The 143,140-nt window shown below is 49.9% G+C and overlaps 2 protein-coding genes and 1 non-coding gene across 3 annotated transcripts; 2 read left to right on the top strand and 1 right to left on the bottom strand.

Annotated features, from left to right (window-relative positions):
* Positions 1–22,994: 22,994 nt before the first annotated feature.
* Glrx5 (glutaredoxin 5) lies at positions 22,995–32,249 on the bottom strand. Its single transcript, XM_028859394.2, has 2 exons — positions 31,925–32,249; positions 22,995–23,570 (listed from the first exon to the last, which is right to left on the bottom strand). The coding sequence occupies exons 1-2, from the start codon at positions 32,205–32,207 to the stop codon at positions 23,395–23,397; spliced, it is 459 nt and encodes a 152-aa protein (XP_028715227.1). The 5' UTR covers positions 32,208–32,249; the 3' UTR covers positions 22,995–23,394.
* A 1,429-nt stretch (positions 32,250–33,678) lies between these two features.
* On the top strand, positions 33,679–33,954 carry LOC114684845. The gene has a single exon (XR_003733411.1).
* A 20,350-nt stretch (positions 33,955–54,304) lies between these two features.
* On the top strand, positions 54,305–139,246 carry Syne3 (spectrin repeat containing nuclear envelope family member 3). Its single transcript, XM_028859385.2, is given in 19 exon segments — positions 54,305–54,380; positions 89,744–89,901; positions 95,790–95,962; positions 97,137–97,446; positions 103,927–104,088; positions 104,794–104,812; positions 104,815–105,140; positions 106,780–106,913; positions 109,050–109,224; positions 112,373–112,555; positions 114,467–114,610; positions 115,986–116,120; positions 119,834–119,995; positions 120,109–120,281; positions 121,045–121,174; positions 122,086–122,244; positions 126,278–126,427; positions 127,453–127,491; positions 136,857–139,246. Coding segments are annotated over 18 exon segments (2,928 nt in total). The 5' UTR covers positions 54,305–54,380; positions 89,744–89,757; the 3' UTR covers positions 137,067–139,246.
* The last annotated feature ends 3,894 nt before the right edge of the window (positions 139,247–143,140 follow it).

Genomic DNA, 143,140 nt, shown 5'->3' with positions numbered 1-143,140 from the left:
ATTTAGATTGCCTCAGGAGGGAGGCCAGCGAGTCCTGCCTGCGCACATTTGAAATGCCTGCAGTCGGCAGACCGCTGCAGGTCCTCGATGGAGTGCTAATGGGCCCCGACTCTGTTGCCAGTGATCTTAGCTGCGGTAGCAGTAGCTAGACATTGTCCTCCACCTCAGAGAAGAGTGGGGGTGTAGCTCTCAGCAAGGTGAGCATGCCCTGTTCACCCGGGAAAGCATTGCCTGAGCCCAGCACACAGCTGACCCTTGAGGTTTGAGGATAATGTGTGTGTGTGTGTGTGTGTGTGTGTGTGTGTGTGTGTGTGTGTGCTCACCCCTTGCCACACTGAGATTGTAAACCCTTTGGGGTAGATGGAGGAGGGGTCACAGAGACAAAAGACACAATCTGTGACAATGACTCCAGGAGTCTGTGTGCCAACGCTGAGTGATTTGTAAAATGGTGGTGACAAAGGACAGGAACCGATCGATGTGCTGGGAGCATTGATGAGAAAGGCCAGAAACCCATCATGCAACAGACCATCCCAGAACAAAACCAGACCCACTGGGGCTGTCACTTCTGCCCAGGCCCTGCCAGTGTCTAAGATGTACCCAGTACCCCACAAATGCAAAGGGGTGCCAGGGCAGCTAGTGCTGAAGAGTTTCTCCTGAAGGAATTCCTATCTTTTCACAATTTGAAAGTGGAGCTAGAGACACAGCTCCGTTGGTAGTGCTTGCCTAGCGTGTGACCAGCCGCTGCTGGGTGTGGCGGCACACTCCGGAATCCCAGCCCGTGGGAGGTTGAAGCAGGAAGATCAGAAGTTCAAGATCGCCCCCAAGTGTGTAGGAAGTTTGGGGACACCCTGGAACATATGAAGCCCCGGGGTCATTGGGAACACTGAAATTCTAAAGTGGGGTTTGCATTACGGAGTAGGGCAGACATTGCCCTTGTGACACTGTCCTTGCTGTTCTGGAGTGAAGCCACACCTGAGCTTCTTGGCTGGAATCTAAAATGAGCTGTCCCCCTGTCCCCAGGGTACCCAAGAGAGACAAAAACAGGTCCAGACACTTAAGAGGATGCTGATGGTTCTGGACCCAGCCTAACCCAGGCTCTGAGTCCAGCCACCCCTGTAATGGCAGAAGAGGAACTTTTTGTTCAGTCTGTTTTTAAATTGCCCCATGAATAAAATCGGGGTTGACCAAATTACTGCAGACATAGGAACTATAAGCAGGCTCCCAGGGCTAGGGAAAAAAAAAAAAAAAAACAACTTCTTCCTATGGGTGTGGCCAGAACACTCACCAGAGGAGGTCAGTCTCCAGGAGGTTAGTGAGGGGCTCTGTACCGGGAGGAAGCCACTCTGGGCTCCTGAGGAACCTGGCAGGAAGAGATGGGATCACAGGCATGCTGCTGGGCCTGGCTTTTTACATGAGATTGGGGGATCCAAATTTAGATTCTCACACTTGGAAATAACTAAGCCTGACCCCAGCCTGAGGAATAGACTTTCTAGAAATTCTAATATTCTGTACTCTATCTCCAGTAAGTCTACATGTTCAAGAGAACTTTGGTTTTCTTTGATTGGGGGACATGATTTCTCTATATAGTTCAGGCTGCTTTGGAACTCATAATCCTAGCTGGGCAGTGGTGACACACACCTTTGATCCCAGCACTCAGGAGGCAGAGACAAATGGATCTCTAAGTTCCAGGCCAGCCTGGTCTAAAGAGTGAGTTTCAGGACAGCCAAGTGTGGTGATATATTGTTTGTCATCTAGGAAATAAAGCTTGCCTGAAGATCAGAGGACAGAGCCAGCCACATAGTTAAACATAGAGGTCAGGCAGTGGTGGCACACACCTTTAATCCTAGCACTCGGGAGGCTGAGATCCGTGTGGATCTCTGCGAGTTCAAAGCCACACTAGGCTACATGAGATTGATTCAGTCTAGGAGAGAAACAGCCAGGCATCGGTGGCACACACCTTTAACCCTAGCACTCAGGAGGCAGAGTTCAAAGCCACCCTGGACTACATGAGATTGACTCAGTCTAGGAGAGGAAAACAGAGCCAGGCCGTAGTGATACACACCTTTAACCCCAGTATTTGGGAAGCACACACGCCATTAATCCCAGCACTAGGAAGGCTGAGATAGGAAATGAAATGGATGGGTAGAGAAAGGCATGAAAGGCGTGAGGAGACGGGAACTAGAGGTTCTTTCAGCTAAGGACTCGGAGGCTTTAGTTAGAGGGTGCATGGAGTTAGTGAGGTGAGACGTGGCTGTGGCTTGTTCCTTTGTCTCTCTGATCTTTCAGCATTCACCCCAGGTTCTTATTAAAAGACCATTTAGGATTTGTGCAACAACCAAGGCTACATAAAGAAAACCTGTGTCGAAAAACAAAAGCAAACAAACAAAGAATTCATAATCCTCCTGCCTCCACTTCCCCGGTGTTGGGATTACAGAGGTATACTGCCATCACCAGATAAAAATGGTCTTTCAAAGTTTCTATTCATGACCACAAGTGGGAGTTACTTTACTTCTGGGGAATTCCTGGAATTTCCTCCAGGAATTGCCTCCAACCTGGAAGGACCATGTTCACATTGTCAAGGCCATGTGGAGTAATAGAGGAGATCAGTGGCAAAGGCCACGGAAGGGACTCTCCAGAAAACCACTAGTAATAGCAACTGGTAGGGGCAAGGACAGAGGAGATGGGGGAGCCATCCCTGGTCCACTGGTAGAGATACCTCGGGGCCATGCTGCTGTTTGTGATGTTGGGACAAAGTTTCTGGCAGACAAGGGAGGAACTGTCCTCGCTCTGGTTCAGAGGGTTCTTCCACAGCCTTTGGTTTTTAGTTTGTCCCTTTTGGGACTCCATCAAGTGCCAGCCAATAGGTTGGGTACCTTGGCTTACCCAGGACAAGCATGCAGGGGGGCAGGGGCATTCAGTCTCTACATCACTCCAGAGAAAGCTAACATTCAGAGTCCCCTTGGCTGGACCTCCCAGAGGCTCCAAGGGAAGAGTCAACAGCCATGTTTGCCTTCTGAATAACCTTGCCCTCTCTGCCAGCCTCAGTCCCAGGAAGAAAACTCAGACCTCAGAGAAGAGGCTCTTAACTGACCTCTGGGCCTTCCTCCACTTTCCCACAATTCCTCAAGCCCTGCTGCTTTCCCTGGTTTCCTTCACAGATACCTGGCTCCCTGACCCCATTCTCCCCGGTGGCCTGGCCTCTCTCACACACTGTCCACTGGGATGCCTCTGAGCCTCCAGGCTTTTTCCTTGATATGCTAAGGAGAGTAGACAAAGGAATCCCAATCCAGCTGATTCTTCTAAACTTTCAAAACCAGGGCTTCCTCTGCCTCTACTGCCTTGGGCACTAAGCCTTCTGGCTCCCCCGGAGCAAGAGGCTAGAAGGAAATAAATGTGCAGAGAGGAAAAATGGAAATGCTTTGGCTACAGTTTACAAAAGATTATCCTTGGGACATGACTGTGATAATCATGGCCCCGGGGGTGAGGGTGAAGTCCCCAGAGCCTGCAGATAAACTTCAGTGTTTGAGCATTCGTGATGTTCAGCCCTAGAGACAGCAGAGTGTGAAGACAAGCTCACAGAAGCAAAAGTCCTTGCTGAGGTTGGGTCCTCCCTCAGCTCCCCAGAGCTCACAAAGTCAGGGTTTGAAAGAGGCCATTTCCAAAGGCTTGAAACTCAGGGCATCTCCTGCCAACGGTTCTAATTCTCTGAGCTTCAACCTTCCAGGTAAATGCTCAGAATACAAAAACAATCAAAAACTTTCAATTTAAGGGCAGGAGTTTGGGGTTCTAAATTCTGCAGAAACTGGTTCCCCATGGGGATCTGACATGGCTACACCCATTGAGTCAAGAAAAGAGAGGTATCCCAGGCAAGAATCAGGAGCAGGAAGTCTGGGGCAGCTGGACAGGAGGGCAGTACCCAGCTGGAGAGAGTCTGCTTGGGGGAGGGAGGCAACACAAAGCAAAGACAGACAGTGGAATGAGAACTGAGACCTGTGGGGATATACTGTGTCCCCCAATGTACTGTGCACCCTAATAAAGCTTATCTGAGGATCAGAGGAAAAGCCAGCCATTATATTAAACATAGAAGTCAGGCAATGGTAGCACGAGTCTTTAATCCTAGCATTCGAGAGGCAGCGATCCATCCGGATCTCTGTGAGTTCAAGGCCACACTGGGGAACAGAGCCAGGCATGATGACACGTGCCTTTAATCCCAGCACTAACCATAGAGGTCTGGAGGTCTGTACAGACAGATAGGAAGTGATGTAGCTGGGTGGAGAGAGGAAGTGAGATGCAGAACAGAAAGATATATGGGCGTGGGTATGCAGGAAGTTAGGTCTCTTTAGCTGAGGATTTCCAAGTGGTAAGAACATGGCTGACTTCTTTCTGCTTTTCTTATCTCTCAGTTTTTACCCCAATATCTGGCTCCGGGTTTTTATTAATAAGACGGTTTAGCAATTTGTCTTACAGAGACCATTTCAGAAAATCTCACCCAGCAAGCACCTGGAGTCTTGCAGCCGGGCTTTGCTTCTACTCTAAGCCCTCTGTATCTTGATCACTCAACATGTGAAGAAGCCATGCCACAAGCTCCTGCTGCCATCCCCATGCCTTCCCTGCCGTGAAGGACTGTGATCCCCAAACTGTAAGCCAAAATAAACCATCTCCTCTGTTTCTGTAGGGCGTTTGGTCACAGTGCTCAGAAAAGTAAATAATACAGAAGTTGACTGGCAAGGAATCCTAGGACTCTCTCGTGTGCTTTCAGACATATGGTAGCTAGGATCCAGCCGCCCGCTGAAGAGTCATCAAGGCTAGGAGTCAAAGACAGCACACTCTGAGCTGCTAGTGGTTGCCATCTGGGAGCTCAGCTGGAGTTGGCAGCCAAACTGGTACATGTGACTTTTCCATGGTCTCAGGCTGCCTCAGCCACAGCAGTCGGGTTCCTGAAAAGACTGAACCGTGAGCAAGCTTTCCAGGAGACCCAGGCAGCAGCTGGAAGGCCTCCCAGGAGCTAGTCTGGTTAAGACTCCTCGGCTGTTTCTGTTCCTCAAAGCACAAGTTGGCATCAGGAAAAGTAGGCTCCATTTCTGAGTGGGAAAGCAATACATGTATTTGTGCAATTAATGAGGGCCATCTGGGGTTGGTTGCATGTGTGTCTGCAGGTGCTTATATATGCATACATATGTAGAGGCCAAAGTTAACCTGGAACGTTATTACTCAGACACTATCCATTTTGTTTATTGAGATGTGGTCTGTATCTTGAACTTGTCATCTAAGCTAGGCTGGCTAGCCAGTGAGCCCTAGGATCCATGTATCTCTGATTCCCCAGAACTGGAATTACAAGAGCATGCCACCACATCTGGCTTTTTAAACATGGGCTTTGGGGATTGAACTCAGGTGTCCCGTTACACCCCCTCACCCGCCCACCCCACCCCTGTCCCTTGCCCAAGCACTAAACCAGCTGATCCATTTCCCCAGCCCAGCTCAGCAACCACCTCTGGAAACTTTAACATCACCCATCCTGTAGCCAGGACAATTTATATACCTTTCATGTGCAAAACTGACTAAGCTAAGCCCCTTCCTAAAATACCCAAATGTAAACACACCATGGCTTCAAGCTTAGGTTCAAGGCCCAGGATCTCATCACATAAATCAGGACCAAGTTGTGGGTGGGGGCTCACAGTAACAATTCCCCAGCTACAGTTTCTCTCCCGGCCAAAGGCCTGAAGAAACGATGACATCTCTCCTCATTTTCCTACATAGACAAGATGCACACAGACGACAGTGCCACCCTCCAGTGAGCAGTGGCACAGAGAGGAGAGATGGGGCAGGAGGCACATATCTTCTTGTCAGCTTAACTGGACTTGGAGTCACCTGGGAGACACACCCCTGGGCGTGTGTTAACTGAGGACAGAGACCCTGAATGTGGGTAGCACCATTGCTTGGGCTGGGATCCTGAGCATAAACTGAAAGGAATGGAGACAGCTAAGCACGGCATTCATCACTCATTGCTTCATGACTGAGGGTGCAGTGTGACCAGTCACCTATTGTTATTGTCACCAAGGCTTTCCTGCAGTGATGGATGGTAGACCCTGACACTGTGAGCCGAAATAAGCCCTCCTTCCTTGAAGTTGAGAATCTGGTCACAGTAATAAGAAAAGTGAGTAAAGCCAGTCCTGCATCCTAAGAAGGCTTCCTATGACCCAGGCTCTCGGCTCTGCTCTGTGTCACCTTGCCATGGCCATGAGTGTTATGACTCAGCTGTTTCCTCTGGATAGAACATGAACATCAGTCAGCATTGTGCTGCAAAGACTCCTGTGGCTGCACCTACAGAATATCTTGGCAACAAAACATTCCAGTGCTGGCTGGATCTATGGTTATGGTAACTGTCGTTAACACTCTCTTAGAAAGGGCAACTATTTTCTGACACTCGGTGCACCATCACCTTCCAGCTTCATGTGGCCTGGGCTGGGTATGATAGAATATAGGAGAAGTAGAAAGAGAACTGATTGGTGCTGGGATGGTGCAGCTTTGATGGGTCATCACTCATGCCAGGGGGAGAGGCTTTGGTGACACAGGATCTCTAAAGTTGTCTATACCCACATGAACAACCCCTATAAACTCTCTGGTTCACCAAACTGGACTGGGGTGGAATCCAGTCTTGGTCTCTCAGAGCCCTGTGTAGGGTGAAAAAGTATTTCTTTCCATCTTCCAAGGGAAAGTAACAGCCATAAAGCAATGGCCCACGTGTGCAGCCAAGGAGCCTTGACAATCTCTTCTGTCTATACTACATTTAGTCCTGTCGTTTGAAATATTTCTGCCATGTCTGCCTACACTGACTCATTTCCTTTATAATTTCCATAGGTTTCCTGTAGTCAAATTTTTAGGCCAACATTTCTAATTCTTAGAGGCCCTGTTGTCCATCAATGGTGGCATAAAAAGCAGTCCCTAAGGACCTGAGAAGTCCTCTTCTTTAAGGGCAGGGAGGTAGCTCATTGGTGGAGCACTTGCCTAGCGTGTACAAAGCCCTGGATTACATTCCCGGCACTGCATAGACCAGGCACGTGGTAACACATACCTGTCACCCCAGAACTTGGGAGGTGGAGGCAAGGGGATCAGAAGTTCAAGGTCATCCTTGGCTATGCAGAAAGTTTGAGGCCAGCCTGGACTACACAAAACACTGTTGAAAAGGGGAGGGGATGGGAGTGGAGAGTGGAGAGGAGAGGAGAGGAGAGGAGAGGAGAGGAGAGGAGAGGAGAGGAGAGGGCTAGAGTGGACTTGGGAAAGTCTAACAAGTACTGAGTAGGGGTTGAGGGAGCCTGGGGGCCAGCATGGGCTATGATATGCAACCACATGTCAATGGAGCCATATTTCCCTTCTGCCAGAGGTAAGGGAAATGACTCCTTTCGGCAGATGAGAATGAGTTTCACAAGTTCCTGAGGAATGCTGGCTTTTATCTACCTGCCAGAAACACTCCTATAGTCCAGTTTGAGCTCATTTCTAGACATAAGGACACCCTGAGGCCTTGACACCTAACAACTGGTACCTTCATCCATTTGAGCTCTACCAAGAGGCCACTTCTCCCTTTGGAAACCCCTTGTCAGGTCTTCACATACGCACTGTAAACACTCTCTAAATTTTGGTTGAAATTGAACACAAAGAATGCCTTCGCTAACCTAGACTCTGCTATCAGTGGTAGTAACTCAATTTAACAAGCCAAGTGTCCTGCCTGGAACCTCAGTTCCAAAGAGGCCAGAGACAGGAGGACCAGTGGGGCATGCCTGCATCCTTCTTAGCAGAGAAAGTGAAAGCCCCAGATTCAGGGAGGGATTTTATCTTAAAGGAATAGACGGGGAGGGACTACTACCCTCTTCTGGCCTCTGCACATGAACAGGTGCAGGTACCTGCACACACATGTGCACACACACAAATAAATCTTTATAAAAAGGAAGCGTGAAAGATTAAAGACATCTGAAAAGAAAGACCAAGGAAAAAAGGGGAGTAGGGGGTGTCACAAAGGACGGTGACCCAGCTCTGTAATCTCAGCTGTGGGAGGTAGAAGCAGGAATTGCCCAGGCTACATATCTGTCTATACCCCACTGGACAGGATTCAGGAGTACATCCCTAAAGCCTCAAGGGAGCTGGGAAATCTGGGAAATGTAGTCTTTATTACTGAATGTCCTTTGAGCAGTTAAAACCTCTGTTACAATGAAAAGAAGGAGGGTGAGATTTAGCCACAAAGACAGTAATCAAACCTCCCAAAGCTATGCAGATAAATAATGCCAGTGTGTGGGTCCAAATGTCAGAGCCTGCCCTCAGCCATCCCACACCCTAGAGTCCACAAGCCATGGCGTCCAGGCTTTGTAAATAAAGTTTGATTGATAGACTGCTAGCCGGCCACCTACTCTCTCCTGCTGCTTTTCCCTGTACAGAGCCGGGCAGTTCCAAAGAAGGATATATTTCCCTTCACAAAAGTTTCCGACCTTGTACTATATTGATCCCTTCAGTGAAATACAGTATAGAAAATGGCTGGCCCAGCTCTTGACCGAGAACCGACACTCAGACAACATTGTCATGGAGGGGCTGCTGCCGTCCTGACTGACACAATCAGTAAGGGCATCAGATCCACCTTGCTGCCAGCGTCTCTGGGGCTGCATACAGAAGGGGACCCCTGTCACCACGGTGAGGGGTGAGGAGCGATTGCGGTGGAGCCCTCCCACCTGGGCCTGAGCCAGCTGGAAAGAGAGGCCGCAGCTCTGGGATCTCAGGGGGTGCAAGGGGAAGTGACTCCTGGCAAATGGAGGCCATGTCCTGCGGGGCTGGGGACAGGCTGAAATTGCAGCTATTTTTCAATGCCTCGAATGTGTGTAGGCTAGCAAAAGTTAAAAAGAGAATCTGTTGACAAAATGATTCTAGACTCCACGAGGAAGCTGGGAAAAAAAATAGCATAAGAGGAGACTGAAAAAGAAACAGAGCTGTGCCTGGTGGTGCAGCCTGTCATCCAGAGGCAAGGGTCTTAAGTTCAAGGCCTACTTGCCCCATAGAGTGAGTTCAAGGTCAGCCTGGGCAACTTAATGAGACCCTGTCTTAAAAAAAAAAAAAGGGCTGGAGAGATGGCTCAGAGGTTAAGAGCACTGACTGCTCTTCCAGAGGTCCTGAGTTCAATTCCCAGCAACCACATGGTGGCTCACAACCATCTATAACGAGATCTGGTGCCCTCTTCTGGCCTGCAGTCATACATGCTGTATACATAATAAATAAATCTTTTAAAAAAAAAAAAGCCAGGACTGTATTTATAAATCAGTGGTAGAGTTCTTGTCTAGTGTCCAGCTATATGCAAGACCTTGGTTCAACCTCCAGTAGAAAGATGGGGGAGAAAGAGTCTGGGGGGTGGGTAAAGAAAGGGAAAGGGAGGGGAAAGAGGAAAGGGAGGGAGGGAGAGGGGAAAAGAGAGATGATGTGGGTTTTTTTTTTTTTAATTTATTTTTGAGACAGAGTTCTCTGTGTAACAGCTTTGGCTGTCCTGGAACTCTCTCTCTAGACCAGGCTGGCCTTGAACTCACAGAGATCTGTCTGCCTCTGCCTCCTGAGTGCTGGGATTAAAGGTGTGCACCACTATACCCAGCGGTATGTGGATTTTATTTTATTTTTAAGATTTATTTATTTATTATGTATACAGCATGTATGATTGCAGGCCAGAAGAGGGCACCAGATTATTACAGATAGTTGTGAGCCACCATGTGGTTGCTGAGAATTGAACTCAGGACCTCTGGAAGAGCAGTCAATGCTCTTAACCTCTGAGCCATCTCTCCAGGCCCAGTATGTGGATTTTAAATGGTACTATCTTATTAATCTTCTCAGTAGCTCCACTGTAGACTGGCGCTAACCCCACTTCTGATATACGTAAACTGTAGATTTAGCTCTTCTATATCCAGTGTCCATCCCCTGTTCAAGTCCATGCCTAAATCTGTACCTGCAGGAATGGTTCCACTCAGAATTTAAATGCAAGAGGTTCAACTAGCTCCTAGATTCAGCATTGTCTTTGGACAATAAGCCTCCTTCCTGTCTTAATGTCCTACTGCAGTAAAGAGACACCATGGCCACAGTAACTCTTATAAAGAAAAGCGTTAAACTGGGGCTGGCTTAAGTTTCAGAGGTTTAGTCCGTTATCATCATAGTGAGAAGCATGGCAGTGTGCAGACAGACACAGTGATGAAGAGGTAGCTGAAGTCTACATGTAGATCAGCAGGCAGCAGGAAGAGAGAGACATTGGGCCTGGCTTGAGCATTTCAAAACCCCAAACCCACCCCCAGTGACACACTTCTTCCAACAAGGCCACACCCCCTAAGAGCACCACTCCTATAAGCCTATGGGGGACCATTTTCATCCAAATGCCCACACTTCCCAAATCTTCCTCACACCCATTCTTCAAGCTGAGTCTTGTTGCCACCCTTGGAAGGAAGGACAGAAGTATTGCAGAGGAGGGACGAGTGTCGATCCGGGAGCCCCTCCCCAGGGCGCTGTCCAAAGATTCTGACCGTGCAGGGACAGGCTGTCCTGGATATGGCACAGGTGGACTCCCGAGTTCTTAGGAGATTTCTGAGCAACTGGGGCCACATTCTTGGATGACCTGCTTGCAGTCCTCAGACAGAATACTTTTTTTATTAATTATCAAAAATATGTTTTCCATATAATATATTCTGATTATAGTTTCTTCTTCCCAACTCCTCCCAGATCCTCCCCACATTCCCACCCACCCACCCAAATCCACACTCTTTCTCTCTCTTGTTAAAATATAAACAGGCATCTAAAATAATAATAAAAAATAATGATGATACAAAACAAACAAGTGAAAAAACAAAACAATAGGACAAAACAAACAAACAAACTGGGAAAAAGAGCCAAAGAAAAAGCACAAGAAACACACACAGAGGCTGAGACACACAGACACACACACACACAGACACACACACACATTCCCATATGCAGAAAACCCATATCAAAAAAAAAATTGGAAAACATAATATATAAGTAAAAGCTCTGTAGACAAAAAAAAAAAAAAAAACCAAAAAACAAAAAACCCACATAGTCCAGACAAAGCATTGTGAGACAAAGCAAACCTTCAAAAATACCATTGAGTTAGTTTTTTGATGGCTGTCTTCTGCTGAGCATGGGATCTGCCCTTAAGTGTGGTTTGTATATCCAGAGAGACTCCCTTGGAGAAAACTAAATTTTTCCTTTGCAAGCTGTTATCAACTGGAGATAGCTTCTGGGTTAGGGAAGGGGGTCTGGGGGTGTTCACTTCCCCTCTCAACACTGGAACCCCATCTGGCTCCATGTGCAGAGACCTGTACATGCTGCCTCAGTCTCTGAGAGTTCCTGTGTGTGTCGGTCCTGCTGTGTCTGGAAGGCTTTGTTTCCTCGGTCTCTTCCATCCCCACTGGCTCTTACAATTTTTCTGCCTTCTCTTCCACAGGGTGCCCTGAGCCCTGAGGGAGGAGAATTGCTGGAAACATCCGATTTAGAACCGAGTGTTCTGAGGTCCCTCACTCTCTGCCCATTGTCCAGTTGCGGGTCTCTGAATTTTTTCCCATCTACTACAGGAGGAAGCTTCTCTGATGATGGCTAAGCAGGACACTGATAACATGAGCAAAGCAGAATGATATTAGGAGTCATTTTATTGCTACACACCTTTAGCAGAACAGTGGTATTTGGCTTTCCCCTAGGTCCTTGTCCCATCTAGTCTCAGGTTCTTGGACACTCAAGCAATGTTGAGCTTGGGTTCCACCATCTCATGGAGCGGGCCTTCATTCCAATGACGTAGGGATTGGTTACTCCCACAGCTTTAGGACCACTGTTGCACCAGCGTATCTTGCAGGCAGACCACCGTCGTAGGTTGCAGAGTTTGTAGCGGGGTTGGTGTCTACTCTTCTCCTCTGATAGTGTGCAGAGTCGCTTTCAGGACCATGAACACCAGTCAGGAGGGGTGAAGGCTCTGGGTAGGCACTAGCTCTACTTATCTGTGTTTGTAAGTTATGTGGGTGCTGTCTTCAGCAATAGGGCCTTGTTATCAGTGTGTAGAGAGAAATCAATAGTCTTGGCAATAGCCTGGGCTGTTTGGGGGTTTCCATGGGACCCCCATGGCCAACAACTCAATTAGATGTAACCCATTCCCAGCACTGGGGGTTTCATTTGGTGACAAGAGATATCTAGTTGGGGTTTTGTCTCCCTTGCTATTTTGTGACTCCAGTTTAGATTTCTTTCATATATGTATGTATTTGAAGATGTTTCTGCTGTATTAGGTTTCTACACAACCCCTCAAATGGCCCTCAGTATCAGCTGTCCCTATACTCCCTCTTCCCCTTTCTTCCCTCCCTTTTCCTGTTGACTCCCCCATTCCAGCCATGTCCATGTCCGTGTCCGTGTCCGTGTGTGTGTGTGTGTGTGTGTGTGTGTGTGTGTGTGTGTGTGTGTTTTCTGTCCATTCCTACTTAACTATTCTATTTCCCCTTCTTAGGGAGACCCTGCAGTCCCTTAGTCTGTTTCCATACCTATCTCTTCTGTGGTTATAGGTACTATATCCCCTGAAGAAGAATACTTTGAATTCCAGCTGCACTGTCTTACCTAAGAGAAGCTGGGCTCTGTCCAGTGCCCAGGCTTCTCGTCCCCTCTATTCTTCTCTGTAAGCCTTGTCCAGTGCCCAGGCTTCTCCTCCCCTCTATTCTTCTCTGTAAGCCTTGTCCAGTGCCCAGGCTTCTCCTCCCCTCTGCTCTTCTCTATAAACCTTTGGTGCTTGCTTTCCTTATGAAAAGCAGATGGCCCACCTCACCTTTGTCCCTATTCTCTAACAGGAGCTATTAATCACCTCCACTGTACAGGTGGGGAAACTGAGGCCCAGAGAACATGAGCAACTTATCCAAGTTCAGTGGCAGCCAGTCTCCCATCCCCAACCTTCCTCCCCTCTCTCCAGAACAGTCTCAGCCTGAGGAGACCACCAGATGCTAGACTGCTACATTGCCCACAGACTGGAGACACACTATGCATTTCTGATGTGATTGGTCCCAAAATCCTCTCCCTGGCCCCCAAGATCTGCTTTCATGAAAGGAAATAAGGATGCTCTACAGAGGATAATATAAAACAGCTTTTCACATGAAGAATTCCAGAAAGAAGAGGATGGGTCTTGAGTATAGCAGTTGCAGGAGGGAGCCAGGCGGAAGCCACCTAGCAGAGAGGGGCTCATTCTGGAAGCAACAGTGCCATCTTCTGGGCTTCCATGGTATAAAACCCTGTTGACACCAGACCCAAAGCATCCCAGGCCCCCTTGAAATAGTCCCTGATCGGCTATCGGTACGGATCAAATTTAAAACTACCTAAGTACTGAGTCCACTTAGAATTTAAGAGAAAAACATTTTTTAACTATTTAAAAACATGTGCATTGATTCCTAACGAGACAAGAGGCATGTTCTCTGCCCTTCTGTAAGTTCCATGTGGTGAGCTTAGCTGTGCCTTTACACACACACACAGACTCACATGCACACGGATATTTTGTTAGACAAGAACTACGGGAGGCTGCAGGTTTGGAGCAGCTTCCCTCACTGGCCCTCCAGACCATCTGAAATCAACATGGAGTCATTCACACCAACGTTCCACACCACCCAACCAAGCCTCAGTCACCTGGCCTCCTGAAGGATACAGGAACTATGCAAGACAGTAAGTTAAATTCCCAAGCAAAAGAGTGTCAGTCAGCTTTCTGCCTCACCGCTCCCCAAAAGGTAAGCCTCTGTCGGCCAGCCCTTTGGTTTTCTGCTCTGTCTCCTCATCTGTGCGGTATAACAGGGGAAGTACCTGAACTGGCCAAGCTGCTTTTGTGGTTTGTCCCGGCCTTCCTTCCACCAGTCTTTGTCTGGGCAGCCAACCTCTCTGCTGGGCCCCGAAGAACACTTACACTGCCTAATGAGACGCAGCACTACCCAGAAAGCCAATTGAAATATCCGCATCATTGCAGCTGCTTTAGATGATGCTCAAATGCATGCGTGCCTATAGACTATGTGCATGCTTGTGTCCAGACACACGCACCAGGGTTCGCATAGGCAAGCCTGGCTTAGGTAGGGGCAAATGTCATGCGTAAGTCAAGGCATAAAACATGGCACTGACTGAAGTTCTGGAGGAATGGCCGAGATTTGCTCTCCAGCCAGGGTAGTAAATAAGGTTTCTTGGCGTAAAGAAGATAATCACTTGAAAGTCACTATGCAGGAAGGAGGGCTAAGAGCACAGTGTGCCCACAAAGGATGTGCACCCAAACACTGGCGCACACCCATAGCTCTCATTGGAGGCAGTTGGGGAATATTATTTTAAGGTGTGTTACTTTTGTTTGTGTTGCATTTATTTATCTCTGTGAGGCTGTGTTACTGTGCCTGTCTAACATACCGGATGGTCTAATAAAGAACTGAATGGCCAATAGCAAGGCAGGAGAAAGGATAGGTGGGGCTGGCAGGCAGAGAGGATAAATAGAAGGAGAAATCTGGGAGGAAAGGAAGGAATGAGAGAGAGTAGTCAGCCAGTCAGCTACACAGCAAGTCATGGAGTAAGAAATGATGAAAGGCATACAGAAACAGAGGAAGGTAAAAGCCCAAAGGCAAAAGCTAGATGGGATAATTTAAGTTAAATAAAGCTGGCAAGAAACAAGCCAAGCTAAGGCTGGACATTTATAATTAAGACTAAGCCTGCGTGTGTGATTTAATTTGGGAGCTGGGTGGCTGGCCCCTCAAAAGAGAAAAAACAACAACAGGAGGCTGGTCTCTGAGCTCAGCTTCTGGCCGCTGCCTTCTGGAGACCACATTGATAGAGCAGGTCCTTATCAGGTGCTCTGGCATGAGATCATTTCCAGATGGAAACAATGACTGTCTCCTTCGTTGATGTGTATCAGCTGGGAGCCACGCCCAGCTGAACCCTGACTGTCCACTCCCAGTGCCCGGCTCACAGGCACGCCTTTCACTTCCTGAGGCCGGTGGAGATTGTTTCAGACACCACACTGCAGAAAGAGACATTCAGGTTAGAGGGGTCGGACCCTGTCAGGTCCAAAGGAAACCCCACTCCCCCAAATTCTGGCAGTTAGATAAATCTCAGGAGCTTGTGAAGCCTGTCCCTGTCTAACGAAGGAGTCAGCTCCCTTACCACTGGCAGAAGGGACAAAGGCTACCCGCGGTGCCTGTTAGCACATCATGGGACACCAAAGCGCACACACTGGCCTCCAGGCTCCCTCAGAATCAAGAGTACCTAGCTCTCCTCACCTCCCTCCTACACTGAAAACTTCTCCAGCTCAGGACCGGCCCCCAGCTACTCCTCCTTATGACCCTGATTTTTGGGGTATCCTCTCTCTTGCCCCTCTCTCTCTCAGTGGTCTCTTTCTCTTCCTCTCTCACTTTCCCCCTTTCTCCCCCTCAAGGTCAAGTCCAGTCCGCTCGCCACGTTCAGTCTACTACTTTCTTTCTCTGCTCTGGATTCTTCAGATGCCTTTGGCTTTTCTCTCTCTCATATCTACAATAAAAACCTTCTGCTTAACCACACCTTGGAGCGGTCATGTCCTCCGTTTATAAAATACCAAGTCAGGTCCCTCAGCCCCAGTGTCTCCTCCCTCTTCCCTGTGGGTCCTGAGGAAACACATATTCAAGTTGATCCTAGGGGCAGGTGTGGGTGCTAGCCCTGTGGTCATCCATTCCTCTCTAGATCCCCAGCAGCCCTTACTGTGGAAAAGAACACATGTCCATTAAAAGCACTAAAGGAGGCCCATAGCGCTACCTATATGCACCCAGCCAGGCATCCCCAGCCCTCTCCTTCCCCACCGTTGCTCCTTTTTTCCAGCCCTGGGTCACGGTCTGGGGGCGGGCCGTCGGTCACATCCTCAAAACCTTGAGTGAGTGATGGTGGTCTCCTGTGAGGCTGCAGGACCATGAACCAAGAGACACACAGCAGACATCCGAGGGGTGGGAAGGAGGAAATCAGAGGACTAAAAAGGACTGAAGAGAGAAAAGATCAAATTAGGACTGGTTTCAGAGATCCAGACTCTGACTAACAGGGATCAGAGGTGGGGAATTTCCCAAGAAGCCACTGGAAAATGTCTCCAAACTGAAAGACCTGGCTCTGCAGACTGCAAGCCACTGGAAGATAAAAGATCTGAAAGAGAAGGCTAGGGGAGGGGTGGGGAGGGGAGGGAGGGGAGGGAGGGGAGAAGAGCTGGTCTTCTGAAAAGTGAACCTCCCATGCACCTTCTTCATGATGCTTTCCAGGCTGTACTCCAGCAGAGCAAAGGAATTATATATATTAATAATAATAAGTTATTATTATTAATATATATTCGCACATATATGTATGTATGTATACACACACACACACACACACACACACACATCTCAAACAAAGACTAAGCCATGGAATACAGGGAACTGAGGAGCACGGACATGCCAACCCTGGGAGGACCAGAACAACCACATAGTATTAGGGGGCAATACCATGGGGGTATTCGGAGGATTCCAAGACAGGGTTGGGAGGAAGAAAGGGGACTATTAATTATTGGATGTTTCTGTTTGAAAATTCTATCAATGGGTTTTGTGTACTGTATGAAAATCCAATAAGTAGTATAATGAAAATCAAATAGAAAGCAACCAATTAAAAAACAGATAATCACTAACAAAGGGAGGGGAAATTGTATGAGAAAGGACTACAGCATTTGAGCTAGCAATTAAAAAGATCATCACAATAGCGACATAGAGATGGCTTAATGGATTAAGGTACTGGTAAACCTGAGATTCGCGAGAGAAAGACCAGTTCTGCAAGTTTTGAGCCAAATTTGAAGCAAGCCTTAACAAAATACTGGCTAGGATGATGGACTCTGGCCAGGTCCATTCCTGCGTTGCCAGAAAATGGTGGCGAGTCACATTTTGAAGAGGCTTAAAAAGGCAAAACCACAAGGCCACCTTATTTCCCATCAGGTCCAATCAGGAACAAGCATATATCTTAATGTACTTATTGCCTGCATACCTCCCATCTACATCCAATCAGGGGCAAGCATACATCCTGATGTATTTCCTGCCCATGTACCTCTCACCTACATGTGGTCTGGTATATCCAGTGCAGTTGGTCAAATAATTTTGTATGGGGAGCAAAAACATGGGTTGTTATTGCCCAATAACAACAGCCTCCAGCATTCCAGGAAGTTATCTGTCCTTGGGCAAGAGGGCTTAGAGGTTAACTTTAGCCCTCATGGTACCTGGTGCCAAGTCTGATGACCTGAGTTCAATCCCTGGACCCCACATGGTAGAAGGAGAAAACACATACATTAATTAGTAAGAATTTTTTAAAGCTGTAATAATGCAAACCCTGTTGTTAATTGAGTGGGAATCTGAAGTGGGATAGACTGGCAGTGAAATAAGACACTAAGTTTTTAACCACTAAACTAAAAAACAAAAATCAGGTCATATCTGTAAATGCCACGAGAGTGTCGAGTTACAGAGGCAGGAGAAACAACTTCAACAACAGAAACTGACAGTTCTGGAGAGTGGACTCTGGGAAGGAAGGTCAGAGGCAGGGGACTGACGATTTTCATCATTAGACTGGCCAGCTGGTTAATTAGACGCTTACATTCTTTCAATGAAATAAAAATGAGCTGGTTTAAAAGGAGTGGGGTTAGGAAAGCACGGATCTTATTTGGCCACGTTGCCAGGAGTGGGGGAGGGGGACTGTGACCAGGGGAAAGGCTGAGGGGGTGGACAGAGGAAGGAGGGTGGAGGGGAGGGCTGGGAGCACTGTGGACAGGAAGTGAGGACTTAGCTAGCACACTCAAGGCAACAGGTGGCCCTAAGTGAGGCAGAAATAGATACAGGGAGGCTGGTCAAGGTCAGAGGGGAGGTGCGGGGAGAGCCTTGCAGGGCGCAGGCCTTCCCAAGCCTTTGGGGATTTCCTGCAGTCTGCAATGTTAGAGGAGACCTTGAAGTCGCCCATGCGGCCACATGTCCACATACCATACAGAGCCTTGGTGCCTTTCCCCAGGTGCGCACAGACCGTCCCTCTACCCCAGGCCTACCGGCGCAGCTGCTTCCACACTGGGACCCTCCACCTCCTCCAGTCCTTGGCCATGGGTGAGGGGAGGAAGCTCCTGGCCTCCCCGGCTCTTGGTAAGGAAATGAAGATAAACTCGGTGGGGCAAGAGTTTGCTGGGGTAAGAGTCCGTCCTCTCAGGCCACAGGGAGCCCACTCCAGGAACCTCACTCGAGCCGTGCCACCAGACAAACCAGGGTGCCCTCATCCAGCCGGGCACCTACAGCACATGACTGCATGCAGACGAAGGCTCACGCCCCAGCCTGCCACTCACGGGTGACCTTGGGCATGTAGCCTGGTCTCATGGACCCTCTGTGGGGTCAGCTGCTAAAAAGGAGCTACTGTCTCATGTTCACTCGTCTTTTGAGGAGTCAATGAAATATATAACCTCAATAACATGTCTGTCCTCTTGCCTAGCCGCTGTACCACATGCTATCCACCATAAAAACCCAGGCAGCAGCCACACTAGTTTCTTAGGGCTGCCATCAATACTCAATGGCTTAAAGCACTGATTTTTCATTCTTCAGTTAGGGGGTCTGACGTCCAAAATCCGTTTCACTAGACTAAAACCGAGGCCTGCACTCTTTACGTAGGCTCCACAGTAGACACCCCACTGTGTTTTTTCTAGCTTCTGTAGGCTGACTGCAATCCACAACACACAACATTTAGCCCCCTCTGTCACCCTCAAGGATACCCCTTACTACACCTCCGCTCTGACTCTGAGCCTCCTGCTCCCCCATGCTACGACACTGGGCCAGGACCCACCCAGAGGACCCAGGACCTCTGCTATCTCAAGATCATGAGTCCACGCACATCTGCTGGTCCCAGGTAACATAGTCATAGGTTCTGGGGATGAGGGGAGGGGCATCTGACACACCAATGTTTGGAAGCAGATGGACTCGAACACCATCCCTTGCTCTCACCTTAGAGCCAACGCTTTGTTCTACGGAGGCTACAACCTGGGTCTTCGACTAACCCAAAGGTCTCTGTGGTAAAGACTCCCCCCCCCCCAGTGGCACTTTAGGGAAGTGTCAGGCCTAGTGGGAACTCTTTAGATGGCTGGAGTGTGCCCTTGAAGGAGACTATGGAACCCACCTCACACTGACACTTCCTGCCCATGCTGAGAGAGGTTTTGCCCAGCACAACATGTTCCCCGCCATGGCCATGACGTACTACCTTGCCATAGGGCCAGAGCAACAGAGCCACCCACTCATTCATGGCCTGGAACCTCCAAATTGAGCAAAAGCAGATCCATCTTCCCTAGCCCAGGTATCTGTTACAGTGAGGAAAAGCCACCACCATCGCGCACAACTTAGAAAGCCAGGATGGTGGGAGATGGGAAATGTTCCCAGCTTACCTGTGGAGCGCACCACTGAGGGCTCTGGTGACTTCTCCAGGAAGGGTTGCCCGTCTTTGGCTGCTGAGCCTATCCCTGAGCACCAGTGATGGGCACATCAGCCATCTGGAAATATTTCCCACAAAGCATGATGAAACTGCCAGGCATTTCCACTGCCTTTTCCTGGCAAAGGGATCCGTGGGCGAACTGTTCGGGTCCCGTGACCCCAGTACCACAGTCCTTGCTACTGATAAAAGGGGCTAGCCTCACAAACCACAAAGTGCCCAGAAGGCTCAGGACCTGGTGGTGCTGCCCTTAGCACCCTCTCCATGCACGTCTACGTCTCCGCCACTGCGCGACTCTGCAGAGGCCTGGAGCTCAGCCCTCTCCGCCCCTCTCCATTCCTCTGCCTGCTATCCGGTCAGCTGATGTATGCCTCACGTGCTCCCTAAAGCGATTTTTCATGTTCTAGACGATCCTTACGTAGAATGCTGAATCTATGGCCTTTCATGTGTGTGTTTTCCCACCAATGAATGGTTCAGGAGCAAACACAAAAGCTTTCTTCCCTGGGGCTGACACTCACTTCAGCAAAGCCTTGCTCACAGACCTGTTCCTCTCTTGACACCATCTCCCGCTCAGACCAGGGACCTGATTTAGTTTCTTTTCCCGGTGCTGCGATAAAGATATTCTGACGAAAGCAACTTTACGGTTCCAGGGAGGTGCGATCCACCATGGTGGAGAATGCATGGCAGGCGGCTGGGAAGGCATGGTGGCAGCAGAGGCAGGAGACTGGCTGGTCACACTACATCCACACTCAGCAAGCATGGAGGGAGCGGGACGTAGCCAGGCTATAAAGCCTCGGGGCCCACCTCCAGTGACTCACTTCCTCTGGAAAGGTTCCACCTCCTAAAGGTTCCACCACCTTGTCAAACACCGCCACTGGCTGGAGACTAAGTGTCCAAACACACGCGCCTGTGGGGGACAGGATCTGACTTCTCAGTTCACCCTGCTATCCCAATATACTCCCCAGAAAGGGGAACAAGCCCTCTCTACATGGCTGTCCCAGACTCCTACCCAAAAGTAAATGCAACAAGGCTAACGAAGCTGAGGGTGTGGCTCAGTGCTGAATTGTGGGCTCTTTAAGCGGGAGGCCAGGGGTCGAAGTGTCACAAAATAAACAAAAAGTTACTTTGTATCCTAAAATTGTTATAAAAGATACAGTTCAAAGGAAGCTCAATTATATCCATGTAACTATCCATGTACCAGTCTATGGAGCTAACCAGCCTGGATCTCTGTGAGTTCGAGGCCAGTCTGGGCTACCAAGTGAGTTCTAGGAAAAGGCGCAAAGCTACACAGAGAAACCCTGTCTCGAAAAAAAAAAAAAAAAAAAAAAAAGAAAGAAAGAAAAAATGTTCACTCTTGGGCTGGAGAGACAGCTCCATAGTCGAAAATGAGTACTGCTCTTACAGAGGACCTGAGTTTGGTTTCCCAGCACCCAAGTGTGGTGGCTCACAATCACCTTTAACTCTAGCTCCATGGGATCAGACATATTCTGGCCTTCTCAGGTGCCCATATCACACACACATGCTCTCGCATAGACATACAATTAAACTTTTTAAATCTTAAAATAAAAAAATGTTCACCCAGCATAACTCCACCTATTTCTAAAGAGACTAACAGCATATGATTTGGAAAGTGTGACAAAAATCCAATATAGTCACAATGGAATACACTAGACATCTGTGAAGCTATCCAAGGTCCCTAGAGGGCTGGTGTGATGCTGTTTGTACGAGGAACTAGTGTTCCTGTTTAATTCTCACAGTGAACTCTAATTATGCAGACCATGGAATTATCCTGACTCACATGAGATAACATCTTCAATTTTCTACGTGGTAAAGGCGTGCAAATCATGAAGAAAGTGTTCTTAATTAACTTCTGGAAAGAACATTACACTTCTTACAGGGCTTCAAGTGGGCACATTCTGGGTGACTCTGATAGGATCTCACTGGCTCACAAGCTTTGAGCAGATCATTCCCCTGGCAGCCTGTTCTAGTCCAGCCAATATTCTAGAGAGGATGCTTACAGTGCTGTTTTGCTGATATGATTTTTATCATTTCAGCTGTTTTTCCCCAAAGGAGTCTTAAGGAACACGGGCAGTTCCAGGGAAAAGCCAGACGCAGCAGTGATGGAAAAGCAACTCAGTCCACAGCTAGTGTGACGGCAGGGGACGCCCACAGCAGACTGATGTGGCCACAGCCTGGCATTCATGCTCAGGCAGGAAGGTCGTCTGTTAATGGTACTCTTCCCAGAGGACATGGCTGCCAGCACAGTCAGGATCCTGAGCACAGCCTTCCTCCTGGGCTCCTTCTCTACCTCCTGAACAAAAGGCTTCTAAGGGGTTTTAAGCCCTGTGAGGAATCCATGCAGGCTCAGCTGCATGCTCAAACGACAGGAGTGTGCAATTAATGCAATTAAAACCTTCACCGACTAACAAGTCTTTTCTTCTCCCTAAAGCCTTGAGGTTAGTCACTGTTGAGGGTTGTCCCTAGTGAGATGGGGAGGGGACAGCCTTGGTGTGTAGCTCTCTTTCCCTTCTTGGGGAATCCCAAACCCTGGGAGCCCAGCAGACCCTGCCTGCAGGGAGGCCCATCCACACTTTGACCCTACCTCAGGAAGAGAGCGGAGCTAAAGATGACTAAATACACAAAGCCCTAGACCAGCTTTTGGGAGGCCAATATTCATTCTCCGTGCCCTTTTCATGGGAAAAGGCAGCCTTCCTCCTGTTTCTGTGACTTCTAGGCAATGCTGTCTGGCTCCTGGAGACTGAACGTGGCTTCCGGCAGAGCCAGACACACTGGGAGAGAAGTGCTTCCTTCCACGGGTGGGGGTGGGGAGTCGGATCCTCCACACCAGCCTCTGGATGGATCAGCCCTGGAGAAGTCCCACCAAGACACTATACTAGAAGATGGACATGGCTCCAATTAATTCCTCTTAGAACCCCTTTCATGAGAAAGAAAATGCTTTGGAGGCCAACTGATGCCTGCTTCCCATTAGCTATTGGCACAGGCTCCAAGGGTGGGCAGGGGTTCCCCCCTCAGGTCCACATCCCTCCGGCACAGCATCACATCCGGCTCAAGGGCACACACACTGTACCTGCACTCCCCAGTAACCTGAAGAACTGCAGAGCAGCCTAGTGGTGAATGAGCGTCACTGTTAATGAATTACTCAACATAAGAGGACACAGGTAAGATCTGGGGCTGTTCCTCCGTTGATAAAGTGTTTCGTCTAACATGTACATTGCCCTGGATGGATTCCATTCTCAGCACTATGGTGGCAGAGGGTGTAGGCAAGAGGATCTCAAGTTCAAGTTTACCCCTTGGCTATGTAATGAGTTCAATGCCAGCCTGGGCTGTATAGAAAGACAGACAGAAAAGGAGGAGGAGTGAGAAGCAGAGGACAGGAGAGAGAGAAGGGGGGGAAAAAGGAAAGAAGAAAAGACAAAGACTAGGTGGCTGGTCCTCCACATCCTACAGATCTATACTTGCTGGGTTCATTACTCACACACACATGGTCTGTGTTGGCAATTTATTTAAAAAACAATAACACTCCAGCCATCACATTTTCTTCTCTGTTCATTATTTTTCCCTTCTAGAAGAAGTTACAAAAACATCAGGGGGGTTTGCCATCTTTATAACCCAACCCGCGTACAAGAGTCAGGAATGACCCCGGAACCAGGCAGAGTAAAGGACGATATAATCAGCAACGCCAGATTACAACGCTGATTTACAGAGCAGTGGTTGGAAGGAAGTTCACCCTGGGGTATTCTGAGCCAAAAACCAAGGAAAAGCACCAGCCTGCTTGCAAGCCAGGAGGCCTAGTGCAAGCGCCCAGCAACAGCACACGACTCGGTAAGGCTTTTCTGGCAGCGAATGTGATGGAGAGGGCGCTCTGCTCGGCAAGGACTGGAGCCCTCACTTCGAGTCTTGGTTCTTCTCATCTATCAGAGCAGAGCGGATCCCCAGCTTTTTCAGTTCCTCCACCAGGTCCCCATTCTGGTGCATCTGCAGAAGGATGTCACAGCCCCCCACAAACTCGCCATTGAGGTACACTTGCGGGATGGTAGGCCAGTTGGAATAGTCTTTAATACCTGCGGAGAGACGGAGATGAAACCATCAGAAGGGAGAGAATCTTCCACCACAAACGCCACAACCCCACTCCTAACAGAAATCCAGGCCTCTCCCTGGTGCCCCACCCGCTCCTGGACAGCAATGAGTTTCAGAGCCAAATGGACAGCACTTTATCACTTGACGAGTCACATGATCCTCAGCTTCTCTGTCAACCTTCAGCCCTGAGGTTTTCATGAGAATCAGGTAAGGCTCTCGGTAGAACACTGACACATCAGCCAGGGAACGGACGTCTAACCAAGCAAGGCACGTGGGACCGGCAAAGCTAGAATTATCCACACAGGTCATGTTCTCAGGAAAGAACTGTCACGGCTTCATTCCCAAATGTAATGTGAAATGTGGATCTACCTGAACTCACTGGCTGATTGGGCGACCCCACCTCTGCCTTCTTCCCGCAGCTGAGTGGTGAGGGCCACGGCTGACCAGCATCAAGATGCTGAGAGGATGTTCCCTTCGAAGGTTACCAAGGGGCACAGAAAACCCCCTGTGGTTGCAACTCCTAAGCCCCATGTTCTCAGCTCCCTGATAGGGTCCACAGAACCCGGTGACAGACACAGGTACATAGCCCATGTGATTAGCGGCTAGTATTAGATGTAATAGAAATGTTTTGAAGGGCTAGGAATGTAGCTCAGTAGGAGAGCATCTGGCCCCATGACTGTGAGCCCCTACTTTCAATTCAGCAACAAACACATTAACAAAGACATAAATACTATTGCCAGTGTTTTGAAATGGCCAAAATAAGCATACAAACACACAGAGTAAGTGAGCAGGTGCTTCCAAAAAACACAATAGTACACACATCTAAAAACCAGTCGCACGGTGGGCTTTTTATGTAGACAAACCTGTTCTTACTACCGTATCATTCAATATTTGTTTTCCAAATAAAATTACCAATTTGAGTTACACTACAACGGTCTAAGAAAACAACATACTTTCCTTTTAAACCTTACTGTCTTTCTCTAAACAGTCCTGGTTTTGCTGTAAATAACAGAGCTGGAGGGAGCCCGAGTCACAGCTTTTATCTTGCTTCTCCAGACAGCAAACCCTGAGAAATGATCACAGGCTGGGCGTGGTGGCCCACACTTGTAAAGCCAGCATTCAGCTACGGCTGGCCTGGACTTCGCGGAGGGGCCCTCTCAAGAAGAATGGGAGAAGGCTACAGTAGAGAGAAAGTCCTACCAGCCTTCACAATATCAATTATCTAGGCACACTACACTACCTGCTGAATCCAAGGCTTTCATCATATTGATGTGGGGTGCTATAGACCCCTAAACAACGACTCAGTACATGGGTCATGTGAATTTGGTTTCTGTTTGCATTTTCAACTTGACCTTAAGTACTAACAGCCTACAGATCAGTTGCAAATCTTTACCTTTATGACCGAGGGTGGGGTGTGGGGACAAAGAACCATTTAGACACAAGCTCCCTCTCGGTCTCCTGAACTGGACCACTCCTGTCCCTGTATTTCACAGCTCTGCTTTCCTCCACAGGAAACCTACTCGTTACTTTTGCCTAGGGCCCCCTGCTTGAAATATATCAAATGAAATACACTTGCTGCCTGAGGTCCACCCCAAACCACACTCAACTCTAAACAGTGCCGTTGTTTTTAGTAAAACCCTTTGCTGAGAAAAGAATGAATGGTTTTCCATCTTCATCACTATTTATTTCCTAAGGAGGCAGAGCTTGCTTTGGCTCACAGTGCTCTCCGATACAGTCCATCAGGGCAGGGACGCCATGGTGGGAGAAGCAGGAGGCTGGTTCTACACCTCACCCCATCCAAGCCCTCACTTCATTCACCTCACATGTGAGGCTCTCTCTGCTGCTGAGGACTGTGGCCTGGGGTCCTCCACCAGAATGCCTATCACCTAACTGCCAACAAGTGGCTCTCAGACCAGACACTGTCCCACTGCCCCCTCTGCCCAGTCTTGCTTCATGGCTGACATTTCAAGAACTTTGCCTCAAGGGCAAATGGCAGCACCTTGGCAGTTCTCAGAGTGCACACGAGGACTGATGGGTCATTGGGATTATTTGATGTTGTTGCTGCTTGCTGGTAGGTTTCTGTCTTGTTTTTGTTTTAGCCCAATCTGGCCTGGAACTCCATATGTGGCCCAAGCTAGCCTCGAACTTGCAGTTACTCCTGCCTTAGCCTCCAGAGCGCTGTATCTGCAGGTGTGAGCCACAAACCTGGCTTTTATGAGCTTCAGTAGCTCAGGTGGTGTCTGATTCTTCTTATGGGTAAAGTGGGCAACCTCTAGTAATAAAGACCACTGTCTATAGCTAAAACACTGAAATGAACCATAAGGACTGTTTCAATATGCCTTATTTACTTCCCACTTCGTTTTCAAAGACTGCAATATTGGTGACATTCAAGTGGGAACTCCTGGAAACTAGAGAATCAGACCAAGAACAGGTTTTAGTGCTAATCACATCTACAACAGTGATCAAACTCAGGAGCAAGTGCTGACCGGAAGTCACCCTAACCAGAGACACTAGCATGGGAGCTGAGAAGCTGAGGGACTCGGGCCACATACCACTGCTCCATCAAAAGCAGAAAACCAAGCGATCGAGACTCCCAGGCTGGGGAGATGGCTCTGTTTCCGAAGCGCTCGCCCTGCAAGTAGGAGGACTTGAGTTTGAGTCCCCAGGACCCACGTAAAAGAGCTGGGCACCACAGCACATGCGGTAATCTCCCAGCTCTGGAGGCAGAGGCAGAGGGCCACTGCTCAGCCAGGCTCCGGGTTCAGTAAGAGGCCCTGCCTCAGACACCTGACATAGACCTCTGGTGTCCACGTCCTTGGGTACTTGCACCCACACATTTGCCGCCCCTCAACATTGCAGCTTATCACGCCAGGAAAAATAAAATCAGACAAAATATATGTAAAAACTCCCCTGCCCTGTCCACTTTCAAAGGGTGCTTTCCACACAAGCACTTGGCCTTGCCTGGTTTTCCCGGTCCCCGATGAAGTTCACAGTAGGACTTCAGGTGGGGACTAACTCCAGAGTCACATCCCAGGCTCTGTGATCTTGGGCTAGGTGTGCCACATCCCAGGGTTACATTTCCTCCATTTCTCCCTCCTCGGAGACTGGGGGATCTCTGAATGGAAACTGCAGAGCCTCAGGAGAGGAGAGCAAAGGCTGGGAACAGCAGACAAGGCTAAGGCACATGTGTCGGCAGAGTGGGCTCACTGGCCTCTAAGAACACCCCCCAACCCCTGGCCTCTAGGTACAGCCCCCCTGGAACAACCTCTTGGAACAACCGCCCCCGCCAGGAACAGCCCCCCTGGAACAACCGCCCCAGCCAGGAACAGCCCCCCTGGCCTCCAGGAACAGCCCCCTGGCCTCCAGGAACAGCCCCCTGGCCTCCAGGAACAGCCCCCCTGGCCTCTAGGAACAGCCCCCCTGGCCTCTAGGAACAGCCCCCCTGGCCTCCAGGAACAGCCCCCCTGGCCTCTAGGAACAGCCCCCCTGGCCTCTAGGAACAGCCCCCCTGGCCTCTCAGGAACAGCCCCCCTGGCCTCTAGGAACAGCCCCCCCTGGCCTCTAGGAACAGCCCCCCTGGCCTCCAGGAACAGCCCCCCCTGGCCTCTAGGAACAGCCCCCCTGGCCTCTAGGAACAGCCCCCCTGGCCTCTAGGAACAGCCCCCCTGGCCTCTAGGAACAGCCCCCCACCCTGCACCCTCTAGCAACAGCCCCCAGGTCTGTTTCCCTAGCTGCAAAGTGGAGCTCCACTGTCCTGCAGATTCACTGAGAAGATCAAACAGTATGTAATTGGTGAAATGACTTACTTCCTGGCACTGTGGATGTACTTATGCCACCACCACCAACCTCCCATCCGGGGTCTTCCACTCTATTTGTCACAGAAGTGCTTTTCTGAGCAACACAGTAAACAGAAAGCATGGGGAAAGAACACAGGAATAATACAGTTCCACACAGCAATAAGAAAGTAGCATTTGCGGGGCTGGAGAGATGGCTCAGCTGTTAGGAGCACCAACTGCTCTTCCAGAGGTCCTGAGTTCAATTCCCAGCACCCACATGGTGGCTCACAACCATCTGTAATGAGATCTGGTGCCCTCTTCTGGCCTGCTGTCATACATGCTGTATACATAATAAATAAATAAATCTTTAAAAAAAAAAAAAAAAAAAAAAAGTAGCAATTGCAGAGCTCAGGGTTACTTACAGTGCTTCATACTCCCTAAGTATTTTCCACAGATAATCCTATTTAACCACTGCAGATGTATGATATAATTATCCCTGCTTGACGGATGACGTTAAGGTTCAGAGTGGCTAAGAACTCACCCAAAGTCATAGAGATAGCATGTGGTGGATGCAGGACAACATCTAGGTTTCTAAAGTCTAAAGTCAGCCTCTCAACCCATGGGCCCTCCCCACGGCTTGTCCTGCCCACAGCTGCTTCTTCATTGCGCACGCGTGTAGAGCACGTGGGACCGAATTACACCTTGACATCAGTATACACACAGTATTGTGACATCAGTACTCCTTGCCACTTACTTTTGACCACATGTGTTTGATATTTAGCCATGTCAAGTACACCAGGATCTAGTTGGTTTCAAGCTCAGTATAGTTTTGCCCTACAGCACTGAACTTCCATCTGCTAATCCTGTCTGCTAAGAGACCAAGATCCCATCTTGTGGGTTCGTCCCCACCACAGCCATGTTGTCACGAACACCTTACACACGTATTCTGTCCTGCATGGGCCCCTCTAGACCTGGGGGTGGCAAGCTGGCTTCAAGCTAAACCTCTTCCTGAGTTTGCAAATAAAGTTTTATTGAATTCAGCTTGCTCAATGATTATACAACATCCAAGTCTACTTGCAGCCTCCAACAACAGAGCAGCAAGTGAATTGGGGACTCAGGAGCCCACAGACCTCCTGGCCCTTCACAGAGCAAGTCTGTCTCCACTCCCGGCTCTGGGAGCAGGGAAACAGCTCTGCTCATCTCCAATACACTGACTGCTACAACTCCAAAGTGCTGGTACCAGACACCCACAGCACACGGCTTGGCCCACAGAAGGGCACACACACAACCGAGTATCCAATCTCCAATATTCGCCAGAGTAATTAGTGCCCAACTATTGCCTTGAATGCTGGGATACTGCTTCATAAGCTCTTCCAGGCTGTGAGGAAGAAGCCTGGGAGAAGGGTGCAGAGGAAAAGAAAGCTCACAGTGAGCCTCAAAGAAGAGCTTCTAATATACACGACAGCCAGTGAGAAAACTATGGGAGACAACAGCCTGCAGGGAGGACTCCAAATGTCCCAGCACCAAGACATTGCCATGTCCAAAGTGACCACATGGTCACTGATGGTGTTATGTAATGTACACACATATGGCAATGTCACATAGGATTATGTGGCAACAAGTTTACAAGTCATAAGGACAAGAAAAAATAGTCTAAGAGTTATGCATTCATCACCATCCTACTCCAGCAGGCACTGCTCCTGATGCAAAGAGCACATGGGGATGGATTCAGGACTGCCAGAGCACTCACAGAGGAGTCGGATGTGACTGTAACACCAGTCTCCTTAGCCGTAACAACAGTCACAGAAAGCCTGCCCGGCTCAAGTGACATTCCCAGCACCAAAGAATACCGCACCTGCCCTCCCAAAGGTGAAATGCCGTGTGCAGACAGGCCAGATCTCACAAGGTCAGCAGCGGGAACCATGAGGCTGCACTGTGCCCTGAGTTCCTCAAGAGCCCTGTGGCTGTGTACCCCAGGTAGTAAAAGTGAGGTCCAGAAGGCCTCTCTGCACCACACTTCCTGGACCCTGGGTGAGAGCCAGGGCCCTTTGTAAAATTCTGGCACCTGGGTAAAGGAAGGGCCGATGCTATGGAAGCCCCACGCTGCAGCAGGACAGGAGGAGGGTCCCCCCTTGCCTGGCAAAGTGAGAATGAGCTGCTTGCCTGCCCCTTGGCAAACCCAGGGCGTAGACAATGATTTGAAGAGTCTCCACACCGCAAAGGCCTAACCTGGCTAACAAAGGCCGCACTGGGGGAGCACACTCACATCACCCTGCCCAGTCTAATGGCAGCCCTTCTCTAAGCACAGGAGACACATGTTTAATTATTTGGATAGCACACTTATTAACCAAGTTAACAAGTCAATGAAATCAACAGTCAAGAAATGTAAGGGTTGTGGCTGGGCATGATAGCTCACATCTGTAATTCCAACACTTGAAGGCAGCAGGATCAATTTGAGTTCTGGGGCAGCCTGATCTATACAGTGAGTTCTAGGCCAGCTTGACTAGCCTGTCTCAATAATAATAATAATAATAATAATAATAATAATAATAATAATAAAGGAATGGTTAAATCCTCTCATTTGAGTACCTAATGACACAGATTAGAGGCCAAACATGTGAGGTGGAAGACAGCAAACCTCGCTTTTAAAAAGTACTCATATGAGTTATATTCCATTATAGCTTGTCCGCAGTTACACTTCACAGAGGAACATAAAATCTAAACCAAAGAAAGATCTCCACAATGCAACTGTCTGCTAAGAGTGCTCGCAGGGCAACTGTGGGCAGGTCCCAGTTCAGACTGCAGAGTAGGTGCTTATCTTCCCCAGCAAGGAGCCACCTCTGACCCAAAACTACAGCTTGCCCTGAGCTAGATAACCCTGGAGCCTAGCAAACAGCCAGTGTTAGCTGAGGAGGAAAACACGGGGTTCTGAGCACAATGCATGGCTTGCCACCATTCCTGAGAGCACTTGCCTTGCTTCTTCTGCTCTACCCTAGAGCTCAGCCCCGCAGAACGGTCAGAGAGCAAATGTAGGGTCAGCTACTCTAGACAACACGGAGAAAAGTTCCAGTTTAATTATAAAGTAGCTGCCATTTAGTGGTCACCTTCTGCGCCAGATAGGATGATATTCTGTGCAGAGTATAAAGGGATGGGGGGAGTTCCCACAATGCAGTGCAGTCTGGCCTTGAACTGGTGATCCTCCTGCCTCAGCCTCCAGAGTGCTGGGATGACAGACGCTGATTTACTATGTCCAGCTACAATTTTCAGTTTCTCGATTCCTTATGGACTCGGCCAGTGTCAGAATCTGCACTTTACTGAAAATGAAATGCAGTTAGGCCACAGAAGATTCTAAGCCAAATCTGCTCTCCCCCGCCCCAGCCTGTCTTGTCAAGGAGAAGGACCATACGAAGAATGACTATAGTCAGTAATTTCAAATGTCAAACGCTCCATGTTAACACAGAGAAGTCTCCTTTCAGCGGAGCGGTCAAGCCAGAGCACTGGGTCGGGAAGGTGGGGTGGGGGTGGGGGAGCTACTCAGTCCCCGGAAGTGGAGTGCAGGTCCTCCGACCCCAATTCCACTGCAGGAGGAGCGGGCTCCACCTACCTTGACCAATTCTTGCCAAGGATCAGGCCCAAGTGCCTGGCCTTTCTCGTCCTCACTCAAAGCAAGCAGAAAGCTGAGTAAGGTGCCTGGGAGCTTGCATAAAGGATGTCAACTAGCCATCAGGACCCAGTTTCTCTGCCTCGGGCCGGTGAAAAGCCACAGGTCTGGCTGTTCGGTCCTCTGACCCTTGGGCCCTTACCTCGAGGCAGTTTGTTAATCTGGTGGGGGTCAGGAGTTGTGTCTTCCTCTTCCCGCTGAACCTCTTCCAAGCCCCAGCCCTCATACACTGACTGCCCTTCTGTTCTACGGGATCTAAAAACCAAAGTTCAGCCGGGCGGTGGTGGCGCACGCCTTTAATCCCAGCACTCGGGAGGCAGAGGCAGGCGAATCTCTGTGAGTTCGAGGCCAGCCTGGGCTACCAATTGAGTTCCAGGAAAGGCGCAAAGCTACACAGAGAAACCCTGTCTCAAAAAACCAAAAAAAAAAAAAAAAAAGTTCGTGTCTTTCCCCAAAAACCAGATCCCAACGTGAGTCCAGCTGGACTATGGTGCAACCCTCTCTGCAACAAGAAGACAGTCCCTGACACCCGGAGCCTTAAACACTAGAGGCTAGCCTTTGCCCTCATTAGGCGGCACACATGGGCAAGCCTGCAACCTCCTCCCTACATTACGCAGTACCAGTCTCTCACCTAGCAAGTAGGCCGCTGGCTTCCAAGACCCTCAAACTGTCCCCATTGTGTCAACAAGTCGCGGGTACTCGCTGCGCGTCCCCCTCAGCAAGCTACCCCCCAGCTGACCCGGTGAGGGGTCATGCTACTGACCACCTTCCTCCGACGCAGCCAGAGACAGCTCGCCCGGAGGTGAACCCCCAGCCCAGGTGGCTACACGACCACGGCCCCTGCTCCTCGGGATCAGCTCAAGTTCACCGCGCCCTCGCCGCCGGATCCCACGGGCCTGACCTTGCCGCAGCTCCGGGTCGTCCAGCACGTTGTAGGCCGCGTAGTCGCGGACGCCGTGCAGTCGCAGGATCTGCACCACGGCGTTGCTGAAGCCGCACTGGGGCTGCTCGGGCGTCCCCTTGAGGAACACCACCACCTTGTCCTTCTTCACCAGCGCGTCCAGCTGCTCCGCCTGGCCGCCCGTGCTCGCCGCCCGCACGCCGATCCCTGGCAGGCCCCCGCCGACCGCACCGCGCCCCCAGCGCAGCAGAGCCGCCGCCGCCCGGCTCAGGGACGCGCTCATACCCGCTCGCTGCCCACCGCCTCTGCGGCCAACCCGGGGCTTACCGTGGCCGTGGCGCCGGGCCCGCCCACCGGAGGCTCTCATTGGGCAGGCTCCGAGATGAGTCTCCGTGATTGGACAATACTGGCTCAACTCCACCAATCATATCGCCCACACCGTGACGGCGGGCCGTCCCTGGAAGGCGCGTCCTACAGGCTTGCTAGTGAGCGTAGACGACCGCTTTGCGTGTTGATTGGACAAACTGAACGTCCATCAGGGTCACGCAGCAGGGCAATGAGAGGCGCGACGACAGGAAGACGACTTTCCTCTGAGGGCAATAGAAGCCTGCAGGGATACTCCAGGATGACAGGATCGGCGCTGGGCGGGGCTTCTGCCGCCCGCGGCACGCCGGGAAGGAGTCTCTTCCCGACGCAGGTTCCGGTTCCGTTGGCGGCGGCTGATTGCTACGGTAACGCGGAGGGTAGTCTTGCTCTAGCGAGGACCAGAGAAGTAAGTGATGGGTGAGCAGCTGAGGTGAGCCGCGAACCGGGCGCGTCCAGCCCTGCCCGGGGCTGCAGCCTCGAACTCGGCCTCATGTCCAGGCCTGCCTGGGGCTCCGGCCTCGGACCCGTCGCGCACGTGGACGGCCAAGCCGGGTCCTGCCTCGCGTGGGATTCCTTCTCTAGAATTTGTAGCATGAAATAGAATTATGTGTATGTATGATGTGCGTGCACGCACCTGCCACAGCGTGGGAGTGGAAGTCAGACGACAATTCTGTGTAGTCAGGTCCCTCCTCCCGCCTTTTACAAGGGGTCCAGGGATAGAACTGGGCTTGCCGGGTAAGTGCTGTTACCTGCTGAGCCATCTCCCTGACCTCTAGAATGATGTTCTCATCTTAGGAACGTGTAAAGTGCCCGAGCTGTCGAACAGCAGGCTCTCTGGGCTCAAGGTGTCCACATGACCCCTTGTTCCAACCAGGGTTAGGAAGGTTTATTGAACGAACTAGGAAAGTGATGGTTGCTCCTGTGGCCTTTGTCTGCAAAGTGCCGACGCTCTGGCGGCTCAGAAAGGAGAGTTCTAAACCATTGCAGGCCATAGAGCAAGACCCTTTTTAAAAAAGAAAAAAGAAAGTGTGAGGCTATAGCTCAGCAGTGGATCGCTTTCCTAGTGTAAGCGACATCCTGAGTTCCATTCCCAGCACATGCACACGAATAATAACAAAAGAGAGTGTTCTGTCGGTGACTTCCCGAGCAGATGATGCTGGCCACTGGGTGGAGTTCTTGCACAGAATGTACAGGCACTTCTGCTTATGTTACTGCAGAAGAATGAGAGGTACTTCTCAGAAGGCCCCAATTGTTTGCTCTGCTCACCACCTTATATATCGCTTGGCATGTACTTACCCCCTTAGATGAGCTCAGGACATAGTCGGTGCTCTTATTTGGTAGCACATGGATCCTGATTCTGGCCAGCAGGACTCGGTGGCATGCTACCTGATCTGTAGTCTTGGACCTGCACTGGGTTGATGGTACCCGAGAGCACACCAGACTTGCAGAAAAAGCATACTCCAGAGGAAGCTGAGGCATGCCTGCTCAAGAGCCAGCGGATCCATGTGCAATGTTCCTCTGATAGGCCCTGGATACTGTTGCCACGGTGATGATGGCTCTGCCATGCCATTGTCGATCCACCAACAGTCAGAGAAGCTTTGCAGTCACGATATTGTTTAGCAGACGGAGTGGTTTCTGTTGGACACTTAAGGACTGCTACACAACCTCAAGTTACTAAGCATGTTGCTGGAGGCGACCTGTTTTCGTCTGGGGAGTAATGTGAAAGCAGAAAGTGCACACAAGTCATCAATGGAGTCTGCGAAATCATGGCTCGGCGGGAAACTGAGCCAAGTAAACTGTGAAGACAGATGGATGGGGACAGTGTCCAGCCTCTTCCTTGTCAGCCTGAAGTGAAAATCTTTTTATTTTGCAGACCCTTTGATCCCAGGCACCGTACAAAGACACACACAAGAAATACTGGAATGGAACCGCTGCTCTGAAAGTCAGTCTGTACCCTCAGCAGCAGAGAGTCTGTTGAATTGCCTCCAGAAACGGCAGGCTTTTTTATTCATGCTAGCATTGCCAAATGTAATTTTACTTTTAAAAATAAAATAAATAAAGACTGGCAATTTGCTTGTGGGAAGCCATGCGTCTCGCCTCCTCTGAACTGAGGGGCTTCTGTGCTTACTGGGTGAAGGGGAGGAATCTGCAGAGTGCTCTAAGCACCTGGCTGCAGAGCAGTAATGGCAAATAGCATGTCGCTCACTATTAGCTGTGAGAAAAATCCCTGGCAAAAGCAGCTTTGGGGGAGTGAGGGTTTGTTTCGTCTCAGTTTGAGGGTGTAGACATCCAGCAGGAAACACATGGCGGCAGGAGCATGAGATGGCTGGTCACGTGACGTCCATAGTCAGGAAACATGAATGCTGCTGCTCAGATCCAGGGCCCCATCCTAGAAGGTGGAGATACCCAAAGCCAAGGTGGGTCTTCCTCCCTACCTTAGCCTTTCTGGAAACATCCTCGCAGACACCACCAGAAGTGTGTTTTCATGATGATTGCAAATCCAGTCAAGCTGACGATAAAGACTGAACCATCACACTGACCTAGTGTGCAGTTGGCTTAGGAAATCGTTTTTCCTTTAAGTTGTTAGATATCTACAACAGCTGTCACGCCATGTTAAAGTAAGCAAGTGGGAAGATGGCTGAGCCCGTTTTTTTCAAAAATGCAGCTCAGCTGGGGGGTAGTGGTGTGTACCTTTGACCCCAGCACTCGTGAGGCGTAGACAGGTGGATCTCTGAATCAAGGCCAGCTCACTCTACGTAGTGAGTTCCAGTCCAGCCAAGGCTACAGAATAAGACTGTCTTAAAGAGTGGTGTGTGTGTGTGTGTGTGTGTGTGTGTGTGTGTGTGTGTGTGTGATGTAACACTGGTTTTGCACTGTTGCTTTAGATAAAATGAAAGTGAAAAAATGCACTTCTAAAGCAGTTGTCAGAATTGTGCTCTTAACACTTTGTGTATGAGCTGTGGGTATGGATCCTTAGTGGGGAAGTGGGATGGACGTTTACTTTGAAGAGCCCCAGGATTTAGGTTTATTAGACCCCAAAATACACCCTGGGAACACGTTGGCTCGGGCATCCTAACAGTCCCCTCCCTGCATACAGATGCGGCTTTGCTATAGTTGGTAAAACCCTGCTTGGGTTACAGGGGTGGAGCCACCAAACCTCTAGAACAGTCCGTGCTCTAACCAAAGCACCATGAAGCCAGTGAAAACTGATGAATCTTCCTGTATCTCAGCCCCAAACCAGCCACATGGGGATTCCGGAGCTGAGTGGGCACTGTTCCCTTTCCATCTTTCATACCTAGTACCCCCATCCTGTGTTCTTTACAGTAACCAGCTGTTATGGGGGGAGCTGGGCTGGAGAGATGGCTCAGTGGTTAGAGCACGGACTGTTCTAGAGGTTCTAGAGTTCTGTTCCCAGCACCCACCCACATTGTTCCTCACAACTGTCTATAAATGTGATTCCAGGGACTCCGGCACCCTCTTCTGGTGTCTCTAGGCACTGCACACATGCACACGGATGTGCATGCAGGCAAAACACTCAGACACATTAAACAAAAACTTAGAAGGGGAGGGGTCACAAGACCAGGTGATACAGGTGTGTCTGGCCCGGCTGCCCAGGGCTTTGAAGGTGCTGCCCTGGGAGAAAAGTGGCTGCTTGGGTTACAGAGGTGGAGCCACCAAACATCCCTACACCAACGATGGCTCCTGGGACCCAGAAACCCACAAGCTGAGCTGAACCCTGACCCATCCCTGTGAGACACTTAACTATATCATCCCATCACCTGAGAGCATCATTCTCCCCAAACCTCCCATTAACCTGATGTCCCGACAAAACCTAAAACCGTGGAAACCCAGGCAGAGCCTCCCCTGCCAGGGCATCTTCTCACCCCCAAAGTAGCTAGAAATGCCCTTTGGGTTTGGCTCCCTTTATCCTCAGCAAGGCAGCTGGTCTGTGTTTTGGTTTAATTTTCATTACATGCTTTGGACAGCCTTGTCATCAGAGCCTAGTCTGGCCTGAAACCTGAGATCCCCCTGCCTCAGCCTCCTGAGTGCTGGGATTACAGGTGTGTTCTTGCCATGCCCTGTAGCAGCTGCCTTTATAACTACTTCTCCGACCTTGGGGTTGGCCCATTACCTCCATCCTCTGCCTGGCACACGGGGTTTCCTTGCCTGTCTGTAACAAGGTTATGGCAGAAGTGGAGATGGATGGTGTGATACAGTTGTCTAGAACAGACCATGGAGCTGGGCGTTACGAAGGGCCTGAGTGCTCTCCTGGGATTGAGAGTGGGGGTGTGTGGTCTTGGGTCCTAGTCCTACGCATACTGAGTACTTGAGTTTTTATCCTTGAATTTTCCTACGCTGTTTTCTCTCCTTGTGTTTTTGGAGAATGTAGCTGTGACAACCACTGAAGGTTGTGTGTATTTCAAGCTTTGTCTGAGTGCTATGCAGTTGTAGGGTGATCTGCTGTGCCCCTCAGCTCCTGAACAGTTGCCTCAGTGTGATTTTGTCCTGTGTATGTATTGTGGGGTTTGTTCTTCAAACAGCTTTTGTGTACACAGATCTGGTTGAATCTTGCTAAGGCTAGGATGCAGGTGTGGCAGTGTGTGCCCATCATCCAGCACCAGCACTCAGGACTGAAGCCAGAGGACTTGAAGTTGAAGCGGCCCTTCAGAAAGAAAGGAGAGTGCAGGCAGTAGGATTTTGATGCTTTCATATTCTATTTTTATATTCCTGCTGAATTATAACAATACCAGAAAGTCCTGCAGAATACTAAGTGATCTCTGCTGACTTGCAAGCTCATGCGTACAGTATTTATACTGCATTTCTACATAAGATTGCAATATTTACAGTTTATAACTTTGTGATGATAATTTTACACCAAAGACTAATGAACTAATGAAATCTTTTTGGTTTTTTAGACAGGGTCTCTGTAGCCCGGGTTAGCTTTGAGCTTGCAGTGACTTTGCTGTTTCTGCCTCCATGTGCCAGGAAGGTTATAGGTGTGTACTGTCATACCTCTAATACCATGGTTTTTCACCTCCAAAAGTGTGCTCCTGCCCCTTTGTCCTCATGCTTCTTCTTATACCAAGGATGGAACTCGTTGGCTAGTGCCTTTATTTTATGTATAGATTTATTTATTGAGACAGGGTTTCACACTGACCTTGAGCTCACACAGTCTTCCTGTCCCAGCCTCCTAAGTGCTGGAGTTACAGGTTGTGAACCGCAGCCAGCCAATATGTCTTTAACGTTGTACTGTCGGACTTCGTTTTATTGAGAAACTTCCTGTACACCAAGTCTTAAAAAAAAACACAGGAAAGGTTTCCTGTAAAGTTGAATTAAGAGTTAAATGGTGGGCTGGCAAGCTGGCTCAGTGGGTAAAAGGGCCTTCGACCAAGCTTGATGACCTGAGTTCAATCACCAGGTCCCACATACATGGTGGAGGAAGTGAAATGACTCCCCCAGTTTTCTTCTTTTCCCCTGCGGCCTGTTTAATGTGCAGTGCTATTTGCTGTTTGGGGTTTGCTTTGGCTTTTTTTTTGGGGGGGGGCGTTTCGAGACAGGGTTTCTCTGTGTAGCTTTGCGCCTTTCCTAGAACTCACTTGGTAGCCCAGGCTGGCCTTGAACTCACAGAGATCTGCCTGGCTCTGCCTCCCGAGTGCTGGGATTAAAGGTGTGCACCACCACCGCCCGGCTTGCTTTGGCTTTTTTTTTTTTTTAAAGTTTTTTTTTTTTTTTTTTTTTAAAGATTTATTTATTTATTATGTATACAGTGTTCTGTCTGCATGTGTGCCTGCAGGCCAGAAGAGGGCGCCAGATCTCACTACAGATGGTTGTGAGCCCACCATGTGGTTGCAGGGAATTGAACTCAGGACCTTTGGAAGAACAAGCTGTGCTCTTAACCTCTGAGCCATCTCTCCAGCCCTTGCTTTGGGTTTTTAACAGAAAATAGTTTCTGTCATGCAGACCACCTCCCAGGGACTTGTGAGGAGACACCAAGACCCGAACATAATAAGTAAGGAGCCAGTCAGTGTCACTAGACCCAAGGCCCTCAGATAATCCCAGCCACAAGAACACTGGGGAGCCTCTGCCTCCTGCTGAGTCACAATTTCACCCGACACTTCCCAAACCTTTGAGGCTTGATCTGTTCATGCCTTCAGAACATTACTATCAGAAAGTCCACTGCACACAGGATTCCCCCAACCCAGAAAGAGAAGTCACCCCAGGGTTTGGTGGTCCCTGTTAGAAATGGGGAGAGACATAACTTTTCATTCTTCTTTTCAGAAGAAAATTGGGAAAAGGGCTTTGAAACCATTTGTTTTTCTGCCTTTTTAGCAGAAGAATGCCACTTGCTTACTCTACATGTATTTTTGAAAGTATGGCCCAGTAAGAGACCAAATTCTGGGATGGAGGGATGGCTCAGTGGTTAAGAGCGCTGGCTGCTCTTCCAAATAACCCAGGTTCAATGCCCAGCACCCACATGGCAGTTCACAACTGTGTGTAACTCCAGTTCCAGGGGATCTGGCATCCTCACACAAACATACATGCAGGCAAAACACCAATGTGCATTAAAAAAAAAAAAAAAAAAAAAAGATACCAAATTCCAGGGGGTTTAATGAAAAGCTATTTTTTTTTTATGGGCCTCAATGGCAAATTGGGCAGTTTTATTGTCTTGAGGTGAAGTTAACATTTGTTAATTTATACAGTCCTTCCCTGTATGGACTGAGACCTGGCCTGCCTATAACCTTTTTCATGCAGCCTTGGTTTTTCAAGTTAGTTCTACTCCAACACTCCCATCCACCCATGCATCTGTCCTCACATTATCACAGCTGCAGCCCTGAGATAATTCATACGTGTGCTAGGCCATCTAGGGAAGCCAATAAGATCCTGTGGCCATCCAGTGCTCCACCACACCCTGCCTTGGAACTGACCTCATCCTCCTGCCTCAATGCTGGCATTAAAGGTGTGCAGTACTACTCGTGGCTCTTATAAGATTCTTCTCAAGAAATTGTTGCTTGTGGGGAAAAAGAAAAATCTTTCAGAGTCTCTTTGTTTTGTTTTGTTTGGCAGGCAGAGCGGGAAACTGGGCATTTTAGTGAGTCTCTATCTTACCCTGAAGGGCCAGCAGGGGGCACTATTCTGTCATCCTTGCAGAAACTGGAGCGGCGCTGCAAATGGAGTCTGGGACTCAGTGAAGTGGCCCAGATCTCCCCCAGTGCAAGTCCTTACCCTATGGGGTGGCTAGCTCACATGCTTTCTATTAGTGTTGCAAAGTGGCCCGCGTAACAGCTGACTGACAGGTCAATGGGGGATGTGAAAAGCTGGCAGATATTCTGGGATTTTTAAAGGCTCAGTTAGGAACAGTGCTTATTTAGCATGCAAGGAGTTCTGAGTTCAGCCCCCAACACTGATGAAATGCGGTGTGATGGTGCATGCCTGTAATCCCAGCCATCAGCTGGCAGAGGCAGAAAGACCAGAAATTCAAGGTCATCTTGGTTATTTAATGAATTCCAGCCAGGCTGAAATACGTGAGACCCATGTCTACTTCACTCAGCCAAACCAAAACAAAAAGGAACATTCTGGAAACATTAGGCATAAACAAGGAGAATCACGAGTTACTGACCTGCCTGGGCTGACTCAGAGACCCTGTTTCAACGAGCAAACAAACTCCAAGGGCATGGATGCGTTCTCCCTCCACGATGCCAGAGGACCGGTTTCTAGGACAGCCCTCCTACCAGTCCGTGGTCAGCACCTTGGGATACTGTCCATCTCAGGGGGGGGGGGGGGGGGCAGTGATACGGGCATAGAGTCCTTTTCCTGACGAACCACATACTGGGTTTGTTGAGACAACAGTAGTCTGGAAAGAAACTGCCCACCACGTGGTGTGGTGAGCGCTGTTGGCCTGTGCAGTCCAGGATGCACAGTGGCAGGAACCAAGAACACGAGCCTGACACTCGATGGCTGCTTAGCCCCACTTCACAGATGTGTGTGTTCTCGTTCTATTATTTATTCACCGTGCCTTACTCACTAGACAGGAGTTCCCAGACAGGATTTGTTGTATCCCCTGGTGCCTTCACACTAACCCTAGTCCTTAAGGTCTGCTCCATGCATAATTCTAACATAGAGAACACGAAACACAGTCAACAATTCAGGACAGTATCTTAGCAAGTCCCAAAGTATGAAACTCATATAGTAGCCCCTTTCCCAAGATTCCCAGCAGATGCCTGAGACCACAAATAGCTTTAGACCTATAAATATTGTGTTTTTACATAAACATATTTAGCCTATGATAAAATCAACTTATAAATTAACCAAAGTAAGAAAGAACAATGGCTACAATAATAGTAACAGGACAGTCATAGTAGTGCTGTAAGGAAAGTTCTGTGACCTTGGTCACCGCACTTCTACCTTCTCCCAGAAAGGAAGAACTCCATAGCTTCTCTTTGGCATATCCAAGTCACCAACATCCACTGCACTCTGAGGCCACAAGTACAATAGGGAGACGTGAACACAAGTATTGGAATACACAACAGGAGACCTGATGGCCAACACAGCCAAATGGCTCCCAGGCAGGTAGCATATACAACGTGGATACCTGAACAAGGATGGTTGACTTTCCCAGCAGGACAGAGTGGGGTGATGAGTCGCAACATGCTGCTGAGGATGTGCTCAACTTAAAACTCAGGAACGGACTTTTGGAGTTTTCTATTTAATACATTTGGAACTTGATTGATTGTGGGTAACTGAGACTGTGGGAAACAACAAAGCTTCTAAGTGAGGAGTGTGATGCTGATCATAGATGTCGTAGAGAAAAATAGTGTTTGTGTTTGGGGTAAGGCACTTGCTTTGTGTGCACAAGGCCCTCACTTCAGCTCCTAGCACCCTAGCTCCTGCTGTCATGCTCACAGGGCCTCAGGAGGAAACCTACACTCCCAAGCCCTCACAGTCCTGTAACGAGACATGCAAGAATGCCACTAAGAGTTGGCAGGAGTGGATTTGAGGGGACATGACAAAGGACCTTGGGAGCCAGAAAAGCCCAGAGGGTGGCACTGAGGTTGTAACTCAGTAGAGCCTCCATGTAAGAGGGAAGAAAATTCCAGAAAGAGGAAACAACCAGGGTGGGGACATAAGCTCTCAGAGTACTCTAAGGGAAGGCAGTACTTTTCTTAAGAGATGCAAAAATGTGGAATGGCTCTGTGTGTGTGTGTGTGTGTGTGTGTGTGTGTGTGTGTGTGTGTGATGGAGAGCCTTCCTTAGGAGGGAAGATCCCAGAAAGCCTCTGTCTGCCCAGTCAGGAGAGCACCTGGTAGGAACTCTGAGCATGGACTGGAGGCTGCTGAACCCACAGAGCATCAGTTAGGTGACTGATAAGGTGGAGCCATTCTGGTCTCAAGTGGTGTGGTGGCGCCCATGGGAGAAGAGCTGAAAACTCTGCAGAAAGAAAGGGCACTGCTTGGTGATTGGCTGGTTGGAGGGGGTTCTGCTCAGCCCTCCTGGTCCTTACTGATTTGGGGGAGCATGTGAGGATGACAGACCATCACAAGAGAGACCATGGATTACTTAAGACTTCATAGTTCTTAGCACACCTGTGGGATGTCTAAATCATCAGGCTACAACTGAAAGAGGAGATTTTTCCATGATTGCCTCTACAATAAAATAACTTTTGACCAATAACAGAGGTAGGTGTGGGCCTGGAGAGAGAAAGGCCAGACGAGAGAAGAGCCCTGGGTCTGTGTAGTATCGGAGGGACAGCCACAAAGAAGATTGAAAAGGAGGAAGGAGAGGACAGTGATGGAGAATGTCCATGCCACAGAGAGGCCAGGTGAGGATCCAGGCTTCCTGCTTTGGGCAGTGAGGGAAGTGTGAGCTGAGGGTGATTCCTGACCACAGGTGCCAGTTGCCCTTTCAGGAACTTGGGAAAGAGTTGGGGGCGGGGGAGAAATTGCCACCTGTTTTTTAGCTGTGAGTGGGCCTGTGTGTGACCCTGTGTTCTAGGCCATCTGGAGAGCTTGTGAAGTAATCAGAGGTCTCAGGATATATCATGTATCAACATATATCACATACATCATATATATCAATGGCAAGCAAGAATTTGCATGAGATCGAAAAAGTTGCCTCAACTGCGGAAGCCGGTGGCTAGCCCTTTTGCATAGTGCTTGCAAGACCTTTGCTGTCCAGGGCCACTGGGATGGGAGGACCTTCTGTTTGCATCTCCATTGGCTTTCTACAGAGCTTGTTTCTACCTGCTGACCATGACTTTTCACCAAATCAGGAAGCACTTGCTCTTTCTCTCTGTGTACCCACTCCACCATCGAAGAGGAAATTTAGAATCTAAGGTCTTAAGTCTTGGGCAGTTGCAGTTGCAAGGGCTTGCAGCAATCACTTGGAAAGCATGTCTTCTGTCTGGGTCAGGTGTCAATCAGCCGCAGCAAGATTCAAAGGTTTCGTGGAACTAGGCTGCTACAGTGACACTTGGTCTTCTCTATTCAGGAAGAGTCCCAGAACATCAAGAATCATGGTCAAGATGAGGTTGGAGAGATGGCCCACTGGGTAGACTGCTAGTCATGCAAATGTGAGGATCTGAGTTCAATACTCAGCATGCACATAAAATGCTGGGCACAGCAGCGTGATCCAGGACCCTAGTGCGGGGAGAGCACAGACAGAAGGTTGCCTAGAGCTTGCTGGCCAGCAGACTAACCAACCGATGAGCTCCAGATTCAGTGAGAGACCCTGCCTCAAAAAGGAAGATGGGGAGCGATTGAGGAAGACATCCAATGTTGACCTTTGGCCTCCACGTGCATGTGCATGTACACACATGTGAATATACCACAGAGAGAGAGAGAGAGAGAGAGAGAGAGAGAGAGAGACCAAGTGTCATAAAAAAAAAAAAAACAATAGGTTTTCCTTTTTAAGCTCCGTTTTAATTCTTTGACAGTTTTACCCATAATGTATTTGGTCCATTGTTGAATGAACACTTCCAGGAGATACGGACAAATGTCTGTTCACCCCATAGGGCACCAGTGAGGGGTCAAAGCATGATTCCACCGAAAAATACTTTGGGGGAACCAATGAGTTTTCTGGGCTTACTTAACAAGCATGGCTGAGGGGTTCTTCATAGGCCTGGGTGACCCCCAAACAACCACAGCGTCGTAAAGTCTCACCCCAGCGTGGATGACAACTTCCCCATAGCTGCGTACATGGAGTCTCCCCGCCCCTTCAATTAACCTTCCACACTGGATGTACTCTTTCGACTCCTTATCACAACTGGCAGGGAGGTATAGGAAGGAATGGCTGGAATCTCTTCCCAGCCCCTCCTCCTTCTAGCAGGGAACATCAACAGCCCCCCACCCCGCCCCCTTCAAATGCAGGCCTTCATCGAAAGGCAGAGTACCTGTTTGTCTCTGGACGCATCGAAGTGGCACAAATGTCTGCCTGGGCTCTGCTGCCCTGGCTTGGATGCCAAGGCCACGCCTCTGGAAGTCAGCCAGGGCTGGGCTCTGGGGCCTCCCTCAGCTTCCTGGGCACCCCGCCTATCGCACAGCTTCTAACATGATCGCTGGTTCAAAAACCAGAGAGAACACTCCAGCGACTTTGAAAATTGTGTCCCCAGGGAGCAGACGCCAAAACCCTCCCTTTCCCACCGAGTAGAGCCCTTTCCTCCCAGGCAGCCCCTCCTGAGTTGGTTTCTGTGTCAAGGTTCTGAGCCAGGATTCGGTGTATTATTGCAGGACACATTCGGGCAGATCTTCAAATTCATGGCACGTTTTTTACAATCATGTTCTGCATGATCCTCTTGACAGCTGTCACTGGGAGGACAGAAAGAATTGGTGACCCCTTTCTTGGGTGTGGGGGGCCTGGGAGATAAGACATCTGGCTCTCCTCAGCCTGCTGGGGGTGTCAGGCCCAGAGAGGAACCCAATCAGGAGACTTTGATCCTGGGAGGTTTTTGCTCTGCCAATCACCCCAGGGCTGGAAACATTGATATCATGAAGGCTGCATGTGGATTTCAAAAGAAAAGGCAACGAGCCCACAGGCCAGGTTGGCAGTATGCTGCTGTTTAAATATGAATGACGAGGATCGGAGGGTGGGCGACCTTCAGTGCAGAGAACGCGTATTGCGTGTTTAGTCACCAAGGAGAAAGCAGAGCAGGGACGTGACTTTCCTGGTAGGCAGCAATTCCGAGAAAACAAAACCACATTCATTACGTGCGGCGGGCTCAGAGGCCCCGCGTGCTCCGTGCCATCAGCCCGAAGCTCTGTTTTCCTGCTGCACAGGCGGATAATTCAACACGACCCGAGGATCTGGGCTTGCACATGCGCAGATGAGGTAGTGCGCCTGACCGGCGCTCCCAGGCAGCAGATCCATCAAGTGACTTCTCTGTGTTACCAAAGCTAGCGCTGTTTCTTCGCAGCGGATTTTATCTTACCGATAACCTTGACCCAGAACAAACTTTAACATTTTGGACTAAACAGAGCGCGGTGCGGAATATAACTTAAGAAAGACATTGGAATTTACTCATGACCCAGAAGATGGTCTTCTGCTCTGGCTACCACAGAGAATTTGGATTGGTGAGATGGTTCAGCCGGCAAAGGTGCTTGCCACACAAGCCTGTGACCTGAGTTCAGTCCCTAGAACTCACATAAAGGTGGAAGGAGGCTACAGCTGAACCCATAAAGTTCCTCTGTCACTCCTGCACGACCCTGCCCTGTATACACACAGCATGCCCAGAGACGCTAATTTAAAAACAAACAAACAAACAAACAAAAATCAACTTTAGAGCTGGAGAGATGCCTCTACAGTTAACACTTGTTGCTCTTGCAGAAGACCTGGGTTTGTTTCTGAACATTCAGATGGCAGCTTACAACCCTCTGTTATAGTTCCAAGGGATCCAACACCCTCTCCTGACCTCTGTGAGCACCAGGCTCACAAGTGAGGCAGACATGCATGCAGACAGAAAACGCTAAATAAAAAAATAAATAAATAAATAAATAAATAAATAAATAAATAAATAAATTTCTTTAAAGGATTAGAGTGAGGGGCTCGAGAGATGGCTCAGAGGTTAAAACGAGCACTGGCTGCTCTTCCAGAGGTCCTGAGTTCAATTCCCAGCAACCACATGGTGGCTCACAACCATCTGTAATGAGATCTGGTGCCCTCTTCTGGTGTGCAGGCATACATGCAGGCAGAACACTATACATAATAAAAATAAAATTTTTAAAAATAATAAAGAATTAGAGTGATTAAGAGTATGGATTGTGAGGGGCGGGGAGATGGCTCAGTGGGCAAAGTGCTTGCTGCACAAGTGTGAGGAACTGAGTTCAAATCCCCAGCAACTGTGTAAAAATGCCTGTCATGACTGCGCACCTGCAGCCCCTGCCAGGAAGCAGAGACAGGCAGATTCGGAGGCTTGCTGGCCAGTTACTCTAGCAGAAATGGAAAGTTCCAGATCCAGTGAATAGACCTTGTTGCAAGGAAATAAAATAAGGTGAGAAAATGATTAAGGAAGAATGACATCCCAACACTGACCGCCAGCTTACACACACACACACACACACACACACACACACACACACACACACGATGGGGGCACTGGGGTAGAATTGCCTGCAGCTGTATTTCTGATGAGGCACTTGATAGCTGGGTGATGATGGGCAAGGGGTCATTTTCTCCCTCATTTGTAAAGTGAGATGTCAATCAAGGCTACCAAGAAGAAGAGAGATACAGGCAAAGGATCGGAGTATTGCTTGCCTCTTGGTAAGCCCTTAATAAATGCAAAAATACCTTTAATAGCCTCCATCGTCCAAGATTAATGCAGAACCTTCAATCTCCAGAGAGCCTTGCCTCAGACACTCAGGCCTTCTCCTGCTTCTTCCGTCTCTAGGTTCTTCCAGGAGCCCGTGATGTAGCACCCACCGCCTGGCATTTGCTGCTAGTCACTGTCCCATGTGCCCTGGCGTTGCTACCCCCACACACTCTGCAGAAACATGTAATTTGCTTTTATTGGATTTCCACAACTCAGAGCTTGGCCCAGACATCCTCCCCCCACCAAGTTCATGCACTGGAGGAATAAATAATTAGGAAGAACAGAGTGGGTGGGGTTGCCTATGGGGACTATACCAAACAACCAAAGATGTGAAGGCGCATGTGCGGAATACTCAAGGCAGCTTCACAAGAGAGCACTGAGCCAGAAGCAACCAATGTTCTTCCACAGGGAGATGATTAAACCAGCATACCATCGTCCAGGACTCAGCAAGAGGGATATTTACTCTGCTTAAACCAAAGAGTGGAAAAAGCCAACTCTAAAAGGTTACATTCTGTACTTATCTGAGACATAGTTTCATTGTGTAGCTCTCAGGCTGGCCTTGAGCTCCAAACCCTCTCTTGCCTCATCCTCTGGGATGCTGAGGTTGCAGGCTTACACCACTGTACCCAGAGGATCTGAGGTATAGAAAACTATCTTAAAATGACCATCAAACAAACAGGCTACAGAAATAAGAGGGTTGATGGTTCTGGCATTTAAAAGGAGAAGATCGGACAGGCTGGCAGCTTTCGGGACTGAATGCTTTGTCTTGATGGTTCAGGGCCCTCCCTGAGAGACTCTCTCATTGTTCTGCAAGATGCTGGCAGCAGCTATGAAAATTCGTGTAACTACTTGTAAATGCACAATTATCTCAAAGTAAAGCATGCAGTTAAACACCTTTAAGGTAAGCCCGTGGAATCAGAGAGCATATCTCTGGCTGCCCTCCAGGAGATGCACAAGAAGCCTTTTCCAGAAGGCCTTCAGTTTTCAGAATTAAAGTTTATCAGTCATATGCTAGCATTTTTTATTTACTTGGAATTTAGCAGTAACAGTGTCTAGTCACAGAGAATTGTGTTTTTGTCTAACACAGTGGTTGTCAACCTTCCTAGTGCTGCGTCCCTTTAATACAGTTCCTCATGTTGACCCCCTCCCCAACCATACAATTATTCCATTGCTGCTTCATAACTGTGATTTTGCTACTGTTATGAATCATAAGGTGGATATTTGAAATGTGACCCACATGTTGAGAACCACTGGTCTAACAGGATCAAGATCCTCACCTTTTAGAATTTAATTTTATATGTACAGATGTTCCCTATGTGTGTATGTCTGTATACCCCATGCATGCCTTGTGCCCCAAAAGAGAACATCAGATCCCCTGGAATTGGAGTTAAATGTGGTTATGAGCCACCATGTGGGTGGTAAGAATAGAACCCAGACACTCTGTAAAACCAGCCAGTGCTCTTTGTGTAGCTTTGGCTGTAGCGGTATTTTGTGTATGATCTAACAAATAAAGCTTGCCTGAAGATCAGAGGCCAGGCAGTGGTGGCACACACCTTTAATGCCAGCACTGGGAATTTCATGCCTTTGCTCCCAGTACTTGGGAGGCACACACACACACGCCTTTAATCCCAGCACTAGGGACGTTGAGACAGAAAGTGATATGGCTGGGCGGAGAAAAGGACTATAAGTGGGAGGAGAAGGGAGCTCAGTCTCTTTCAGGCTGAGGATTGGGTAAAGGTATGAACTATCTAGTGGCTGGCTGCTCTGCCTCTCTGATCTTTCAGCATTTACCCTGATATCTGGCTCCAGGTTTCTATTAAGACCAATTAGGATTCATGCTACATTTGGATATCCTGGATTTCGCTCTGTAGACCAGCTGCCTCGAACTCACAAATCTGCCTGCCACTGCCTCCTGACTGCTGAGATTAAAGAGCGTGTGCCACCACCTTCAGGCTGTAGCCAGTGCTCTTAATTACTGAGCCATCTCTCCAGCCCCAAGATTCTCACACTATTCTAAACTATTAAATTGATTTTTTAAATAATTCATTTTTACTTTACATGCATTGGCATTTTTCCTGCATTTATGCCTGTGTGAAGGTGTCAGATTCCCTGGAACTGGAGTTACAGACAGTAGTGAGCTGCCATGCTGGTGTTGGGAATTGAACCCAGGTCCCCTAGAAGAACAGCCAGTGCTCTTAACAGATGAGCCAGCTCTCCGGCCCCTCTCACAATTATTTAAGTTGTAGAAATAAGCTAGAGATGGTCTTTTTCACTTTCCTTATGTCACAGACTGGAAAACTTTGTGTTGGGATAATCTTTTTGTACATTGTATGAAAATGTGTTTCTGTCCTTCCTTACCTGCCTAAAGCACCTTCTGATTGGTTTCATAAAGAGATGAATGGCCAATAGTTAGGCAGGAGAGAATAGGTGGGACTTCCGGGAGAGATAGGAACTCTGGGAAAGAATAGGAGGGGCAGGAGATTCTCCAGCAGAGGAAGTTGGGCATATGGTATTTAGGAGCAGTAATGAGCCATGTAGCAGGACATAGATTAATGTAAATGGCTTAATTTAAGTTTTAAGAGCTAGTTGGGAATAAGCCTAAGCTAAGGCCAAACTTTCATAAAAGTTTCTGTGTCATTATTCAAGAGCTATTGATATAAAGAAAGACCAGATATAACAAAGTGACCAGCAAGAGAGTGGAGGCAGGAGTTGGGGTGGAGGGTGAATCAGAACAAAGCATTATGTGTGTGTGTGTGTGTGTGTGTGTGTGTGTGTGTGTAATATTGTGTACTTATTATATATGTAGTATGCATATATAATGTATAAATATATAGAGAGAAGTGTTACAATGAAACCCATTCTTTGTATACTAACTAAACATTTTATTTTATTTTAAGACAGGCGGGCTTCAAGCTCACTATGTAGCCAAGCATGATCTTGAATTTCTCATTCTCCTGCTTCTAAATTCCAAGTACTGGAACACAGGCATGTGCCACTATGTCTTGTTTTATTCAGCGCTGGGCATCTAACCCAGGGCATCACAGATGCTAGGCAAGTGCTTTGCTGGCTGAGCTACACCCTAAAAAGTTAATTAAAAAAAAAAACTGTCCTAGTTTGCTTCTGTTGCTGTGACAAACCCCAGGACCAAAAGCAACTTGGGGAGGAAAGGGTTTATTTGGCTGACACTTCCAGATCAGGTTCTGTCACTGAGAGATCTCAGGACAGGAACTCAAGAAGGAACAGAGGCAGGGACCATGGAGGAGCACTGCTTACTGCCTTGTTCTCACTGGCTCCTGCTCAGCCAGCTTTCATAACACAACCCAGGACCACCTGCCCTGGAATGGCACCTCCCACAGAGCTGCCATCAAGAAGAGGACCACAGACCAATCTGATGGAGGCAATCTCTTAATTGAGATTCCCTTAGATTATTTTGGGGTGTGTCAAGTTGATGGTCAAAGGCAACTAGGAGGAAATTTATATATATATATTGCCAAGAATATCGGTAATCCCACCACTTGGGAGACTGAAGCAGGTAGATTGCCACAAATTCCAGACTAGCTTGGGCTGCATAGGAGGAACCAAGATAGCCAGGGCTACAAAGTAACAACCAACCATCTAACTGACCAAACAACCAAACAAACCTACGAATATTTTAAAAAGACCAAAAGTCCAAAGTGATGTGGCTAGACCCCAGTCACTCTAGAATCCAGCCCCGCAAAGCCCCATACGGTAGTCTCACTTTTTTAAATCAAGGCAAGGGCTGGGGACATAGTTCAGTTAGCAGAGTGCTTGCATAGCATTCAGAGGCCCTAGGCTTGATCCCCAGCACCGCAGAACAGACACAAAACCATAGACTAGAGAACAAACCAAACCAAAAACCACACAAAAGAAAAGCAGGGCAAGTGAGTGTGCCTGGAAAAACGCTGCTACTCTAGTCTCATGGGGTTCTGGGCTCAGAGGTAGCTGAGCGGCAGCTGCCCACAGAGAAGCCAATTTTACCCAAAGAATTGAACCTACCAGGGCAGTGGGCCCATCAGGACTCCAGAGGGGCAGAATAAAGTAAGATTTGGAAAACTGGAAGACAGAAACAAAACTTTTTTTTTTTTTTTTTTTTTTAATTGCTGCTGGGCAGTGGTAGCACACACCTTTGATCCTAGCACTCTGGAGGCAGAGGCAGGCAGATGTGAGTTTGAGGTCAGCCTGGTCTACATAGTGATTTCCAAGATAACCAGGGCTACAGACAGAGAAACCCTGTCTTGAAAAACAAAACACAAAAACAAACAAACAAAACAACACCACAAAATCGCTGAGTAGAGAGGGATGAGAACCAGCTCTTCCATGCTAAGAGAAGGACTTCTCTGCCAGTGTACCCCAGAAAAAAACGGACACCCAAGTGAGAGCTTTTCATCTGTGCCTAGTCAGCAGCCATTGAATAATCCATCACTGAGAGAAAAGCCAGACAAGAGACAAGAGATAGGACCATACATTTGCAGGACAGCACGGACGCTCTTGGGACTTCTGGACAGGGCACCTCTTTCCTCCCCTCTTGCCTCTGTTTACCCATTCATCCAAAGGGGCTGTGTAAACTAGCAAAGCCACCCCTGCTTTCCCCTTTAATCTTTCTGTGGAGGCCGAGCACATAAATAGGAAATCACACCTACAGAATGTAGGAGTGGCCAAGGAGGCTGGCCAAGCAGCTGCTGGTGTGTAGCGGACCGGAGAACTCCCTGGGTTCATGAAGTGGGTTCCAGCTTCCCCGTGAGTGTTGGTGGAGACACGCCACAGAGGAAGGGGTGGGAACGGTGGGAACTTCACTTTTTGGGAGACATTTTTGCCTTGCACAAACAGCCCCACAGCGAGTGAGTCAGAATTTCCGAAAGGCATAATTTTAGTGCCCTTCTTGTGGTTGCCTCTCCAGGCTGCCTCTGAAAGGGAGGCTTCGGGCGGGGTTTCCTGTGCTCAATTCCAGAGATGACAGAGGGGCTCTCCCCCAGCCGTTTGCCAGAATTTTCTTTCCAGATATCTTTTCAAAAAGAAAAAAAACTTTGTAGCAGTAGTTAACAGCTTCCCAGCTGTGAATTCTCTCCACACTTGCACAGCGTCCTCAGGGTGTCTTCCATCTATGTGGGCTGCTTCAGAGTGGGAAAGGATTGCTGAAGAAAACAAGGCCCTAGGCTAGTGAGATGGCTCGGTGGTAAAGGTGGTGAAGGCGCTTCCTGCCAAGTGTGAGTTCGATCCCCAGGACCGGCATGGTAAAGCAAATATACCGATTTCCACAAGTTTTCCTCGGACCTCCATGTGCTCACTGTGGCACTGGACCCTTCACTCGGTTAAATAAAGAAATATAATTTAAAAACTATTTTTATTTTATTTTTACTGGAGCTGGGATGGAACCCAGGACCTTACACATGCTAGGCAATTTTCGACCCCTGAGCTAAGTTCCCAACCCCAAAAATATTTTTAAAAAATAAGCAACAATACCAATGCATAGCGGAGTCCTGGTTTTGATGGATGTACACAGCAGCCTCATGAAAAGCACCAAGTCCTGTAAAGACAACGATAACACGAGCAGCCAACCTATCAGTGTATATGCAATGGTTTGAGTGTGCTTATGGTGTGTGCATGTGTGTTTGCATGTAGAGGCCAAAGGTCACCATCTATTAAGTGCCCTCTCCTTGTTGCACTCCACCTTGTGTTTTTGAGGCACGGTCTCTCATTGAACCTAGAGCTTGTTTCAGCTAGACTGGCTGGACAGAGAGCTCCTGCAGTTCACCTCCTCCTGCGCCCGCCTTACAGATGTGTGCCACCACATTGGACTTTTATGTGAGTGTTGGTGATGAACACTTGGGCTTCATGCTTGCACACAAGTACTTACTCCCTGAGCAATCTCCCCAGCACTTCCATATTTGATGGCATTCTGCAGTTCTTATTTTATCGTTTTTATGTGTTTCACCTGTGCGATGCCATTGCTACCCCTCCTCCGACCCCCAGTACTCTAAGGGGTTACCTGGCTCACTCAGTTAATAAATAATAAAAAGGCAAGACTTGGAGTTTGAGTTTCTGCGGCTCTGAAAGTCTTAGCCATGCTACCCCTCCCCACATTCCCAGAGACTAGCATATGGTTGGCCTCTGGAGGTGTGTGATGAAAGACTTGAATAATCATATGCCAGAGACCCTAGCCATTATATCACACTCAGAACCATAGTGAACAGCTCCTGCCAAGTGGCCCTCAGGACACCGGGCATAAAACCATGTAAGTGTCTGAATTAGACCTTTTTAACAGAAGAGGAAACCAAGGAAGAGTATAACCCAGCTGAGGGTTGTGAATTGGGGTGATTGGCACCATACTCTCCCTGCAAGACAGCGTTTCTCTGTGTAGCCCGGGCTGTCCTGGAATTCACTCTGTAGACCAGGCTGACCTCAAACTCAGTGATCCACCTGCCTCTGGCTCCGAATGCTGGAATTAAAGGTGTGCAGCTCATAACTGGCAACTCTTAGCTGCATCAGGCCAGCTTTCACTGCAGGTCTGGGACTTCAGCGGACCAATGGCTCCTGTATTCACAACAGTGGCAGAGCCAGCTCTGCCCCAGGACAAGGCACCTGACTCCTCGGGTGCCTTGCTATCCCTTTCAGATGAAGCTAATTACACTTCTCCTAACTCCCTGGAGGATCTTTGTAAGGATTTTACAAGGGGACGCTGGTTGAAAGCATTCTGAAAAGCAAAAGCCTTATCCAAATGTGAGAATTATAATAGTAACTGTTAGTCACCTCCTGCCTGGCTGCTGCAACCCCCCCAAACCCCGGGGGCATGCAGCAGCACCTTGATGGACCAGAGGTGCTAGACCAGGGGAGGCCCTTTGTGTGGATCTTCTCAGAGTAATTATGACTTAATGAATGGGCTCCCACTAAGGAGTGGCTGAGCCTCTGGCACTCTGGCTTCAAACTGGGTCCACCCCCAGTGTTAATCCCCAGGAGTTAGGAGCTTTACCTACTAACTCCTGCCTCTTCCTCAATCTAGAACAACACACACACACACACACACACACACACACACACACACTCACACTCACACTCGTTCACTCTCACACACACACTCACACACACTCACACACACACTCTCACACATACACTCGCTCGCTTTCTCTCTCCACACACACTTCATTACTCTCTGGTCCTGTTTGACTTTAATGTCTTAGCACAGTGGCTTTTACACTGACTTATTCTGCCAGCTCTGCTAAGGAACCATGCAGGGGGACACTGTGAACAGCCTTGGGTCTGTACTGGAGACTCTCGCCCTCTGTTAAGTGGACTGGTCACGCCTGCACCGTGAAGACAGAGAGGCTCACGTGGTACTAGTTTTTCAAGCTGTGATCTCCTTGGCAGCAGGCTCTCCATTCAGAAGAGAGAGTCAATCAGGAGGATCTGTTACTGCCTGGAAGAGATAACCCTGGAGCCCTAGGGTGTTTTGTTTTGTTTTGTTTTGTTTTGTTTTGAATGAGGTTGAACAAAGTCTGAGGGAAGGGGAAGTGGGGTGGTTAGGTGCAAATACTAGGAACGTGGCAGGTGGAGGAGACTGGCTTTAGGCAGTTGTTAGTGCAAAGGCCCAGAGGCAGAGAAGATTTCTTTTCACAAGCAAGGTTGAGGGGGTGGAGTCTGAAACAGGGATTGGCCAATGGGGTGGAAGGGTGCTGAGTTGGGGCTGGGACAGCAAGAGAGGAGATGGACGTTTTCGGGTCTTGGGTTTAGTGGGAGGTTCGCTGTATGGGTGGTTAGTGGGATGGGGAGTGGGAAGGGATGGGTAGAGTACCTTCTATTAGATTGACTGACGGATGTCATTTCATTCTTGTATTTGGTGACCTTGCCTGTGCCCCCTGCTCTGCTCTGTGAGGGCAACATCTGCCATCCTTTGATCACCTCCCCAAGTCTAGACAGGCAGGAGAATTTCTTCCCCAGGCTCTCTTTCGCTTGGGTGGCCCCCACGATTTTCTGGAATGGGCTGGCACAGGTGAAGACTCCGGATCGGATCCATAGACCCTCTAGACTGGCATGGACACAGTATTCCTGCCCTCTCGTGCCTTAGTTTTGGGACGGTGAGATTCGTCCTCCCCTTTGGTTCCCCATCTGCAGTGTGGCGGGGCTCCGGGCTGGTCCCTAAGGGGGCGGGGCGATCGCGGTGTCCCCCGCCCCGCCCTGGCCCGGCCCCGCCCCGCCCCGGAGCCGCCCGGGACGTAGGGCGCAGGAGGGACTCGGCCCAGCTGCCCTCGGCGCCGCGCTCCGCACGCTCCGGGCAGGGTGAGTGCCGTCAGGGAGGTGGGGGGCCGCGCGGGGCTGGGGAGGGTCGCGTCCGGGTCCCCAGCGCACCCCTGTCCTGACGCGTCCCGGGAGATCGGCGCCACGGGAAGTCTGGGGGGACCCGGGAGGAGCGCGGGGGCGGCGGCCAGCATGACAGCTGAGGGCGGGCGGGCGGGGCTTTGGTTCAAATGCAACCGCTTCACCCGCTGCGAAATCCCGGCACCCTAGAGGCTCCGCCGCAAGACGCCGCAGTGCCTGGGGTAGCGCGTCCTCGGGGCCAGGTGTCTTCCTTGGTCTCCCCTCTTCGCCTCTAGAGGCCGGAGAACTTGCTAATGCGCTCACATGTGCCCAAGGGCCCGGAATGTCCCATTCTGGGGACCACGAGCTCGACAAGCAGAGTCTGAGAGCGCGCAGTGAGGAAGGAAAGTCCCACCTAGTGCGCTTCGTTTCCTTCAGTCACCTACCTCGCTGGGCATCCTTGGGCCAGTGGCACAGTCTCGCCGATCCCCATCCTACCTCTCTAAGGGGAACTGGATGTTGGCTTCACTTGAGGTCAGATCTGCAGCCAGTTCCCAGGCCTTGTGTCTCACACAGCCTGACTGGCCCCTGCTTCAAAACTGTTCCAAGGGTGGTAACATTTAATCTCTGGCTCTGGGGCGCTTTCCTTGTGTCTTGGAGACCTGCTTCATCTTTGTAGGGATGGCTTCTTTCGACAATGGATAGGCAAGGTATGGGGTGACTTTAGTGCCAAGGGGGGACATACCCCATACATCATGGGTGGGAAAAAGCGACTGGCCTTCTCGTCGGGAACTGTGTGTCACATTGGCCCTGCAGCTTAACTTTCCTCTACCCAGAAAAGAAGAAACAGTGAGAGAGGGGGCGTGACTTGCTCAAGGCGGCACAGCCAGGATCCATGTTAGACAGGAACTTGGCTTTATGAAAGGTTTAGCTTCGCCTCTTGCTGAGGGAGTGAGGGGAAGAGGAGGGAGAGCCAACAGCTCACAGGGGTCAGGAGCTGGGAGGTAGGAAGGTGCCTCTGTGCCAACGGGCTGTTTTGCTGGCTCTCCTATGAACCGTGCCCCTAGAGGGACACTCCAGCACACGTGGGCTCTCACATTCCCCCTGGCCTGCTGACAGTTACAGCTGAGCTGAGCTGCTCCCCGGGAGCCAGAGAGGCCCCTCTGGGGGTGGCGGTGTAGGAATGTACCAGGAGGCCATATTTCTGGAGTCACTGAGAGAGGGATGGGGTGAGAACCCATGATCCTTTGTCCCCTCAGTCCTGAAAAGACCTCAGGGTGTGGCAGAGCTGTTCTGTCTCCATGGGAACAACTGTCCACCCTCCCTGGGGGCTTTGCGTGCTTTGGAGTGACTATGGACCCAGCCCTGCCTGGGCAGCCTCTTTGCCTAGTGATACAGAGACTTGGGGTTGTTGGGGGATCCTGGTGTGGCCACTCTGGAAGGCATGACTGGGCAAGGGAAGCATTTCCTCCAAAGGACCTTGGAATCTGTAAGCCCAGAGGCCTCTGGCCTCTTGTGTCCTCTTGCTGTAAGGGATTGGGGGGGAGGGGGTTGGCCAAATCAGATGGCCACTTTGGCCTCACCTAAGTGTGTGGCTTCGGGCTAGTTGTTTCATTCGTTAGTTTCAGAAAGGAGGGCACCCCAGCTCCCCAAAGCTCCTGTGTCACTGAGGCATTTGGGCAGTGAGATATTTACAGTGTTTCCTGTGGTGTGGATGTAGCAAAGGTTAGTGTTTTTGTGGTTTGAGGTATATGTGTGTGGTGGGGGGGGACTTGATCAGGATACCTGGGGTTTCTGCTATGCCTCTTTCCTCTCTGCCTTGATTTCCCCAAATCTGTCAAATAGTCGGAGCTCTGGATCACTCCCCTGAGGTCCTCTCAATATTCGAAGATTGTCCTTGACTCTGGGAGGAGGAAGATAAGAGAAAGCCTATAGGGCATTCAGGTGTGACTGGAGTTTTAGGATTAGTGAATCCTGTTGTTCACTTCCTGTGTCCCTGGCGGGTAGCTAGGACGACATTGCTAACAACTACAGATAAGGAGAATGATAGTGCTATCCACTGACTGCATGGCTGGTCCACGGTTTGAACTTCAGACCTTTGACTTGGCGCTGTTCATTACTTTACACATCCTGTCTTGGACAACCCAAGGACAATGTTGTGTTTTAGTTACTGGAAAAACTGAAGATCAGGTGGGTCCCAGTCATCATCAAGTCGCTGATGGAAAGAAATGAAAACATGGATTGTGACACACACACACACACACACACACACACACACACACACCATAACATCAATACGTTTTTGGTACCAAGACAAGACCCAGGAGGAGCAGACAAAGAGGAGACACAACATCTCCCAACCTCAGGATTCTTAGCTTTGGGTTTAGCGACGACCATACCTGAACCTGAGACTGTGTGACTAGGAAGCAGATGGGGACAGGTCTCCAAATCTGGAGCCCTGATTTCATCTCTGAAGTGATGCCACTCCCTTCGGGGTTGCTGAGAAGAGAAATCAAGGTGGTGCTCTGAGGAACCTAGAGGGACAGGGCTGACCAGAGGCAGCAGTCCCGGTCCATACCCTGGCTTGTCTTTTTCCTGCCTTTATGACATAGTGTCCCTGGGAACCCACTCTGCCTGGGGCCCAAACTGCAAAATCCTAGCATCTTCTTAATCCAGCAGGGAGCCACTGAGGAAACTTGAAAGCTCAAAACACTAGGATGATGGTGAGCTGAATGAAGAAAATGCACCTAAGAAGTGTGGAGATGGCTACCTTAACTGGAAATCACATGCCACCATGGTGTGATAAGGAGCAGGACCAGAAGAATGTTGGCAGTTAGGATAGAAAAGCACTTTTCATTCATTTGCTAAGCATTTGTATATGTTCTAAATTGTATAGCATCTATGCTGATTTTAATTTATACATGACACTTTCTTTTTTAAGAGAGAGAGTGTCTCTTGTAGACTAGAGTGCCCTAGAGTAGATAAATGGCTAAGGAGGACCTTACTTCCCCTGAGTTAGAAATGCAGGCATGGCCGGGTGGTGGTAGCACACGCCTTTAATCCCAGCACTTGGGAGGCAGAGCCAGGCGGATCTCTGTGAGTTCGAGGCCAGTGTGAGTTCCAGGAAAGGCACAAAGCTACACAGAGAAACCCTGTCTCAAAAAAAAAAAAAAAAAAAAAAAAAAATTGCAGGCATGTGTTACCACACCTGGTTTATGCAGTGCTGGGGATCGAACCCAGGGCTCTCCTGCATGCTGTGCAAACACTCTACCAACCGAGCCACATTCGTGGGCCAAGTTTATTTTGACAGGGTCTTGATATGTAGATGGAGCAGGCTGTGAACTCATGATCCCCCTGCCTCAGCTCTACCGTGCTGGGTTTGTAGACATGCCTTGCTGTGATGGGTTTAAGGAGGTGTATAAAAGAAAAAAGAGCAAGGGGATGTTAATGTGAACCAGTGTGGCTGTTTGGGGGATAACTAGTGAGGGATGAGCCTGTTCCCTTCTCCTTAGGACCCATTCTGTTCTTTTTCCTCAACCCAGTACAGGCCTTGCGTGTATATATATTTAAAAGTAGATAGAAGGTTATTACAGTTATTCATTGTATGTAAATGCACATGCGTGCTGTGACCCACGTGTGGAGGTCAGAACAACTTGTCAGGACTCAGCTCTTTCCACCATGTAAGGCTTGCCTGCAAACGTTTTATCCGCTGAACCATCTCCATGTATTTTAAAAATATTTTCACATTCCATTACTACAAATAGGAGATATATTCTCCCTTACATCAAATCATATGTAGTATAAATAAAATTGAAAGATAATAATGAGAGTGTTTGGAATCTTTGAGAAAACTATTCATTGGACTCAAATGTTCATCTGGCTGAGTTTAAAAGAAAAAAAACACAAGCCTCCTCCCCCCATGGAACACATGAGTTCCCTTTATTGCAGAGACACACTATCCCTCTCCATTTGTCCTATAAGACCAGGCAATGGCCAAGCTGGGAATCCCAAACTAAAAACAGAATGTCTTCAAGTTCTGGCCTAATGATTTACACTTCCAAACCATGAAATCATGACTTTTTTTTTTGAGCTGGGAGGGACCTCCAGTCACCTGGTTCAGTTTGCTGGTTTAACAACCCTGAGAAATGCCCTGGCCAAGGTCCACACAGGACACAGATGTACATAAGGAGGACAGTTCATGATGGCTAGCCACACCTGTGCATGACTCTCATAGGGACACCACCTGTCACACGAGCCTGATGCCCTGGGATCTCAGCCTCCTCCTGAGGGCAGGCAGGGAGGCACAGGTGTCATGCCTGAGATGACATTGATTTAACTGACAGTGTCGGGAGAGCCACAGTGTGTGCGCAAGGTGACTCATGAACAGAAACCTCTTTGAAGGCGGGCTGTACATGAGCTTGGCTTGGAGTCTTGTTTCCGAGTGCTCTAAGGCAGCTGTTTTCTCGTCCTATTTGATAATTTATTCCCAGACTGCAGAGTGCCCTGGGTATGATCCTGGTTTGCTGTTGCTGGGGAAACAGGTTCACAGAGGTGGGCGATTTCCTTCAAATCCCACTGCAGGTGAGGGCAGGGCCAGAGAACCTGCAGCGAGATCTGAAAAGATGGCTCTTTTGTTTTCTCACGTGCTGGCCTGTGAACACATTGTTTTCACTCCCGAGAAGCAGAAGGTCTGGCCAGCCCAGCCTGGCAGGCCACAGGGAAATGGCCGTGTGGAAAACACATGGGCGGGGTCCTTGGGGCTGTCAGGTGGGCAGGACTCTCTGAGCTGACAGTCCCAGCCTGGCCACAATGCCCCATGCACAGATCATGCTGTCTGCAGGACAGAGGTGGGGTGCACCCGAGGCCTGCTTGGTTTTGTTGGGGTGTGTATCTGGCACACCTTCAGATCCCTGGTGACCTCCTCTCTTCCCACCGGAAGGTATTCTTCCTGCCTGCCCCCTGGAGAGGTAGGTACCGGTGTACTTATGTTTCCTAGGTACCTTATGCATAAGATATTCTTAGTGCCCTCGTGTTTTGAACACAGGAGGTCAAATGTGACATCATGGTGGTGCTTGTAGAGTCCTGGATTTTAGAGCATTTCTGATTTTCAGATTGGGGATGTTCAACTTGTGCTCAGAAGCCACAGCTGCAGTGGAGAGGAAGAGAGTCCCAGAGTTCTAGATAACCTTGTCTGAGCTTGTAATTTTACATACAAGGAAACTGAGTCTCCACAAGCAAAGTTGTCGTGTGTGTGTGTGTGTGTGTGTGTGTGTGTGTCTGTCTGTCTGTCTGTCTGTGTGTATGCATGTAGGTGCTAGACATCAACCTGGGAAGTTGTTCCTTAAGCAGCTGGCCACCTTGGTTTTTAGACAGGGTATTTCACTGACCTGATGTGGATAGACTGGCTGGCCAAGGAGCCCGAGCATTCCTTCTGTCTCTGCCTCCTCCCAGGGTTCCTCCTGACTGTTGTCCACCCAGCACTGGGGTCACAAGTGGGTGCCACCACACATCATTTTGAAACCGTGGGTTTCGGGGATCGAATTCAGATCCTGCTGGCAAGGCAAGCAATTTTCCAACTGGGCCAACTCCCCGGCCTGACTGGCTCAAGGCTTCCAGTCCTCAGGGTCCAGAATGGACCTCCTGACTCCCACCCAATGCTCTCACTCACGCACCTTCCCTAGTACTCCACGCCGTTGGTGGGGGTGGTGTGACCTCACGGCCACATGAAGATGGGAAGGTTGGTGGACTGGGTTAGGCCCCAGCCATCATCACCAAACTGGGAGTGGTGGGACTCCAATTAAGCCTCAAGTTTTATGTGAGATCTGAGATGACTGAGCCCCTCCCAAGAAACATTTAACTAGAATAATGCCCTAGGCTGACTCACAGAGGCAGCCTCTTCCCTCTGTGCTGGGAGGAGCTGCCTTTTGACCTTCAGCAGTCTCAATAGCCTGCTCTTTAAGATGGGAGGCTCTGCTTAGGTCTCCGTGAGGTTTGCTCACTTGGAAGCCTAGCAATAGGTGTTTGGGGACCTGGGATTCACCCCTGCCATGTGCCCACCCACCCAGAAAGGGACAGATTTCTTAGGCTGCTCTTCCTTTCCCTAAGTACTGGGTCTGCCCTCCTTCCTGCCCCCAGGGTTGCTTTGGGGTCCCACAAAGCCCCACATCCTTTCTGACTTAACTACCCTCACTACCCGTGGCAGTTACTTCTGCCAACAGCCCATCCCTTGCTCTTCCTCCGGCACGTGGTAGCCATCGCCTTCTAGAAGATTCCATCGGATTACGATTTCCGTTTTCTGTTCTCTTGTACTTTGCTACTGATATTTAATCAGTGGTTTCCAGAACTCAAGTCTGGTTCCCCACCTGCCTGTTGCCCGTTCATCTTCACAGCTCACCGGCAGCCCAGAAAGAGGCAGTTATAATTATGACTTGGACAAAAGGCTTTCCAGCCTAAATAAGACCCGACAAACGTCAGGGGAACACATGCTCCAGGCTGGGGAATGAAGTGGGTGGGGCAGAGCCTACTGTTTCCAGGATCCTCAGAACCTCAGTGAGCCCTGGAGGGAAGACCCAACATAAGCGGTGACACCTGTCTTTATCTCTCATGATCCTTGTCACTCAGGGGTCTATCTGTTTCTGGGAACTCTGAAGGCCATCACTGGAACTTGGACAATGCCTTGACCTCACTGGTGGGCCACACCCATCTCCTCTCCTTTTCTGGGAGCCCCCATCCCACCCTTTCCATTTCAGGATCAGGACCAGGATCTCAGCCCCTGGTCCCAGCCCATGAGAGAGCTTTCCGCCCACACAGTAGCACCGTCCCTCATTCACCAGTAGGGTCTGTCTTATCACTGGGCCACTGTCACCTCAGCACTTAGCACTGTCTGAAATGTGAGCTGTGTCTATTGTCTGTCTCTTCTACAAGAGCTCAAGAGACACAGGGCAGGGACCAACACCAGCCAGCTTTGCTACTCAGTATATGGTTTCCCTCTGGCATCTCCAGAGGGCTGGTTCCAGGAACCCCGAGGGTATTGGATGAGTTGTGACAGAACACTTGTGGGAAAGACTTAAGGAAGGGAGGGTTTATCTTGGCTTGCAGGTGGAGGGTACAGTCTGTTATTGGCAGGGAAAGTGTGGCATGCTTGGCTAGGCTCCCTTTCTCCCTGTTAATTCAGCCCAGAATCCCAGCCTGTGAATGCTGCTGTCTATCCTCTCGGGTCTTCCCTCTTCAGGGAAACCTTTCTGGGAACACCTTCCTAGTCACACATGGGGGTTTGTTTCCATAGTGATTCTGCATCCAGTCATGTGGACAATGAAGAGTAACTGTCAAGACACCAAATCAGTGACACTCAGCCCCTTCTATAAAATACGTCCTTACGTAATTTATGCACTCTACACATGTCTTTCCCCTTTTTCTTTTTAGTGTGCTTCTGTTTGTTCTTAGACAGGGTCTCTATGTGTAATCTATGCCTGCCTAGAACTTGAAATTCTCCTGCCTCAGCCTTCAAGCACTAGAATTACAGGCAAGCAGCGCTATACCCAGCTCTTAATGTATAGCTCTGGCTGACCTGGAACTCACTGTGATCCTCCTGCCTCAGCTTCCCTAGGGCTGAAATTATAGCATGAGCTACCACACTGGCTCTCCTGCACTTAGAAACCCTCTTTAGACTCCTTACAATCCCAACCCAAGGTAGATGCCATGCTAGGCCGTGTTATTTAGGGAAGAAGAAAAACAAGTCCACTCAGGACAGATGCAAGCGTTTTCTGTCTGTCTGATGGCATCCTCCTTGACTGTGGAAGTAGAGGGCTGACCATGCCTGCAGACTGCAGTGATGGATGAACCGGGCCATATGGGAGATTTCCTGCCCAGTCTGCCATGACAGCCAGCCTCTCTCTAGCGGGCACTTGCTAAGAACCAGACTAGAGCACTTGCTAAGGACCAGAATTGCACACAGTGTTCTTTGCCTCCCCTTCTCATCCCACAGCAATTCTGAGAGGTGTGCTGACGTCACCCCCGCTTGACAGAGAGTTGACAAATGACCTGCCCTTGTCATCTTCAGGTGCCAGTGGAGTTAGAAGTTGAATTCAGGTGCTCGGATGCAGGCATCACAGTTGGCTTGTGAAAGTGGAGAGCAAACCTAGACTTCAGCCTTCTAGCCAGGCAGCTCCCGGGCCTCTCCTATGCCAAGCCATTCCTCAGAGGAAATCCTTTCCCCAAGATCATGCATGGGCCCAGGAATGCCACAGGTCCCCTAGAGCAAGAGCCCCACCCCAGAGAGCCCTCTCTGTCCCCTCCCCCTTTCTAGAACTCCACTTGCAACTTGTGGGTTGGCTTTTGAGACTGGCTGACCACAGGCTGGGAGTTGTAGGTAGCACGTGAGCCAGCTGAAGTTGCCAGGTTAAACGGTCGGTCGTTCACCGGCCCTGGGCAGGCGGCCTGATTGTGTAATTTGCCTGCTTGTCTATTTATGGACTTCAAACTCAGCTTGGCTTGGAAATGATTTTAAGGAATGGGTGGTTTTTTTTTTTTAAGTTGTTTTTTTTTTTTTTTTTTTTTTGCTTTTCTAGAGGCTTCTTTTATTTCTGCTTCTTCTCAGGGAGTAAAACCAGCCAGTAGTAGGCTGGCTTCTCCTGGGTGAGGTCTTGCTTCAGTAAGGAGGACTGAGGATAGTCCTGTGTATGTCACCCACAGGAAGCAACAAGGTTAGTCATGAAGCTCCTAGCAGAGCCGGCTGTGGTCTGGAAGAGACACGTGTTTGTGGCTGAGATCTGGGCTCTTCCGCCCTGTAACCCACATACCCTGGACAACTGCATTCCATCCATGTGCTTGACCTTGACTGAGATGGACTGGGTAGCAAGATGCCAGGGACACGTCCCTGCTCTGAGGGAACAGTTTGGTGGGTAGGAAGTGTGCTCTAAACACAGGCCACCCCCGCTGGTGATAACCTGGAGGGAGGGCCTGGGAAGCCTTTAAACACACACACACACACACACACACACACACACACACACACACACACACACACTTTTTGAGTGCATGCATAACATGCAGGAGAGAGCCAAGGGAACTCTGGCATCTGTTCTCCTTCCACCGTGTGGATCCAGAGAGTGGAACTCAGAACCTTAGGCTTGGTGGCAGGCCCCCTCACCTACAGAGTCATCTGGCTGATGGACAAGGCCTTATAAGTTCACCCAAGAGCAGTCTCACTGGGCCTCAACTCCCTCTTCTAGGGAGGGGCTCCTTTTATCATCTTGCTGGGTCTGTGGGGTGAATCCCCCGCCCCAAGAAGTCAGGGATCATCGGGTTATTCGGTCACCCCACAGAGAAAAGTGTTGCTTACATCAACTCTATGCAAAGGTCAGTTCCACTTTCTATTTAGTCAGTTTCTTTCTATTCCTGGGCCTGAGGTACAATGTGACAAACCTGGTGGGACCCTGATTCTCTCTTGCCTGCAGTGGATCTTGGCCGTTCCATAACCTTCTTGTACAGGGCTAGCTCACCTGTCCAAGGAGCTGGCCACACAAGGATCAGCTTCCCTGATCCCTGAACATCCATCCTCTCAGGGTACTCCTCCCCCTTTTCCTGGGTCCTCCCAGGTAGGGAGGACAGGCTGCAGGAAGCTGAGCAGTTCTGCTTCCCCCCACCCAGGGCACCTGCAGGGAGTTGAGCTGGCACCGTGGCTGGTGACTCTGCTCTCCGCTCAGGTGACAGGATGCAAGCTACAAACCTCAATCTTGGTTTCCTTTTTCTCTTGTGGAGTTAACCTGGGTGTGGGGAGTGCCAGGGTCTCTGCGGCGGGACCCAGCACACTGAGACCTGCTGTCTGATTTCCAAGCTTGATGCTCCTGGTTCTCAATGTAGAACTAAGAACAGGGAAGAGCTCCAAACCAAGGACAATGCGTGACTGTCAGAGAAACTGGGTATCACAAGCTGCAAGCACCAGATATGCAGGCAAGGGTGACCTTGAACTTCTGATCCCCATGCTTCCAGAGTGACGGGATTACCACCACACTTGGTATAGGCAGTGCTGGGAATTGAGCCCAGGGCTGTGGGTGTATACTAGATAAGCACTCTACTGGCTGAGCTACATCTCTGGCCCGTTCTGGTTCTTTTAACAGCTCTGATTATAGGATGTTTTCATGGACACTTGGGTTAGTTACCGGGCCAGTAGAATTAGAAATCTCTGGAAGTGAGGCTGATTCTTCATTTCCTTTGAACACTCTCAGGCAATTCTGATGAATGGGGATAGTTGAGAGCTCTGGGTTACCCTGGGACAGCCTGGGACACTTCAGGGTGGCACTAATTTGTCCTCTCTCCATCACTCCCCTCACTGTCTGTCAAGAAGCAGGTTTCCATGTAAACTAGAGACACCATCCAGAGAGAGGTACTCAAACGTGTTTCTATCCAGCCCACTTATTTCTTTCTTAGGAAGTGTAATAGATTGCCATTGAGCCCTGTTCCCTGTTCGACACAAGAATAAAAAGTGTCCTTTCAAGATAAACTTAGGTCAGGAGTGACTGAAGGAACAATCTATACTTTTTGTGGTCAGCTCCATTCATTCCTTTGAGACACCCTTGCAGGGCAATCAATCCAGCGCCGTGCTGGGAGGCCAAGTGTGTGCATGTCCAGGTGTGTCCCGTGTACAGGTGGCAGAAGGGTGGGGTCAATGCCCTGGAGCGGCCCTCACCTCAGGTACTGATAAGCCAGGGCTCTCCAGAGAGCTAGGATACAATGATGAGTGGCTGTAGGTAAACAAAGAGGTTTCCCAAGCTGGTGTGGAGAATTCTCAGTACGATGTGTTTGCCTCTTCTCCAGAGCTTTCTGAGATGCTTCTGTCTGGTCCTCAGGATCTCTTCCTGCAGTCGTCATTGCCATGGAAACTTGGTAAATAGATTACAGGAATTTGGTGGTGTCCACAGGTTTCTACGACCTCACTGGAACATGGGCAAACTGGTCATTCAGGAACCCTGAATCTTGGCACAGGAGGTGGCCCTGCTGATCACCAGGACTGGACATGGTTCACACCTGTAACCCCTGTACTTAGGAAGGCTGAGATAGGAGCATTGCCCTGAGTTTGAGTTCAGCCACAGTAGTCTGAGGTAGGTTTCAATGCTGTTTGCTGATTGGCTGAGGGTCTGGAGTTGGTAATTCATTTGCTCATTGACTTAGCAAATACCCAGCTCTTTCTGAACAATGCCCTTGCAGGGCCCTTCGGGAGATTACAGATAGATCTGGGAGCTTGCTGACAGGATTAATTTAATCAGCTTCTATACCCCGCGGTGGGAGTTCTCAGGACTCTGTCCTGCTAGGCCTCCCATTCTCACCAACTCTCACAGCTGGGGGTGGCTCCAGACCGAGGGGACTGCTCCACATAGAGCTCCAGGTTCGAGGTTCCAGCCTACAGGCAAACATTTGGGGAAGGTTATGTTTTTCTGAGTTTCTTCTAGACAAGTGAAGAAGGTTCTAGAAGAACAGGATTCTGGAGTGGCCATTTGGAAGAAGATCCTCCACGTGCTGTGAAACAAACAATGGATATGTGTCCTTGGTGTTTTTTATCTTAACATTCAGTATCCATTTTTACTTTATATTATGGTGGTTATTTTAAATTTTTATATAGTCATTATATTTATTGCTGTGTAGCCCTGGCCTGATAATTCCTTTATAACCCAGGCTGGTCTTAAACTTGTGACATCTCCCCTGCCTCAGCCCCTGCCTCAGCCTCCTTAGTGCTGGATTTCAGGTGTGTGCACCATGATCTGCTAGCTTTGGGTTTCCTTTGTGTGTGTGGAGGTGGGTACGTCCTCACTCCTGCTGTGGCCTCAGTTTACCCGGTGTGTGCTTGCTGGGTACTGTCACTCTGAGTGTCAAAGCTGGGCTGGGAGGAGGCCTCAGGAGGTGAAACACTCCACGGGAGGCGGTGACTGACCAGAAACAACCGTCTTCAGAAGCAGGATGAACCGAGATGGGGACACCCAGGCACTGGTCCCCTGTGGTCCCCAGGAGAAGCCACTTGGTTCCTGGCTGCCTCTGAGAGCACACAGAACAGGCTGCGGGACACTGTGAGTGGCTGAGAGGGGAGGGTGAGGGGAGGACCTTGGGAGGGACGTGAAGCTGAAAGTAGGTAGACAGTTGACCTCAATTTGCCCCAGAGAGAGTATTTACCTGAGCGCAATACAAAAAAGTGCCCACCAAACCAGGGCCGACAGATCATTCAAGGTCATTGTTGTCACCCTGTTGGTGGACGTCACCCCAGGTCATCCCTGCTGTTCTGACTTGGGGTAGATGTGAGGAGTCAGTATTGCCTTTCCCTTGGCTTTCATGCTCTAGAAGTCACAAAGGAGGTAGGCGGTGGTGGTGCACGTCTTTAATCCCAACACTTGGGAGGCAGAGGCAGGCGGATCTCTGTGAGTTCCAGGACAGCCAGAGCTGTAACACAGAGAAACCCTGTCTTGAAAAGCCAAAAAAAAAAAAAAAAAAAAGAAAAAAAAAAAAAAAAGTGGCAGAGGCCCTGTCTCTGCTGACAAGGTGGGAACTTCATTGTCCTGGGGCCAAGTCTGCCTGTCCAGAACCCCATCCTTAATAATTACTGTCCCTGTGAATGTGTGGGCTAGCAGGGCATCCTTATTTCCTCCTTGCTGGAGATGAATGACTTTGAAGCTAATTCATGCTTTTCATGTCCTATCTCCCTCTCTGTCTGAGCCTTTCCCTAGCCACCTCCACTGTCCCTCCGGAGTCCCCTCCTCCCTTGTCTCCCCTCCCCTGGGCAGAGTCCTCTCCCCACAGAGTCCCCTCGGCCAGGAACCAGGCTCAGCCTCTCTCTGGGGGCTACTTGGTTTACCTATGAGCAGCAGGAGGTCCCCAGCGCAGGCAGCAGGGAAGCCCCGTGAGTGAGCTGTCTCCACAGGATGAAGGAAGCTCACTTCTACGATGGAGGCTCATTCCTTCATTCTCTCTGCAGGTGTCCCATGTACCAGGCACTGACCTGGGTAGGGGGACTGAGTGATGAGCAAGACTAGAAACGTTATGGGTCCATTGGAATTGACATTCTAGAAGGAGCTAGAGTTCAGGGATTTTTTTTTTTTTTTTTTTTTTTTTTTTGGTCTGTGTATTTGTCTGTTTGTCTGTAATAGGTTAATGACATCTTGGGTGTCATTCCATCTTGGTTTTTGAGGCAGGGTCTCTAACTGGCCTGGAGCTTGCCTAGTAGGGCTGCCTGGCCAGGAGACCATCCTGTCTCTGATTCCCCATCACTGGGATTATCGTTTTATCACCATACCCAGCTTTTTACATGGATTTAGAGAATTGTCTTGTCTTAGGGTTGTATTGCTATGAAGAGACACTATAACCATGGCAACTCTTCCCTCCCCCTCCCCCAGACAGGGTTTCTCTGTGTAGTTTTGGAGCCTGTCCTGGATCTCGCTCTCTAGACCAGACTGGCCTTGAACTCACAGAGATCCACCTGCCTCTGCCTCCCGAGTGCTGGGATTAAAAGTGTGTGCCACCACTGCCTGGCCATGTCAACTCTTATAAAGGAAAACATTTGAGGCTGGCTTACATTCAGAGGTTGAGTCCATTATTGTCAAGGAGAGAAGCATGGCAGTGTGCAGGCAGACATGGTGGTGGAGAGCGGAGAGTTCTACACCTGGATCGGCAGGCAGGAAGAGAAGAGAGAGATAGAGGGGGGGGGGAGACTGGCTTGAGCATTAGATACCCCAAATTCCCCTTCCAGCCCCCAGTAACACACTTCTTCTACAAGGCCATCTGTCCTAATACTTCAAAGAATGCCACTCTCTACGAGCCTATGGGGGCCATTTTCATTCAAACCACCACAGAAGTCAAGTCCTCACTCTTGTGTCCCAAGTACTTTGAAGACTCCCCAGCCCTAAGTGTGTGTCCAACCTTTGGACATTATGCTATGATGTTGTCATTTACAAATGTTTTGAGGCCATATTTGAAGCTCCTGGGATGCCTGTGGTCTGCAGTTCAGTAGGCAAGCTAATAAACAGGAACAGCAGATGGCAAGTGCTGCCAGACCCAGATGGTAGGATGGCTCAGCAGGGACGGGTATTTGCTGTAAACGCCTCACCCCGTGTGAGTCCTCAGGAACCCAGGTAAGAGGAGAGAGAGCTGACTCTACAAAATTGTCCTGCGACCTCCACGCATGCGCTATGGCACACACTCCCCTCCCCATTACACACATACACACACACACACACACACACATACACACACACACACACACTCAGTAAATAAAGTGGCCAGGCCTTGAACCCCCTGCCAAATGCTTAATGACTATAGGGGAAGCAGCAAGAAGCATAGGCCCAGGCATAAGGTGCCCTCCTCTGTGACCAAAAAAAGAATGCATCCTCTCACAAGGTGGTGGCAGTTTTACTCTTGTGGGTCCATTTGGGGACCATGGCATTTGCCTGTCATGCAAAACCTGTGGCCTGTCCGTTTTTTTTCCAGGAACTCAAATCAGCATTGTCTGAGAGGAGGGAGAGAGGGAGAAGACAGCTTAGAAAGCCAGGTGTGTGTGTGTGTGTGTGTGTGTGTGTGTGTGTGTGTGTGTGCATACCCCACCCCCAGAGGGGGTAAAGATCAGGGCTCATATGCGGACCATCCTTTCCCACCACTTGGGTGGGTGCCCTCAGCTGCTCCAGGGAGAGGCAGAGCCCTCCAGCTCCCTCTAGCTGAAGAGAGCGAGGGTTTTTAGATAAGCTCTCAGCTCTGCACACAACAGGCAGCACCATCCCGTCCTTGGGGCTGACTGGAAGTTCACCCAACACAAGCCTTCACAGAGGGAGGAGGAGGGGAGGGGAGGAAGAAGGGATGTGGTCCTGCCCCCACGGAGGCTGAGGCCAGCGCAGTCAGGCTTGGGAAAACAACCGCTCCCTAGGATCCTGGGGGAGGTCACACTTCCGCTGCCCAGGGGTTTCAGATAGTCCCCATTCTGCTGAGGTTGCAAGGTGACACCGTGGGCCATGTGAGAAATACATGGGAATTTCTGTCACCCGACTTGTAGCAAGACCTGCAGAGCACCAGAGGGTATCTCCTGGGACCCTTCCTTTCCCATTGGGCCATGTCATGGCTGGCAGGCTATTGGGATTATAATTAGAATGTTCCTGCTCTTGCTCGGGCTTGGAAATATCATGCTGACCACCTGTCTATGTGAAGCCCAGGGCACATGCCGGAGGATGGACGCGCTCTTCCCACCTCTTTGTGGCCCAAGATGAAGGGGCTAGCCCGGCTTTCGGGGAGTAAGTGGCTCTCCTAAGACTCAGGCCTACCCCTCTCCCACAGGACTATGGGAAGGACAAGGCAGCAGAATGACTTGCTGTGTGACCTTACTCAGGTTACTTAACCTTTCTGTACCTATCTCTGGATTTCTTATCTTTAAGAGGAGGAGGAGGATTCAAGGAACTTAGGTGCCCAATTCTGCTGGACACTTTGCAGACTTCCTGAAGCAGGGATGCCAGTTTACAGGGACTAGGGAGGCAGGGGAAAAGGAGGGGCCCACAAGAGCATCGACAAGGTGGGCTGAACCTGGGAGCTACTTGGGGCTCCTGTTACCAGCAGCCAAGCTGGAGGGCAGGCAGTGGGGAGTGGGTGAGGGGGCAGAGGGAGGAGAGAGGCTTTGCTGAGCATCTGGGAGGGCTTCCTGCTGGCGGACTCCATGCTTAGACACCCCTAGTTTCTCAGAAGACTCTGGCCCCTCCTACTCACACTCTGGAAGATTCTCTGAGAAACCAGTAGAAGTATCCTGGTGTGCCCCTCCGGCACCCCTACCAGGAGCCTTTCAGGTCCTCCCCTTACTCACCCACAGCCTGGCCCCCCTTTTTTTTTTTTTTTTTTGGTTTTTCGAGACAGGGTTTCTCTGTGTAGCTTTGTGCCTTTCCTGGAGCTCACTTGGTAGCCCAGGCTGGCCTCGAACTCACAGAGATCCGCCTGGCTCTGCCTCCCAAGTGCTGGGATTAAAGGTGTGCGCCACCACCGCCCGGCTTAGCCTGGCCCCTTTATTCAATCAAGTAAACCCAAGTGCTCTGGGCTGTTTTATAGGACCTGAGAACTGGTGAGGCTCTTTTCCTCAGACTGAAAGTGAAGCCACCTGCCTTACACAGGAAGAAAATAAGAAGCAGAGGTCAGTACCCTGAGGTCATGCAGCCAGCAGATGAGGAAGCCAGATTTCGTTGTCAGTCCAAGGACTTGGAAGCTTATCTGGTTTCTGGATAGCAGGCAGTGGATGTTGAACTTGATTCTAAACCTATGTTGGAAGTCTAGGGAACTCTGTGCTCACTCACTTTGTTAATTAAAGGCTTTCCTTTCCTTCCTTCCCTTCCTTCTTTTCTTTTTCTCCTCCTCTTCTTTTTTTCCCCTTCGAGACAGGGTTTCTCTGTATAGCCTTGGCTGTCCTGGAACTCACTCTGTAGCCCAGGCTGGCCTTGAACTCACAGAGATCCGCCTTCCTCTGCCTCCTGAGTGCTGGGATTAAAGGCGTGCACTGCCGCCACCGCCACTTGCCAAAGGCTTTTCAAATAAACAAATAGGGGCTGGGAGATGGCTTAGCCTACTGCTCTTATAGAGGGCCTGAGTTCTCGCTCCTATTGCCCTTGTCTGGAGGCTCATAGTCACCTACAATTCTAGCTTCAGGGGATCTGATGTTCTTTTCTGGTCTCCTCAGGTACCGGCACTCACATACAAACACCTGAGGACATACACTCTCTCTCTCTCTCTCTCTCTCTCTGTCTCTCTCTCTCTCTCTCTCTCTCGTGCGCGCGCGCGCACACACACACACACACACACACACACACACACACACACCCTTCACATAATCTAAAATGGATCAAATACCCCTTGCTCCTATCACTTTAAGGAGATTTATTTGTTATTATTATTATTATTATTATTATTTGAGAAGAGGTGGCATATAGCCCAAGCTGGCCTTGGTCTCCTTTGGTGGCTGAGGCAACCCTAGGGCTGAGCATGCAGGCTTATGTCCGAGTGCGTGCTGAGGATTCCTTTGCTCTGTTTTCCACATCTGTTTCCGTCTCCATCATTTCCTGACACAAGTAGGATGTGCGCAGTAAGGTTGGCAAATGGTGGCCCACTGGCCAGATACCACCCGCTCTTGTCAATCAGATGGCGTTGGAACAAAGCCAGCTCCTTCTGGGGTCATCGGCAGCTGCTTTCACACCCCCGAGGCAGGTTTGGGTAGCCTTGACAGAGACCACATGGCCGCAGGGTGTATTTACTGTCTGACCCTTTCCAGGAACGCTTGCCGGCTGGCACAGGAGCACATGGTTCACCATTCGGCAGCCTGCTCCTTCTCTTCAGCTACAGCCCTGATATTACTCACCACATTTCTCACAGCAAATGGCCCAGGATATTCCGCGGGACGGACGCCACATATTTTCCTTTGCCATTTTCTTTTTGCTGGACGGCACCTCTGCTTCCCCCACTCCGCAGCTAGGCAGTCATTTGGTGAATGGATTATTTAACAAACACTTATGCAGCACCCACTGTGTGCCAGCGGGACACGGGTTTCAGCTCTTTACCCCTATCAGACTTCCGGTCGGCAGTCGGCAGGTGATAGCACTGACTTTGTAGTGGGAGGTGTGACATCCATTGGCTGATAATGCGTTAAAGTCAGGCTTGAATCCAGGCCGGCTGGCTCAGCTGTCCGGCTCTGATCGGTGGTGAGGAGGTGTCCTGGGGAAATCAGCCTTTGAGAACCCCATGTGCAGGATAATCCGGTGTACGCTTCAGGCTGTGACTCACAGGTGTTTGTCCTGCTCCACCCAGCAGCCCACACCACCCAGATTTAGTGCTTCTCTAATCTTCGATAGTCAGACTGCTCAGCCCTCGTGACCACAAATGGTGTTTTGTGGATGAAAATGGCCCGTGCTCTACAGAAGGCCCAAACCAGCAGCGGCTCCTGATTAGGATGGTGCCTAGGGGTCTACAGTGGCTTAGCCCTGAAGGACCCTGGGGTTCCCTGGTGGTTAAGCAAATGATAAATTCACACATGATCCGATTGGACCTAGAAGTCAGAATATAGTGAGTGTGACTGTCCAGCAATCAGGAAAGGCTAATGAGAGCTCAAGGCTTCTCTATGGAACATTCTGGGCCATTTACAGTAATAACTAATAGCAAGGATCACTGCAGCCAGCACGTTAGTTTGGGTTAAGAGCCTCAGGGAGGCTCATGAGAATTTCAGACATTCTCCCTGGGAGAGAAACACATGCCAACGCGCTACTTAGAGTGACAGCTGTACATGGCACCTGGTGGTCCGTCCAGGAGCCCAACAATGGCCGGTTTTGGAAAGTGACGCTAGCGAGCACTTCTAAAGGACATTTGTACTCTGGGGGTGGGTCCCCGAACGCTGTGTCTGGGCTGGAGAAGCGGGCCACAGGTGTGGGGAGTACTCAGAACGGATGCTATTTTTCCAGTAGAGGGAAGAGGCTGAGTGCTGGGGTCAGGGTCAGCTGAGTAGAGCAGCGCTCTGTGGTTGGGGTGGCAGGATCCTGCTGGTTCACCTCTGTGATCTCTTGCCCCCCAGCTTTGAGTGGGTGTTGAAATGTGATTTATCATCAGATGAATTTGGCGTCTCCCAAGCTTGGGAGAAAAGAGATGCTGACCATGGTACTTGTGGGAAGATGAGAGGCGCCGTACCTAGGTGACTGTTCAGGGATACGGTGTCTTCACAGGGCCTTTGTACGTGGGATGAGAAGGGCCAAGCTGAGGGTTACTTAGCTGTCCACCCTAGGCCAGGCCAATGTCCCTGTAGACTCACCGGCAGCCATGTACATTGGCAATACATGAGCAAGGCTCGCCAGGCCTGATAGCTCGAAGCCAAAGCCATGCATACTGTCATGCTTGTCCCCACATCAGGGACAGATGCTTACATGAAGGGGGTAGCCCGATGATGCCAAGCTGCCACCTCGTCTATCTCTGCAGTCTTCTGGGAGTGAGGGGAAGTCCTGTTCTGACTCAGAAAGGAAGCCCCCCTCCATTGCCTGTGACTCACTTCCTCATTTGGGTTACCGGCTCACTGCTGGCACCATTGCTGGCCACAGACACACATGGGCCCATTTCCGAGTCAGGATCTTAGTGGCTGTCTGATCTGGAAAGGAGAGCTGGCCTCTCTGAGCCTTAGTTTCTCCATCTGGAAGGTGAGGTTTACTCAAGGCCTGGTCAATGCACTCACACACACATGGCTGCTGCTAGGCTGCTATTGTAACTGGAACTGGTAACATTTTATCCAAACTATAGGATCTTCCTCTGGCACACATAGATAACCTTGACAGGGTAATTGTAGGGCACTGATGATCGTGAAGTTGGGGAGACTAGTTACCTTTCAGTGGCACTGGATATGGAGAGTGTGACTGAGCAGTTTTTTTTTATATACATTTATCTATTCTCTCTCTCTCTCTCTCTCTCTCTCTCTCTCTCTCTCTCTCTCTCTCTCTCCCTCTCTCTCTGTGTGTGTGTGTGTGTGTGTGTGTGTGTGTGTGTGTGTAGTATGCTTGAACTCATGCATGCTGTGGCATGCATATAGAGGTCAGAGGAGGACTGAGAATTGGTTCTCTCTTTTCCCTATGTGGGTTCTGGGGTTAGAACTTGGAGTTAGATTTGGTGGCAAGTACCTTTACCTTTGGAGCCATCTTTTTGTTTGTTTGTTTGTTTGTTTGTTTGTTTGTTTGTTTGTTTTTTGAGACTGGGTCTCTCCATGTAGACCTGGCTGTCCTGGAATTCACTGTGCAGACCAGGCTGCCCTTGAACTCACAGAGATCCGCCTGCTTCTGTCTCCAGAGTGCTGGGATTAAAAGTGTGTGCCACCATGCCCAGCCCTGCTAAGCCATCTTGAGGGCCCACAGTTTTTAATGTTCTTTGAGTTAAAGCCTCGCATAGCCCAGGCTGGCTTACTGCATAGCTCAGGGTGACCGTGAACACCTGGCCCTCCTGCCTCGAAGCGCCATGGCTGTGTTTCCCTCACTACATTTTGTTTCTAGCCCTTACGTTTAAGCCTTTGGTCCCTTTGTGGTAGGCCCTGTGTATGGTGTGAAGGACGGCTCCAGCTTCATACTGTTGTCTGTAATGTCCAGCATGCTTTGTTGAAAACATCCTTTCTTCAGTGCATGCTCTTGGCACCCTTGATGGAAAGTAAGAATCTGTACGAGGACAATTGTTTCTTTATCTGTGAAGAAATAGAACACCAGCCCCGAGAGGCCCAGGTTTCTTTTATGCCAAGATGAATCCTGGCCCTCGCTCTCCCACTGCACTGCTCTGTGGTCCTGGCAAGCTAGAAGTGTGTCACACACCAGTACTCCCAGCACTCTGGGGGATGGAAGCAGGACTATGTCCAGTCTGAAGCTAGCCTTGGCTACATAGATGTCATCTCAAAATAAGATCTCGGTATGACTCTTGGCTAAACTCCAGACTCATTTCTGAAAAACAGCTCAACTAGAGAGGATTTTCCATGTGACATGCAGAGGTTGAGGGGTTTGCCTGGAACCTTCCTCTTCTTGGCTTTTTCGAGGGCTTTATTGTGCCATGAAGACCTACCCTGCAGCCGAGACCTGGAACCACAGTCAGACCTGGGGTGGTTCCAGCCTGGCTGTGTGAGAATGTCAGGGTCCGTGAGTGCTCATTGGGTAAAGAGCAGCATGCCCGCTCCTCTGTGTCCCTGCCTGGGGGCTTTGTGCACTGAGCAGGAGACACGCAAGCTGATTGATGAGCAGTCCAGGGACCAGTAAGGGGGCAGGCCGGCTGGCCCTGTGCACTGAAGGCTGCAGGTTCAGACGGAGGATGGCGACAAGAGCCTCTACCGACAGGGTCACTCAGCAAACCTTGAACCAAAGCTAAAGGGTTAGCAGATGAAACCAAGGGAGCAGGACAGACCACCATGAAGTGGGCTTCTGGGAAACCCTCTCCCACCTGCTTCCCAGAAGCAGCTGTCATTTTACTTGCCCACCAGCTGGTCACCTTGACAACCTACTGACCCACTGGATGCTGAGCAAGTGGCTGTGGGAAGCTTCTAGAGCCCAACCACTCCAGCCTTCACCTGGCTCTTCAGGCTATTTAACGTCTCATTTCCTTATTCAAAACGTAGAACTAATTATAGCATCCTCCTCCTGTGGATTTGCCCCTGGAGCCGTGAAAGTGCTGTAGACAATGGCTGGAGTTGTAGTGTGGAACAATGTAGCATTTAAGGCAGCTTTTTAAGGCCCCTCTGCAGGTGGTTTTCCAGCCCAGGGCTAAGACGCCTTGTAACATGGTAACGTGGCACAATTAGCCTTTAGAAGGTCAGAACAGAAGATGTTAATGATAGTGCTTCATACTTGGGGCTGCAAGCATTTCCGGTATTTCCAGTGAGTCTGTGAGAAATATGTCCTGAGGGAATCCAGGTGCCCCGTCCCCTATCAGCAACCTTCCCACTTCAAGCTCACTCATCTGGAAGGGCCTGGAAGCCAGGTGGCAACTACTGGTCCTGTTTTAGCTGGGAAGAGACTGGGCTTCAGAGTTCATCGGTGGAGGGGCCTGCACTGAGACCTGTGTCCCCCACTTATGGCCTTCAGAAAGCTCTTACTTGGGGACAAACAGAGTCCACTCCTGCCTCTGGTTCTGGCCTTTCTCAGGCTTCCTGAGCCAGTTGAAAGTGGAATGAAATAAACAGAGAGCACATCTTGAAGACCTACTAAGCTCCAACAGGGGGAAGATTCCCATGTACATTGCCAGATTCATCATCTCTCCATACACGCATTCTGTGAGTACTTGCTGTTCCCAGCGTTTGAATCAGAACAGGCCAGGGCAAGACCTTGTGTGTGTTTATATTCTCCACAGGGGCATGGGCACACAAACTCAGAGCTCAGAGGCCTGTGTATAGGTTGCTGATCTTCCGGATTGATGCTGTTTGTGATGGCCTCAAAACTACATGGCAGTCCAGGTCCTCTGGAGAGAGCTCTGGGGGCCTGCAGGAGGGTGGAACAGAGCTTATAGAGGTGCCTTTTGGAGCTCAGATTGCCTGATGCACAATGGGTGAGGTCTGTTTGTTTTTCTGGCTTACACCCTCTAGGCTGTTGATTCAGAGTGCCTGGTTTTGTCCTCTGAGAGCCACTTATTCAAGGAGTTGGCAAGCAGCATCCTAGGACTTGGAGCAGGTTCCTCCTGGCTACCTTCTCCCCATCACTCAGCTCCTCATCCTCATGGCCTTCAGCCAGGGCCTGGTGCGAGCACACTAACGAGTGTGGAGGGTGAGAGGTTTGCGCAGCACATGGTGAAGTCTATGAGCTCAGAAGTCCAGGAAGGGTACACTGGATCACAAGTGTGAAAAAAATTAGTAAGATGAGACTGGCACGGTGACTGTGTCTGTAGTGCCAGATACTCAGGAGGTTGAGCCCTGGACATCATAGCAAACCCGGTCTTGTAAAATAAGGAGGGATGGGGGTGGAGAGAAAGAAGTGAGCTGTCATGTCTGAAGTCTCAAGGGGAAGTGTGCAGTGAGGGATCCATGGTCACTGCGGCACACAGTCCTGTGAGGAGGCACAGGTTTCGTGGGAGGGGCCCAGGAAGTGGCTAGCTGGCCAGGCAGGTCTAGTGGGTTCTGGGACTTCCCCCTTATGTGGGTAAAAATCCTGCCTGAGGAGACAGAGTTACTGGGGATTGGGCAGTGCTAGCTTGGCATGTGCCTCAATTCCCAGGACCAAATAGTACCAGTGAGAAGGGTGAGTGGTGAGCACAGGGATGCTGGGGTGGGACACTTGTGGGCACAGGATGTGACTTCCTGGATGACTCTGCCCTGCTGAATCAGGTCTTCACAGGGAGGGTCCCTATAGTTGTTTTTTTGTTTGTTGTTGTTTTGGTTTTGTTTTGTTTTGCTTTGTTTTTTTGTTTGTTTTTAACTCCTAGGCTCTTTGCTCTTTAAGGACTTGCCATCTAGCTCCTAAATAATCACAGGAACACTTATTCTTAATTATGAATGCCTGCCCTTAGCTTGGCTTGTTTCTAGCCAATTTTTCTTTTTCTTTTTTAAACAGTGGTCTTTTTTTTAACGTTTTTATTTATTTATCATGTACACAGTGTTCTATCTGTACATATTCCTGCAGGCCAGAAGAGGGCACCAGATCTCATTACAGATGGTTGTGAGCCACCATGTGGTTGCTGGGAATTGAACTCAGGACCTTTGGAAGAACAGCCAGTGTTCTTAACCACTGAGCCATCTCTCCAGCCCTAGCCAACTTTTCTTAACTAATTGTCCCATCTACCTTTTGCCTCTGGTCTACCTTTTGCCTCTGGGCTTTTGCCTTTCTCTATTCTATATGCCTTTCTTTCTGTCTTACTCCGTGGCTGTCTGTGTTGCTGGTGTCTGCCCCCTGGTGTCCTCTCTTTTCCTTTCTTGCTCTCCCTTTCATGATCTTCTCCTTTTATTTATTCTCTGCCTGCCAGCCCTGCTTATCCTTTCTCCTGCCTTGCTATTGGATGGTCAGCTCTTTATTAGACCAATCAGGTGTTTTAGACAGGCACAGTCACACAGCTTCACAGAGTTAAACAATTGCAACATAAAAGAATGCGACACATCTTTACATCATTAAGCAAATATTCCACAATATAAACGATTGTAAGACATCTTAAAATAATATTCCACAACAGGTCTCCAGGCCAGGAGCTGGTGAACTGTCCTCCAAGCCCAGGAAGGCTCTTGGATATTTCTTCTGCAAGTACTTAGGCATGTGAGCACTATGTTCCCTGCTGAGGTGTGGGCAAGACAGATCTGCTGTCCCAGAATTTCCTTCTCCCCACATTGTGAGAACAGCTCTGGGTGGTACACCTAAGGGAAGGCTTCTGGCCTTGTCTGCTCCCTGACCACACCTTCCCAAATGGGACTCAGTTGGTGCCTTTTCCTCAGAGTAGGTACTGAGCTCCTTGGAGATGGGAGAGACAACTTGCTGGGTGCAGAGGCATCAAAAGCTAGAGTTTAAGAGTTCTGGGAGACATAGTTGTCACAGGGAGGTGACATCAGGGAACCCTGCCGTCTTTGAGAGCAACCAGCTCCTCAGGTGACCTTCAGTGCTTCTGGGGAGACAGAGAACAGCACTTGGGACTATTAATTGCTCTACAGAATCCTATGGAAATTTCCTGTAGTGACAGCCATTCATTAGAATTTGGAGATGATACTTGGAGCCTGGCTCTGCTCTGGAAGCCTACTCTGTATTCTGGAAAAGAAATGGCTGAGGCAATGTAGGCCAGAGCACAGGGAGCCAAGATGGGCTGTGACTGAGCTCTGTGTCTATTCTTAGCCCATGTTCACTCAAGCCAGGCAAGGTCTGGTAGCCCCTTACCCCATATATATGACCGGAACAGCTGCACACACAGCTGGAATAAACCCTGTCCTCCCGGAGCCCTGGTCATCCAGAAATGCTCATTAGTTGTCAGAAATGCACGTCGAGGGAAGAGGCAGTGGCTCAGGGGAGCCAGGTAAATGCTTGTAATCCCAGTAAGGGGGAGGTGGAGACAGGTGCATACCAGTTCTCACTGGCTAGCCAGTCTGGCCTACTTGGAGAATTCCAGGCCAGTGAGAGACCCTGCCTACAAAAGCAAAGGCAGATGGCTTCAAAGGGACAGTACCAAGGTTTTCTCTGGCCCCCATGCACACCAGCATACACACACTTTCTTTCTTCCTCCACCCCCTCTCCCTCTTCCACACCCCCAACATATACAGAGGGAAAAAACTCAACCATATTCCCAGCCAGTGAAAGACCCTGTTCTCAAAAACTAAAGTGGATAGCTCTTGAAGAAGGGCACGAAGCTTGACCTCTGGTCTCTAATTTATGTGCACACCTGCCCATGGCCTCTCACACTCACACACTGCATGCACCTTCATATTTCTTTTCTCTCCCTCTCTTCTCTCTCTACCCCACTCCTTTTCCTTATGTGTATAGGTATTTTGCCTGCCTGCATACCTGTGAATTCAGTGCCTATAGAGGCCAGAAGAGGGCACCTGATTTCCCTAGACTGAACTTACAGAAGGTTGTAAGCCTCCGTGTGGGTGCTGGGAATCGAACTCAGGATCTCTGGAAGAGCAGCCAGTGCTTTTAACTGCTAAGTCATCTCTTGAGCCCCTGTCCCACTATTTTAGAATCTGATGGATAAATTCTAGCAGTTTGATTTAGCAGGACTTCCAAAGGCTTTTTAAGGAGTTTGAGGATAGGTGCCACTGGTCTTCAGAGAGAGAGAGAGAGAGAGAGAGAGAGAGAGAGAGAGAACACATTACCACCTTCAGTGTAAAATATAGGCATTTAACATGCCCTCCTGTAAAGCCTAGCTGTGTTGATTGGCTGGCATCAGCCTGGGACAGGGCATTCCACATCCCAGCCAGGCCCCAGTGGTCCCAGCGCCCACCTTAGCACGATCTCTTGTACAGCAGATGGCCAGTCCCATGCCTGCTGAGCTCTGCCCATTCTCTATCAACAGCTGACCCTGTTTCAGGAGAACCCCTAAGGACTCCTGTGAACTTTCACATCTTCTGATTGGCTGTCCTCCTGGAGCCTGCACTAATTGAGCCCAAACTCGGGGAGCCATAGTAAAGCCTTTGGAGCCCCAGCCTGCACCAGGGGTGCCCACAGTGGCCTGCTTGCCTCCTTTCCCTTCTCAGCTTCTTTGAGTCACCAATGCCAGAGTTTCCCAGGCGGAATCTTGGCATCCCCCAGCCTATGCCTATTGCTAGAGAGCTTGGGGAAGCTCCTTGAGGATGCTATTTTATAGTCAGTCTACTGGAGAAAGAGATGGCTCCAGCAGCAGCCAGTTTTCACAGCCAAGGACTGTTTATCTGTGATGGAAGTGTCAATCTCAAGCCACTTTCAGAGCCCTTTATGGAAAGCAGTTGCTGGCCTGTGTTCTCAGTGGCTTTAACTGAAGTGAGCCTTATAAGCCCCTCTTTCAGAGTGGGGCTTCTTGTATAACCATTGACAGTCATCTCTCAGTATCCCAGGGGGATGAGTTCTAGGACCCTGCCCCCTCCCTAGTGAATACCAAAATCTATACATGCTCAAGCCCCTTAAATAAAATGGAATAGCATTTCCATAGAGCCTGTGGGTGCATCCTCCTGCATGCACGAACACACGTCAACTAATGCATTCTCGTTAGTTGATACACTGTATTTCTCAGGAAATGACTAGAAAATGCCTGTAATGTCAAAGACATATGCTTTTCGTTGTTTTTGAGACAGGGTCTTGTTATGCAGGTTAGGCTGACCTGAAAGCCACTGCATAGTTAGCCCAGGGTAGCCTCAAACATGAAGCAATCCTCCTGCCTTAGCCGCCTGTGTACTGGGATTGCAGGAGTGTGCTAGCTGGCGAGTGAAAGAGTTTTATTGGTGTTGGTGTTGGTGTTGGTGGGGTCGGGGTGCTGAGACAGGGCCTCATCTAGCCCAGCCTGGCATCAAACTCGGTTTGTTGCTGAGGATGACGTTGAACTCCTGATCCCCGTCTCCACCTCCTGAGCTTTGGGATTGCAGGTATACACTATTGTGCCCAGTTCAAATGCAACGTAAAACATCAACAACAAAACACCTTTAATCCCAGCTCTCAGGAACAGAGGCAGGAGGATCTCTATGAGTTTAAGGCCAACCTAGTCTACATAGTGAGTTCTAAGCCAACCAAGATTACATAGTGAGATCCTGTCTCAAAAAAAAAAAAAAAAAAAAAAAAAAAGATTGACCAATGTGGTTGGCTGCATCAATGGATGTGGAAGCCCTGGACATCGAGAGCTGACTGCCATACCTACTGGACTGAGATGGTCATGGCACCTCACCTCTCCAAAGCTTGTGCACATTTCACTTGGTCCCTCAGCCTGTCTACTCCAAGATGGGATAAGACATTGGGCTATTCCTAAGTCTAGATTCTGCTGCCCTGCAGGGGGTAAGGTGAATGCGGCAGGATTCAGGTTCAATAGCCAGTTCACGCTCTCTGAGAGTCCCCCGGCCCTCCTTCTTACACTCCACTCTTAGAATCACCTTCTGTTAACACTGTGAAAGAGAATCCCAAGGACCGTCTCTCTGGCACTGCGGATGGCGACCTCTCTGCAGCATCCTCCACCATCCCCCTTGAAGCAGAAGAAGGGAGCCTTCCCTCAGCACAGTTGGAGAAGTTTTAGGATTAAAACCAGCTGGAGCTCAGATCGTGAAATTCTATCTTTGTATAAGAGGCCAGAGGGAAGGAGAATGGAAGGGTGGGAACCATATGTGGCGGGGAAGGACTGAGTCACTGCTGAGTCCGGTGAGTCACAGCCCAGGGAGCATGCCCCTCAGGACTCAAGGTCAGTGTGTGGTGGGCCAGCTAGGGTGACCAGGCAGGAGCCCCAGGATGTAACTTCTTGGAAGGACCTTAGCTTTCCTTGGTCATGAGCTCCTCTCCACTGTATCAGGAATCTTAAAAGGTCTTATAAATTAAATCAAACCTGAGGCCAGTTATTGGGGTGAATGCTGGAAGATCAGAGAAGCAGAACAAGCCACAGCTACCTTACCTCGCCAGTTCCTCAGCTGATCCTGTTTTCTCAGACTGGATGACTCTGAGTCCTCATCCAGAATGAATCTCAGCTGAACTGCTGCTCAAAGCCTGAAAGCTTAACCAGCCAAATGCTTCTAGTTTCTGGTCTCCACGCCTTATGTATCTTTCTGTTTTTGCCATCACTCCCTGGGATTAAAGGCTAACTTCTTGGGATTAAAGGCATGTGTCACCATGCCTGGCTGTTTCCAATGTGGCCTTGAACTCACAGAGATCCAGAGGGATTTCTGCCTCTGGAATGCTAGGATTAAGGGCGTGTGCTACCACTGCCTAAACTCTGTTTAATATTGTGGCTGTTCTGTTTTCTGACCCCAGATAAGTTTATTAGGGTACACAATATTTTGGGGAACATAATGTCACCACACTTTACCCCTTCGGGCCCTGAACATAGTGCCGATAGGTCAGGTGGGTGGGCACAGGCAAAAGCAGCCAGTGCAGTAAGTCTGAGGGGGCCTGGCTGTCCCATAGAGCTTGTCCAAAAGTCTAGGTTCTCGATCTGAGACCAGGTCTCTGAAGATGGCCCACAGAGGGCTGGCTGCCCCAGCTCCCCACATCACTTGGCAGCTCTCAATGGAGACCTGGCACATGCAGGGGTAGACAAGCTGGGTAGCACTCAGGGCTAAGAAAAAAGGGCTTAGACTTGAGCTGTCCTGGATTCAAGTCCTGTCTGTGCTGTTCGCAGACTTCTTAGAATCCACAAACGCCAGTTTTCTCATCTCCACAGAAAAGAGAATGGTAAGTGTCTGCGTGGGCCTTTGAAGGGTGAGTAAGTGAATAGGTATAAACTCTCCCAATAGAGCAGGAGTTCTCAACATTCCTGATGCTGAGACCCCTTGATACAGTTCCTTATGTTGTGGTGACCCCCAGCCATAAGATTATTTTCATTGCTACTTCATAATGATAATTTTCCTGCTGTTATGAATCATACTGTATATATCTGTGTTTTCTGATGGTCCCAAAGGGGTCACAACTCACAGATTGAGAACCACTGCCATATCACAGGCACATGAAGGATGCCCTGCATCCCTGGAGGGCAAGCAACATTGCAGGGCATGCAACTAGGGTGGTGTGTGTGTGTGTGTGTGTGTGTGTGTGTGTGTGTGTGTGTCTGTCTGTCTGTCTGTCTGTCTGTCTTAGTTTGCTTTCTATTGCTGTGATAAATACCATGACCAAAAGCAGCCTGGGGAAGAAAAGGTTCATTTGGCTCACAGGTTAAGGCACATCATGAACGAGGGAAGAAATCAGGGCAGGAACTCGAGGCAGGACCTGAAGCAGAGGCCACGGAGGAGTACTTGCTCCTTGTGGCTTGCTCAGCTCACTTTCTTATCCCACCCCAGGACCGCATGCCCACCCGCAGTGGACTGGACCCTCCTACATCAATCATTCATCAAGAAAACGCCCCACAGACTTGCCTACAAATCTGACAAAGCCATTTCCTCAAATGAGGTTTCCTCTTCCTGGATGACCCCCAGTTCACGACAAGTTGACAGAAACACGAACCAGCACGAGAAGACTGAGGCCAGGGGTTCAACCCCTTACCAGTGGTAGTACAGAGCCAAGTACCTGCTGCTTCAGGAAAGGAGAGGGAGGGAGGTCTAACTGACCCTGGCAGACAGGACATGGAGCCCCAGCGGGCAGGAGGTCATATTGGGCAATTTTGTCGAGAACCCTGCCCTTCCTGCAAGACTGGTCCCTTGACACCAAGTTGCAGCTCAGCCATTTGCTCTGGATCAAGGGCCAGAATCAGGATCACGGGAGCCTTTAAATGGACAGTGTGCCTTGCTCTGGCCCAGTCCCCTATTCTCTGCCTCTCCCCATCCCATCTGTGCCTGTAGTCATTGTCTTAGTCACAGTTTCTGTCGCTGCTAGGAAACACCATGACCAAAAGCAAGTTGGGGAAGAAAGGGTTTATTTGGCTTATGGTTCCACATCATAGTCCATCATTGAAGGAAGTCAGGACAGGAACTCAAACAGGGCGGGGTCCTGGAGGCAGGAGGTGATGCAGAGGCCATGGAGGGCTGCTGCTTACTGGCTTGCTCCTCCCTGCCACCTCCAATGCAGGTCTGGTAATGTCACCATCTCCTTTTCTCTGCAGCCTGGTGACTGATCTCTGGGTCCCTTTTGTTCTTTGGCAACTTTTTGGTTCCTCTGATCCACTACATCCATATAGATGTCTTGAAGAAACTCCCAGAAAACTGTTCAAATGACACCCAAATCACAATATGGATAGAAAAGCAGTTGGAAACTAAGAGGAAAAATGTTTATTAATTTTAAAAAATAGACCACATGTAATGGAGTTACTTAAAACATTTGGAATCTACTAGATTCTTCAAAAGCATTTAAGAAAATATTTTTATTATGTGTATAGGTGGGTATGTACATGTGAGTACAGTGTCCACGGAGGCCAGAGGTATAGGATTCCTCTGGGACTGGAATTACAGGTGGTTGTGAGCTGTCCAATGTGGGTGCTGGAATTCAGTTCCTTTGCAAAAGCAGTATATGCTTTTAACCTTCGAGTGATCTCTCCCACCCTGGGAAAGCATTCTTTTAAAGCTTCATTTAATTTTATGTTTTCTTTTGATCAATGCATAAAACTATCTATCTATATTTAGTGTGCTGTGCCCAACGCCCCTCTCCTGTGCCCAGTGTCACTCTCCTGTGCTCAGTGTCCCTCTGTTGTGCCCAGTGTCCCTCTGCTGTGCCCAGTGTCACTCTCCTGTGCCCAGTGTCCCTCTGCTTGCTGTCTTCGTGTTTAGAAACTTTGCTCTCCTTCTAGTTCTTCATAAGTGTGCAACAGGTTATAGTGAGCACAGTTTCTTTTCTTTAAAAAAAAAAAAGATTTATTTATTTATTATGTACACACTGTTCTGTCTGCATGTATGCCTACATGCCAGAAAAGGGCACCAGATCTCATTACAGATGGTTGTGAGCCACCATGTGGTTGCTGGGAATTGAACTCAAGACCTCTGGAAGAACAGTCAGTGCTCTTAACCACTGAGCCACCTCTCCAGCCCTCGAGTACAGTTTTTTTTTTTTTAAATACTATTTCCACTTGTGAGGTCAAGGCATATATATTTATATATTCAATATTCATATAGTCCCATACACATATATATTTATACACACACACACACACACACACACACACACACACACAGGATTTATTAGAATGGCTTATAATCTGTGGTCCAGCTAATCCAACAATGGCTGGCTACCAACAGAAAGTCCAAGAATCCAGTAGTTATTCAGTCCATGAAGCTGGATTCTCTACTGGTCTTTGGTACATGCTGGAATCCCAAAGAGGTAGGCTCTAATGCCAGTGAAGGAATGGACTTACCAGTGAGAGTGAGGAAAGGCAGGCAAAGAGGGAGCTTCCTTCCTCCACGTCCTTTATATAGGCTACAGAAGGTGTGACCCAGATTAAAGGTGGATCTTCCCACCTCAAAAGATCAGGTTTAAAAGTCGGTCTTCCCAAGTTCAAAACACAGGTATGCCCAACCACCTGAGTTTTAGTTAATTCAGATGTAGTCAAGTCGACCACCAAGACAGTGTATAAGTGATTGCCTGCATGTATGTATGTGCGTGTGCGTGTGCGTGCATGTGTGTGCGTGTGTGTGTGCGTGTGTGTGTGTGTGTGTGGTGTGTGTGTGTGTGTGCGCGCTATGGTTGTGCTTGGTGCCCTCAGAGACCAGAAGAAACATTGGATCCCCTGGAACTAGTTACAGATAGCTGTGAACTGCCAAGTTGCTAGCTGCCCCATTGGTGCTGGGAACCGAACCTGGGTCCTTTACAAGGGCAGACCGTGCTCTGAACCCCTCGGTCATCTCTCCAGCCTTTGGTTTTTCTTTGCTTTTTCAGCTGTCAGCTTCTTACACTTGCTTGCAGAGACAGTCTCTCCCCATCGGCTAAATGAAGGCTGTCACATGCAGGTCTTTGCACTGACGGGGCCCTTGGGTAGAACTCGGGGACCCATGAGTTTAGATGGGAAACTGACTCCACCCTTACCTCGACTTAAGCCTGAGCTGATAGTTTTCCTCCATGAACACAGGCAGCATCGAAGCCCCCCCCTCGCCCCCAGCTATTCATGGGGCCTGGCATTCCATCACGTGTATTTTTAGTTAATGGTGCAGCTGCCACACATGTCTCCAAGTGTTGTTTATGTCCAATATTATTTCAGAGTTATGGGAGTTATAGGAGCCATGGTTAGATCGTGTGTTTACTGTGTTAATGTAGTAGTAGTAGTAGTAGTAGTAGTAGTAGTAGTAGTAAAATTTGATTTTCCGTGTTTGGTAACTGGGTCTTATGGCTGGCTTTCTTCAATCTTTGCACTTGAGAAGGCGCTTAGCCGCCTGCAGCCAGCCACACATGCTCTGTGGGCAGCTGTCCATCCTGAACGCTGCCGCCACCACCGCCAGGGCCATGTCTGTTTACTCACTGCTGGGGCTGCAGCCTGAGGTGGGCTGGGCGCTGTGTTAATTAAATCCCTGGGTGTGGCAGCTCTCTCCAAGAGGTTCAGATCCCCTGAACTCTGCCTGCAGCCTCCCCAGCCAATGTGAGTGGCGGCGTCTGAGGCTGGGCTGAGCCCTGGCTGCCGTGAGGTGCGTTACTGGGTCACCAAAGCAGCATGCTTTCCTCGGCAAGCCCTGCTGCCCTTGAAAGGGTTCCGCTAAAGCCACTGCTCTAGTGACCAGGGGGCTCCTGTCCTCTGAGGCTCTGGGGATGATTTTCTGTCCCTACATTCCTGGCTTTGTAAAAAATAAAAGCCGAATTCTCGGAAGCTAGACAAGACCGGCAGCTAGTCGGCAGTTCAGGGTCACAGAGAACCAATGTGGAGGCCAACACACGTGAAGGCGCATTTCAAAAGAAGCACGGAGAGGCTGGGAGTGGCCGCAGGTGTGGATTAAGTTTCTAGAAAAATGTCAAAACAGCTCTAAAAGAAAAACAACGAGTTGGGGGGGGACTGAGCTCTGAATGGGCAGCAGCCACGCCTAGCAGGCCGGCTGCTCTGCACCGCCCACCCATGCCCATGTCCTTTGGCCCAGCACTGCTGGCACGGCCTTTGTCTGTGTCTCTTTGTCTGCCACAAATTCCCCCACCCAGTGCCATGGGGATTGAGGCCAGCCAGATTCCCAGCCAAGGCTTTTTGAGTGAGTTAGTCATGTTCGGAAAAGGTTTTTACTTATTCTTTTTAATTGTAAAAAGATGGTTGCTCTTTCCTGAAAATTTTCACAAAGTTTTGTGAGATTGAAAATCCAAGATGGGCTGGAGAGAGGGCTCAGCGGTTAGGAGCACTGCTCTTCCAGAGTATCTGAGTTCGATTCTCAGCACCCACGTCAGGAGGCTCACAACCACCTGTAACTCCAGCTCCACAGGATCTGACAGGTCTGGCCTCTGCAGGCACCCATGTTCATATATGCACATATACATACATACATACATACATACATACACATACTTAAAAGTAAAATAAATATTTTTAAAAATAAGGGGGCTGAATCCTTCAGTGGTGATCTTGGCAGGGACAATTGCCCTTTGCCAAATAGCTTTTGAGGCCACGGTGGCTCTCCTCATAGGAGGAACCTCAGGTCTTATATATGGGCAACCAGGCTTTTGAGGGTCTGGACCACTTCTACATACCCTCAACTCTTACTTAGTCCCATGAGCCCAGTAATGGGGAGTCCCAACCTTTTTATATGAGTGGAGTTTTTTTTTTCTTTTTAGTGTTGATTTTTTAAAAAGATTTATTTATGTCTGTTTTATGTATGTCTGTGTACCATGTATATGCAGGCAGTGCCTGTGAAGGCCAGAAGAGGGCGTCAGACACCCCTGGAGTAACAGGTGGTTGTGAGCCACCATGTGGGTGCTGGGAAATGAATTCAAGTCCACTTGCAAGAGCAGCTAGTGCTCTTAAGGCTGAGCCATCCCCCCCACCAGCCCCTTGTTGATGGTGTTTCATTTTTGTTAGGGGTTAGGTATATACTAAATGCATAATTCTGCCTCGCTTTGGTGTTGTATCCTCAGTGTTCGCTTCCACAAGTCCCTGCTAAGCTTCATCCTGTGGGCGACTATACAGTCTCAAGTGCAAGTACACCACAGACCATAATACAAACCAAGTCCCTGTGGTTGGGCGTGGAGGTCGCTTCCAGCTTCCTTTCGGTTAGCCACTTTATTTATTATTATTATTATTATTATTATTATTATTATTATTATTATTATTTAGCTAGCATACAGAATAATAGATTTCATGATCTGTGGTACATAGGACTTTTCGTTCACATATCCCATTGCTCTTGGCTCACCTCCCCAACCCCCCTCCCCCCCCCCCAGCCCCATCCTCTTTATCCCCCCCCATTGGTTCCTTTCCTCATTCCAAATAGTCTCCCTCTGCTTCCATTACATGTGTGTATGCACATGTGTGATATAATTAAACACAGCTTTTACATACGAGTGAGCTTATGTGATATTTTAGATATTTTATCTCCTTCTTGCCCATCACCCTCTCTTGTTCCCCTCTCTTTAGACCTCTACTTTCTGCCCTATAGGCACCTTCTACTCTTATGACCTACACATTTTTGTCGTTTTATTTTTATTTTTTTAATGATTTATTTACTTTTATTTCACTTGTCTTCGTGTTTTACCTGCATGTATGTATGGCTGTGTGAAGGTGCCAGATCTTAGAGTTAGAGACAATTGTTAGCTACCATGTAGGTGCTGGGGATTGAACCCCAGTCCTCAGGAAAAGCAGTTGGTGCTCTTAACCGCTGAGCCATCTCTCCAGGCCACATTTCACCATTTTAAATAGTAGCATGGCTGGGTTGCAGCTCCATGGTAGGGTATTTCTTTAGCTGCACGGCCCTGTGTCCCATCCCCAGCATTTGCAATAAAAAATAATGAGAAAATGGTGTGTGGGGAGTTTAGTGTTAGAGTGTATGCCCATTCTGGGCTGCTGCTTCCAGCAACCTTGAACGTTCTGTGCAAGGCATCATGGGAGACTGGCAGATAAGTCAGACCCAATCCCTTTGCACAGAATGTGGATGTAAATAACCTTAATCCAAAGCAGGTTATAGTCTCTGTCAGCTGACACCTAGAATCGGAACGCAAAAGAGTTTTGTCCTGGTTTAATGGGATTTTTAGAGAATGCTGGATGAGAAAATCTGAGACTTTGCACTCACAGTGCAGGATGAAGTTAGGAGCAGCCCAGCCACAGGGATTGGTGTGGGTGCATGGCTTGCCCCAGCTGGCAGGTATCACTAAGGAACGGGTGGGCTTTATCAGATGGACTGGGTCAGCTGGTTGCCTGTGTCTGTGAGAGGCACCTCCTCCCCCACCTCTCCCTGCCACAGGGGACACAAACAAGAACTGCTGGGGACCCAAGCTAGTGTGAAGTGGGAACAATATAACCTCACATGGTCGTCTCCTTGCCACGTTCATTTCAGGAGTGCTCTGGGCTTCTGTGACGCCCGGGGCAGTGTTCTTTCAGTTGAGGGCTTGGATCCATTCAAATCAAGCTCATCTGGGGTCTCTCCTTCTCTGTCTGTGAGTTTTGAGAGCTTTGTGGAGGGCCTGAGAATGTAGATAGGAGGCTATGTGACAGGGGGATGTCTCCACCAGCTAATGCTCACACAGCAGAGGCTGTACCTGCTTTCTCCCTGTCCATTTCCAGCTCTGGGCACCTAGGACTGGCAACTGTGCCAAGTGGGGAGCATCATGGGGGGGGGGCACCGGTATGCTGTGCCTGCTGCTGTCTGGGGTCTCTCCATAGCTCTGACCTCATGTGGTCCTTCTCAGTCTCCACAGGTGCCATGACGCAGCAGCCCCAGGAGGACTTCGACAGAAGTGTGGAGGATGCCCAGGCGTGGATGAAGGTGGTACAGGGGCGGCTTCAGGTCAATGACAACACACAGGGGCCCCGAGCGGCCCTGGAGGCACGGTTGCGCGAGACAGAGGTAGGCAGTGGCCAGGCTTTGCTGGCGCTGTGGCATCGGCCATCTCCCTCCTCCTGTGGCTGAGAGACTAGAGAGTCGTCCACACCCTGACCTGTGTTTAGATGTCCTGGTCATTTTGCTTAAATATACACTCTGATAAGGTGTTTTGGGGCTGAGGCTGAGGTTCTGATCTTCCAGGAAGTTCTACAAGATGACTCGGATGCTCATCCAAATGTCCCTCATCCACGCCTAACTCTAGCTGAAGGGGATCTGTTGTCTTCTGGTCTTTGCGGGCACCTGCACTCACATGCCCATACCCTCACACAAGCACATATACACATAACTAAAAGTAAAATAAATTATTAAAAAGGTGGGAGGGGTCTGGAAAAATGGCTCAGCAGTTACAAGCACTTGCCATTCTTTTAGAAGACCTGAGTTCAGTTCCCAGCACCCATGTTGGCAGCATACAACTGCCTGTTACTCCCGCTCCAGGGGATCAGACACTCTCTCTCAGCCTCTGTGGACATACATGTTGCATACACACAGGCATACACATATGTTGATTTGTTCAGAGCTCGCACAGACACACTGAGAAATGTGCTTTGACAATCTCCCAGGTGGCTCTCAATCCTGTCAAGTTGACAGTTGAGACTAACCATCAAGTCTTCTGTTGTCCTCCTCTGAAGCTCTCCACACCTCTCATTGTCTGCCAAAGGAAAACTAAACTTCACCCGGTGGCATTAGTAATCCTCATGTCTGAGACACCCCACCCCACCCCCACTTTGTTGTTACACCTCCCAAGCCTATGCACTCCTCTCTATTTCCTGTCACTGGGCTTTTGTCCATGAACTGCATCTCCTCAGAATACCCATCAGCTTGGCATGAGTGAGTGTGTGAAATGAAATACTGCCAGGCTTTTCTGCCCCCAGCTGGCTTCCTGGCACCCTCCTGCCGTCGTTGGCCATCAGCACCCCTGTCCTCCAGTGCCCTTCCCCAGCAGCCCGTCACGTGAAACTCTGCACCTACAGGCGGGCTGGCAGGTTGTGAGTGAGGGGCTGAGAGGGACATGGGAGGAGCTGTTGTCTAGGCTGGTGAGTGTGTGTGTGTGTATATGTGTGTGTGTGTGTGTGTGTGTGTGTGTGTGTGTGTGTGTGAGAGAGAGAGAGAGAGAGAGAGAGAGAGAGAGAGAGAGAGAGAGAGAGAGAATGTGTATGTGTATGTGTGCTTGTATGTGTATGTATGTGTGAATGGGCTCAGCCCTGGAACGGGGAGGACCACCTGATTCCTGTGGGCTAGGACACTGGGACACTGGCCATACTTGTGGTCACAGAGCTCCCAGATCCTCTCCCAAGTCCCCATGTCTCATTCTCTTCACTCTCTGGTTCCCAGCCTTCTGGGCCCTGCACTTGAACCCCAGCTTCAAGGCCTCGTCCTGATCAGGGACACCTTAGCATTTGCTGGGGTCTGGCTCCAGAAGCCAGGTGTGTGCATCCTCAGCTATGTCTTGCTTCTCCACTTTCTGCTCCTCCGCCTTTCCAGTTGTGGGCACCATTTCCATCCTTGACATCAATGCTGCCTCCTCCAAGAAGCCCTTTTGGATTTTTCCCAGTTCTAGTTCCTTTTACATCATGGTCTGTGATTCTCTTGTCTGCAGCCCTCCCTCTGTCCTGCTGGAAAATCCCAGAATGGGCCGCACTGTGCAGTACCGTGCCCAGCCTGTGGTCAACTAGTGTTGGCCGGGTTGAGGGGAAGCCCTTCAGAAAGTCTGCTCTAGCTTTTACTGCCTCCTTCTCTCTATCTAATCTGCATGCCATCTTTGCCACCAGCTGCTCCTGTCTTGCCAGACTTCCCTGGGATCCCTGCTTGCCCTTATGCCAAGCAAAAGCTACAGAAGGGAGCCCCCATGCCATGGCAGGGTGGGTGTGGCAGAAGAAGGGACCAATTCTTCCTCTCTGTCCCCCCATCTCTCCCTTCTTGACTGTGGCCTCAGCCTCTCCTGACCTCGGGGCACAGCAAATGTCCCTTCTTGCTAGGTGACAGGTAGGAGGCAAGCCTCTAGGTCTGGGGAAGGGAGGCTTTTTTAGTGTTCTGTCTCCTCTGGGACCTTTCAGCTCCTTTCAAGAAAGCATCCTGATTACTATCGTGAAAAGAGCAGAGGGTCTTGGGCACTTTCTTGTCTCTCTAAGACACTGAGGAAGACAGCAATATCTCCATGGCCAGGGCAGATTGAAGAAGCAAGAGCCACTTAGACTGAGCATCCAGTGCACAGGATGCCACCCACCACCAGGAACAGGGTCCTGCAGTATGACTGGGAATGAATCCTTTGCTGGCCCAAAAACTGATTGTCCCTCCCATGGGAGATCAGGTGGGCAAAGGCAAGATCACCCAGTAGGGCGCTTAGCTTTGAGAAGGAGAACTTTGTCCTTGTCACCTCACAGGCAGGGCAGGTTCCTTTGGGGTGTGGCCTGGGACGCTGAATTTCACTTCTTCCCCCAAGTTAAAGGATCTCTTGGTTGGCAGAGGCTAACAGATCCCTGTGAGACTCAGGGACCTAGGCGCCTCCCAGACGGCTTTAGTCTCAACCCAAAGCCCCTGGCTTCTGAGGGTCCCCAACATTCTTAGCTATAAAACTGGAGTGAGCAACATAACAGGTGTGAGGAGTGTGACAGCTTCTGCATCCATCTGGGCCTGAGAGATACCATCTCCTAATCATTATTATTAGTCAGATCAAATCTCTGGCAGGCAAAAGATTCATCCCCAGCCATACTGCAGGCCCCTGTTCCTGGTGGTGGGAGGAACAGTGGAAGCTCAGTCTAGAGCATTCCGCAAGTGGCTCTTGCTTCTTCAGTCTACCCTGGCCATGGAGGTATTGCTGTCTTTCTCATGACTGATTATTACTGAGTGGGACACAGGTTCTTGTAGCTAAAGTTTTCCTGTGTCCACCCAGCTCCTGCAGCCGCTCAGACCCAAGTAAACACACAGAGACTTGTATTACTTATAAACTGTATGGTCATGGCAAGCTTCTTGCTATCTAGTTCTTATATCTTTTTTTTTTTTTTTTTTTTTTTTTTTTTTTTTGGACATTTTCTGTGTAGCTTTGCCTTTCTAACTCTTGTAGCCAGGCTGCCTCGAACTCACAGAGATCTGCTGCTCTGCTCCGAGTGCTGGATTAAAGGCGTGCGCACAGCCGGCCTAGTTCTTATATCTTAAATTAACCCATTTCTGTTAATCTAGAAGTTGCCACATGGCTTGTGGCTTACCGGTACTTTTACATCTTGCTTCCTCTGTGTCTGGCTGGCGACTCCTGACTCAGCCTTCCTGTTCCCAGAATTCTCCTCTCTCTTTGTCCCGCCTATACTTCCTGCCTGGCTACTGGCCAATCAGCACTTTATTTATTAACCAATCACAGCAACACATTCACAGCACACAGAGTGATATCCACAGCAGGTTCTTGTCTGGGGGCCTGACACAGCCACTGCCCATAGAGGGTGACTTTTCACATCCTGCCACCCCACAGAACAAACAAAACCTCTTCTCTCTTGTAAGGATGCTCCTCATTCTCCACTTGAGCTGGTCCCACACAGAGATGGGAAAGGGAGGGGACTCTTAAGTTTCACTCTTCGATAGCATGTGTGAGTAGGATGTCTCTGTGTTATCATACACTGTTGTCGTCCTGGCTAACTTTGATCCTAGGAAGCAAAAAAGAGGGCTGGGACTATTTACATGTGTTGGAGGAGGGTCTGTCTAATTATGCTACAGTTGACAAAAATGCTTACTTGCATGTTCTGTCAATATGCTTAAAACAGTATGTAAGCTGGACATAGCAGGGATTTCTATAGTGTCACTGGAGTGAAAGGGATGCATAGAGCAGTCATGGGACCTGCCTGAGGTCACACACTGTCAGAGAAGGCCACACCTGAATGTCAGGATCCCTTCCTTCTCCATCCACCTAGAAGGCTGCTCAGGACATGAATTTGAGAAAGCTGACAACTAAGTTTGAGGTTAGGCCAAGGGGAGCTGCCAATAAGTCAAGCAAGTAGGTGGTAATAAAGGAGAAACAAAATAGATTCTGTTGTCTGCAAAAAAAATACAATAATATTGGATAGTTACTGGTGCCTAGTGCAGTGAAGCATGCTAACGTGATTACTGCAGCCCTGGTGTTGTAACCATTCCTGCCTGCCTGTCATAGGCCTGAAGTACAGAAGTCACATGGCAAAGGTCATCCTAGAGGGACCCTTTAGTCCATACATGGCCCTAGAATTGGTCCCGTCACCTGATTGGGAGACCAAGCTTATGTCTGTGAGGTGGAATAATAACGCTAGTGATGGTAGCTGTGGTTAACTGCCTGCTGTGGCTCATGCCCACCCTCAGACAGCTGAAGGCAGGATGAGGTTAAAGATGTAGGATGTTGAGCTAGGGGTGGTGTCACATGCCTTTAATCCCAGCACTCAGAAGGCAGAGGCAGGCGGATCTCTGTGAGTTTGAGGCCAGCCTGGTCTACAGAGCAAGATCCAGGACAGCCAGGGCTACACAGAGAAATCCTGTCTCAGAAAAAAAAAGATGCAGGACTAGAGGGGATGTAGCCCTGAATGATACTGGGGTACAGGGCTAGAGGCATATCAGATGGGTAAAGGGGCGTACTATGTGTTCCAGTTTCATCCTGCAGCTGTGATAAACACAGTAACCAAAAGTGGACTGTAGAGGGATTATTCAGCTTACACTTCCAGGTCACAATCCGTCAGTGAAGGATGTTGAGGCTGGACCTCAAGGCAAGAGCTTGAAGGAAAAGCCATGGAGGAACATTCTGCTCTGTCTTTGTCTGTCTTCTCTCTCTCTCTCTCTCTGTCTCTCTCTCTCTCTCTCTCTCTCTCTCTCTCTCTCTCTCTTCTCTCTCTCTCTCACACACACACACACACACACACAGCCCAGGCCCACCTGCTTAGGGATGGTGCCACCCACAATGGGCAACAAACAATCAGGACAATTCCTTCACAGACCTGGCCACAGGCCAATCTGATCAGGAAGATCCTTTACTTGAGACTCTCCTCAGATAAGTCTAGGCTTTGCCAAGTTGACTAGGATACCTCATAAACTTGACTACATGAATTTGATTTCCAGGGCCCACAGTAGGAGAGAATAGATGCCCCCAAATTGTCCTCTGACCTTTCCATATTACTGTGGCACACATATACCCACACTCACCCATATACATCTCTCTCTCTCTCTCTCTCTCTCTCTCTCTCTCTTTCTCACACACACACACACACACACACACACACACACACACACACACAATCATTATTTATAAATTGAAAGAGAGAGAGAGATGAGGGCAGGAGAGACAGGCCGGAGACAGACTGGATGGACGTAGGCAAAGCTCCGGGGTGTCCTTGAGTGACTCACCCATCAGGAATGGACTGCAGAATTCCCGTCACCCATGGGAGCAGGGCCTTGGAGCAAAGGGCAAAGCAGTGTGACTGACTCCTTTAGAGCCTTTGCAGGGTGGGGACCACAATAGCATCTCACAGCAGACTTGAGGGTGTCACCTCAAGGCCACACTCGTGGTGATGCAAGCTGCCCACGCTTGTTTTCTTCTGAGTTAAAGTCTGAGAGGTTGATCTGCTCATACCATGGTACAGAATGTGGAAGGCACATCCCAAGACAGAGTAAACTCTGAGTTGGAAGCTGGATGTGGCCCAGTGGTCAAGGACAGGGATAACCTCCTGGGCTCCCTCTCCCTTCCCAAAGGCCCGCTAGCAGTTTGCTCAGGGGGCACATCAGAAGAGTGTAGAGCCTTAAGCTGGGTTGCAGCAACTTTAACCATGACATCCCAGCTCTTGGCGCTGGAACAATGTCTGTGCCTGGTGCTGGTGTGTCTAACCCTGGGAAAATGGCTGTTGTATCCACAGAAAATCTGCCAGCTAGAGCCTGAGGGATGCATGAAGGTGGAACTGGTCCTGCGGGCAGCTGAGGCCCTTCTGGCAACCTGCCAGGAGGGCCAGAAGCCTGAGATCCTGGCCCAGCTGAAGGATATCAAGTCCCAATGGGAGGAGACAGTCACCTACATGACTCACTGCCACAGGTGAGGATGGGCAGGGGACCTCACTGCTACATGCTCAGATGCTGGTGACCCTTCTTACCCATCACCATACCATCTTGGGACCTCTGTCTGAGTGGCACTTCTTCGGACTTAGGGGTCCTGGGAACAGCATATCCTCTTTGGATCCAGGCCAGTGTCTCTTTCTAATAACACACAGGCGTAATGGTGATGCTGGGTGGACCCTGGACACTTGAATTGTTGCATCAGCAGTCCTGATGGGTTTGTGTATGTGTCCTCTGCAGAAAGGCAGACAAATGAGAAGGCCTGGCCTTGACCAGGGAGATGGCTCAGTGGGTAAAGGCTTGCTATGCAAGTCTGAGGACCTGAGTTCAGATCCCCAGAGTGCATGTACATCTGAACATGGTAGCGCATGACCGAACAGAGCTCTCTGCCTTCCAAATCCTTCTCTCTGACATTACAAACAAATGTCTCCATGTTGACTGCAGAGATAGGGTCCTCTAGAGAGGCGGACACTGAGGCAGCTGAACAGGCGGAGCCACCCTGAGAATTCACACAGGCCCTCAGTCCTCTATCACTACCTGTCAGCCACTAACTGGCCCGTGGATAGTTGTACTCTGCCTACTATCAGGCACAGTCCTGGAGCAATCTTCTAGTTGCTTTCAGGCAGTATATGCTAAGGGCCTGGGGCCACTATGGGCAGAGTGAAGGATTTCTGTACTGGCAGTGGAAGTTCAGAGCCAGAATCTGGGGTGCTGGTGGCTCAGAGCCCCCTGAACTTCATCTCCCCAGTGGGTGGCTGAGGGTATGTATAGAGTCCAGGCTTGGCCTCATCTGGGAGATTACTTACAAGACGCCAGGTCTCATAGGAAAGGAGAGTCTAGAATCTGGATTGTGACTCAGCATAGAGACGTCACCTTCATGTCCCTATAACACAGCCCCTACTATCTGGGAGGGGGCAACGACAGGGTTTCTTTTTTGTGGGGAGGGCAGGTTTCAAGACGGGGTTTCTCTGTGTAGCTTTGCATCTTTCCTGGAACTCTGTAGCCCAGGCTGGCCTCGAACTCACAAAGATCCACCTGCCTCTGCCTCCCAAGTGCTGGGATTTAAGGCATGCGCCACCACCGCCCAGCAGCTACAGGGTTTCTATACCCAGGAGCTGGGGGCAGGCCTCTCAGCCCCTCCATCTCTCCCACAGCCGCATCGAGTGGGTGTGGCTGCATTGGAGCGAGTATCTGCTGGCCCGGGATGAGTTTTACCGCTGGTTCCAGAAGATGGTGGTCGCTCTGGAGCCCCCTGTGGAGCTTCAGCTGGGCCTGAAGGAGAAGCAGTGGCAGCTGAGCCACGCCCAAGTGTTGCTGCATAATGTGGACAATCAGGCTGTGCTCCTGGATAGGCTGCTGGAGGAGGCAGGCTCCCTGTTCAACAGGATCGGGGACCCCAGTGTGGATGAAGATGCCCAGAAGAAGATGAAGGCTGAGTACGATGCTGTGAAGGCCAGAGCCCAGGTAAGCTGTGGATGGCTCCATCCCCCATCCATCCCTCTTCTGCTCACTCATAGTCAGTCCCTCGCCCCATTCTTTCGTTAGCTACCTCCCATCAGTCTATCTACCCACCCACTTCCCGCTCAGCTTCCTGGCCTGTCTGCTCCCTTCCCCAGTATATTAGCAAGCCTCCCTTTCACTCTCTACCACTCACTCCATCCATCCGTCTACACTCTCCTATCTCTCCTGTCCATCTGATCACTCACTCATCAGTCTACTGCTCCCTAACTAACTAGTCTATTTGTCTCTCCAACCACTTAGCCACCCACCCCACCCATCTACCCACCCATCGAGCCAGCCTCTCATGTAGTAATCGTATCCATCTCTTTCTTTGCCCGCCCCCTACTCATTGTCTGCTGTCCATCTTCACCCACTTGCTCATCCATCCGGCACCTGGTTACCCATCCACCCATCTTGCAGCCACCCATCCACCTATCCTTCCACCCATTGTCCATACGCCCAGAGTTGCTCAGGGCTTCGTCCACATGTGGATGCTTCGTAAACATGCACAAAGTAATGGATTGTACAGTTCATGTCCCCCAGTGGCTTCCCTTCATCCTCCATCCTTTCTCTCCTCCCTCCTCCCTCCCACCTCCCTTCATTTCTTCCCTTTTAGTGCCCCCCTTCATCCCTGAAGCCCATCTACTCCTGCTCTTGCCCTCACCCCAATCCCTCTGCCCCGTCCTCCCACCTCATCCTGGCCACATTTTGGCAACAGTTCACCGAATTATTATGTTAAATGATTAGTTTTTAGAAATTCTGTTTTTCTTCATTGGTCTTTACCTGCCCACCTGTCCCTTTATAAAAATGTCCCTTGCCTGCCAGCAGGGTTATGTTCTTACTGTTATTAATCATCCATGTCTAACAGTGGGAGCTGCAGGGGTAGACACTCGGTGTCACTGTGTCTTCTGCAGGGTGGATGGGCTTCCCCGTGGCTCTGTGATTTCCAGCTGAGCTCATTCCATCAGGGCGTGGTGCACATCCATCCCCATGGCTGAACCTGCCCTTAGCACAACTCTGTGTTTGCTCCAGCCAGGCACCCTGGGAATCAACCTTCATGGTGCCTGTTTCTCTGTCTCTGTGCTTGCTTGGTGGTTCCTGGTGTGAGTGTGCTTATTTGTTTGTTTTGGAGACAGGGTCTCCCTGTGTAGCTCTGGCTGTTCTGGAACTTACTCTGTAGATCAGGCTGGCCTCTAACTCACAGAGATCCACCTGCCTCTGCCTCCTGAGTGCTGGGATTAAAGGTGGGCACCATCATGCCCAGGTTCGAGTGTGTTTTTTAAAACTGATCGCTGAGCCAAATTGATGCCATAGGCTCTTGGTTCCATGTTCTGCAAGATGGCTGTCCTTGTTTGTTGCCGATTTATTTATTTATTTTAGGTAACTGCTTCCTTCTCATACCGCATTTGTAGAAGTGTGTGCGTGGTCCCACAGTGGTGGAGAGTGAGGGCAGCTCTCTAGGGCTCTGTCTCTCTGCAGGGTCTCTGCTCCTCCTGGGCTTGAAGGCCATTATTCCTCTTACAATCTGAGGGAACAGTCCCAGACCCAGCAACCAAGACCCAGGTGCACTATGTGCTTCAGGCTGGTGGTCACAGGTCCTACTTCTGCAGCAAAGTGTCCGTTTCTGTGGTGTGCTGTGGTCTGCCATCCCAAAGGATGAGTCTCTCTTTCCTGTATTCCTGCTGGTGTTGTGGGAGGACACTTACTTACTGTCCTCAGTGCTCAGGTCTCTTGGGGTCCTCAAGCCCACAAAATTTATGGGAAAGAATTTCTATAATAAGCCAGTGTGCTGGTTTCCATGCCTGAGAGAAAATACCAGAAGAAAACAACTTAAAGGAAGAGAGGTTTTTAATTTGGCTCACAGTGTTAGCCAGCTCAGTCTGACTCCTGCTCTGAGCCTGAGGTGGTGTAGAGCATCATGGCGGACGGAGGCTGTGGTGGGGCAAGCTGCTCACCGCTTCAGCCAGGAAGCAGAGAGGAGTCGGTAGCCTCGACTTTCCAACAGCCCATTCACGGCTCAAGCCCATCAGTGGATTGACCCATTGATGAAGTTAGTGCCCGCGGGATCCAATCACCTCTCAACAGATGGAGACCAAGCCTTCTACACATGAGCTGTGAGGGGACATTGACATCCAAAACATAATAGCAGAGAATGGAAATTCATTAGAGACACTGAGCGCTTGAGAAGGGACTGGGTTCCAGGCCAGGCCTTGATGCTTCCCATTGGTATAGGGGTTGCTCACTTAACCATCACTAGGTTTTTACCTCTTGGAGAACTGGCAAACCAGTGTTTGCCTGCCATAAAGGATGTCCCTTATTCTCAGTGTATGAAGGACAGACAGAAGCAGCATCCTTGTTTGGCACACTGAACTGTTTATGAGAATCACACATACACACACACACACACACACACACACACACACACACACACACATGCTCCTGGGGACACGTGGCTCCCCAGGCTGCTGGCCTGGGTCAGGATGGATGGACAAAGTAGTATCAGGTTAACTTGGCTCTTGTAGCTGGTTACCCTTTCCAGACTCTACAAGTACCAAGAGGGAGGCACAAGAGGAATTCTCTCTCCAGGTCTGCTCCTCCAGGCCTGGCTAGGAAAGGTGCCTGGCTGTTTGTTCCCTGCGACTTACAGAAACAGGTGAGGACAGGGAACAGAGAAGAGGAAGCGTGAGATTTGTGTGTTTATATGTGTGCATGTGTGAGAAGAAGATAGGTACCAGGGGAAGTTGCATGAGTACCACTCCCACCCCAATTCAGAAGACATCATGGCCCATCGCCTCTGGGAGTCTCACTGTCTGCCTCATATGACCCAAAGTCCCCCAGAAATCATAGCTCTCAGGAGCAAGCACTGTCTTTCCTAAGACTCTTCGTGTCTCTACCGCTTCAGTCCTCCGGCCGTCTTACAGTGTAGACAGGGCTTCTTATAGTGTAGACAGATGGGAGAGATGTCAGCAGGTGCATTTATAAAGGCTAAAGACAAAAACAACAACAACAACAATAATAATCCGAAGGCCAGGCACCACTGACCCAACAGAAAGGTCCAGAAGTTCTTGATTCCCAAGGTAGACTTGGCTCCTGGGAGTGTCTGCCCCACACCTGAGTCCATCGGTAGGTCCAAGGGGGTAGGTTGGGTGTGGTTGCTTCTGAGCATTAGTGCAAAGAGAGGATTTGGGACTCCAAGAGTAACTGGGTGTAGGGCCACGAGGCCTCCATGATGGGACCAGCAAGGTTGGCAAGGAGGTGACCTTTCTAGTACAGCTGTTGCCTCAACCCCAACATGGAAATGAGGTATTGGGGATGGAGGGAATTGGATTCTGCAGAAGTGAATTGTTTCACCTTTCAGCTGCTGGCTGAAGCCTGTGGACCCTTGATTCTTCTCTTCTGGAACCCCAGAGGAGTTAGAGGGACTATCTAAGTGGCCAGCTGGCTTGGGAAAACCCAGAGGTGGCTTGGCCCATGTGACATTACACTCAAATTGTGTGTGTGTGTGTGTGTGTGTGTGTGTGTGTGTGTGTGTGTGTTCTTGTAAGCCGAAAGAGGGTGTTGGATCTCATGAAGCTGAAATTACAGGCACTTGTGAGCTGCCTAACACGGGTGATGGGAACCGAACTTGGATCCTGTGTAAGAGCAGCAAGCTCTCTGAACTACTGAGCTGCCTCTCCAGCCTTCTCCCTGTCTGCCCTGTGCATCCCGGTTGTCAGGTTTGGCAGCAAGGGGTCAGTTACCTGCTGAGCCACCTCCACACCCCCCTACTGTTTTTATGGCTGTCCACCCTGTGAGTCGGTGAGCCTCTATGTGGGTTGGGATAGGGCCACCCCCTTTGGCTTTGGGGACTACCCCTAAGAAGCTTCTAGGCCCAGTGTAGAGGCGAGCAACAGTTTCAAAAGGAAAGTGCAGGCAGGCCAGCTGGTGCCAGGAGTGTCTTCCTTGTTTGATTTGAAACCATTGCTTCCCAGTGGCAAACAGCAGCATCCTCCCTCTTCCGCCTCTGAGAAGGGCTGCCTGGCATCAGGCCATGGGTCTTAGACTTTCCCCAGCCCTTTGTTGGTGACATAAATCCAAGCCACCCTGTTAATTGCTTGGGTTTTGACATTGCTGATAACTCTGCTTGCTGCAGATGGTTTAATTGTTTGGTTTAATGAGAAGGCGGAGCCCTCAGCCACTCCTTACCCTGTCACCCTCCCACTGGCTGAGCTGGCTTTGAAATGGCTGTGCCTGGTGCTCAGCTAATCTGGATCCCTGCCTGCCGCCACTCCTTGCCAGCGCCTGCTCCTCATCACACGGACTTTTATTTGCTCTGGACTTTCCTGGGTGCCAGCACCTCATCATTCACACAGGCAGTGTTACCCACCATTCATTACTAGGAGCACGGGGGGGGGGGGGGGGGGGGGAGGGTGGGGGGGGTGTTCCTTCCCACCCTCATCCATTGCCATCAGCATTAGGCTCTAAAGGTTCCTGGTAACCCGCTATGACTCATCCGTGAGCCTTTCCTGGGATTGGAGGGCGCTGTGTGTGTGCAAACCACACCACAGGAAGTGGGAGCCATTGAAGGAACTGAAGAAGCTCCAGCAACTTTCAAAGGTTGAGGACTCATCTGTGAAGGCAGTGGTCCTTGCCAAGGCTCTCCTTTGGGATGCAGGTGGTTTTTTTTTTTTTGTTTTTTTTTTTTTTTTTTTTTTTTTTTTGTTTTTTCAAGACAGGGTTTCTCTGTGTAGCTTTGCACCTTTCCTGGAACTCACTTGGTAGCCCAGGCTGGCCTCGAACTCACAGAGATCCGCCTGCCTCTGCCTCCCGAGTTCTGGGATTAAAGGCGTGCGCCACCACCGCCCGGCGCAGGTGGTTCTTACCTTGAGATTCTCAGCTCTTTCCTAAGGAGCCTGGTCCCAACCTTGGCTACCTCATCTCTAAAATGGGGAGATTTTCTTCTGTATGTTGTGCATCTTGCCGAGGTTTAATGAGCTATTATTTTTGAGGGTTTTGGTGAACAGTGTCTCGAAGGAGGGGAACTGTGCACAGACCGCCTGCCCTCTCTCCTCACTGGAGGAATTGTGACTCAGCTTCCCACAGGCTCAGAGCCTTCCAGGACATGGCCTGCTCCACGGCAAGGAGCTGAGGTCACCAACCTTCAGCTGCTACACTGTCTGGTTTCTCGTATGGCTGCTTGGCGTTGGGCTAAGAACAGCTTTTAGGTGTTTAAACGGGCAGGGGAAATTTCAAAGTTGACTATCTCATGACCTACAGAAGTGACAAGAAGTTCAGGTTCTAGGGTTCATAATGAAAGGTTTCATAGGAACAGGGCTGTTCTTTTCCACATGGTTTGGTTGCTTGCTTGGCACAATGCAAGTAACTCTCGAGAGAGTAATGGCATTAGAAGCCACAGGACAGGCAAAGCCAAAAGCATTTGGCTTGTTAGAAACAGCCTGGGGTCCCTCCGCTTGAGGGGTCCCCCTCATCCCTATGTGGGGATGGAGAATGTAGTGCCATGGTGACTGTCTGGATCTCAGCTTGGGCCCTGTGAGAGTCCTAGGCCTCCTGGCTCCAGTGTGCCCCTTAAGTAGGGGTGACCCTATTTAATGCCAATTGTTCCATCATCAGTGGTGTTAGGTTATGTATGGCTCATGAAGGCCCAGATGCACAAGGTGCGTGGCAATGAGTCCTCCGACCCTTCCCTCAACCTTCTCTGCAAACCCCTCTGTCCTACTTTGCTTCTCTATTTCTGTGATACAAACTCTGACCAAAAGCTTCCTAGGGAAGGAGAGCATTTCTTTGACTTACTGTTCTAGGTCAGTGTCCATCCTTGAGGGAAGTCAGGATGGGAACTGAAGCAGAAGCCACAGAACGATGCTGCTACTGATTTGCTTTATGACTTCCTCTCTAGGTTGTGCTCAGCTACCTTTCCTATACAGCTTGGACCCCTCTCCCCCACATCCCTGGCTGTCCTAGCGGGGTGACCTTGGGCATGTCACGTCACCTCTCTGGGCCTCAATGTCCTTGTCTGTCAAAAATAAAAATGAGAGCCCCTTATGGACGGGCAGGGGAGTTTAACAGAGTTTGCATGGAACATCCTTAGCAATGCCCACAGCAGGGCGAGGTTGAAGGGAGGGCAGGAACAAGGGCTCGTAGGGACAGTGTTCTGTGGCTGTTATTGTTGTTGGTGTTACTCCTGTACCCTAGCTAAGTGGCGTTCCTCAGACATAGCAGGAAAGAATGCCAGCTGTAGGCTTGACCAGGCCAAGTGCTGGCATGTGTGTGACTCCAGGTCTGGTCCTGACTCCAGCATCCCTGATGTGCGCGCTCACACCTCCATATAGATGCCTCCCGACTCCCTGCCAAGCCAGTGATTGTTCCCTGGCCTTAAAGAGCCCCAGCCACAGGCAGTGGGCTCCTAGCCAGGCTGGGGACCCTCATGACAAGCAATTTCTCCTGCAGCATAGGGTGGATCTCCTGACCCAGGTGGCCCAGGAGCATGAGCAGTACCAGGAGGCTGTGACCGAGTTCCAGCTGTGGCTGAAGGCAGTGGTGGAGAAAGTGCGCAGCTGTCTGGGGCGGAACTGCAAGCTGGCTGTGGAGCTTCGCCTCTCTGCATTGCAGGTAGACCACTGTGACCCAACCAGGACACTGTCCCAACTAGGGCGTCTTGAGACCTTACATGTTGCAAGTGGGGATATCAGTTTCCACTTCAGACACAGACACCCACAACCCACAGCACAGACTCCTGGAGAGAGAGTCCAGGGATCCAGTACAAAACATTTGGTGTGGTGGCTGACAGAGGGGACACGTGGACCTATAAGATTCCAGTAGCCTGGTCTAGACCCATGGGTCTAGAGGATTGGAAGTTTAAGGCCATTCTTAGCTATATATCGAGGCCACCCTGAGATACATTGGCCACACACACATTCTCCCTCTATCTGTACAGATACAGTGATATAGATAGACATGCATCTAAAACCTAAATAGGTATCTGCACACACACATACTGTGAGGCTCAGTGCCCCTTGAGTCTTTGTAGCCCCATGGCATATTTTGCTGATGGCTTCAAGTTGGTTTGTTGTTGTTGGTTTTTTTTTTTTTAAAGAAACATTAGCAAATGCCACACAGTGCTGAAGACATACATGTCCAAAAGAGGCATTCTCCTGTGAGTGCTCAATGGCTTGGAAGAAACAGGAGGGAACTGTTCCCATCTCACAAGTCCACGTTACCTAGGGCAGACAGTCCACCCCTGGCACGATCCCCAGATCTGCTCTGAGAACACAGCTAACCTCTGTTTTCCTGCTGTCTCCCCGTCATCCTGGACAGGACATCGCCAAGGATTTCCCCAGGGCGAGGAGTCTTTGAACAGGTTGGAGGAGCAGGCTGAGGATGTCATCCGGAACACCTCTCCTTTGGGTGCAGAGAAGATCTCGGGGGAGCTGGAGGAGATGCGGGGGGTCCTGGAGAAGCTGAGAGTCCTCTGGAAGGAGGAAGAAGGGAGGCTGCAGGGTCTGCTCCAGTCCAAGGGGGCCTGTGAGCAGCAGATCCTGAGGCTGGAGGCAGAGCTGGGAGAATTCAAGAAAAGCCTTCAGAGGTTGGCCCATGAGGGCTTGGAGCCCACGGTGAAGACAGCCACAGAAGATGAGCTGGTAGCCCACTGGAGGCTGTTCTCGGTAAGGACAGGGGTGCGCTGGGCCTCAGGTGGCCACTTGGAGAATCGGAATCGGCTTTAGGCATGCTCTCTGGTGTGCCTGATCCTTTGGCACCCGAGTTCCCTGAAAGGGCCATTGAGAAGGCAGGTGTTTATTCCCATTTCAAGAAGGAGAAACTAAGGCCCCAGATATTTCCCCCCTTGCAGTCCCTAAAGGCACAAAGTAAGTTGGTGGCTGACTCGGCATTGGGATGAGGGACAGACGTTCTGGCCAGGGAGCGGCGAGGTTAGAGGTGGATGGAAGCTCACGGTGGAGAGACGATGTGAGGCAAACACAGGGCAGGCTCTGGGGAGGGAAGGCAGCGTGGGCGCCTACCCACTCGGGAAGTCTTAGTCACCTTTGTGTCCCTGTAACAAAACGGCCGAGGTGAACTTAGGAGGAGCAAAGGTTTGCTGTGGCACATGCTCTGGAGGTGCCGGTTGAGGTCCAGCGACTGCATTTCTCGGGGCCTCTGCCAGGGACAGCGTGTCGTGGTAAGAGTCTATGGCAGAGTAAACCATCACCTCTTAAGCCAGAAAGTAGGGCCCGTGAGGAAGACAAGACAAGCAGGCCCTACGGACCCCTTCCATGGCACACCTCCGAAGACCTAAGGACCCCCTGGGCCCCTCCTCCCAAAAGCTCCCAGTACCACTGCCAGCACTGTTCAAACCGCGGCAGGAAGCGTGCAGACAGGTTTTAGATCAAGCTGTCCAACACTCCCCAACCCCTTACTTTATTGTTAATATCACGATTTGGTCGAAGGAAACACTTGAAGCTGGTGCTGAGGCTCAGTGGTAGAACTTACCTAGCTTGCATGGGACTCCGGGTTCCATCCCTAGCCCCTCAAGTGGGAGGGCATTAAAGGAAAAAATCTTAAAAAAAAAAAAAATAATAAAAGTGGCCCTGACTGCTCTTCTGCCCCACCATGGTGCTAAGGTTTTCTTGAACATCCTTTATGTATTCGGGAGCTTTTCCGCCCAGCCTCCCAGCAGGCCAGGTCGCACTGCATCTTTCTACAAGGGGGACCAGGTGTCCTCGAGGGCCACCTGCTTCAGTCTGAGTTGGAGCCTGGTGCAGAGGTTGAGAGTGGGAACTAGCCTGTGCGGGTTCAGGCAGGTTCCTCTCCTTTCTCCTGGGCAGCTTTTGGGACACGGTTTTTGCTTCAGGTGTATGTGAATTGGGAATAATGGCAGTAGGGCCAGAGAAAAGTGTTTGGCGCCTAAAAATGTCGATGCTTAAGAAGCTCTTAGTGTGAGTCCAGCTTGCTAACCAATAGTCCGCGTTCCCGAAATCCCTTCTGTTGGGGCTTTCTTCTTCATCGTCGTCCTTTTTGTTAGTGTTGGGGATTGAACCCAGGTGGGGGCCTGCAGTTTAAGATATCCCAGAACCAAATGGGAGCAGTTACAGTAGACTGGAGCATTTGTCACAGTGTCGCTGTGAAGAAGATGACACCATGTGTAGCCAGGCTGTTACAGGGAAGGGATCAGAGGCTGAGCCTAAGGGTAAGATCCCGCAGTCCGTGCCCTTGGTGACCAGGTCCTCCAGCCTCTTCTCAGCCCCTGCACACACACTGTCACTCCCCTCAGGAGCCTCACCGGCGTCTGGGTGTCCTGTCTTGCAGGGGACACGGGCCGCACTGGCTTCAGAGGAGCCCCGTGCAGACCGGCTACAAACTCAACTGAAGGAACTCGTCACCTTCCCCGACCTACAGTCACTCTCCGATAGCGTGGTGGCCGCCATTCAGGAATATCACAGGTACCCAGGGAGGCTGAGGGCAGGCAGGACTATGAGTGGGCGGGACTCAGGGTGCTAGATACTTGTCACCCTGTGTGTGGAGGATGGGCTGTCTGGGGGTGGCAAGTCCTACTCACCTGAGACTTGCATTTGGCTCCCAGCAAGAGGCGTGCATGAGCATTGCTTTTCGTGGCTTGGAGGCTCATTGGCCCACCTCTGCTGGGTCTTGAGTGGCTGAGCGTTGGGAGGGCTCCACCATGCCATGTCATAAGGGAGGGCTCCTGTGTAAATGTAACCACTCCTCTGCCTCTGACCATGCTGAGACTGAGGTACCAGATCATCTCTTCAGCACTGCCTCTGCTTACCTCTCTGACCGTGGGCACAGTCGAGCTCAGCAAAGAGCAGAGTAATGGCCTCCCTCTGCAGAAATGAGCACTGCACATTTGGAGTGCTCACCTATTTTTGCCAAGAAAGCATCCTAAAAACAGTTCAGCCATCCCAATAGCACCTCTATAGTACATCTTATACCTCTGCCTGGTTATAGGGGATTCCTTCAGAGTGGACATAGGAGCTTCATCTACTGTGTCTCTCACCTACAGCTGTTTGTAGGCTCCACATCTGTAAAATTGGGATAGTGCCTAGATCCTACTGCCCAATGCTAAAGCAGGACAGACAAAGGCACAGTGGCCATGGGTCTCCTCTCCCTCAGCTTGGTCCACCCCGTTACCAGGATCAGGGCAGCTTTATCCGGTGTTGGGCCTACTATGCGAAAACTTACTTGTAGGAAGTAGCTGGGCCTGGGATGATATCTTAACTGGGGTTTGGGTTTGGATTGACTGAGCAGTACCAGGTTAGGGTCTCCACAATTTACCCCCAAGGCTTATGGTTTCCTGCTTTGAAGCTGGACTAGCTCTGTGTGAAGACAGTTCCATAGCAACCCTTTTATCCTGAGAGCCCAGCTTTCAAGGTCCCACCTTCGACAAGGGTGTGGCTATCAGAGCACGCTTCCTTTTTGTGCTCACTCTGGGGGCTGTCACAGGCTAGCTCATTCTGCAGCACTCTCTTCCAGGGTGACAAATGCCCTTGGGCTCACAGTAGCTCTGGGTCCCAGACTCACATTTTCATCCTTATTTCTTTTAAAAATTGGATTAAGCTCTTGTTTGGTTCTCAGTGGGAAGGGCAACTCCTAGCGTTCTGTTACTAGAAGCTTCAGATTGTGAATGTTCTTGGGAGCAGTGTGAGAGTATCAGAATTGTGAATGTTCCTGGGAGCAGTGTGAGGAGTATCAGAATTGTGAATGTTCCTGGGAGCAGTGTGAGGAGTATCAGAATTGTGAATGTTCCTGGGAGCAGTGTGAGGAGTATCAGAATTGTGAATGTTCCTGGGAGCAGTGTGAAGGATCGGAATGAATGTTTTGGAGCAGTAAGTAGGATTGTCAGAATGTGAATGTTCCTGGGAGTGCTGTGAAGGGCATCAGGATTATGAATGTTCTTGGGAGCAGTGCAAAGGGTATCGGGATTTTGTTTCCAGCAGCAGTATGAAGGGCATCGGGATTATGAATGTTCCTGGGAGCAGAGTGAAGGGCATCGGGAAGGATTATGAATGTTCCTGGGTTTGGTGTGAAGGGCATCAGGATTATGAATGTTCCTGGGTTCTGTGTGAAGGGCATCAGGATTATGAATGTTCTGGGTTCTGTGTGAAGGGCATCGGGATTATAAATGTTTCTGGGTTCTGTGTGAAGGGCATCAGGATTATAATGTTTCCAGCAGCAGTGTGAAGAGCACTGTGTTACTCATTCTTCAGATGAGGAAACAGGGCCTTTGACAGAGTTAAGCCACACAAGTCACAGCGGCTCTGCCTGACTCTAGTCTCAGCTTTTCAGATACTGCAGACCCAGAGGACACACTTGTGTGTCTCATTTCCTTGAGAGCTTACAGGCCAAAGGGAGCCGAGGGTCTGTCCTCAGGAAGACCCGAGGCATGTGGTCAGTGCTGTTCTGTCTCGGCGTTTACAAGTTCCCACCTACTTCCTACGCTACTTCGTAGCAGCCCATGTGTTGGGAGGGCATTCCCTGCCCTGGCAGCCTGGGCAGAGGCCTTACCCCGGACTGATCTCACTCTCTCCTCTCTGGATCTGTGCCCTGCGCTGCCCTGGCAGTATGAAGGGAAAGAACGCCAGGCTCCACAATGCGACCAGGGCGGAGCTGTGGCAGCGTTTCCAGCGGCCCCTCAATGACCTGCAGCTGTGGAAGGCCCTGGCTCAGAGGCTCCTGGACATCACCACCAGCCTGCCGGACCTGCCCTCCATTCACACCTTTCTGCCCCAGATTGAGGTAACCAGGCTTTGTGGGGCCGGCGAGGCTGCTGGCCCAGTGTGTGGCACCTCAGCTACTCTCCCAGGGACAAGTGCATTTCTGAGTCCTTGAGACACCTGGATCCAGCTCACTGCTCTGTGTCAGCCAAGGACCAAGTGTACAGGAAGGGTCACCGCTTGTTATCAGCGGCAAAAGTCATCCTTAGTCCTCGGGTAAAGCCAAAGCCTGGTGTGACTTGCATGGATCTTCTCGAAGCTACGTGGAATTTTGTCTCCCTTGGGGATCCCACCACAGGTAGAGGATTAATGATTTTACAAGAGAGCAGTGTAGCAAGCCATTGCCTTCACTGTGTCTTCAGGGACAGCCTGACCAGTGGGAACATCACACACAGAGGTGGTCAGGTCGATCTCGTGGCTCGACAGAGTCATCTGGAACCAGGCTCTCCTAGCTCCAAGGCAGGTCTCTTTCTGGCCTCCACTTAGCTGCCAAATAGCGAGCAGTGTTTGTTATTGGTGGGAACTGCACAGGGGCCCAAGGCCCCCCTCCATCACCGCTCTCACTCTGCCAACAAGGAGCTAAAGCCTTCCTGGGAAGCTTTCATCTCATTGGTTGGGCAGGTCATGTGACCGTCCTTTAACCAGTGCCTGGCTGTATGTAGATGGTGAAATTGTCATGACTGGCTGGAGCAGTAACACTAACAATTCTAGGCCTTCAGCTGGGCACACAACAAATGTTGACTGTTTGGAGAAAGAGGAACGGTTACAGGGAGAGCATGTGGCGGCATCTGCCCCAGAATCCCTCAACACTGGGGCTTTGATTGGCTCATAAACCCCGCTTTATGCTACTATTGAGCTCTCAGTCCATGAGATGCTCTTGTGTCCAGGGAGTCTCAGACACACAGAGCAGAGAGAGGCATGAAAATGTGCCGGGCGTCAGCCTCATTTTATATTAGTTTTTGTTCTGATTATAAAAACATGCGTACATTACCTCAAAAATGTAAAGATTTCTGGAAAATTAAACAAAGAGTACCCACCATCCCACAAAGCATCATCAACATATGGGACAGTTCTCCCTCACTGCTGTGGCTCCTGGGTGTTGCCAGGAGAATCTTTACTCCGGGTTGACCCGCTTCCCTGGAGAACACTGCTCAGCCTGCAGCTTGGAGCCTGCACGTGTGTGAACTGAGACGGATGCTGGGAATCACTTGGTTGCTCTTTCTCCTTATTCACTGAACCAGGAACTCACTGGTGTGGCTAGTCTTGCTAGCCAGCTTGCTTTAGGGATCCCCCACCACCTCTGCCTTCATAAGCTGAAACTACAGTTGGGCCACCATGCCCATCCAGCATTTATTTGGGTTTCTTGGGTTTCAAACTCAGATCCTCAGGCTTGTTCAGCAAGCACCCCAATTGTTGAGCTGTCTCCCCAACTTCAATCTCTCCCTAATTATTTATGTTATTGAGTTATTTTTAGTTTTTGAGACAGGGTCTCTCTCACTTTGTAAGCCTGGCTAGCTTGGAACTTACTATGTAGACCAGGCTGGTCATGAACTCACAGAGATCCACTTGCTTCTGCCCTCCAAATGCTGAGATCGGAGATGTGTACCATCAAGCCCAGCTCCATAGTTATTGACAGCAGGACATGATCCTTCCTCCCAAGGGTTCAGCAGATCCCTCCTCCCATGCTTAGGGGCTGAAGGATGCTGTTTTTGTTTTTTTTTTTAAGTTGAAAAACCAATTTAATTATGTGTATGCCCATATATGGGTATGTACATGTGAGCACAGGTGCCCGAGGAGGCCAGGCAACAGATCCCCCGTGAAGCTGGAGTTGCAAGTGGATGCTGGGAATTGAACTCAGGTCCTCTGCCACAGTAGTGTGCTCTCTTAACCACTATGCTATCTCTGTGGCTCTGGTGATCATCTTTCTAATTTTTTTTATTTTATTATTTTTTGTGTGTAGGGATGTTTTGCCTATGTGTGTATCTATGTACCACTGTGTGCCTGGTGCCCACAGAAGCCAGATGAGGGTATCAGATCTCCTGGAAGGAGAATTACAGACACTAGTCAGATATTCTGGAGGTGCTGGGAATCGAACCCAGAGCTGTGTGCCCAGCCTCTGATGGTCGCCTTTTTTAGACAATCCTCATGAGCATCTATGAAATGATCTCAAATGAAATTTGTGTGTACTACAAACCTCAATTTTAGGTCAGAACATCCTAAACCTGTCCTTTTATTTAATGAAATCCATCCAGATTTTTTTCATGTGATAGACAGAAAATCTAATTAATTTACAGTTTTTGTGTATTTAGGATCATGCCATACAGCTGTGGACTATGATGTGATGGCTCATGTTTATAATCCCAGCACTGTGGAGACAGAGGCAGGAAAATTACTGTGAGTTCAAGACCAGCCTAGGCTATGTAGTAATCCACAGACCAGCCTGAGCTCCAGAATAAAACCTTATCTTAAAAAATAAAAAATTCTATTGTCTCATAGTTCTCAAGGCCAGAAGTCCAAAGCAAGGTGTGTTTCCAGGAAGTCAGAATCTGTTGTTGATGGAGGGTCACTGTGGAAAAGTGGTTCTCAACCTGTGGGTTGCGACCCCCATCTGATATCCTGCATATCAGATATTTACATTACAATCCCTAGCAGTAGCAAAATTACAGTTATGAAGTAGCAACGAAAATAATTTTATGTTGGAGGAGGGGTCACCACAACATGAGGAACTGTATTAACGGGTTGCAGCGTTAGGAAGCTTGAGAACCACTGGTGTAGACGCATGGAGGATCAAGCCGGTGAGGTGTGGAAGGTCAGCTCTGGGGCCCCAACTTAGAAGCAACAGGCAGGCAGAGCTGTGGTCCAGGTGAGAGAGGCTGAGCCTGTGCCATAGCTGGTGGTGGTGACGATGGAGGGGGCACGGGTTTCCCAGACAGGAAAGGGGATGACGTGTTCCTTGGCCTTTGATAATGAGATGGGGGAGGGTGGGTAAGAGAAAATCAACATGGATCCTGAAATTCAGGAGCTTCCGATGTATTCCCACCTGTCTGCTTCTGTTGTGCCGGCTCTCCAGATGCCTGCAGTCACAGTTCCTGCGCACTCAGCAACAGTAGGAATTGTGAGCTTGGGCCTGCTTGGCTGTCGGAGGTGCATGGGTACCTTGTCTCCCACAGGCAGCCCTGGCAGAGAGCTCCCGGCTGAAAGAGCAGCTGGCAATGCTGCAGCTGAAGACAGACTTGCTGGGTAGCATCTTCGGCCAGGAGAGAGCAGCTGCTCTCCTGGAGCAGGTGGCAAGTTCTGTGCGGGACAGAGACTTACTGCATAACAGCCTTCTGCAGAGGAAGAGCAAACTACAGGTGAGCACCAGCCGCTTCACCCTGGAGCTTGGCCAGGGGGACGGGCCCATCCCTTCTTGGTATTCTGATTTCAGCTCCACCCCTGCCCAGTGGCTCTGGATGTATGCCTCTGTTTCCCACGATCTCAGGTGCTGTGTCTATGGGCAGGGCAGGACTCTCATGTGACCCCTCTCACTGGCTCCCTAGTCACCTGTCTGCTGCTGGTCACTTCTAACCCCGTTCCCTAGGTTTCAATCAAGCCACACTGTCTTCTGCAGAGCTGATGGACAAGCAAAGGTGGGGGGTGGGGTGGGGGAGATGGTTCAACCAGTGAAGGTGTTTGCTGCTCATTCTCTACCAGATTTCAACCCCCAGGGCCCAGATGGTACAGTTGTCATCTGACCTCCACCTGTTGATGGGTGTGCACATGCATGTGCATACACACACACACACACACACACACACACACACACACACGTAAATTAAATGTAATAGAAAATGCAGATACAAGCATTTTCTAACCTAAGCAACCATGATCCTAAGAGTGAATGTAGGCAGAGTTTTTCACCGTGACCACTGGCCAGCTCCCAAATCACCATGCAGACTTAATATTAATTATAAATGAGCAGCTGATAGCTTAGGCTTGTTACTAACTAGCTCTTGGAACTTAAATTAACCCATATTTCTTATCTACTCTCTGCTACGTGGCACTACCTCTTTTCACCATGGCATGTTCATCTTGCTTCTCTCCGTGTCTCCTGGCAACTCCTCCCTCTTCTCCCCGGGGCTCTCTTTTTGTCCACAAGTCCCGCCTAACCTTTTCCTGCCTAGCTATTGGCCAGTCAGCTCTTTATTAACCGATGAGAGTAATACATATTCACAGTGTGCAAAAAGATTGTTCCACAGCAAGTGAATATTATTAATGGCGTGCTTCTGACTGCAGTAAGTCAAAGCAATGCCTTGGCACTCTGCAGACAGCCGGTTCTAGCTGCCAAATGTTTGCTGAGCAGCCAGTAATGATGATGATAATAATAGCTACGGTCTACAGGTGTTGGCTCGGGGCCAGGCGCCTGTTAATCTTTGTCCAGCTGACACTATGGGGGAGGTGCTGCCCGTCTCCCTGATTTACAGGTGAGGAGAGTCTGTCAGGTACCTCATGGTGGAGGGGTCAGGGTTCAGGCTGTGTCACTTGACCCCAGGCCAGCAATCTCACTTCATCAGCATGATAAGACAGGGTTGCCAGAGCTGGGGGAACCAGAAAGGAAGTCAAGTCTCCACTCTCAAACCATGGCGGCGGCTGGCGGAGACAAGCACACACAGACAGTTACAGGAGGTGTCTGCAGAGCGGTCTCAGCAAAGCTCCAGATCATGGTTCTCAACCTTCCTAATGCCTCAACCCTTTAATACAGTTCCTCATGATGTGGTGACCCCCAAGCATAAAATTATTTTTGTTGTGACTTCTTAAACTGTAATTTTGCTACTGTTATGAATCATAATGTAAATATCCATGCTGTCCAATCATTTTAGGTGACCCCTGTGAAAGGTTCATTTGACCCCAAAAGGGTTTCGAACCAAAGGTTGAGAACCTCTTGTCTACAGGCTGCTGCTGCAATGGCCCAGGCAGTAAAGATGCCAGTGTCTGTCAGTTGGCCCAACTCTGCCTCTGTAGCAGAGAATGATAAGGAAATGAGTAGGCGGGGGCCGTATCAACAAACCTTATCTACAAACAAGCTTCTGGAGAGATTTGGTGTGTGTGGGAGAGCTGTTCTTGAGGACCATGGCTAAAGTGAGGTAAGAGAACACTAGAGTGGCCCACCAGGAAGTGTTTCCTGGAGGAGGTGATCAGGCGCAGTATAGAGAGCAGTCCAGCCCAGAGTCAGGTCTTCCAAGGTGGCCCTGAGGAAAATGCTTCACTTGTAGTTCTCTTTGCAGAGCCTGCTCGCCCAGCACAAGGACTTCGGGGTGGCCTTTGACCCCCTACACAGGAAACTCCTAGACCTCCAAGCCAGGATCCAAGCAGAGAAAGGGCTTCAGCGGGACCTTCCTGGAAAGCAGGTTCAGCTCCTAAGGTTGCAGGTGAGGCGTGACTGTCATCTGGCGCACGGTTGCCTGCGCGGGAGCGCCTCCTTCTGGCAGCAAGGTGCAAAGCAGTCACCAGCCTGAGCCCAAGGTTCTTCCTGGGGATCTGACTTGGGTCTCAGTGGAACCTTCGCTTTTTCAGCTGACAGTTCCTGGCCCCAGCGGGGCTGTTAGCACCCCCGAGCCGCTGAGTCGAGTCTATCTGAGGGACAAGCAGTTCTTTTGTTCGCCCCTGGGTTCCGAAGTCTGAACAGCAGCACTCAGTTCAGTTCTATTTGGTTTGGTACTCCAGCTGATGGGGCGGTGCCTTCCACATTCAATGTGGGTTTTCCCTCTTTGGTTAATCTTATTTGGAAACACCCCCATAGACACCTAGGGGTGTCTCCTAGATGACACAAATCCAGTCAAGTTGACAATTGAGATTAACTGTCGTATGAACTATTTTTGGTGAGTCCAGAGACTTTCAGTTGAATAAACCAATTTTGTGATTAGGAAGATATGTTTTATATCATGTGTGGACTGCATGCAGGCGGGTCATTGGTAATCGCCAGCCAGCTGAGGAGCTTTACTGGTTTTTATCATGCACATGACACTGTGTTTATTGTTTCAAACCCAAACACCATTCCTGTATAAGCTGACAGCATTCTCTGGAAAACATTAAGCATGGTACATTTGAGGCTTTAACACTGAAGTGGGTATAATTCTTCATAACAGCCAATGGTCACCAAATGAGAGTCCAGACGTGAGTTTCTTTCCCAAGATGCTGTCTGGTCTTTCCTATAGTTTATTTTAATAATGCCCCAGGATATTTGTGTCTGAATTTTAAAGATTCATTTCCCCTTAAAAGGAATCTATTGGACCACCCATAGAGAGAACATGCTATCCTGAGAACCCCAACCAGGGACTCTCCCACTCAGAGTCCCTACCCCACTGGGCCTCCAGGATGGAGGGTCTTCTGGATAGAGGGTCTTCTTGGATGGAGGGTCTCCTGGGATGGAAGTGTCTTCTGGATGGAGGATTTTCTGGGATGGAGGGTCTCCTGGATGGAGGGTCTTCTGGGATGGGGTTTTTTTGGATGGAGGATCTTCTGAATGGGGGGGGTCTTCTGGGATGGAGGGTCTTCTGGATGGAGGGTTTCCTGGGATGGAGGGTCTCCTGGATGGAGGGTCTTCTGGATGGAGGGTTTCCTGGGATGGAGAATTTTCTGGGATGGGTAGTCTTCTGGAATGGAGCGTTTTCTGAAATGGAGGGTCTTCTGGATGGAGGGTTTTCTGGGATGGAGGGTCTTCTGGATGGAGAGTTTTCTGTGATTGAAGGGCTTCTGGATGGAGAAGCAGGTGGCCAAGCTCACTTGTTCTTCTCTCTATCACAGGGCCTGCAGGAAGAGGGTCTCGATCTGGGGACACAGATAGAGGCTGTGAGGCCTCTTGCCCAGGAGAACTCTAACCACCAGCACAAAGTGGACCAGATTTCCTCTGACCAGCAAGTCCTGAAGAGGTCCCTGGAGGTAAGGGACCAGTGAAGGGCCTAAGCAGCGAGGACCAGGTCTTAGAATCCTACACTCCTGGGTCCTTTCTCCTTCCATCCTCTGTTCCTTCCAACCTCTCTTTCTTCTCATCCTCGTTTGTGTAGCTTCTGGTGTTGAGCTATTTCTGTATGCCGGCTGCTGTTCTGGGCTCCCGTGGTGGAGGCAGCTCACACTGACAGACAGGGCCCTGCTTTCCTGGGGACTGGGTGGATGGGACAGTGAATCAGCGAGTGAGTGAGTGATGCCAGGCTTTCACATTGTGACGAGGGCCACAGATGGAGAACAGAAAAGGCTGCCTTGTCTCCTCTGCCTGAGTGGGTACACAGTTGTTTGTGTCCACAGCCCTGGTGGCCTCAGAGCCTTGTTTTCAGCGCCCTCTAGTGGTCCTCTGAGCACTTTCTGGTGCACAGGATTGATTCTACTTCCTGCAGTCTGATGGATGCTCAGAACCCCGGACTTCTCGACAACTAACTGAGACAAGAAGCTATGCAGGCTCCAGGCTCCCTACACACCCTGATTTAGACAGGCTTGGGTCATCCAGCTTTTTAATTAAGCCTCAGGGAGTTCAAGCAGATCCCTGGCCACACCTCAAGAAAATTCAGTGCTAGGCTAACTTCTTCAGCCCACCTGGCCCTGTCCACCCCGTTTCCATAGCAAACACCTTCTTTACCACCCTGAAGCTAACAGGTGGGCACACCACTCTCACAGACAATCTAGAAATGTCTAGAATAGAAAGAAACTCTTAAAGAGGCATTATAATCAAGTCATACATAAGTGGCTACAGATAGCTCTGGTCATAGGAGAGGTCAGGAAATATTCCCTTTATGTCACCATCACTGATGTCACATCAGGCAGCATGGCCAGTGGTACCTCTAAGGAGTGAGATAAAGTCTTGACCAAACCAAAGCAAAGCCCTTTGTGTATAGGACAGGTGTGCTCCCAGACAAGCCAGTGGCCTTGTTAGAACTTCAGAGACCTCCTTGCACCCGTGTGTGGAGTTAGACCCTGTCTCAGTTAGGGTTTCTATTGCTGTGAAGAGACACCATGACCACAGCAACTCTGATAAAGGAAACATTTAATTGGGGCTTGATTTCAGTTCAAAGACTTAGTCCATTACATCATGGTGGGACATGGCAGTGTGCAGGCAGACATGGTGCTGGAGAAGAGGCTGAGAAGTCTACATCTTAATCTTCAGGCCACAGGAAATGAACTGGGTCTACACTGAGCATAGATGGAGCATCTGAGACCTTAAAGTCCACCCACACAGTGACACACTTTGTCCAACATGGCCATACTTCTTCCATCAAAGCCACACCTCCTAATAGTGCCACTCCCTATGCGCTCATGGGGGCCAGTTACATTCAGACTACCACAGAGCCCAACCCCAGGCCATGGCAAATAGGCTTTTAATCACTGTGGATATGGGTGGGCATGAGGCAGTTTTGTGGCATGTGGGGCAGTTCTGTCTCCCTCCCTCCATGGAGTAGGAACACCTTATATTGTCTGCTACTTTTGGTTCCCGCTCCACTCTCAGCCCCAAATGCTTCCACAGGAGTCTCCAGGAAACAGATGATGCCATACTCCGAGGACCTAAGGAGCCCTGTTGGCCTAAGCGACTCCTTGGGTCTGGATGAATTCACTAATTCTGCTCAGTAAACTTGCATCTGTAGTCTCGGGGATAAAGGAAGGGGATAGAGAGATAGGGCACTGTTCTAAGCTTCTAGAAGCCCCTAGAACTCCAAATGTCAGCCCCAACTATATCCAAATGATGAGCTAGGCCAGTCATTAGAGGACATATTTAATGGGTGTCATTAGTGGTCACAAGAGGGTGACATCCCATCGTGCTTCTGTAAAGGGAAACTGTCCCCCTTATTCAGACATTCAGCGCTTGTTAAGTCTAGTGAGTGTAAATTCTCCCTTCCCTCACAGCCAAGTGGCCTTCATGTCCTGTCGTCCCTGACAGAATGTCTGACAAAGACAGCATTAGAAAGGTTTTCTTTGCCTCACAGTTCAGGGAACCACAGCGGCAGGAGCTTAGAGCAACCAATCTCACTGCATCTTCAGTCAGGAAGTAGAGAGAGATGGACTCTGGAGCCCTGTGCAGACCAAGCTGGCCTTGAACTCACAGAGATCCAATTGTTTCCAGTTTTCTCCATTTTCACGTAGTCCCGGGCCCCAGCCCGTGGAGTAGGGCAGCTCACATTTATGGAACTTCTCACCTCAGTTAACTGAACCTAGACAATCGTTTAGAGCCTTGTTTCCATGGTGATTCTAGATCGGGTCAAGGAAGATTAACTATCACATCCACAGGGAGCATGCTCCTGTGTCAGAGGCCACACGTCCCCATGGCAGGAAGCCGTTGAGGTGGTTAGTATTGGTACCCAGGTCCTGGCACTGAGGATGCAGAGGAGCAGGGATTAGAAAACATTTGAGGCCATCTTTGATGGGTTGCTGAAAGTAGGTGCGGTATGTGGGATACTGAACCACCCCACCCCCAAACCCCATTGGGCATATAGCCCCTTGGCAGGGTCCTGGCATCCCTATCTCTGCAGTGATTTTTTTTAAAAGACAGGGTCTTTGGAAGCCCAGCACAGAGGCATGAGACCTTCAGGGTAATGCCGTGAGAACAGTGGCAGAGGGCCGGAGTCTGAATGGCTCATGGTGGGCTGGAAAGGGGGGCTCAGAGAGTCCCAGCAAGGGGGGCAGAAGAATGGAGAACGGCCATCCTTCTGAGGACAGTACCTAGCTTTCCTGGAGACAGAGAAGAGAAAGGCTCATGAGTCAGACTTCTGAGAAAGTAACAGGCCTAGGAAATGGGATCCAGGGATAGAGCCCCCACCCCCCCCCACCCCCACCCCGCGCCAAAAAAAAAAAAAAAGGAAGGTAGCTTTGAAAACCTCTATACAGAGTCAGTCATATATAGAAAAGAAAGCATGTTGCCATGGCTCCATGAATCTTAAAGAACAAACAGACCCATGTAAGGGCCCCAGACAAAACCTAGGGTGACACCAGCCTGCCCCATGCCCCACCCCCAAGTACTGTCCATCGCTTACCCTCAGCCCTGACCTCAGAGTTGTTTGCTCCACCCCTCCACACAATGCTTGCGGATTCCTCCACAATGCTGCGGCAGGGGGGGGGGGAGTCACAAGCTGCCCATTCTTTTTAAAGACTATTTTTATTTATCCTTTGACAATTTCATACATGTAAACAATAAATCTTATCATATCCACCCTACTCCCCCCTCCCACTCCTTCTGGACCATCCCCAACATGCCTCCCCACCTTCATGCCCTCTTCTTTTTTTTTTTTTTTTAATTGTTGTAATCCACTGAGTAGTTAGTGCTGCCCACATGGGGATAAGTGTGGGACCATAATAACTCCTCATCCCCCAAGAGTCTGCAGCTGCCAACCACTCCTCAGGTAGAGGTGAGGCCTCATGAGCCCCTGTCTTATCCAAGCTGTGGTATTAACCGGCTTGGTTTTGTACCGGTAACTGCAGCTGCTGTGAGTCCGAGTGTTTACCAGCCATATCATGTCATAGCATCCTTCCCATCCTCTGGCTCTTACATCCTTTCTCCGCCATCTCCCGTGATGGCCCCTAATACTTGTGGGGGGCATGGTCTGGGTATCATCTGTGGGGTATCATCTGCAGTCTGCCTCAAGCAGCATTCAGACCTCCTGGCTCTGCCGCAGGACCTTGTGGACAGGTGTCAACAGAGCATCCGAGAACACTGCACCTTCAGCCACCGGCTCTCAGAGCTGCAGCAGTGGATCACCATGGTCACCCAGATGCTGGAGACACACCAAGGGGATGTGCATCTGTGGGATGCTGAGTCCCAAGAGACTGGAGCTGAGGTAAGGTGCTGGGTCCTTCTCTCGCCTGCATTCCCTTCAAGCATTCTGGGGGACCTTCATACCGGGGTACAGTACCTCACATGTGTATATATGTCCATCCATGTGTCCCACAGAGGCTGCTGGCTGAAATTCCAGAGAGAGAGGTCCAGCTGTCCCTGCTCCAAGCACTGGGCCAGCTTGTGATGAAGAAGTCTTCCCCAGAGGGGGCGGCCGTGGTCCAGGAGGATCTGAGGAAGCTAATGGAGTCTTGGCAGGCCCTGCGGCTGCTAGAGGAGAATCTGCTGAGGTAAGGGTCTTCTTTGCTCCCCCTTTGTCCCAGACAATGCCTCCTCATCACCTAGGGTCCCTAGAGCTGCTGACTAAAGCTGAGATGTATGCCAGGCATGGTGCCAGGAATCTGGGGATATCCCATCTTTGGTCCAGTTAATGATTCTGGTAGGGTTCTGAGGATTGGAGAATGTCCCTCACTGGGGAGTTAGCCTCCATCCTGTTCTTGCCTGAGCTTACTTCTTAGCTGCATCGATAGGTCTATGTGCCTTGCTGGTATGGTAAGGTGGGTTTATAGTAAGAAATGGCATGATGTGCCTGGGAAGCCTTCTGATGGTCCCCAAAGGTGGCTGCTAAGTTCTTCTTCTTCTTCTTCTTCTTCTTCTTCTTCTTCTTCTTCTTCTTCTTCTTCTTCTTCTTCTTCTTCTTCTTCTCTTCCTCTTTCTCTTTTCCTCCTCCCCTCTCCCTTCCTCTTAAGATTTATTTGTTTATTATGTATACAGTGTTCTGCCTGCATGTATGCTTGCAGACCAGAAGAAGGCACCAGATCTCATTACAGATGGTTGTGAGCCACCATGTGGTTGCTAGGAATTGAACTCAGGACCTCTGAAAGAACAGTCAGTGCTCTTAACTGCTAAGCCATCTCTCCAGCCCCAGCTGCTAAGTTCTTAACTATGGTGAATCTCCCAAGTTTCCTTGGTGCCCCGGTACTATTGCTTCTCCTGGGACCTGATGAATGCTCAGCACATGGCTGCCTTGAGTAAGTATATTTTTCTTTCCAGTCTCATCAGAAACCAGCAGCTGCAGAGGACAGAAGTGGACACGGGGAAGAAACTACTCTTCACCAACAACATACCGAAGTCTGGCTTTCTCATCAACCCCCAGGACCCTATTCCCAGGCATCGGCATGGGGTGAGTCTCACAGGCTTTGGGAGAAAGGTCAGATCCCATGCCAATCAAGGAGGTGGGCACCTCCATCACAGCTCCCTCCCTGCCCTGGACCATGTGCTTAGCTCATAGGATGCATCTACTTTCTTGTTACTTGCCTCCAATATGACCTCAGAAGTAATCAATTGCTAAAGGACTGAGGGTCTTTGGGGATCTAAGGTCTCAGAGGTCCCAGATCAAATTAGAAGGTAGGAACATCCCTGGACAAGACTGCCCCCATTATCTGAACCCTGCAGCAGCCTGTGTTAGGAGAGGACTGGGCTTTAAAACTTACCCCAGATAGCAAACAGGTTGGAGATGCAGGTCCTGACCCAGTAGCCTGATTCTACATGGCTAGCAAGCACTAGGCACATGATCTGGAGGGAGCATAATTTCAAGATACCGGGATGCAGCTGCAGGCTGCACCAGGGAGGTGGAGGGGAGAAGCTCAACCTTCAAGGAGCCTGTAGAACTGGAAACCAGGACTCTCCAGCCACATCAGGGAAGAGTTGGGCACCACCAAGGGATAGGGAAGGACTTAGCTGGACTGGCTTTCATTTCACCCTGCCCACATCTCCACAAGAATGGAGGAAAGATGACCGCTGGGTAGGTGTCCTGGTTAAGGATGATGACTACTGGGTAGGTGTCCTGGTCAAGGATGATAACCACTGGGTAGGTGTCCTGGTCAAAGATGATGATGACTTCTGGAGCTCCAGAGAGGTGATGGTGAGGGATGCTCTTGGCTCCTAAATGTGGATGAATAGAGGCCCATTCATCATCCTTCTGAGCCTCTCCTATGCCCTCCAGGTCCCCAATCCTCATCTTCAGCTTTGGTGGGATCCTCGGGTCCATGACCAGCAGGCCTTTCTCACATCTAAACACATGCTTGCCTGCAGGCAAACCTACTGGAAGAGCATGACCTCCATGAAGATCACTCCCAGCTCCTGAGGGACTTTGAACAGTGGCTGCAGGTGGAAAACTCCAAGTTAGTTGGAATCATCGCAATGAGAACAGCCACAGCCAAGGACTTGAGGACCAGAAAGATGAAGCTGCAGGTTTGTTCCAAGGAATGATCCCTAATTGGGTTCATACCACCAGAAGTTCCTCAAATGAAGAAGTTCATGCTTAATAGTCATTTGTAAGCCATCCTGAGTCTATATAATAGTTTTAAATTGTTTGGGTTCAAAGATTTTAGAACTAACTTTTCCTTGCATCTGTCCATCCATTCATCCATTAATCCATCTGTGCATCTATGCATGCATCCATCTATCCATCAATGATCCATTTATGCATGTATCCATCCATCCATCCATCCATACATACATGCATCCATCCATACATGCACCCATCCATCCATCCATCCATCCATCCATCAATGATCCATTTATGCATGTATCATCTATCCATCCATGCTTCCATCCATGCATCTATCCATCCATGCATGTACCCATCCATCCATCCATGCATGTATGCATGCATGCATGCATCCATCCATCCATGCATCTCTCCATGCATGTACCCATCCATCTATCCATCCATGCATGATCCATTTATACATGTATCCATGCATCCACCTATCTATCCATGCATGCATCAATCATCCACTTATGCATGTATCCATTCATCCCACTTTATATTTCTCTATTTGTCCATCCATGCATCTATCTATCCATCCATGCATGCATCAATCATCCACTTATGCATGTATCCATCCATCCCACTTTATATTTCTCTATTTGAAAAATATCACCACTGATGCCTTGACTCCAGTATTAGTTAGCTGCCACTGTGCCATAGGCCACCACAACATCGAGTTGCTTAAAACAATAGCTATTGTTTAATTCGTGACTTTGACACTTGGTGATTTGAGCTCAGCCTGGTTTCTGCCAATTCTGGGCTCAAGACACATATTCTGGACAATCTTATCTTTTGTGAGATATGGAACAACTAGGTAGCTCTGGTGGGGGGCTGGAAGTTGGTGGAGACAAACATGACATGGACCATGCGTGTCTCATTCTCATGTGGGACAGCCCAGACCACTCAATGCCTAGAATAGGAACTTGCATGCTAGTGTCACATGGATTCTTCTGTGTTCTGCTGCACAAAGTCAACAGGCTATCTCAGATTCAAGGGATGAGAAAGAGACTCCGCCCCTTGGTGTAAAGTCAAAGGTGTTGCAGGCAGGGCAGAGGGAATCACATGCTTGTATTTGGTCTGCCACTACTCTCTCCTCCATGCCTTCTTGTTAATCTTGGTCTGTTTCTATTGCTAAATACTCCAGACTGAATCATTTATAACCAACAAGAATTTCACCACTCCAAAGGCTAGAAAGTCCAAGTATCATATCAGAAACTAGCAAGGTTTCCTTCTTGTGTCATCATATGGCCAAAAGATGGAGGAGGCACAAAGAGGCAAAGGGATTTTAAAAAGGCCTTTTTGTGACAGTATTAGTCCCATCCTTGAGGGTCATTAATCCCACCCTTGGGCCAGGTCATCTCTCAAAGGTCCCATGTCCCAACACTGTCCACATGGGTTTGGGAAGGAACAATTGTTCAACCCATAGCAGGCATCAAACCCTTCTCAAGTCCACTTCCTGGATGTTTCTGTCCACTCTGCATTTTCTGTCCACTCCCTGCTTTCCTTTCTGGTGGGGTGTCACCCAGGTCATGACTCCTTCTGTAGGCAGCCATGACCCAACAGAATCACTAATCTGACCTTGACCCCCTGATGAAAACATTTTAGTATGGAGTTCAAACTTATGTCATTATCCAAGACCTCCCTCATCAAGCCCATCTTCCTCTCCTCTCTTTTTTTATATGACATCTCAGTGATAGTGTAGGGTCCAGATTTCTTCTTATTTATCCTGCTTGGCAATCATGGTGACTATTTTCATGATGTGGGGGCTTTATGGAAAAATATCTGACAAGATCTCTTAGAATATCACCTTTGCCTTGATGTCTTTTTCTCACATGTTATTGAAATCCACATTTTTTTCCTTCCCACTGTATATTTTTGTCTGTTTCTTCTGTGTATTTTTTTCCCTTGACTCAAAGTGTTGAATTCTGAATATTTTTTTTTCTGACACAACTTCCACCTGGCTAATTCTCTTCCTGGCTATGTCTCATTTGCTATTACATATGTCTATTAAGATCTTAACTTTGGTTGTCATGGCGATCAGTTTTAGAACTTCTATATGGTTCCCTTCGGTCTGGTTGGTTACATTCTCTGGCTTCCATCACATCCTTGATGAAATGTTTAAGCTTGTCTTTTAATTCTTTGAACTGTAACCCACCATAATCACACTGCCTAATAATTCTGATACTTCCAGGCATTTAGGAATATTTCTGTCACATATTTCTGCTTCTCATTCTTGGTGTCATGGATTTATTGTGATTACTTTTTGTCCTGAACAAAATATACATAAAACTAATTTGGGAGTTAGGATAGTTTCTTCCTCCAGAGAGAATTTTTTTTCTGTTTCTGAGAAGTGGGGGCTTTATGATTCTGGGACCACTGACTCCAAGTTCAAGTCTTGTAGTTCTCTGGACCACTAAGATGATCTGGAGCTAGGCTGTGAGTAAGCACACTCAAGGCCCAGATTCACTAATGGCTCCCTTTACTCTGAGAATGAGCGTGCAGGCATCTCATCTACAAAGGGAATGACGGGTCCCTTCCTCTGTAGAGCCCAGGCTTTGACTCTCACCACCTCACCCTTGGGAGGCTGCAGAAACATAGATTGGTTCAAAGCTGGTATCATTCCCTCAAGGTTGGCAAAAATCCTAAGAACAAAAGGAGGTCTGAAGAGGCCTTGCTTCTCTGGGTTCTTGTCCATCCCCAGAGCTTCTGTTGTGGCTTGGTTTTCTCTGCAGTGCTGGGGACCAAACCCAGGGCCTCAGACATGCTAGCCAAGTGCTCTGCCATGGAGATGCACTTCCACCCCCTTGAGTTTTGTCCTGACTAGCCCCCCATATTTGTTAGCCCCTTGATGGCTTTGAACACTGTGCTGTGTTCTCAGTGCATGGCTCATCCTGCTGATGGAGCTGCATATCACCAGCAAGTCTTCGCACCCACCTACCCCCAACTCAGATCTGTTTCCCACCAATGACTCCAGTCATAACAACAATGACTTCTTACCCAGCATGCACTGCGGAAGGTCCTGAGCAGCTTAGCGAGGTTCCAAACCTGGGGCTGAAGCCTAGACTCCAACCTGTAGACCCCCTCATCCACCCATTATACCACACCACCTCTCAGGACTCCTGGGAAGAGGAAGTGTCATCCCACAGGAGAGCTGTGGTCTACTTAGATAGAAAAAGTCTACCCAACTTAACACCAACTCTGCCCGCCTCAGAAATGCTAACAGAGTGGCATGTTCCACGGCGACTGCTTTGTGATGGTGGCCACTTGTGGTCCTGGAATGTCAATGGTCAAAGTAAACACTGTGGGGGTATTCTCTAAGATTCTGGATGCATAGATGAAGGCTGGAAAGATGACTCAGAAGTTAAGAGAACTTGCTGCTCTCATAAGACAACCTGGGTTCAGTTCCCAGCATCCACATGGTGGATCACAACCATCTATAACCCCAGTTCCAAGGGATCTGACACCCTCTTCAGATCTCTGCAGGCACCAGGCCTACTCATGATGCACATATATACATGCAGGCAAAACATGCATATACATAAAATAAATACTTCTGAGACCAATTTTTGAAAGAATATTTATTTTATGTGTAGGAGTGTTTTACTTGCATGCATGTCTGTGCATCACATGGGTGCCTGGTACCCTTGCAGGGCAGAAGAGAGCATCAGATCCCTCCAAACTAAAGTTAAAGATAGTTATGAGGCAACATTTGGGTGCTAAGAATTGAACTCAGGTGCCCTGCAAGAACAGCTATTACTCTTAACCATCAAGCCTTCTCTCCAGCCCTAAAAACATTTCTTTAAAAACTTGCTTGGATGAGAGTCTCGTGTTACGGGTCCTGTGTACATCTCCCAGCATGCCTCAGGTGGCCCTTGATTGGTGTACTCTTACCAGCCAGGGGGGGTTCTCGGGCCACTGGGCAGCTGAGACATAATTCTGCCTTTCCCTCAGGAGCTGGAGGCCCGAATTCCAGAAGGCCAGCACCTCTTTGAGAACCTGCTCCGTCTCAGGCCAGCAAGGGACCCCACCAATGAACTGGAAGATCTGCGCTATCGTTGGATGCTCTACAAGTCCAAGCTCAAGGACTCTGGCCACCTGCTGGTAGGTGCTGGGGGTAAAGGTTGGGGGTCCCAGGAGGCAACCATGGCTTGGAGAGACAGAGCTGAATCTAGTTCATTCTGGTGCATCCATATACCAGGCCAGTGGGACTGCTCAGAGGAAGAGAGAGACACTCTTGGGTCTTAGACGTGTGTGTTATGTCATATCATTTGTCCATCTTACCTCCCAGTGAGGCTGGAGTCTCGTGAGAGTACATACAGATCTCTTACTTCCACCATGTCAGAGTTTTATGTGCATTTCCCATTTAGGCCTATAGCCACCTTCTGCTGGAGTATCTGCACCCCATTCTCCAGAGGGGATAGCTAAGTCCCACCCCTGACCCCAATGCTAGAAGCTTGGGTCATAGTTCTTCACTGGCAGAGGCAACATTCTGTTACATCTCTGTGGTGTGGCACTGCCATAGGTTTGCATGAGTTGGAGGCCAGCAGTCCTGAGACTCAGCCCTCCCTTCCTCTGACCTTGACCTAGCACTTTTATCTCCTGGATTTCCTGTCTCCTAATAAACCATGGATAATGATAGCCTTTATTAAATGCTGTGGTCTCCTAACACACCCATCCAGGAGAGGGGTCTCCTTCCCTCTAGACGGTTGACAGCCACGTGAGACAAAGAAGTTAAGTTTCCTAGGCCCAGGAAGGAATAGGTGAGGTGGCCTCCTAGAGCCCCCTTTCAGGCCTCAGAGCCCAGAAGCCATAGCTTGGGCCACGCCAGGCTTTTCCGGCCCCACAACTGGCAGTTTGGCCACTAGGTGTCAGCCCAGTCCAAGCCAGCTAGGCCACGTCCCCAGCCCTGGCCAAGGCCATCCAGACAGTGTGCCACCTGGACCTGAAGTGTGTTAAAAAGCTCATTAAACGAAATCCCCTGCTGGCGCAGGGCTGTCCAGATGACCAGAAATTTTAACGAAATACTCCCCTGACAAAACGAATATTCTGTTACGGGTTCTGCTGGGGTTTAGGTTTTACGCGCCTAGCTGATTTTTGCCATTTCTTCCCCTTCCCTAAAATAACAGACGCAGAGTTCTCCAGGGGAGCTGACTGCATTCCAAAAGGTACGTGTCTGCCATCTGCTCCACATAGCTAGAGGGCAGAGAATGTTCAAGGCTAGAAGGCCTGTGATTCTGGGGCAGGGTGTCTGGATTTTCTAGAATGTTCCATGAGATCTGAAGAGAACCAACTTTGGGTTGTAATGGGCTGGGCCCTGAGGTATGTGTTCTCGGGAAGCCCCAGGCTCAAGGAGGGATTGACAAGTGTGCATAGATTCGCCTTGATCTACACACAGTGGAGGAGGACCCCTAGATTCGTCATCCAGACCCAGAACACACTGGAGAGTGACTGGATACTGCTTTGATTACTGTGCTAGCAGGTGTAAATCAGGACTGACCCAGGAGCCTGGACTATTCTGGGCAAATTGGATCGTGTGGCCTCTTCGGCCCTAGGGGATACATTAGAACGGGTGGTGGAGTCCTTTGTTCTACCAGGCACGTTTCCACTGGTGCCCACTGAGACTCTGGCTCTTCCCATGCTCACCACAGCTGAAGTGAGAACGGTACCAGTCACTCTAGGTAGCGCCCCCCACTGCTTGGGCTCTGTGTACCAGGACTGGTTCTTAGGGGGGGTCTCAGTTCCATGGCCTGTGCTGTGACCAAATATCCAACAGTATGTCATTGCATTGGGAGCCTGCGGCAGAGGATGTCGGTCTACTTCCTGACCAACCAGGGAGAGAGGGAGAGGAAAAGTGAGAGATCGGGGGATGGGGAAATGAAGAAGGGAGGGGAGGCAGAGGGATAAATTGAGGACTGTGACCTGGTATAACCTTCAGCCAGCTAGGCCCCACCTCCCATAGGCTCCACAACCTCCCCTTGTTAGGAACCACCAGCAGTTAAAACCACGAGCCTGTGGGGATATTTCCAGTTCAGGCCAGGACACTTGTGGCTAGAGCATCTCATTGTACCCAACACTGACACCAAGGAGCAGTCTTAGCTTGGCTCTAAGCCTGAGGGGAAAATGGCGTGAAGAAGAGCTAATGTGTCCACCAGGCATGTGACTGCTGACGGCATCGGCCCTCAGTCTCAACACTCATGCTTTAACCCTTCGTAGGGTGCCTTGGAAGAATCCCTGGGGCCTTTCTCCCCATTCCTGTCCCTTGCTGTCCCCACTGATGCCCTTGATTTCTTGTCAAACATTGACTATAGTGACACGAACCTCCAGCACACTCTGGTTAAAGAACCTGGCATCACTTCAGATCTCATTCCCCAGAGTCTAAATCCCAGGTGCGGGCACCCTGGATCCATTCCCGGCCTCTGGCAACTTCGGGAGACTGAGTGACTTGTGGATCAAGAAGGGTTTATTATGGACCAAGGCTGTGCCCGGGGCCCTTCACCAACCAGCTTTATGGCCTTGGAAAAATCACCCTGCCTGGGGGTTCCCTTTCCCATGTGTGAAATGAAAACATCAATATTGGCTTAATTTACTCCGCGAATTAATTGTGAAGACTGTGTGAACCAGAACATACCGAGGCAGACATGTCTCACCCAGGATTTCCCTCTAGTTCAGAATGATGTGAACCTCAGGGTCTAGGAAGGGGTGTCTGGAAAGGGCAGGTGACCCGGACTGCCTGGCCTGGTGGCCCCTGGTGGAAGACAGAAGTCCCAAGACCAGTGTTCAATCTGCCTGTAGTTGCTGCACTTTAAGCCCCTCCATGGTTGGAAGTCCCCATCCATGCAGCCTAGGCAGGAGTTGATCAGAGGTGTCCAACCTTTTGACACTGAGACATACCATGCAAAGAGTTTTTTCTTAAAAAAAAAAATACCCCCCCAAGAACCCCTCACAGTGTTTTAAGTAAGTTTATAGTTTTGTGTTAGACTGCATCCCTAGCTATCCTGGGGTACATGTGACATGTGGACCATAGGCTGTACACCTCTGTCAGGCAGATTCTAAGTGGTAGCTACAACCAGATCCCTAGTACGGTCGTGTTCCTCAATGACTGTCTCTCCCTTTAGTCATTCATTTATTTTGTCGTCCCTGAGTCAGTGATGACTTCACGCCACACGCTGTTTAATATGCTCCAAACCCATCATCTAACAAAAGAGTGGCAGTGTGCCATCCTAGAGCGTGTGCACCTGGCTGGGTGCAGAGCGGCAGGAACATCTGTTTGGAGCTGGAGCCTGGCTGTCTCTGTGTCAGAGGGCTCTGAAGGGCAGCAGCCGTGAGAGCTCATGGCCCGATGGTCACCAAATAGCCCTGTTTAGCTACAACTAGGAGATGTCAGCCATTGTACCACTGGGTATACAAACTAGAAGGTTCTATGTGCTTATCCATGCTATGTTCAAACAAGTAGGCACATAAAAGGCTGACTTCAATTCTGGCTTCCTTTTAAGTCAACGAACCTCAGCTTCCTATGAAGAAGGAAGCCATTCATGGCGGGCAGCTTGATAATCAGAGACAATTAGGAGAGACAATTGGGAGAGACAATTAGGATGCCCTGTGAACCCAGATGGATGCACCCAGCCCTGAGATCCACTCGTCTGGATAGTTCATGAATCTGTGTTTCTGACACATTCCCAGGTGTTGGTCACACTTCTAGCTCAGGGACCACACTTTGAGAACTGGTGTTTTATGCTCTGGATTCAAATCCAGGCTCAGTCACCGGTGTGTGTGACATTTGGCAAATTACTCGACCATGATCTTCCAGTGAAGGAAAGGAGTCCACTGAACTAAAGGCTGGGAAAGTTTCCTTCCTACCAACCGGCACATAGTAGGGGCTCTCATTGCTGTGTGTGTGTGTGTGTGTGTGTGTGTGTGTGTGTGTGTGTGTGTGCCTCAGATGCCTATAGACACTGTTCCTGCTTCTTCTTCCAAGAGTAGAAAGAGCAGTGATGCACAAGTCTTGTGTTAGTCAGTTCTTGGTTACTATTACAAGATGCTTGAGGAAATCAGCTTATAAAGAGGGAAGGGTTATTTGGCTCACAGATTTTATAGAGCTTTCCCATCCATAGTCACTTGTCCCTGTTGCTCTGGGCCTTTAGTGAAGTAGTACATCATGGTGGGAACATGAGGTGGAACAAAATTACCCACCTCATGGCCAGGAAGCAAAGGAAGAGGAAGAGGAGAAGACCATGGTCTGTTCCATGGTCCTCTTCAAGGACACACCCTCTAATGGCCTAATGACCTTCCAGTAGGTCCTTTTATTTTATCATTATATTTATTTTATGTGTATGAGTGTTTGCCTGCATGTGTGTCTGTGCACCACATATGTGCAGTGCCTGTAGAGGCCAGAAGAGGGCGTCAGATCCCCTGGAACTGGAGTTACAGTTGTAAGCAGCCCTGTGGGTGCTGGGAATCCAACCTAGTCCTCTGCAAGAGCAGACACTGTTCTTAACAGCTGGGGCATTTGCAGCCCCACCTCTTAAGGATTCCATTCCTCCAAATACTGTAGCCAGGAGATCAGTTCTGCAACTCACGAGTCTCTATGGGACATTCAAGATCCAAATTCACAGTCCATATGTTGTTTTTTACTTGGTTAGGTATGTGCAAATATGATAGGGCTCTACACACATGCACATGTGCCTAAACTCACATGGGCACACACATACACACATATGCACATGCATACTTGTGCGCACACACACACACACACACACACACACACACACACATGCATGCACGCACGCACGCACATACACATGACATGCACATACACATACGCAGAGGCCAGCCAGGCAGAACAGGAGTACCTTCTGCAAACGCTGTAATCTCACCAACGTAAAAACATTCTGCCGGGCGTTGGTGGCGCACACCTTTAATCCCAGCACTCAGGAGGCAGAGCCAGGTGGATCTCTATGAGTTCGAGGCCAGCCTGGGCTACCAAGTGAGCTCCAGGAAAGGCGCAAAGCTACACAGAGAAACGCTGTCTCGAAAAAAACCAAAAAAAAAAAAACAAAAAAAAAAAAAAAAAAAAACCCAAAACATTCTATATATTATGTTCAGCCCACAGGGAAGAAAGACACCCACTGTCGAGCTGATGATTTATGTGTGGCTGGTTCCCCACATTTCCTCTGCTCCCTCCAGGCCTCAAGTCATCCAAGGCTCCAGCTATGTCAGCAGCTTCAGCCTGTTTGTTTGCATAAACAGAATAATTAAGATGTATTAAATTTGTCCTGCCAGCATGGTGGGCAGCTCGGTGCCTGTGGACGCTTGCCTGCAGCGCTCAGACACACACGAATCGTAGTTGCCTTTTGAGCGACAGCTGGGCTGTGAGTCACCCCAAGGCCTGCTGTGGCCTGGGCCGTGTCGCTGCCCTCCCTGAAAACAGTCTTTTCACTGGGGCCCTGAGCTGACTGGCGCTGCTGTACTCCAGTTTGCAAGAGCCAGGCTCTCTTGGTACATGGGCACTGCACAGTGGGACTCTGGGCACACAGGCCCACGTGTGGTGCCACCTGGGAGTGGCATGGGTTTACCTGATTGTATTCCCAAAGTTTTTTTTTTTTTCTACTTTTCTATAATCAACATTTTCCCCTTTTATTTTACATACCAACCACAGCTTCCCCTCCCTCCTGTCCTCCTGTTCCCTCCCCTTCCCAAGGTTTTAAGATTCATAATTTTTGTTTTACATTTTCACCTCTCTGGAATTTAGATTTCTGTTCCAATCTAGTCCTCCCAGGGAGCACTCATGATTACTTCCACCCACTACCAAGAAACCTTCACCTGGGATTCTTGGAGGTCAAAATCTCTGCTGGTGATTACATTTTGTTCTGGTTTTCTTTAGGCTACACTGGGGATACCCACTTAGCCTATCTATTTGGGGGAGGCCGTGCCTATGGCTCAAGTTCCCAAGAAATGGCTTTTCCCCCCTCCCTTCAACCAAATGCGGAATGTTCTGGCCCCTCTTTCTATGAGGTCATTCTCCTTGTTCTCTGCTGAAGGCACAGCCCCTCTGTGTACGTGCAGCTTTACGTGCACAGCCCCTCCGTGTGCACCCAGCTTTACGTGCACAGCCCCCCGTGTGCATGCAGCTTTATGTGCACAGCCCCTCTGTGTACACGCAGCTTTATGTGCACAGCCCCTCCGTGTACGTGCAGCTTTATGTGCACAGCCCCTCCGTGTACGTGCAGCTTTACGTGCACAGCCCCTCCGTGTGCACACAGCTTTACGTGCACAGCCCCTCCGTGTGCACACAGCTTTATGTGCACAGCCCCTCCGTGTGCACACAGCTTTATGTGCACAGCCCCTCCGTGTACACGCAGCTTTATGTGCACAGCCCTCTGTGTACATGCAGCTTTATGTGCACAGCCCTCCGTGTACGTGCAGCTTTACGTGCACAGCCCCTCCGTGTACACGCAGCTTTATGTGCACAGCCCTCCGTGTACGTGCAGCTTTATGTGCACAGCCCCTCCGTGTGCACACAGCTTTATGTGCACAGCCCTCCGTGTACACGCAGCTTTATGTGCACAGCCCTCTGTGTACATGCAGCTTTATGTGCACAGCCCTCCGTGTACGTGCAGCTTTACGTGCACAGCCCCTCCGTGTACACGCAGCTTTATGTGCACAGCCCCTCCGTGTACGTGCAGCTTTATGTGCACAGCCCCTCCGTGTGCACACAGCTTTATGTGCACAGCCCCTCCGTGTACACGCAGCTTTATGTGCACAGCCCCTCTGTGTACATGCAGCTTTATGTGCACAGCCCCTCCGTGTACGTGCAGCTTTACGTGCACAGCCCCTCCGTGTACACGCAGCTTTATGTGCACAGCCCCTCCGTGTACGTGCAGCTTTATGTGCACAGCCCCTCCGTGTACGTGCAGCTTTACGTGCACAGCCCCTCCGTGTGCACACAGCTTTACGTGCACAGCCCCTCCGTGTGCACACAGCTTTATGTGCACAGCCCCTCCGTGTGCACACAGCTTTATGTGCACAGCCCCTCCGTGTACACGCAGCTTTATGTGCACAGCCCCTCTGTGTACATGCAGCTTTATGTGCACAGCCCCTCCGTGTACGTGCAGCTTTACGTGCACAGCCCCTCCGTGTACACGCAGCTTTATGTGCACAGCCCCTCCGTGTACGTGCAGCTTTATGTGCACAGCCCCTCCGTGTACGTGCAGCTTTACGTGCACAGCCCCTCCGTGTGCACACAGCTTTACGTGCACAGCCCCTCCGTGTGCACACAGCTTTATGTGCACAGCCCCTCCGTGTGCACACAGCTTTATGTGCACAGCCCCTCCGTGTACGTGCAGCTTTACGTGCACAGCCCCTCCGTGTGCACACAGCTTTACGTGCACAGCCCCTCCGTGTGCACACAGCTTTATGTGCACAGCCCCTCCGTGTGCACACAGCTTTATGTGCACAGCCCCTCTGTGTACATGCAGCTTTATGTGCACAGCCCCTCCGTGTACGTGCAGCTTTACGTGCACAGCCCCTCCGTGTACACGCAGCTTTATGTGCACAGCCCCTCTGTGTACGTGCAGCTTTACGTGCACAGCCCCTCCGTGTGCACACAGCTTTATGTGCACAGCCCCTCCGTGTGCACACAGCTTTATGTGCACAGCCCCTCCGTGTGCACACAGCTTTATGTGCACAGCCCCTCCGTGTGCACACAGCTTTACGTGCACAGCCCCTCTGTGTACGTACAGCTTTATGTGCACAGCTCCTCTGTGTGCGCGCAGCTTTATGTGGGCTCTCCTTCTTCACTTCCTCTCTCTCCCTCCCTCCCTTCCTACAGTCTCCCATAGCCCAGGAGAGCCTCAAATTCACTGTCTGTGAGGACGAACCTGGATTTCTAACACTGCCTCTACCTCCTGAGTGCCCGTGTTACTATCATCCCCAGTTTACCCACTGCTGGGGACCAAACCCAGGGCTTCATGCACGCTTGGACAAGCATTCTACCTACTGAGCCCAGTGTCCCAGCTAATTATGGAGGCTTTTCAGTCAAGTGCGTTCTGGCGTTGGTGTTGGCCATTTGCTTTCTTGGTAGTAAGATAATGGTTACCTTTCAACAGATGCCTGGGCGGGGTGGAGTACTGCAATACCAAACCTCAGAAGGCATTGGTTGGCTTCCAATGGTAGAGGATAGCTGTCACAGCTGAGGTTTAAAAAAACAGTATGATGGGCGCTGTGATGGACACTCTCATGCCTGATCTTCAGTGCTCTTGACAGCTCTCTTCCTCTTCTGCCCGGGGACAGCAAGGCCACTTGGGGCTGGGCCGAGTGATGTCACTGAACTCTCTCTCTCTGTCACCTGATTACAGCTCAAATCTGCTGCATCCCTCCTCCTAGCTGAATAAATAGCTGGGCTTCACTCAGCCACACTGTCTCTGGCCCAGACTGGCCTCAGACTGCATTGGGTGCCATCTTCCCTCCACCCACAGAACCCCAAAGCAGCTGGGCACTGCTGAGTTATGACAGAGTTGTCACCAAGACCTTCAACACTGAGGTTTTGAACCTGACTCTGACTTCCGATGTCCACATGGGTTGCTTTCCAGGCCTCCTGTCTCCGAGCCTCCCACTCTCATACTTCCCCTACGTCTTAGAGTCTCACCCTAGCCATGGAGTCTGTAACTTCCTGGTCAGTCAGGGTAGGGAGTGTATCAGGGGTCGTCTTCCTTGCCTCTTGCTGTGATTGCACCCCCTGCAGAGGTTGTTCTGACTCCTACATCTACCCTGGTTCCTCCCTTTCTGTTATTTTCTCAATTACCCAAATGGGATGATGATACTCATTGTTGACAAAAGATAACGCTTTAACCTACAGCATCTCCTCCAGAGCCTTCTCTGACTCCTACATCTGCCCTGGTTCCTCTTTCTGCTGTTTCCCAGTTACCCAAATGTAATGACGATACTCGATGCTGACACCCACACACCTGCCCCTGAATGTGTGCTAGCCTTCCTTGAGTGAGGACAAAGTTGCCCTTCCCTGGGCCATTGCATCCATTGTCTTCCACCGTGGAAGTCAACCAGTTGCAAAGACCAGTTCAGTGTACCTTGTCTCCTCTCCCACTTCATCAGCCCGGGAGTTTGAAAAAAAGGTGATTCTATGGCCTGCCTAGCTCACACAGGGATCAAGTGAGCCTGGCCTGCACACAGATGAGACACACACAGGCTCCTCTGAGCCCTCAGTAGTGAGATCAGGGCTGCAAACCCATGCTTTTTGTACTCAGAGAATAGGGAAGAAGACATGTGGTCAAGGTAGGCAGGCCAGCCGGGAAATGTGTTCACCATGAGGACTTACACAGTTCCGTGCGTGCCTGAGCTCCCAAGGACAACAGTTATCGGTGTGCCCCAGGGCAGGCAGAGGGTTAAAGATGGTGCTGAGGGAGCTACAGTGAGAGGCACGGGGCTGGGCTCTGCCAGGCTTCTCTTCACCTTGAGCTGTTGGAGCTGGTCTGGCTTTATGGTAGTGAATGAGGCCCCACCAGGCCTTAGGAAAGAACCCCAAGCCTCAGTTGCATTGATATGACTTCTATACTCAACATGCTGGGTCAAGATGGGACCCATGTGGACAGCTGAGGCCCAGAGTGCTGCCTTGTGATTATCTTTAGTCATGGTTTCTTAGGAGAGACACCAGGTAGGGTGATGGAGAGAGCCTGGGCTTTGCAGTGTTGATGGAAGTTGAGCCTGTGTGTGATCTCAGGCTACTGACTCTCCTATAGCTTTAGTTTCTTCCTCTGTAAAATAGGCAGAGGACAACCAGCCTCCCAGAGCAGTTAGAAACATTCAGGAAGCTCATGGTCTAGGGGAAGAGTTGGGCAGGAGGCCTCGGGTACAGTGTGTGTACACATATGTACACACGTGACAAATGGAGCCTAGATGTTCGGGGTGTAATATTGGGATAGTGAAAATCTTCACAGATGGTGGGCATGAGTCTCTGTGGTCAGCTCCTGGGAACGGAGGGATAGGCAGATGGCCAGAGCAAAGAGGATGAAGGATAGGAGTTTCGCCTCCTGTGGAGCCCTTTCTCTCTTGGATAGCTTTGAGTAGGACACAGGTAATAATACTCTGTAGAGAAACTGAGGCACAGAAAGGCTCTTGGAACTGAGATGAGCTAGGATTGTCAATTTCCTTGTTAGCTTCTTAAAAAGTCTTTGTTAGAAGTGTGTGTGTGTGTGTGTGTGTGTGTGTGTGTGTGTGTGTGTGTGTGTGTGGTCGTTTTCTCCTTTTTATTCGGTCCAGGATCCCAGCCTATGAGATGGTGTGGCCCACAGTTAGGGCAGGTCTCCCCACCTCTACCCAATGGAGAACTCCCTTATAGACATGCTCAGAGATTTGTTTCCATAGCGATTCTCGATTGACAGCCAAGACCAACCATCGCGCCCCTCCCCGCAGTGGACAGACCGCGCCTGTGGTCACGCAATTTATCCAGCATGCCCTCCTGCCCCACTGGCCCCTGAACCTCGTAGTCGCTCACGGTCTGTCTTGTGTTGGTCCGCAGAGTCGACAGCAGAGGCGGTGGTGGAATCCCTGCTCTCTCCTGAAGAAAGCGTGCCGCGTGGCGCTGCCGTTGCAGCTGCTGCTCCTGCTCTTTCTTCTGCTGCTCTTCCTGCTGCCGGCCGGTGAGGAGGAGCGCAGCTGCGCCCTGGCCAACAACTTCGCCCGCTCCTTCGCTCTCATGCTTCGTTACAACGGCCCCCCGCCCACCTAGCCCACTGGGGCCTACAGGTGACTTTCTGCAGACCCGCTGAGACTGGCTGCTGGGGAAAGCTGGACGGACCAGACACCCAGAAGAGCCTCTGTCTAGATGCTGCATCTGTTCCCAGAACAAACTTGCTTTTTCTACGATGTCATTTCTGTCTATTTATACTAAATGTGTACTATGTGTGGTTAGGGAATAATGTACAGATTTTTTTTTATACGCAGTGTATGTATATGCTCAGTGTGGATAACTTTAGATACGATGTCTCTTTGTACCTACAGAAGTCCCCAGCAGTGTGTTTTCCTAATGGGATGTGTGACACTCGTGCCTTAGCATTCTGTCATCCCTGGAAGACAGGAGAAATCACATGTTACTTTTATGACAACCTGTACCCAGGAATCCAGATACAAAAGTCTCCGAGCTGTGAGCGTAGCTGAGCAGAATCGGAGCCCTGGAGCTCTTGGGCATGTGGCTAGTTTTAAAGCCACAAGGACTTGGGCTGTAGGCTAGATAAAGGAAGCGGTGATGGCCAAGAGCAGTGAGGCCAGACAAGTGACAGAGGGGTCCCCAGAGAGGAGCAGAAGAACTTAGAGAACTGACCAAGTTCCACAAAGTGATGATGGCACTTAGCCCGCCCCACCCCCACGTGGCAGCCACTGATAGCACAGACCAGTGAGACATGTCTGTGACCATGAGCGTGACCCTGTGTCTTCAGGAAGTGGCTGGGCTTTTGTTTGTGTGTTTTCTCCAGGAGAAAGAAAAAGGAAGATGAACTTGACTTTTTATTCTTATGCGCAAGGGTGAAGCCCATTGCCAGTGGCCTGGGCCAGTCCCAGGAGGCCTGTGCCATCATTGTGGTCAGGCATTCTCCGGGCTAGGGTGTGAACTGAGGGCAGAGTGGAAACACAGGCCCACACTAGGCAGAGAGGAGAAGACTCGGCCCATCTGAAGGGGTCTCCCTTCCCTTCCAAGAAGGAACTGTGCAGGCTGGTGGGACCACAGAGCTGGAGAGGTCCTACCTCTTTCCCCTGCCAGGGCTCATAATCTAGCCCCAGGCAGGAATAAACAGGTGGGCTCCAGGTATGTGTGGCAGAGGCCTCTGGAAATATGACCAGGGAATTCCGGGATGATTCCTAAGTGGGTTAAAACTGGATCAGGTTTACCCTAAACTGACACTTTTTTTTTTTTTTAGGAAATACTTAATGCCCCCTTTTTACAGATGGAATTTGTTTGGTAGGTGGGGGGTGCCCTCAGGCATTAGCATCAGATACACAACCACAGTGTTAAAGACGCAGAGAGGCACTTTAAACATAACGAATATTGAGGCCCTAAGAGTGACTCCAAGGTTACCACCCTATGCACACAGACCAAGTCCCTCCCAAGCTGGCATCAGGCTACACCACGTACAGCCTTCATCTTAGCACAGAACCTGGGAAAGGCAAGCAGGACAGCAGCACTTTGGGCTTGTTACTTGGTCTATGACCTCAGCCATAAGGCCTCCCCTGCACGCTGCCATTTTGCTGGGAAATCAGGGGCTGGTGAACCCTGACCTCAGACCCAGGTAGCCGAATCCTGATGCTCACTAAGATCATTGGTCTACCACTCGGTCAGAACTGTGGCAAAGGACGTCAGCACTTCCTTTTCCGCTTTCCCATCTCACAGGTAAGAAACTTGAGGCCCAGAGAAGGGAAGTCGCTTCCCCACAGCCACACAGCAAAGAACCTATAAAGCCAGAAATGGGCTGGTCACCACCGTCCTCAGGTGATATCGTGTTCGTTATATAGCATAGCCTCCCCACATCTCCCTTCCCAGGGCAAGGACGTGGCTCAGAGATAGCACACTTACCCAACAGGTGTGAGTCCTGGGTTCCATGCCCAGAACTTAAGAGAGAAAAAGAAAAAGCAGAAAAGAGAGCTGTTTACTATGAATGTAGTTGTGTCTTGTCATAAATGGCTGGGGAGGGTGTAACTGCAATACGTGGGTGGTGGGGTGGTGGGACATATCTCTGTTTTTTAACTATGACAATGACACTGTGGATTGCTTGTTTGCATAACTTTTTTAACAGAGGGGGACTGATATTTTTATCTCTTTCATATGAATATAGCTGGAATATGACATACTAGCCATTTCTGGGTGCTTTTCTGATGTAACTTCTTTTGCTTAAAGTGCGTATAGACACCTGCTACTGTAATGTCACCTCCTAGCCAATTACCATAGAGTTGGAAGGTGTCCCTGGAGAGAAGTGTTGGAGCTTAAAAAGCTTAAAAAGTCTTTGTTAGAAGTGTGTGTGTGTGTGTGTGTGTGTGTGTGTGTGTGTGTGTGTGTGTGTATACGTACGTGTGTGTTATTTGTCCTGTAGACAGTGCTCACATGTAACCTACCTAGGTTAGCCTAGGAATGTGTGTGTGTGTGTGTGTGTGTGTGTGTGTGTGTGTGTAAGGATCCAAGCAGGTACTATCGATGCTGTTGGTCCCCTACCCTGTGTCGCTTTCTGCTCCTGTGGCCCCATCTGTTCTCTGAGTGCAGAATGCAGGAGCAGAGACTGTTTATAATGTAGTTGGACTAAGTAGAGTTAGGGGTCAGGACAATGGGTGAGCTAGGAAGTCCTGGAGGTGCTGGCGGGAAGGGCTGAGGCGCTGCTCACTAGGCTGTGCTGGTTTGGAAGAAAATGCCTCCCAAAAGGAGTGGCACTATTAGGAGGTGTGGCCTTGTTGGGGCAAGTGTGTCGCTGTGGGGAAGGGCTTTGAGGTCTCTTTTGCTCAAGCTCCTCTCAGTGTGTGACAGTCAGTCGACTTCCTGCTGCCTTCTGGTGGAGATGTAGGCATCACCACACCTGCCTGCATGCCACCCTGCCCCCTGCCATGATGGTAATGGATTGACCCCTGAAACTGTAAACCATCACCCCAATTACATGTTTTCTGTGTAAGAGTTGCTGTGGTCGTGGTGTCTCTTCACAGCAATCGAATCCCTAACTAAGACACAGACGATGCCTTTCAGTGGGGAATCGGCACCAAAGGGCTGGCATTCCCATACTGCCCACCCCGATTCAAGCCTGATAGCTCTTCATCCCTAAGCGTGAGGTGAGAAACAGAGGCTTTTAAAGATATAAAGCCACTTGCCCACATCCAGGTGAGACTGGAATCCAGGGTTATTGGACCCTGGGGAGAAAGGACTTTGGGCTGGGGCCACTAAGCTGCAGTCTCTGTGGCCTCTGGGAATGGTGTCCCTGAGTGGCAGCTCTCTGCTCTCAGCTCCATTGGGGTGGGGTTAACGAGACTCAGCTTCCTGTGGCTCTCTGAGGAATCCCCTCAGCAGGCACATCCCTGCAGGTCATTGGCCATCAGCCTCATGTCGCTCCAAGAGGCAGGACTTGCCACACACCCTGGAGCTGAGGCCTCCTCTGCCCCTGTGAAGTCCCCCATCATTGACTGCTCATCCCTCAGTTTCCTGTGGGACCAGAGTCCTAAGATACTTTAGAGGAAGGGAACTGGGGTTCCTCTGCCACTGGGATGAGGGGAATGACAAGCCCCTCATGAGCTACTGCTGGGAGGCCGGGTGCCAAGGGTGTGGGCCACCCTGCGAGAATGCCCAGGCTGCCTGACAGCGAGAGAGACTGAGGGGGCCCTTCTTTTTCCATGCAATGTGGAGTCAGGACAGGCCAGATCAACAAGCTCTGTGGAGGGGTTGAGAATCTGAGGCGAGCTGATCTGGCTGGGGTAATCAGATGGGAGACAGAGACAGAGGCCAGTCAGGGACCACAGAGGCGGAGGGCTGCTAATGCACACTAAGTAGCCGTGAGGCCACACTTTATGATGCATGTGTTTACCGCTGTGAGACGGGAGACAGCAAGAAAGGGAGATAGGAAGTAGGGAGTAGGAGGGAGAGAAGGAAGGAGAGAGAAAGAGGAAGGAAGGGGGAGGGAAAGGAGAGAGGGGAAGATGAATAGACGGATGGATGGATGGATGGATGGATGGATGGATGGATGGACAGATGGACGGACGGACGGATGGATGGACGGATGGATGAATAAAGTATCCTGTCCCCTCTTCATTCTAACCCACATATTAAGCCCTTAGAGTCCCTTCTTGGGGCCATACATATTGGAACGTTAGGGTAAATGAAGTCTAGGCCCTGCCCTCCGATCTAGACCAGGAAGGGTCTGTTCTGTTTAAGATGCTGAATCCAGACCAGGGCCTTGGCCCTTGACTTTGCTCCTCTGCCTCCCACGGGTGCTGCTCAACCTACCAGGAGCTGGAGGGCCACGGAGGAGACACAGGGGGACCTGGGGATAAGTAGGAGGGTGTCTCCCGGCTCCTGCAAATTAAATGTGGCTGTGACTATGAGGACAGAGGAGATGTACTAGGGAGGCCAGATGAGGGACAGAAGAAAGGGCCTGGGCATAGCAGAAGGGAAAGGAAGCTCACTGGCTGCGCCTCTAGAGGCCCCAAGGTAGATCCTTGAGGTCTGAGCACCAAGGCTTGGCAGGGGGCCCAAGGCTGTCTCTCGCTGTGGACATCTAAGATTTTAGACACAACCCAGGAGGGGTCATACCCCACTTCCCTGTCTCAGGGGGATCTGCCTACAGCAGAGGTTCCTCTGTTCCCTCACCCTAGTTTTGTACTCTTTCCAGGTCAGCATAGAAAAGAGAAGTGGGCCATTCCCTCCCTTAATGTACCCGTGGCAGACATGAGTAGTTGATCATTGAGCCTTTCTCTCTCTCCAGCCTGAATGGACTTCCTGGTCCTCAAACCACCTAAGTGTTACTGCTAATCTGTCCTGTGGGAAAAAGCACCTGCTTGTCATCCTCATCCTTATTCCTAGCCCCCTCAGAAGACAAAATTCTTGCCTGCTTCTTCCCCCCAACCCCCACATTAACTTTAGAACATCCCAGTAAAAATCAGTTCTTCTTAGCAAGGAAGAATGGATCAGGCTGGTGCCTAGGTGTATCGGCCACTACTGGAACCAAAATCCCAGGCTCATTCTGAGTTCCACCTCTGGGTCTCATGCTCTGTTGGCAGAAGTTGGAGGCATGGCCCTTAGAAGTTCCAGGAATGGCCTCTGTGCTGCCTGCCAGCCCCTGCTAGTTGTCAGGAATCCCTGAGCCCTTCAATCTACTCTTGGAACACCTGTCCTGCAGAGCCTGGGCTGAACCTGCCACCCTGCTCTGTGTTCAAATCTCCAGGAAGAGCACAGTATTTCAGTCATTCTTGGCTCCACTGAGCTCCTGAGAGCAAATCCCGGAGAGGGAAAAAGCGCTGCAGCTTTTCCAGACTAGCACTAACCTTCTAGCAGGTCACTGAGGCCCACCATCACCAACAGACAGAGCCCAGGCGCCTCTCCAGCACAGGGTTGCCCCTGGAGGAATGAAGATCAGCCGACATTTCCCCCTCAACCCCAAGGCACGAGCGGACAGCTTTCTGTTTATTGACTTAAGAGCAAGTGGGGAGTTGTTCTAAAAAACAACTGAGGAGCAAAAACCTGGGGTCTCCTGGCACAAGCCATACAGGCAGCCCACATGGCTCAGCATCCTCCAGGCACCTGCTTGCCTTCGGTTCCCATGGTAACATCACAGGTACCCACAGGATGGTACCCAGCCATCCCTGAACACAGGAGACAGCAGAGGCAGAAGAGTTCGGCTTCCCAAGAGATCCCAGGCTTCCTTTCGGGTCCTTCGGTCCCTGCTCAGGGCTATTGTGCTAATTCTCCAGCCAGGCCACCTGTGCTCCTGGTGACACTGGGCAGATGAGGGACAGAGCCTGTGGCCTCTCTTTCAGTTCTAAGGGAAGAGAGCGAAAGAGACCCACAAGCAATGGCCTGCAATACAGCCCAGCTCCTGAGAACCTGGGCAATGGAGTCACGAGCTTATGTTTAGGTGCTGAACCCAGAGCACAGACGGGGTTAGCAAACTGCCTAGAGACAGCCAGCCAGTGAGTAAGTGAGACATGTAGGATCTGAACCCAGGGTCACAAGTTGGGTGTTTTTCTGACACCGTGTGGAACTTGCCTTCGTCTTCCCTTGCTTTTCTTTCCCTTGTGGACCACAGGCCACTGTTACTCCCGCACCTGGGTAGCCCGTTGGAAGAT

The sequence above is a fragment of the Peromyscus leucopus genome, chromosome 14 (assembly GCF_004664715.2).
Source record: "Peromyscus leucopus breed LL Stock chromosome 14, UCI_PerLeu_2.1, whole genome shotgun sequence".
Classification (NCBI taxonomy): Eukaryota; Metazoa; Chordata; class Mammalia; order Rodentia; family Cricetidae; genus Peromyscus; species Peromyscus leucopus.
Note: the sequence above shows the minus strand (reverse complement) of the source record. Positions and strands in the feature narration are given on the sequence as shown.

Excerpts from the sequence above, each read along its gene's own strand:
- Glrx5 (XM_028859394.2), bottom strand. The coding sequence starts at position 32,207 with ATGAGCGCGTCCCTGAGCCGGGCGGCGGCGGCTCTGCTGCGCTGGGGG. Across the intron at positions 23,571-31,924 it reads CGACCCGGAGCTGCGGCAAG|GTATTAAAGACTATTCCAAC; the intron begins GTCAGGCCCGTG and ends GTCTCTCCGCAG.